This window comes from Alnus glutinosa, chromosome 1 (assembly GCF_958979055.1).
Source record: "Alnus glutinosa chromosome 1, dhAlnGlut1.1, whole genome shotgun sequence".
NCBI classification, from domain to species: Eukaryota; Viridiplantae; Streptophyta; class Magnoliopsida; order Fagales; family Betulaceae; genus Alnus; species Alnus glutinosa.
The window spans coordinates 38,496,267-38,620,047 of record NC_084886.1 but is presented as its reverse complement, the minus strand read 5'-3'; the positions used below and the strand labels follow the sequence as shown (position 1 = coordinate 38,620,047).

General features: G+C 36.2%; 6 protein-coding genes, 1 non-coding gene and 1 pseudogene across 12 annotated transcripts; 3 read left to right on the top strand and 5 right to left on the bottom strand.

Annotated features, from left to right (window-relative positions):
- The first annotated feature begins 3,886 nt into the window (after nucleotides 1-3,886).
- Nucleotides 3,887-4,082, top strand: LOC133858963 (U2 spliceosomal RNA). The gene has a single exon (XR_009898636.1). It is a non-coding gene; the product is annotated as a U2 spliceosomal RNA (small nuclear RNA).
- Nucleotides 4,083-10,994: 6,912 nt separating this feature from the next.
- Nucleotides 10,995-11,924, top strand: LOC133858870 (uncharacterized). The gene has a single exon (XM_062294330.1). It carries the CDS (start codon nucleotides 11,077-11,079, stop codon nucleotides 11,434-11,436), a length of 360 nt encoding a protein of 119 aa, XP_062150314.1. The 5' UTR covers nucleotides 10,995-11,076; the 3' UTR covers nucleotides 11,437-11,924.
- Nucleotides 11,925-12,858: 934 nt separating this feature from the next.
- On the bottom strand, nucleotides 12,859-16,874 carry LOC133880569 (chaperone protein dnaJ 49). Of its 2 annotated transcripts, XM_062319532.1 has the most exons (3): nucleotides 16,640-16,869; nucleotides 15,154-16,536; nucleotides 13,307-13,618 (listed from the first exon to the last, which is right to left on the bottom strand). In XM_062319532.1, exon 2 carries the CDS (start codon nucleotides 16,203-16,205, stop codon nucleotides 15,156-15,158), a length of 1,050 nt encoding a protein of 349 aa, XP_062175516.1. In that variant the 5' UTR covers nucleotides 16,206-16,536; nucleotides 16,640-16,869; the 3' UTR covers nucleotides 13,307-13,618; nucleotides 15,154-15,155. The 2 variants fall into 2 exon arrangements, with proteins under 2 accessions (XP_062175526.1, XP_062175516.1); XM_062319542.1 differs by lacking the exon at nucleotides 13,307-13,618 and adding an exon at nucleotides 12,859-13,205 and having other exon boundaries at nucleotides 15,154-16,874.
- A 620-nt stretch (nucleotides 16,875-17,494) lies between these two features.
- On the bottom strand, nucleotides 17,495-24,869 carry LOC133880561 (uncharacterized). Its single transcript, XM_062319518.1, has 9 exons — nucleotides 23,294-24,869; nucleotides 20,863-21,606; nucleotides 19,741-20,226; nucleotides 19,251-19,342; nucleotides 19,081-19,168; nucleotides 18,889-19,003; nucleotides 18,660-18,786; nucleotides 18,401-18,575; nucleotides 17,495-18,269 (listed from the first exon to the last, which is right to left on the bottom strand). The coding sequence occupies exons 1-9, from the start codon at nucleotides 24,785-24,787 to the stop codon at nucleotides 17,571-17,573; spliced, it is 4,020 nt and encodes a 1,339-aa protein (XP_062175502.1). The 5' UTR covers nucleotides 24,788-24,869; the 3' UTR covers nucleotides 17,495-17,570.
- A 15,208-nt stretch (nucleotides 24,870-40,077) lies between these two features.
- Nucleotides 40,078-42,001, bottom strand: LOC133859837 (receptor-like protein 51; annotated as a pseudogene).
- Nucleotides 42,002-54,939: 12,938 nt separating this feature from the next.
- On the bottom strand, nucleotides 54,940-66,638 carry LOC133863278 (uncharacterized). The gene is made up of 4 exons (XM_062299233.1): nucleotides 66,485-66,638; nucleotides 63,202-63,296; nucleotides 63,003-63,124; nucleotides 54,940-55,027 (listed from the first exon to the last, which is right to left on the bottom strand). Exons 1-4 carry the CDS (start codon nucleotides 66,636-66,638, stop codon nucleotides 54,940-54,942), a joined length of 459 nt encoding a protein of 152 aa, XP_062155217.1.
- Nucleotides 66,639-85,520: 18,882 nt separating this feature from the next.
- On the top strand, nucleotides 85,521-98,785 carry LOC133880543 (kinesin-like protein KIN-13A). Of its 3 annotated transcripts, XM_062319508.1 has the most exons (15): nucleotides 85,521-85,760; nucleotides 85,868-85,941; nucleotides 86,095-86,360; nucleotides 86,850-87,071; nucleotides 88,440-88,628; nucleotides 92,786-92,890; nucleotides 93,047-93,124; nucleotides 93,340-93,421; nucleotides 94,141-94,303; nucleotides 94,992-95,321; nucleotides 96,677-96,895; nucleotides 96,998-97,598; nucleotides 97,688-97,753; nucleotides 98,174-98,404; nucleotides 98,508-98,785. In XM_062319508.1, exons 3-14 carry the CDS (start codon nucleotides 86,148-86,150, stop codon nucleotides 98,354-98,356), a joined length of 2,451 nt encoding a protein of 816 aa, XP_062175492.1. In that variant the 5' UTR covers nucleotides 85,521-85,760; nucleotides 85,868-85,941; nucleotides 86,095-86,147; the 3' UTR covers nucleotides 98,357-98,404; nucleotides 98,508-98,785. The 3 variants fall into 3 exon arrangements, with proteins under 3 accessions (XP_062175492.1, XP_062175487.1, XP_062175481.1); XM_062319503.1 differs by having other exon boundaries at nucleotides 86,108-86,360; nucleotides 98,174-98,785; XM_062319497.1 differs by having other exon boundaries at nucleotides 98,174-98,785.
- A 1,391-nt stretch (nucleotides 98,786-100,176) lies between these two features.
- LOC133880519 (ubiquitin-like-specific protease ESD4) lies at nucleotides 100,177-112,493 on the bottom strand. 3 transcript variants are annotated; one of them, XM_062319473.1, is made up of 9 exons: nucleotides 111,206-112,490; nucleotides 110,604-110,680; nucleotides 110,430-110,523; nucleotides 110,201-110,299; nucleotides 109,513-109,605; nucleotides 109,267-109,386; nucleotides 101,564-101,667; nucleotides 101,351-101,423; nucleotides 100,177-100,917 (listed from the first exon to the last, which is right to left on the bottom strand). In XM_062319473.1, exons 1-9 carry the CDS (start codon nucleotides 112,007-112,009, stop codon nucleotides 100,855-100,857), a joined length of 1,527 nt encoding a protein of 508 aa, XP_062175457.1. In that variant the 5' UTR covers nucleotides 112,010-112,490; the 3' UTR covers nucleotides 100,177-100,854. The 3 variants fall into 3 exon arrangements, with proteins under 3 accessions (XP_062175457.1, XP_062175463.1, XP_062175471.1); XM_062319479.1 differs by lacking the exon at nucleotides 109,513-109,605 and having other exon boundaries at nucleotides 111,206-112,491; XM_062319487.1 differs by lacking the exons at nucleotides 100,177-100,917; nucleotides 101,351-101,423 and adding an exon at nucleotides 101,754-101,823 and having other exon boundaries at nucleotides 111,206-112,493.
- Between the last annotated feature and the right edge of the window lie 11,288 nt (nucleotides 112,494-123,781).

The window sequence follows — 123,781 nt, the reverse complement described above, 5'->3', positions numbered from 1 at the left end:
AGCGATTCCGATAAATTTGACTCAGGCTCAATTCGGATAACAAACGAATCTTTTGTAAATATTAAAATTTGCTAAAATATTAAATTATATATTTTCCTATGAACTCGGCTCGAAAAATATTGGTAAACACAACTTTTATAAGTTCGTTCGACTCGTTCAGCTCAAATCGTTAACTCGTTCATATGTATTAACACACACACGTATATATATTAAAGAAAAGTCTACGAACACCCATCAAACTATTACTCAATTAATAATGTCTCGTCTAAACTTTCAATTGGGACAATATCCCTCCAAAACTATCTAAAAATTATCAATATCCCTCAAAGGCTAAAAAAAAAAATATATATATATATATATAATAACAAAACAAAACAAAAATAACCCTAAATTTCTAAATAAAACAAAAATACCCCTATAAATTTAAGAAAAAAAAATTCTTAAAAAAATAATAACATTTTATAAAATTTCTACCCTGGATTTTTCTTTTCTTTTTTTAATAGTTTTAATTTGTTTTTAGAATTTATAGAATAAGATTTTTTTCTATTAGGGGTATTTTCGTCATTAAGGGAGACATTGACAATTTGGTAGTTTGATGAACATTATCTCAATTAAAAGTTTGAGAGGACATTATCAATTTGGTGGTAATTTAAGGGGTATTGTACTTTCTCCTATTAGTTATTAGGATAAATGTATAATAAATTCCTAAGTAAAAGTAGATTTTGTGATCACTCCTCAACTTTAAAAATTTGACTTTAACTACTTAACTTTGTCGTGAAATTTGAAACAGATCATTGCGTATGTTTATCTATCCAATAAAATGATGCACGTTAAGCAACGTCAACATTTTTTGTGCTATAATAATAATAATTTATTTTATTAAATTTAAAAAAAAACCGACAAAAAATAAAATAAAATAAAAATGAGAGGGGTGGCTCACTGACCACCCCCACGGGCCCCACCTCTGAGGGTGGCCCGTGAAACACCCCTAGCCCATGGAGGCGGCTCCCCTCCCCCCTCACACGCCGCCCCCCTCTCATTTCCTTTAGGGATGCAGGGGTGGCTAACCTCTCCCTTCTTTTTTTTCTTTTTCCTCCATTTTTTTAAGGTTTTTTTTTCAACTTTTTAATATTTAATAAAAATCAATAATGGAAAAATTATTTTTAATTGAAAATAACACGTGACAGGGGTATTATAGGCATATTTCGAAGAAAAAAAATTGGCATTTTTGAAACGTTTTGGTAGTTTTGAGAGACAGAGTCCAAACGTTGGTAGTTCATGGGATTATTTGCAAAACGCCTGACAGTTTGTGGAGCTAAACTATAATTTTCCCGTCAATAATTATTATTTTAATATGATGTGGCAAAAAAATGTTGATGTGGCTTAACAAATGTTATTTTGTTGGACGAAAAACATAGGGAATGACTCATTTCAAATTCGCAACAAAGCTAAACAACTAAAATAAATTTTTTAAAATTGAGGGAGTAATCATAGAATGCACATTTACTCATGAACTTATTATACATTTACCCTAATTATTAATTGTAACGCCCTAAAAAAATTAATTTCATGGTTTACCTTTAAATCATATTCCCTACGTACCAAGACTCAGGGATTTTACATTCTTCGAAGATAGCCTGCAACTAAAGACTTTTCACTTACATACAGAGATAACTGCTAATTTAAAACCCACAATCTCATAAACAACCAAAGAAAACTAGTTTTGAATCCAACCACCCATTTTCTTCGTAATATGCTCTTCCTCCCTATACTTTTCCTGGTTGATCTCAGAGTGAGACTGCTCGAGGATTCGGAGAGGCAGCTCTGCGTTTTGTTGCGTCAAGATTGCTATTTGGGCTTCCAACGCCACCATCTGGTTATGTTCTTCGTCGCCTAGGGAAGGGAACAACGAAGGATGTTGTGGATTGCTCTAGCCTTATGGGGGCAGATTCCATGTCTTTTTGGCCGGGTGACTCAGCCGTCAAAGCAGGTGGTCACTGCCATATCGAATATATTTTGATGAGAACGAAAAAATGTTCCCATAGACGGCGTCAAACTGTTGGTACAATTTTCGATATGGCGTGAGCTAGCGATCACCGATATTCTTCACGTCCCAAGAATTCACATTCCACTGCAAAGAGAACAAACATCATCAAAGAGAACACACTGGGGTTGCCAGTGGATCTCACTATGACGCCTAAGTAAGTTTTTGAGGGAAAATAATGCCAAAGCATAATAATTCAGTCTTGGGTTTATACTTGATATAAGGGTCTATTTATATGCCAAGTGATGAAGGCTTAATTGCATTAGGGTTTTGTGCTAATTTCTTGACCTAGGAGCCCCGTCAGAGTATGACCTTAACTTGGAATCCTCTACCTCCAAATCTAGGATTATTTCCTTACTTATTTCAAAGCAAGATTCTAGGCGGCAAATCCAAAATTAATTTTAATCCCAGTTTTCCAAGAACTCGGTGCGATCCTAGGAAATCAGGGATCGCATGTCGCCACCCTTAGTTTGCTATGTCGGTTATCGGGGGAATACCTTCTCGGGGCTCCAAAGTATCCAAATTCATACTCACGGGTCCGTACCTAATGGATTACGGGCTCGCAATCGCCAGTGAGTCAACATAGACTCAGAGGCTTGTAATCTTCGAAATGGGCCAGGGCGAGTGAGATTATTCACAAAAATATTAAAAATATAAATATATAAAACTTAAAAAATTATTTAAAAGAATGAAAAGAGAAAATTGGTGATTGCCGGTTGGGTAGCTACTCCTTTGGGGGTGGGGTGCAGTCACCCCCAAGGGAAAAACATTTAGGAGTAGTGTGCGGCCACACCCAGGAGCCAGGGGTGGCCGTTGGGGGTGGCTGCCCAACCATTAACTACCCTTTTTCTATTTTCAAAATTTTTTAAGTTCTATGTATTTATATTTTTAATATATTTATATTTTATTAAGATCAACATGTGTCGTTATTTTATTGGCGATGACGTGGCTCATACAGAATATGTCAATTTTTTTAATAGAATTTTACTCATGGTGAGTGATTTTGTAAATTAGGCCAACTATAGGGATTTTTGAATTAATTTTGATACCACTTGGAGTGATTTGTAATTTATGCCAACCACAAAGACCAATAATACAATTTTTTTCATAAATTAATATTAAGAACATGAAATGTGTTTTGCATTTGGGTAATGTGATCATGTGAATTGTTAAACATAACACTTTATTTTTTATTTTTTATAAAGTAGTATTATGTTTTTCTTATTGATGTTAGGCATCCCCCCACCAAGCACCCCCCGGTTGTTTGGGGAGACCAGAATTATTATGTTGTATAATTAGTAATTACTAATTATTAAAAAAAGTTATCATTACTTGTGATTAAAAGTGTTTAGAGGATCTTATTACAAAATGAAGCTCCTTTGATGATTAGGTTCAATTATTCTTTTATGTAAGTTTTAAATTATTTGTTAGAAATATCCATTGAATATGCATGAAATACTTGAAAAACAGAAAAATAAAAAATTAATTAAATCTAAAAAGGAAATTCTAGACAAATTTAATACTAACAATATAATAACATTGAATCTAAAAGAAAAAGATATATAATATATATATATATATATATATTTAAAAAAATAAATTAATACGATGTTTTAGGTTAACGAATTATAGTTTAGCTGTCTACTGATTATGATATGTAGCAAAGTCAAGTCTTATCCCAACATATGGACCCAATCGTCCCATGGTGATCAGCTCCTCACTCGTCACCAGTTTTCGGTTTTAAGTCGGTGCTGGGGAGTTTTTTCGTCCCACACTGAGAAAATGAGAAAGAAGCGAAGCAGAGGCGAGGTATAAAAAGGAAAGCGAACGGCCTTATCAAGCATACCTTTCTCGGCCTTTTGGCTAAGATCAAGTGTAGTATCTGTTCTTACCAGTTTAATATCTGATACGTGGTCAATCGGACCACATGATATTAAATTAATTTCTTTTCGGGGAAGGCTCACCACAGTAGCTTGCTATTGGGGCCTTCACGCGTCGCCCATGTGTTGCGCTATAGCACGGGCCTGGCGCGCCCCACCCAATCCTAGTTCTAATCCTTTTTTGTCAATTTGAATTGCGTGGCTTATGTCCAAATTCTAATTGGGCTAAAGAACGGTAAACCATTGAATCTGGATCTTTAAAATTTAATGATTAATTTTTAAAACAAGGATGTATAAGAAATGTAAAAGTATAATTTTTTTACGGATTTCACATATATGAGACTTACATGTATAAGAGCATTACTAGCAGCGAATTTGTTCCTAAATTTTAAGGAAAATTTTAAGAAAGTCAAAAAAACCATCCCACATCAGTTTCCCTACAATTATCTGTTCCCTAGGAAGTGAACAGTGCTTCTCAATGCATTGGAGAAAGCACTCTTCACCTCTCATTCAATTGTTTATTCTAAAAATATAATCTCTCTCTTGCTTTATCTCTTTCTTTTATTACTTTTAATTAAAGTAAAAGTAACAAAATAATATTTTAATGATATAGGGAAAAATGAAGGGAAGCTGCTGTGGGGTATTTTTTGATAGGGAAGTAAAAAGTAGTTTTATTTCCTACATTTAGGGAAAATGAAGAGGAAGGGAAGGGAAGCTGTTAGGAATGCTCTAAGTCTTACATACATCAAGGTGAAATACAAGAATCATTAGCCATGATAATATCACTCTTCGTTATGTTACTTGTACTTAATTATGTCCGTCACGATTACCTTCTTTTCTTTTAATTTCATTATAGTATATTAAAAATTTATGGATTAGGCTCTTCTTAAATTATTTGTTCGAATTTAAGAGAATTCATATAGGTAGGTCTCATAAGTGGTTTCTCACAATCACCTGTTTAAATTCTTTCATATTCAAAATAATTTGAGGGTATTCAAAACCAAAATTTAAAGCCCAGAATTTAGTCTCGAATTTAGTGATTCTTGACGTTTAGTTTTCCCATTGATTCTTAGAAAAGCACTGTCATTAAGACACCTGAAGATATCAATAGATCTTTAGCAGAGTTTCAATGATCTATTGGAAACATCTGGGAAGTTGGGCCATGAACATGTCCTGTTTCAACCGCATATAGCTGGACACTTTGGACTCATCAACCATGACAAAAACAATGTGACAACAATAATTAAATGTAGGCTAACAAAGGAAACAGAATATGCAACAGTATGGATCTACTGGTTGTCATGGAAAACAAGTTACCCCTGCTGACAGTATATACCCTATTATTTTTTGGACTATTTATATGATTAATTTGGAAAATAAGCTGCTGATTGTATGACATTGTCGTTGAAAACATAGCTCCGGCACCGACATACATGTTATCTGATTATTTCCACATCTGAGAAACTATCATATTGTTTTAGGTGAGATGTTCCTGTTACAGTTTAAATCATGGAAAAAGAAACAGAAACAGAACAGAAAATTAATATTATAGGTCTTCAACACATGATGCATGGTGGGATCCGATTGTAATTCCGTCAGAACCTAAGCTTTGTGTACCTATATGCCCCTTAGACAATCTAGAGGTCATCTACGTGAAAGAAAAAATAATGCTATAAAAATATGAAATAAAAATCGAAATAAAAAGAAAATAAATACAAAAAATTTATGTGGTTTAGTCTATAATCTATGTTCATATGATAAAGTTCAAATTGTTATATTTTACTCTTTTTTTTTTTATTATTTATTTATTCAAGCTACAATTTGCTCTTATTCTTTAATAATTTCACAATACAAAAAGCTCATATTTATAAAAGAATTTACATATGTAAGTATAGCTAGGAGCGGAGCCAGCTTTTAGACTTTGGTGGGGTCAAATTGAAAAAATATAATTTGAAAGGCCAAAACTAAAAAAAATTAAACAAATTAGGGGTAAAAATTAATTTAATTTTTCTTTTAGATTTTTTTTTGGAGAAAACCTTTAGCTTGGGGGGCGGCCAGTCCCAAAGCCAAAGTGTAGCTCCGCCCTTGAGTATAGCAAACTTGATTACAATCAATCATATTAAAGGTAAATAACGTACAATATCATATATTCTGAACCACAATTATATGTAGAATAATTTCAATGTATTTCTTTTCAATATAGAAAATATATTTCTAACAATAGTGTTGGGGATAAAATTAACCCCGAGGACACGTGGATCATAATCTAGAAACATCTCAGTGTTACATTTCGGACATATGTTACGACCCAGCAAAGGAAGATCGTCTAGGTATAATGACGTCTCAGTCTTATCAAACCCGACGACGGTATGAAATATCCCGAGATCTCCTAGTCTGATCGAAGTGAACATATCTCGAATATTTATGCCTCAGAGATTTGATAGAAGCCACGAGACTATTCGGGAAGTTGAATCACAACCCGATATACAAAGATTGTCTCGGTATGATAACACCTCGGATAAGACGGCCTCGGTATGATAACACCTCGAATCTTCCACAACCCTGTTACGGTGCGGCAATATTCCAAGATTTTCCAATCCTTTCGGAGCGAACATGTCTCGGATATTAATACATCGGGAGTTGGTCGAAGTGTGTTACAATTGTCTTAGAATGAGATAAGACCAGTATCCCACGAGATCAGGGATAAGCCTTTATCCCATTATTAATGGGATAGGAACACTAGTAACATGGAAATTAAGACTAAAGAGATACGAATGCAATTCAATTTGGACTCTGCGGCCTTATTCAAATCCCTGAAAATAAGGTTAAGGTTCAATCAGACTATGACTCGAACTCCTAGTTCAACTAGGTTTTAAGAGTTCCGGTAGGACTGCGACTACCAGCCTATAAATAAGACCATCACACCAGGTATTTGACAGATTATCTCTCAGCTTTTGAGATTACAGATATTTTCCAGGAAATTGATTTGCACTGACTTAGGCATCGGAGTGGGCGTAGTCGGCACCCCCGACTAGTTGTTTGTTGTTTTACAGGAATCAAGGTTGTGCAAAGTAGCGAATCAATTTGAGACACGTCACCATACCGGAAACTGTATCAACAAATAAGATGCCCAAAAATGGATTGCATTTTTTTTAACCGATAATTTTAATTTTTACAAAACAAAATATATACTGTTTACCAAGTGCATTTGCATGCTAAACCCTTTTCCCAAGCAAGAAAGCTCAAGAATCCTACCAACCACGCAACCAATGTAGGTGGTAGGTGCACCATACAAATTTCACCGTTAATGCTTTTTATTGTTTTATGCTTCATCTTTTAGTAAATGCTGGAATAATAATTGTACTATTTGTAAATAAGCTTTCATTGGTCCAATTGGTTCCTAAGAAAACAATATTAACAAAAGAAGAATAAAAAAAAAAATGGAAACATTGTTAGACCGACATATTTCTCTCTCAAATTGGATCGAATGAAGTTTCTGAAACTCAATTTATAAAATTATTACATGTTTCTTAACAAGTGAGAAATGCATTTATTTATTTTTTCTAATAAGTAATACTATTTAGTAGTTTCTCATAGTCTCATACATCTGCCATACAATTGAGATAATATGACATTGGAAATTAACTTTGATTTAATGATTGATTTTTACTACCACATAATTCTAATTGTATAATACTCATAAAAGAATTTACTAAATAATATTACTCATATTTTAATAGCATATTATCCTTGTTAGGCAAATGTCATTTTGGCCGAAAAAAGTTTCCTAAATTTTGTCTTGCTAGTCAAATAAAGAGCCTTACAACTGCATTTTTTTTTTAATATAAAAAAAGAAAGAAAGAAAAGGATATTGCTACTTTAATTTGGGAGTTCAAATTTTAGTTTCAAGATTGATTTCTGATTATGTTTAGTAAGCCTTATCCGCTCCATTCTTAGAAAAAAAGAAATGTTTTAATCTTGGGACATTAGTAAAGATGATAGTTTTTTTTTTTTTTTTTTTTTTTTTTTTCCAAAAAAAAAAAAATCAAGATGATATTTTCTAAGGTGGACTAAAAATTATCAAGTAATGAGTCTTATGCATTGCTTAAAGATGGAAAAAAAAAGGCCTTTTTTTTTTTTTTTTTTTTTTTCAGCAAAGAGAGAAAACATTGTGCAATTAATGAGAAAAAAAATTTTCACAACAAAATTGCACGATACTAAATACATGGGTAGGACCCATGTGAGTGAGACCAATCACAACTCGCAATTAATTACATTGAATCCTCCTATCTTAGTTCAGGTTGCAGGAAATGACAGAAATTTCCTACAAATCGGTTTGTAGGAAATTTTATACAACCCACATATAAGATTAACATGCATCCCTTCACATGTGAGAAACACATGTTGTTTTAATAGCATGTGCTTCTTACATATGTTTTTAATATTAATAAAAAAACATATGCTTCTCATATGTTTAAATGACACATGTCACTTTTATATATGAGTTGTATGAAATTTCTTATAAACCGTTTTGTAAAAAAATTTTATCCAACAGAAAATATGAATCCTTTAATGATTCATTTGGCAATAAAAAAAATATCAATTCTTTTCTAATTTTTTTAAAAAATAAATAATATTTTATTATTATTATTATTATTTTTTTTTTAATTTTATTTCACAAAGTTAAATATCAAAATTCGCTCAATGAAATATAATTGAGTTCGGATTTTAAAAATTCTCCCCGCTCTGCCGCTCTCCGCGTAGGCTCCCTCACGTGGTGAAAGAGCTGTAAGTCAAAAATGCCCTTTATTTGCTTTGTTGACTAAAACCCACACAACTTTTATCCTGCGGAGCTAATTTTGCCATGTCAGCCAGCTTGAGCTTTTTTATTTTATTTATTTATTTTTTAAGTAGAAAGAAAGAACAACAAATTAAGAAACTAAAAAAAATAAAGGAGAAAGCCTTTTCAAAACAGGTAGAAAAATGTTTAAACAAAAAAAAAAAGTGGGAATGCACTCAAAATAATGTCTGGCTGCGACCCAATTTACCACATGATGAATACAAATGTTTGCACTTCATTGATATGACTAGCCAGTCAAGTAAATAAATGAGGAATCATGAATAGAGCTTCAGAGATAATAAGAGCAATACGCCAATCTTGTGTACATTTTGGTTTTTGAATAGTCAAAATTACAGTAAGAGAATCACTTTCTAAAATAAAAGAAGAGAACTGTAAAGATAAAAGCTAAACGAACAGCTAAAAGTGAAGCAAATACAGCGGTGCAAGGAAGATTGATGTATTTCTTTTCTTTCTTTTTTTTTTTTTGGGGGGGGGGTTTCGGGCCTTTTGGCTTGTTAGAGCACTCACATTGGATCGTGTATATTTCAATCTAAAATAGCTAATCAAAACTCACTTTATCTAGTTTAGCTAATGAGTTTTAAAAGGCATACTTTATTCGATTATTTATTCTTAACTCTATACTCTTTTTTTACTCTTATTTTATTCTTTTTATCTCTTATCTACTTTTTGTCATTTTATTTTTTTTACTTTTTGTATATAGAAAACAATAAAATAGTGGATAGATTGGTGAATAGTGCAACTCCACATGTAAAGTTGTACTATTCACAAATCTATCAAAACTCTACTTTAGATTTAGGATAGATAATCCAATGGAGTGTGTTTTTAGCATTTATGTTATATATTCTAGCAAAATATAAGTTTTACATAATCCAATGGAAATGCTCTTAGCGGTTTAGGAAGTGAGGTAAATTGTATTGTAATTCCTAGGAAACCAAACCAAACCAAACCAAACCAAACCAAACCAAACACGCTTCTTCTGACCAAAAAATTAATGGGTCACTATTGCTGACAAATATTCTTACATACGTACACTAGAGCCACGATGCATGTGAACAAATAATAAGACGTGTTGACAAGTGCACCATACTTACTCCACATATATATATATATATATATATATATATATATCATTATATCCTCTCCAATGTGTGGAGTTCCTGTGGATTCCACATAGATTTCACACGTCACGATCCATGTATAGAAATGGTTGCAATTGCCAATTGGTATATATATATATATTCTAAAATGATTGGAATTATTTATTTAAATTATTAGTAATTTGAACGAGTAATATGAGAAATTTTATATGTAATTATTGTGAATCCTTATCCAATAGGAATCTATGAATTAATACTTCACTTTAAATTGATTTCAAAGGTAGGCTTCGTTTGATAATTATTTTTTTTTTGTTTTTTGAAATATTAATAAACAACCTAGATGCTCGAGGCTCTAATTGGCCCTTGGTAAATTGCATCACCACAAGTGACCCTGAATTAGTTTATTTTAGAGTAATTATAGTTTAATTAAATAAAAATAGTTATAGTTATTTATCTAAGTCAGTCTTTTAATTATTTGTAACACTATGATGCATAAATTATTTAGTAGTAAGTTTCTCCAAATTGTTTATTTGCATTAGGAGTTTATCTTATGGTAGAGATACGAGTTTATCTCCTATTCTATGTCTTTGTAATTCTCTTATTTATATGCGTGTGTGATTAATAAAAAGTAAGCATAATTAATTTCAAATCTTATGTTTGAAAAAAGGTCTAGGTTCTCTCAAAATCTAAAATCTAAATTCACTCCGAACTTAAAATCTATCACGTTTGTATAATCATTCACAAAACACTATTTAAATGAATATGTTCTAAATTGTGAATAGTAAGAGCAAGTATCCTATGAAGTGTTCAATAAAAACTATCTATGGCTAAATAATTATTCCTTCCAATTGAAAGTGTGCAATATTAAAGAAAAACAATTAAAAAGGTCGGCAACCTATTTCAATACCTTTAACTTTTAACGCCACCTCTTTTGCATTAAAAAGTGAAAACCCATTCATATTTTGCCAATAAATAAATGTCCTGCAATATTGTGAAAAAGTGTAAAACATTACTGTTTTTTTATTATTTTATTTTTTTTTTTTTAGTGGAAAGTAAATTCATAATCAGACAAACGCGTCCGAAGCACCTATTTTAAGACCCTATACCCCATTCATTCAGACCTGCACAGAGGAAAGGTTGAACACAAATTCAATACACCCGAAAGACGCAACACACAAAAAACCTCACGGCAAAATGATAGAAGAACGACAAGCTGGTGCACCCCATGCCGTCCTTCTGGCTGTGGTGGTGGCCATAGTGCTAGTGGTGCCGCTCATCATCGGCGACCAAGGTGAGGCAATCACGGAGGCCATCTCGGAGCTCCTTAGCCCCGTGGGTCTCCTCCTCCTCCCCATCATCCTCCTCCTCACCATCCAGTTCCTCTCCTCCGAACGTGGCTCATTTGTCTCTAACATGTTTTCAACCGGTGAGCCCGATTCCATCCATAGGGTCAGTGGGTCGCCGGTTGGGGTGGCACTCTTTTTGATCCTCATTTTGTTTCTCTTGTACAACCGGATGTCGATCTTCGGTGGTGGCGATGATTCCAGTGAGTAACATGGTGCGTGGATCTGGGTTTTCGGGCTTCCATTTCTTTGGGTTTTTTGGTTTTGGTTTTTGTATACAGTATAGTGCGCGCGTACGTAGATTTTTCATGTATGGGGATGGGGAGGAGATTGGCGAATAGCTCCAGCGTACTCTGGTCATTGAGCGTTGAGAGTTTTATAATATTGTAATTACAGAATTACCCATTTCGTTATGTTGTATAATTTGTTTTCACTTTTCAGTTTTCATTATGTTATGATATGATAATTGAAGGGCATTATTTGTCTTTTGGGAGTTGTACCAAAGTTACGTACAGCAGGGTTTAGAGTGTGAAATGACATCTGGGGGGTCATCGGAGCCACTGTCGGACCTGGTGGCGCGGTCTCTCTCTCTCTTTCTCTCATTACCTTTTTGTCGTTTGTTGACGCTCTTTTTGTGGCTTTTCTTGGTTCCTCTGCCCACTTCATGCTTGCACGTGGCTCCGGCTCCCCCTTGTTTTACTGAATTAAAAGAACAAATAAAAAACTGAAAACATGTTCAAAATTTGCTGTTCCAACTTCCAAAGCAGTGGAGTGTCAAACATTTGTTTGGGAGCTGACATGTGGCTTTCTTTTTCTATTTCTACTTTTTTTTTTTTTTAATGGTTTTCTGAGTTAATAAATATTTTAGTAACCAATTAAAATATAGCAGTAAGCAGAAGCTCCTCCCGACACGGGGGATGCCATAATGCGAGAGAGTGACATGAACATGTGAGGGGTGAATATTTTGAGTCACCATTGCTCCACCTTCACATATTTCTGAGCAGAGATCCCCATTCATGCAAGTTGTCTTAAATAATGATCTTCTTAAATCTAATCCTTTTTCTAGAATTTTTTTTTGAGTGCTGCCGAGATATTTTACAGTTTTCACTGCATCTTCTCTCTTCAAATTGACGTGATAGTTCCCGTGACAGTTGTCTCTTCGGTTACTATAATTAAATTTTGTTGCTTAAGCTCGTAAAGAGCTGTAGTAACAATTGGATCCGAATCCTCTCAAATCATTTATCCCGAATTTAAAAAAAAATTCATTCAAGCAAGTAATCATGAAAAACTATTTATAAAATCGATTTGACTAGATAAGTGGTTAATCAACCTAACTTTTATTTGGTCAGGTGAATTTTATAAGTGATTGCGCCGAAATTTTTTCAAATTCAAATAAATAATTTGAGAGTATCTTAATCCAACCCCAAACATTTCCCTTAAAATAAAATAAAAAGGATTTTAAACGTCTTTGTATGTGAGTCCCTTGTGAGAGAAAGATAATTTGTCGACAGAACTGAGGACCACCTAATTAGTAATTAGTGAGCATTAAGTCTATAAATATCAAACAAATGACAAAGGGAATAGGAAGCTCACGTTCTCATAGATGATGAGTAAAATGTGATTGTTTTTAAGGCAGGCTGTCATCAACACATTTCCAAATCTTGCTTCAACTTGCTTGCCTGCCTGCTTCTCTGAAACAATAATAACAATAATATCTCCTAAAAAGTGTATCTTCATTTGTTCATTTTTTAATTATCTTTCTCCTAAAACAAGTACAACTTAAAAAGCTCAACCAAATTAAAAGTTACTTGGGGTTTCACCCTGCACTGTCTTCCTGACTTCCTAATCTGTATCTATGGGATTCTGCATAATTACCCAGCTTCCCTCCATGAACATTCTTATGAAGAGCCTCCATTGTTATGGATTATAGTTTCCATGTCATTCTTTTCAAGTGGCCATCTTCTGCATAGCGTAATAAACCTACCAAAGAGAAACTCAAGACGTCAAACAGCTCAGAAAACCCTTTGTATAGGTTGCTTGTTTCTGTGCACCCAGCAAATATTGATACAAAAAGCATAACATGAGAAACACAAGAAGAAAACTTCTCAATATCAAAGGAAAAAACTGTTACAAAAAAGAAAGAAAGAAAGAAAAAAACTGTTAATTTTCATTATTCTTTACAACGGTTCTCAGACTACTAGGAGTCTAAAAATTCTCGTGTTGTACTACTGTATCATATTACCTAAAATACAGAGTCTCATGGAGCACTTTTTGCAAACTTGTTCATCGCCGAACAGTAAAAGAGGGAAAAATCTCAGTCTCAAGTGTGGAACTACATCATTGAAGCGCTCCCAGACAAGCCGAAGTTTGTAACTTCAACTCAAAAGTTTTTCCTGAATGTTTTACCATCCAAAATAAGTGTATTCAATATTCACTGACATTAGCCACGAGAGAGGTAAAACTTTTGCAGAAAGTTGCACCATCCAAAATTACAAGAAAATTTAAAATACACGTAATGCAACCAAAACTCACAGGAAAACATGTAATTCAACTTGTAACTTGTAAGCTTCAAATGAATCAACTAAGACACCTTTTTTTTTCTTTGGGGGGGGGGGGGGGGGGGGGTGGATTTCAGAAAAAAAAATAAAAAGATAACATCATGGATGATATTAAGCATCAAGGAGAGGAAGCCCCACGGTGTAATTGCTTTATTAATCATAGAATTTTAGTTGATAGCCAGACCTGTTCCCTGTATAGACAATCGGCAGGACTATTACATATATGGTAGGGAGACCCAAAATATTAACAATTTTTATGCATAGAGATAGAAAGGGGCAACCATTGCCCATTGAGTTAAGGTAATGGATGAAGTGAAAAAGTGCAATGAAGCATGGTATGAAATAATGCCTATCAAGCTGAAAACTTAAGCTACATGAGTATGACAGATAAATAAGGAAAACAAAATAAAGAAAACCATAGGAAAGAAAATTGACTCAGGAGAACATCAATCCTAAAAATAATGTTTGAATGTCAACTAAATTTAGTCATGCCGTCCATATAAGAGTACAAATGATTCAACTAGTGGAAGTTGAAACCTGTCCATATCCATCAATACTTTTGAACATAAATAATCCCTAAACTCAAAGGTGGAAGAGTTTGGAGCTAAATCTTACAATCATGATTCTGATAGCCATTATAAATTCGAATTATTTACTCCTTTAACATGCAACAAACACAAAATTGCAAGTTATAAGGTCTACTACCGTCCAGGAAGCTGACAAGGAAGCCAAAAAAAAAAAAAAATTAAGGCTGTAACAGGTGACACCATCTAAGATAGCCACTCATGTTATTCTCCACATTGCCCTGGCCATTGTTAGGGTAGACGGTAGACCCATGAACTTGAGATAGTAAAAGTGGCATTAAAATTAAGCGAAGTTTCACTGGCCAGTATTCAATATATTAAAACACTAACATAATCTCACCACACACACACGTGCATAATAAATCTTTTGATGTTCTACCATCTTAGGCTTAGTTGGCTGGCCTACCAGTCCAAATTCCTGCAATATTAGAAAATCTTATTTTGTTCTACTATCTTTCTCATTTTTCTTCAGTTCCCTAACCTCCAGTGTTCCAGATTCACAAAATAACATGTTCATCCTAACCCCGGTCTCCTTTTTCTCTTGGATATTTTTCAAGTGAAATTTAGCAGTTGGAATCATTAGCCATTTCGACTGATATAGGGAAACTCTGGACTCAATATGACAGCAGAAGTTTAGCTCTCCTTCAAGCAGACGATTTTAATGTCACAACTTATCAGCAACCAATACTTATGTATAGGTAACCATAGAAATAATAATAATAATCATAAAAAAAAAACAAACCAGTGTAACTATCTGCCACCTAGCAAGAGAGCACGTTAGTTTACCTTCATGCTAATCCAGAGTTATGTAGCTTATCGCAGTGAGGAGTTGGTAGATTTTTATTCCAATGATGCCTCTGGAGCTCTATTTGACAGTAGCGCAAAAGCATATTTCTGTATTCCTTGATCACATTGTCCTCGATTTTAGCTCGAGCAGGACTTCCAAGAGGATAATTCTTCTCAAATGCTGACGATGTAACATAAAATTCCACCCCATGTTTCTCGGTCATCGTAGGAATCTGGTAGGAGTAATTCTTATGCAAAGAATAGTCAGGCTCAGAAAAGGGCAAATACGCAAGCAAGAAAATTATCAGAAACGGTAATAATTGAAGAAGGACCAGAAGATTAGGTCCTCCATGCAAATCCTCTCTCTGATGACCACCCATTTCTCTGGTCCTATAAACACGGCTTGCTCGAAACATGTCTCCCTGACCAAAGAAAGCCCTGAATATCTCATCAGGATCAAAATCATCATCAAACAAGTCATGCGCTGTTCTCCTCCTCCTCCGCCTAACATTGTACTGCTGGTTATGCTCAAATTCCTCAACAAAACCTGTCTGATCATACTGCCTCCTTGAATCACCATCACTTAAACACTTGAATGCCTTGCATACTTTCTTAAACGCCTCCTCAGAACCGGGAGCCTTATTCTTATCAGGATGAACTTTCAATGACAATTTCCTATATGCCTTCCTAATCTCCTCAACTGAACAATTTTTTTCAATACCAAGAATAGCATAATAATCTTTATGCCTCTTAACCTGCGTAATCAATTGGACATGTTCTGCAGTATAACTACGCTCCCCATTTAATCCCTCTTCAGATTTTGCTGGGCCAGGCTCATTCTTACTCTCAGTGACAAACTTTTCATCACTAGAAGACACAGGACACCCCGAATCGAGCTTCTCACACGCAGCCAAAAGTTCATCTGCCTGCAAATTATGGTTTAGGCGTTGAGCAATCTTAATAAATTTCAGCGCACGCTCTTTATTACCAGAGGTGATTGCTTCTTCAGCAATACGAACACATCTCAGAGCTTCATCCTTATTACCATCCATTATCAAACACCCTTGAAAATTCAACAAACCAAGTCTACCAAAATTCAATTTGAAAACTTCCCAACAGCAAAATCAACAACCCAAACACCAATAATCCCAAGAAGATGAATCTCAAAATTCGTACTTCAATTCAACTCTAAAAATTCCCAACAAAGAAATTAATCCCAAGAACTAGACAAACCCAGTTCACCAAAATCAACTCAAAAAGTTCCCAACAACAAAATTCATAATCCCAAGAAACAGAGTTTCAATGAATCTCAAAATTTTGAATCCAAAACTGAATGAAGGTCTTGGGTTTTCTGAAATCCCAAGCCTTGAATTGGAAGATCGCCTAATAGATAAAAAGGAATGCAAATTGGGGTTCGATCAGCCAAATCGTGCTAAAATTAGCCCCATCAATTAGTATCTCAATTCATTGAGAGAAAGAACAATACCAGAGAGATGGGGATAGACCAGCCCGAGACAGAGATAGTTTCCGTCGTATCAACGCCGTCAACAAAATGTCCGCAGATGGACAAAATGAATTAAAATGGCATCGTCCAAGCAGCTTGTGCGCAATGCTCATTGCTCAGCCCCCTGCTTCTAAAAGCCCCTCGTTTGACAAACCTTGCTAGTCCCGAATTTGGGCTCGGAGGACCCAAAATTCTTAAAGCCCAGTCTATTTGGCTACACATGCATGTGCTCAAATTTTTTTAAGGTCCACTGAAGCAAAACGTTAGAGTCAAAGAAACGGTCTAGAACCAGAAGTGGCCCAATTCAAGGCTCTCTCATTGTGGTTTGTATGCTTGTTAGGAAAATGCTAAAAAAACACTCATTTTATACACCAATTACACACCCTCTCTTCCCCTCACATGGATGTAATTGGAATGTAATTAGTGTATAAAGGGTGTTTTTGTATCATCTTCCTGCTTGTTAAGGTTGTTCACTTTCCTTTTATACCTAGCTTCTGCTTCGTTCCTTTCTCATTTTCTCGGTGTGGGATTAGAAAAACTCCCCCGCACCAACTTAAAACCGATGACTGGCGCGAGTTTGGCAGCACACCCATGGGCCGCGTCTTTATGTGAAGTTATTACACTTTTTTTTTGTCCCCCTTTTCTGGGCGTGTGGGTGTTGGACTTGCTTCGTGCTTAACCATTCTGTTGGGGCAAACAGATATTCATGGCTTTGATATGGAGGGAAACAAGGTTTAAAAGCTTAAGCAATATCTACTCTTGGTATATTACTTACGAGAGGAAGTACAATCCAATAGTATAGAAAAATGTTGGTATAAATGAAAATCAAATGGCCAATGAGTGTAAGCTCCTGTATCAAGGTCTTAAAGCTTTCAGTTGCACCTTGATGGGAAAGTATATATTATTAGAGGCATCAGTTTTCTTCATCAGAATCAAAAGACTGTCTTTTCCTCAAAGATTCTAATACATCTAAAGGCCGATCACATTGTGAAGTGCTTGTACCATTACAAGACTTGAGTTTAGGCACACTTATGGAACTAAGAGGCGGTGTAGATGTCCCCTTGTTAACTTCCCTTAGCACAGACCGGGCTTTGGCTGCAGCCGCTGCATCTGCCATTGCTGAAGCCAGTTTTGAATCATTTTTCAACTTGTCGGTCAGCTTATTCTGGTTATGTTTTACCTTAGAAACATCAGGTGACCGATAGCCACTTGATTTTTGCATTTTGGCAACAGCCTCTGCAGCCGTTGATTTGGCCTTTGCAGAATCGTACTTTTGCATGTCATAGATGAGCTCTTTCTGAAGCTGCTTATCAGCAACCAATATGTCATCGATCTCATTCTTGTAGTCCTTGAGAAGGATTCTGAGGCATTCCATGAGGGATCCTATGAGGGGGCTGTTCTTGCTTTCTAATAGGCGTTTCAGCTCTATAAAGATGGGGATGGTATTTTGGATAAGGCCCTTTCTGACTGCTTGAGTTGCAGCCCTTCCTCTAGCAGCAGCTGCTAATGCTCCACTATCTCCGCCTTCTTCATCAATATCTGCTGAGTCAGATGACGATCCACGGTTGGACGCAATTCGGATCTCTTTGCAGGCAAGAATTTGGAAAGCATCCTGCTCCCTCAATTAAAATGCAGATTTTACATTAACACTTGTGATCACCTTGATCATTCTCACCATATTCCACGATAATAATGTACGAGCTCACCCACAGCAGAATTATTAAATACGTGTTAGATTAGTACCTGCAGAACAGATTGTCCAGTAATATCTTCTATATTGAGCATACCATCAGATGCCGCAGCAAGAATCTCTGCACATAACTTTGCAAAGGTGGCTAAAAGGTGCTCTGGAGCCATTTGTTTCAGAAGAGAAACATAGATATGCATTCTTTTAGATCTCGAACTCTCATCATTACCCCTGGAAACAACAAATACTAGTTATAAATGTGCATGTCTATTGTGGAGCTACTTCTGTTCTTGCCAAATACAAGACAGTTCGAACCTGATGGAGAAAAGTTGGCTCTCAACTTGTGAGCCCTGAGAATCAGTATGTCCACTATGGGCATGGCAGTCATTCAGAACAAAAATGGCTTCCACGAAACTGTTATAAGCTAGAAGAGGTGCCTTGACTGCAAAAACATTCATTAGAATTTAGAGTCAATGCCCAACGACAAACATGTACTACCAACTACTTCGACTGCGAATTTGATTACTTGTGAGAACCTTGTCACCTTTTAAAATACTCCGGAAAAGGTAATCGGCGAGTTGTCTTATCTTTTCTGATTCGTCAACAAGTGACAAAAGAAATCGGAGGAATAGCACTCCTCTCCACTTCACATAGTCCCTCTGATTATGAGAATGAAGTCAAAATGGAAACATATGAATAACATCAGAAATGACAGAACACCAGAACAAAAATGTACCTGCAATAATCTTGAGAGCAATACAAATGTCTGCCTTCTCACAAGTTCACATGGATCACAGAGACACTTTGTGATCTTTGCTATGTAACTGTTGACTTCAAATAACAGTTAACTATTGGAGACTGTTCAAATGCATATTATATTCATGTTGATCGTTTAAAAGACCTTACCAATCAACTAGAGCAGTATAACGAACGCAAAAATCTGCCATCATCACTACAAGATTGTTGCGTAGGGCAGCACAATCACTCTTTTCAAGCTCCTGGAATAAGAATGCGACATTGAAAATTTGGTTTCCATTGTTATTCAGAACCAAAAAATACTTGGGAGGTGGGACACATGCATGCTACAGGGGAAAAAAAAAAAAAACCATATCCTCAAATCAGTATCTTTAAATAACATACACGCCAGTTGAACCTAAGGAATCCTCTGCACCAAGTCAGGTAAAATATACAAAAAGAGAGTTTGTGAAAACTGAGATTTCTTACAAATACAGAGAGAACCCTGTCATTAAGATGAATGGCTCCAGGTGAACACGATTGCTAAAGAAAAGTCATAGAAGAATATGTGTTTCTTAGAAATCCAGAGGGAATGAAATGGGTTTCCATAAATTCATTCAAAACCATGGGAATGAAATGATGCCAAGTCAAAAGCCCAAACCTGTACAAAAAGAGGAATATACTTCTTTGCAAGTTTCCCATCTGCAAGGCAAATCTTCCCCATTGTCAACCAAGCTTGAATGTATAAAGAGGGGGCTGTTTGCTTTAGAGAAGCTGTAAGGCCTGGCAATTTATTGAATTTGGGACCAGAATTTCCCGAAGTGATTATGGTGTGCAATAGTGGAGTAATAGCATTCATATCAGCAGCTGGACAGACAATAACCAAAGATCCAATCGTATAAACTGCCGTGACTGCTTCTGACAGTAACCTGGACATGACTGCTGCTCTCTTGCCCTTTCTACTTGGTGGTGTGAAAAAGCTGCCAGATTTATTTGCTTCAGAAGCCTCTAAGATATACTTTTCTAAAATCTGTGAAGCTTTAGGGAGAAGCTGGTCTACCCATTTAATGACAAGTGTATCAGCCTCCTCAGGATTTGAAGCCTTCCGCTTGCACAATGTCCTTAGGGCTTTTACATGAGCATCAACCTGCCATCACAGATACTAATTAATTACATATGCTGGTGCAAATATTGAGGAGAAAAAGGAAGTAATCAAAAAATAACTTACCAACTAATGGTCTAAATGTAACAACCCACCCTAAACGACACAATATTGTTCGCTTTTGGCTCCCCCAAACCAGACTTATCAGGAGGTTACCCATCCTGGTACTACTCTCACAGAAACATACTTAACTGCAGGGTTCTGATAGGTTCATGACCATCATTGCTTTAAAATGCGTTGTGTCAAGAAGGGTGCAAATATACATATAAGCACATTTCTATTCTCATACCCAAGTGATGTGGCACGTCACACTAACATTAACTCAAAATACAGCCCCAAAAAAAAACACCGGTATGTAAAAGGTAAGAAACATCACAAGCAAGGCATGCCCTCAATCCAAGTGAGCAAATTCTGAGCCAATACATAAAATCAAGTCCTAAAGTTCCATAAAAATTTATTGAGATTTATCAGAGTGCATTAATTATATTCATTGGAGTGCTTTTACCATCAAGATCTACTACGTGCAAACAAGCGTGTTGACAAATAAAGCATTTGAGAAAAGAAAAGAAAGAAACTTCACTGCACCTAGTACACTATTCAATGATATCAAATGATAGATACCTCAGTTGAATGCATATTGAACTCTTCAATTCGTTTAAGCAAGTTATGGGCTAAATCTGCTGCAGGTTCTGGAGGAAGCTCCACGGAAACATTAGAGATTGTTTGCAAAAGGAAAACACGATCCCTAGCCCAAGAAACAGAATTGGATTCTGTGTCCTCTTCTTCTTCATGTGCATCTCCTACTGCCAAAGGATTTTTAAGGTCACCTCTTACTCTATACTTGTCAAGAAGCTGCCAATGATGATGGAGGAACTCCCAGTCCACTGCTTTTGAAAGGTATGCTGACACCTCAGATAGAAGAAGCCAAGCACCCGGTGGTGCTGTCCACTTCTCTATTAGCATCGATTGCCTCAACCAGAGAGACTCAGATGTCCTGATAATATTCTGAAGTGCAATAACGATTTTGTGCCTAAGCCGTTTCTTCTTACCCAAGCTTGCACAAATTTTCTTCACCCAAGGTGTCACCTCTCCATTGCAAATTTCTCTCAAGAGACCCAGCGTCCCATCAGGAAATAAAAACTCCATTTCCCTCTCTAAACTTTTTGCTTTCAGACTTGAATCATGGAAAACGGATCCATTTTGGGGAGAACCAGTAGATCCAGCTCTAGTTATTCGGTCCAGTACCAATTCCAGAAACAAGTTCTCACATTCTTCTTGAATACTAGATTCATTATCAGTTATTAAACGTGGAACTGAATGAAGCCACTCCATAGTCACAGTTTCATCTGAGAATGTTCTGAAAGCCTGCGAAGTCCATGCATATTTTACCAGAAGTTCAAATGTACACACCAAGATGTATACTAGCAGATGCAAGGGAAAAAGAAACAGAAAAATTTGTCGGGAGCAAGCATAATAACTCAGACAAAACCTGAAAACCAAGAATCCAAATGGAAAAAAAGAAAATTAAGAAGACATTATTTCACAGTATCTAGAAAAATCATAAAAGAAGCCCTCTTGTTAGAACCCTAGATTTTTATTTCCTTAATAAGTTGTATCAGTATATTTTGATTTTATTTAGTAGGCTAAACCCTAGATTTTCTCACCTAAGTACTCTATAAATTCAATGTAGATTTCGTATGATTAAGTGAAGAATAAACATAATTTTGCCAAAGGCAATTGGAGGTTGATCCCCTCAAAGTAATCAATTGGAGATCCGACCCCCTCAAAGTGGTTAGCTTATCCCTTTAGTTCTATATTTTCTTACTTTTAATCGATAGAAACTCTTACGTTCTTATCATTTGGTATCAGAGCCCATTTAATGAAAACATGGTGGCCGCCATGGGATCGAGGACGAGATTGGAGACATGTTTAATTAATAATCAACCTTGATGGCAAGGTTGTTTTTAAGGGTGGGGGAATGTTAGGAACCCTAAATTTTTATTTCCTTAATGAGCTGTATTAGTAGTATATTTTGATTTTATTTCCCTAATAGGCTAAATCCTAGATTTTCATATCTAAATAAGTCTTGCTTTATTCTATAAATTCAGTGTAGATGCCGTATGGCAATTAAGTGAAGAATAAACATAATTTTGCCTAAGGCAATTGGAAGGTGATCCCCTCAAAGTGATCAATTGGAGGTTCAATCCTCTCAAAGTAGTCAGTTTATCCCTTTAGTTATATATTTTCTTATTCTCAATCAATAGGAACCTTAAGTTCCTATTGCCTCTGAAGGCATGAAAGCCTAAATTTTCGCCTAATACGTCCACAGTTCAATTAGCGGCACCATAATTATATACATCCATATGTACTAGACACAGCCGAACAACCAAAAGAATCATTACTAATAGAAAAATTACTATAAACAGATGCAAAATAGTTCTTGAATAAGAAATTTGTGCTCAAGTTGGTCAGGACTAGACATCTATTCTAGAAAGTGAACATATTCTGAAGAGCAAACAACAAGAAGAAAACAGAGATAGCTCTTTTCAGTTGGGAAAGACAATAAATGTTTGATGAAAATCCTCTATGAGGAGTTCTTTGTTGAAAGTCTTCCTTAAATAAGAAAAGCACTGAAATTCTAATACAACTATCCAATCTAATCCCAATCCAACTAGTACATCCAAATCATAAGCATTCCTTCTTCATCAGATAAGGTATAGTCTTTCTTAGGCATGCCTTCTTCATCAGATACGCATGTAGACTTAGCGTGATTGGGATAGCCGCCAGCTGCTTGACATTCTAGATTCAGGTATCTTGGATTTGGCTTGGGTTGTCTGCCGCTTCTAAAATATTCACACACAAACACTTTTATCCTAATATTTTAGTGTTGAAATGTAGATCGAGTGTCCCAAAGAACACACTATCACAATTGTGTGTAAATATAATATAGGCACAGAGCAATTAGATATCATATACCAATCATACCATGTAACAAAAACAACACCAGTTCAAGAGAAACAGAAGATGAAGCAAAAGCAGAAAACTAACTAACCTCTGAAAGAGCAGAAATCGCCGCTTTCCTTATGCTAACAAGAGGATCCGAACATGCTATTCCCATGCTCTTGAGCAGAGCTCCATCAAAGGCACCACCCAGAAGGGCAGTCAACTTGGTAATTAGCACAAGTGCAGACTTCCTCACTGCTGCCTTCTCATCCGTACACCTTTTTCTCAAAAGATCATTCATTCCACCTTCCAATATTTGCTCCCCAGCATCACCAAACCCCATAACTTCTTTCAACACGGCCCGGCTCTTATTGTCATCAGCCAAAAACCCCAATAGCTGCGCTAAATTTGACAAGGCGCGAGCACGGATTGTCGTGCTTGTATCTGAACAACGCAGAATCAAAGCCTCCAGACACCTCAACCCCCATGAATCCTTCACTTCAATGCCGGAACCCACCCCCAATGGATCCCTCAAAGACATCATAAGCATCAAAATAAGATCAACCGCCAAGAGCCTAAGGTTGGCCTTTCCTTGTGTCATCTTCACCACATACTCCACAAACCCAATTTGATCCTCGAATTCCATAACTTTAACAATCTCCATGATCGACTCCACAGCTAAAGCCCGAGGCTCAGACTTCTCCGGCGCCTTCTGCGCCAAGTACCTTGGAAAATTCACTACCGCTTTCTTCACTCCATTAGATACCTTCGTTAATCCCATCATTCTATTCGTCACGAACCCCAAAGCGAACGTCCGGGCTGGAGATTTAAGCCGAAGAATCAACTGCGACAACGACTTCAACACCTCGGCTGCTGTGTCTGCCTGCTCACCATGCTCAGGCCTTAACACTTCGCTCAAGACCCGTGAGCACAATTCAATTAGTCGGTTAAAACCAGCGGAATTACCACACAATTCAACCGCCATTACCGGAATTTCAACCACGGTTTGGACCAGAGACTTCAAACTATCCGGAAACCGGTCCAAATGAATCAAACCCATTACCAATTCTAACCTCTCAAGCAAAGGAAACAAATCCCCAACATCGAATTCGCCCTCTTCGCTCTCACTGTACGAATTTCTGGCATTTTTCCTTAACCCCTTGTCTCGAGCCCCACCGCCCTTTTGCTTCCGTCTGGCCGGGACTACGTGGGATCCCTCAGTATCGGTGGGCGGGGCTGATGTCCGGCGCTTGAGAGATCGGCGGATAGAGCGAAAGAGAGTGAGAAACGACATGGGAGTGAACAGAGTGAAAACGGGGGCGTTGGGTGAGAGAAGCAGAGAGAGGTAAACCTTAGACGCCAAAAGGGACAAATGGGTCGGGCCCGAGTCCATGGCTGAGGCGATCGGACGGACCAGATGGTTGGGAAGAGAGAGGGACTTGGACGACAGGCCGTCGAAGAGGCGGTCCAGGAGTTCCGAATCATGGGAATCGAGGAGGGTTTGGAGGTCTAAGAGAGAGGGTTCGGAGAGTTGGGTTGTGGGGTTGTCCAAGTGGCGGATCTCTTCGAGCTCTGAGATTATTCGGGATATGGATTCCTCCATGGATGTGACCAGTACAGAGGTCTTGAGGTCACTGTGAAGGTGTCATTTGTGTAATCCCTCTCTGTTCCGTGTTTTCAAAGAAGCTTTGAATTTTGGCTTTCCCGCTTAAGGAAATAACTAAGCGAGAATATATAAGAGCATCCTACTTCAAAAATTTTACCAAATTTTGGTGAATGTTGTCAAAATAACCTATGCATCAAACTCTTTAAAGTTTTTCTAAAATGGTAAATAGTAAAATCTCTCTCTATTTTTAACCCCCAAAGAGCATATGTAGTGAAGTCGTCAAAATTTGTTGAATTTTTGACGAAAAATATCATTTTTGTCATTTTAACTACTTACTTTTCAAAAGCTCTAAATACCAAACTTTTCAAATATTTTCTACTTTAAATAAATACTAATTTTTTATTAGTTCTATAAAAAAGAAATTAAAAAAAAACAGTAGATCGTTCGGGTTAGCAAAATCGACCAAAAGATCTTCGGTAGGCAAGATCGGAGCCTTGTTGGTAACACTGATGAGGTGAGGTCCGAGAACTGGGTCAATCACGACGTGGTTCACCGACAACTTGCCATACCTTCGCTTGAACAGCTCACTAAGTCGGTGCTCCGTGCCTAACCGGCCATTCGTGCCGTCCACGACCTATCGAATCAAAGGATCCAACTCCGACGACGTTGTCGCAGCCGAGACGACGATGAATAGGAAGAGGAGAGAGAAGATCGATTTGGAATAAAAAAATTACAAAATATTAAGTGACGATTGGTTTTGCCCTCGTCTCATTAGACGGGGGTTTCTGACAATCTGCAAATTTACTGTAGAAGTAGAGAGCTCGTTGGATATGATATTTTGAGCAAAATCATCTGATTTTGGTGATTTTGTCTGTTTGATGACTTCACTACAAATGCTCTAAATTCTTTCTCTATTCATTTTTTAATTATTTTATTTTAGTTTCCCTCCAAATCCTTACAAAGGGAATCGATCCCCTTAAATTTTTTATGTTTAAATAGTTAAAGTAGTTGCTCCAAAACCAATAAAAAAATAATATTTAGTTAAAATAAAGAAATGTTTAGAGAGTTTGATGTATAAAACTTTTTAAAAGCGATAGTTAAACACAAAAAAGTGGATTCTTTCACTAAAATTTAGTGAAATTTTAAAGAGTCCATTGAGAATGCTCTAAGGTGAAATACCTAAACTGATAGGCTAAAGGTCCGTATTAGTTTGCGATTTTAATAAATGTGATTTAAAATAATGATTTTAAAATGTGCGATTTAAAAAAAGTGATTTTTAGAAACGCAATTAAGCGTTTGGCAAAATCGCAGTTTAGCCTTTAAAATTGCAAATAAACCTTTAAAATTTTGTGTTTTCAGAAAAGCACACTCTTACTGTGATTTGAAAAAGCATATTTTCTACATTTTCAAATCACAATTTTAAAAAATACAGTTTCCAAATTATTTATGTTCTACGATTTGATTTAAAATCGTACTTATTGTTTACAAAATCGCAATCCCAAACGCGCCCTAAATTGTCCCCTTTTGGAGCATTAGCAGCATATACCCTAAAGTTTGTTCCCTTCCCTAAATATAGGGAAAATCATTAAAAAAAAGAAGAAGAAGAAGAAGAAAAAACTACGAAAAAGCCACCTGCAATAGATACCTTAAGAGCATTCCCAGTGGCTACCCAACCATTTTCTTTAAATGTAAGAAAATTGTGATTTTACCCAGTTGAAGGACGTAATATTGTCAATTATATGGATAGTCCCATTGATGTGTTTTAAATTATACTCGCAAGCGCACGAATCTTTTGCAATATAGTGTATGTGCAAGTGCGAGGTCGATCCCACAGGGAATTGCGTTGCAAAAATTAATCTCTATTCAAACTAATCCTATTTTAACCTAGTTCCAAATTTAGGGTTTTTTGTTAAAAGAAAGTATAAACGAAAATAACGAAAATAAAGGGGTTTAGGGTTTTGGAATTCACACTCACCAAATCATATCAACCTAATCTCATGCTCATCACACTTATTCAAGGTTGTCACTTATAAATCTTAGGTATGCTCTACATTGCTTCAAAATTCATTTAGATCATCCTATGATTCCGTTCATAGCACAAATCACAAAGAGTACCAATTGAAATCCAAACATCCAATGTATCATTCAATCACAATGGATATCTTCATTCTAACCGATAAAACAATGTATTAGTCAAACGGCGCACAATGAATGTCCAATGTTTTGATAGATGAAAAACCAAGCAACCGATTTAATGAAACTTATTCCACATCATCACTTGTATCCGGAAACCACAAGAGATATCAAAACATCATTTCAAGAAAACCGAAGTAGAGCAATTAGAAATCAAATCCATAAACTCAAATAGCATGAACAAGCACAAAAACTCGGTTTCTCTTCAATGGTGAGGTTTCATCCTCAACCCCAAACGAAAATATTAGCTACACATGATAAAATAACTACAACTTAAAACATTAAAAAAGCATAAAAATCAAAGAGTTTCAAAAGGAAAGAAATAAGCTACAAGAAGAAGAGAAGCAAGAAGTTATGTACAAAGAGGCTCATGCCTCCTCTCCTCCTTCTTCATTTTCAGCCTTGGTCTCCTTTTATAGCCAAGTGGTTTTGTGTGGAATGGGTGAGTGGGTGTATGAGTGGAGAGATGAGTGGTGAGTGTTTTATGGAATGAGTGGTGAGTGTTTTATGGAATGAGTGGTGAGTGTTTTATGGAATGATGTTGAGTGGAAAAAAAAGTGATTAAGTGGCTGAGAATGTGGAGAAAAACGTGTATTGGCTCTAGCTTTGGGGAGACAAGGGATGAAGCAAAAGAAAAATAATAAGAGAGATGGTTCCGGATTTTCGGGATGATCCGACGACTGAAATTTAAACAGCCATATATTTTTCCACACATCTCCAAATTGGCTGAAAATTGTTGCGTTGGAAAGCTGACATCTTGAACTTCAATTTAGACCTAAGAAACTCCCAAAACGGATATCTTTTGGTCCTGTTATGATCAGTCTAAATGTACTGGTCTGCTGCATCCGAATTTCCTTGTATTTTGCTTGAATTGTATCATTTCTCTCTTATTGTCCTACAAAATATAAAAACACTAAAACTAACCAAAGCATTAGAAAATAACAAAGCTAAAGGTTTAACTAATGTAAATTAAGGGGTCCAAATACACAATATTTGGTACTCATCAAATACCCCAAAACTTACATTTTGCTAGTCCCTTAGCAAAACAAAATGAAAAACAAAATCAAAGCATGAAACATAAATCCTCTTTCGTGGGAGACACGATTGCATTTAGCATATGCAACAAGCCTTTTAAACCCCTAGGACTCCCTAGTGGACGAGTGAAGTCTCGTGAGGGTTTGCCAGAAATGATACCCACAAACATTCAAACATTATGCTGTCAACGAGAAAAAGTTTTACCCAGACCATGGTTCATACGTCATTGGCATGCTTAAAAAGACAAACCCCATCATAAACATCAACAGGGGATCCAATCATCAAATCACTCATAAATGGACAGTTAAGACATCACATTTCCTCAAAAGTGTAGAGTGAAATCAACATGCAATTATGAGGTTTCATTTTAATCTCAAGATAAGTAGTTCAAAAATCATTGGAATCCCTATCAAATGAAACAACCAAGGCAAGATATTCAAATTATTTTATTTTATTTATATATATATATTTTTTTGTTTTTTTGTTTTTTTTTTGTTTTTAATATGTTGGCTGTGCAATGCTCGGCTCCCTTAAGCTTTCTAATTGACCCATGTAACGAGTGTTGGGCCAGTGGCTCCCAAACCAAATGGTCTTAGGGCACTAGATGTAGAAACATCCCTAAGGGCTTAATTACTCAAGTCAAAAAGGCTACGAAGCCAAACTAGCCATACAATTAACCAAATTGAAATTCTCACCTTTTGACGCGAACACTCAATGCTTAGTGAGGCAAGAGGCCCGGTTACTCAGTGAAAAACTCAAAATGATCTTCTTTTTTTTTTTTTTTTTTTTTTTTTTTTAATATATATATCTTGCAAGCCAAGGTTATTTATCAATAAGTCATCCAACAACTCTCAAAATACACAATTAAGCACAAATTCATACCCCACAAATTACATGCTAACGTGCTCGTGATAGTTCAACTCAAGTGAAATCTTACTAGCCCAAAAATAAGTCAAAAGACTCAGATTCCTAAAGACATGATGTGTTCAAAAACTTAAGCAAGCCGATGAAATCCAAACCACAGCTATGGCTTAACTCAAACTTGACAACATAATTTTTTTTTTTTTTTTTTTTAATTAAAACATTTTAAGAACAAAAAGACAACTAAAAATAACTAAAAACAATTAGAAAAATTAAACAAACACACAAATGGAAACTTAAACAAACAAACAAACAAATGAAATAAACAAACAAACAAATGGACAGAGTGCTTTTCCATACCCCCAAACTTGAATTACACATTGTCCGCAATGTGTAGTGTAGAAATACATTACCAGAAATACGGAAACATCGAGGTGTGAAAGGTCAAGGCGTCCCCCAAACTTAAACACCAAAACACCTGTCAACAAAAACTTAACAGCAACATTTCTCATAGACACAAACATCAAAATGTTAGTTGCTGTTAGAAATAAAAGTAAAATGAAAAGAAATAAAAATGAAAGAAATCAACTATACAAAAAAAGTAAAAGGGAAAAGAAAATTTACAGCGCCTTCTCAGGTGGCCAACTTGCTTGCTTCGCAGGATCTTCGTAGCGCCATTTTTTTATTATTATTATTACAGTCCATAAATAAATAAAAAATAAAGAAAATAAAAATAAAAATAAAAATATAAAAATATAATTATTGTCTTACAAAACGAAGTACTTCTAAGAAAACATAAATAAAAATAAAAAATAAAGAAAATAAAAATATAATTATTGTCTTACAAAACAAAGTACTTTTAAGAAAACATAAACTTGCGAATCGGACCTTTCCTGCAACATCCCCAGAGTATGCTTATACCTGACTAAGTTTCTGGGCGGAAAACCCTGAGGTTTTGGACTACACGCAAGAGGTCCTGGTGTTGCTCTTGGAGACGATTGGTATTTTGCTCCAACTCAGCATACCTCTTCTCCAAGTCTTTCGCATATGAATCTACCACCTTCTTCAGCTTTTTATTTTCTTGCTGTAGGACCCGATTCCTACGCCTAAAGTCCATGTACATTCGTTGCAAAGCCAAAGTTTGAGCTTTTAGCGCTTGGACTTCATTCCCTCGAACTTGCAGACGTCGAGCCATGTTTGTAACTGAAGAAGCACTCTGAATACTGAAAGCCAAAGAGTCATTGATGGCTTGAGCATCAGTCCTATCCGCCAACAACTTATTATCTCGAGGAGTTATGATGCCCTGAGCCATGGATGCAGCTGCTGCATCATTCAGCATCACAGAGTCATTGGTCATGAGAGGACCTTTTTGCGTTAAGAATAATGGACGCCAAATCTCGGGTTGTACTACTGGCGTAGCATTCAGATCAAGATTATTTTGGGAAGAGGAAGAAGCCATTTTTCTGGAAAACTTAGGAAACGATGATATTCCTCAAAGAATCTGAAGGAGAGAAAGATAGAAATGAAGCGGTGATTCGAAATATTTGAAGGGAAGGAAAGAGAACTTAATCACTGGGCGAGACGCGGTTTAATCAACGTCATTCTGAGTGCAGCCTCCACTATCACTAGTAGACAGCCGCCCACGAATCACGAGTTCTCTTCTTTTTGAGTGCAGCCTCCATTATCACTAGTAGACAGCCGCCCTCGAATCACGAGTTCTCTTCTTTTTGAGCGCAGCCTCCATTATCACTAGTAGACAGCCGCCCTCGAATCACGAGTTCTCTTCTTTTTGAGTTTTCACCCTTTTCACCTTCTCGAATTCCGAATTTACCCAATGACTTTTCCGGATTCATCGCCGCACTTTCCGCAACTAGCAGTCGTAGAGGGGCATCCCGAGAATGAGCTGGATGAGCGTTCCGAGAAAGGGATGGAGATATTACGATTCACTGTCGGCACCACTTGCACCGTCCCCTCTCAAATTTTCTCTATAAATTTACTCGTCTTCTCTCTGGCAAAGCACACCTATGAGCTCTCAACCCTTCACACTTCGAGAGCCAAATCTTTCTTCTAATCTGAACTCATCATCGCTTCTTGGAAGGGAAGATGTAGTTCATAACCAATTTCAAAGTTTAAAGTTGGGAAAAATGCAGCATCACAACCAGATTCACAAACAACGAAGCAAGACTATTCTTGATCATACTATCCAGAAGCAAGATTATTCTTGATCATACAAGACCTTCTCTTCCGTCTTGTCAACCTGGACGCTCTTCACATCTATCCTCAATCCGGTGATGGCGATCTATGACAGAAGAGAGAGAGCACTACGATATGAGTACCGCGCTCATATCCTTTCCGGATTGCTTGCCTCGCCTTCTTTGCTTTCTTCACATTCCCCACCTTCCTCTCCTTCGAGGCTTCCATGTTCTCATTTAGCAAGCTTTCCATGGTTCATGTGGGTTGAAATTGTAAGGGTAGTTGGTTGGAGCAAGTGTCCTACCACTAGGTGAAACATGTTGTACAGAAGAATCTCAATAATTATCAAAATAAGAATCCATGCTTCACTTACACCCTATAGCAAGAAGTTATCCCACCATTGAAAAATTAAAAATAAACTAACAAACAAAAACAGACAACAAAATAAGGTAAAACAGAAACAAAATATTTAACAAAAATAATTAAAAAAAATAACTGTGCGAAAAGGTAAAAGAAAATTTACAGCGCCTTCCCCGATCATGTGGATGTCCAACCAATCCCTTCCATCCTTTCTTCTTACAGAATTGATGTCCCTCGAGAGAAATGTTTCGCCATCTTATGTAGCTAACTTGCTTGCTTCGAAGGATCTTTGTAGGACGATGGTTCCTAGATTTGCGCGGTTGTGTGCATAGATCCTTGACAGTTTTGGCATAAGATGGCTCTTTGAGACATGTAAGAATTAAAGCTTGGGGCTCATGAAATGTCTCAAGAGGGATGGTGATGAAGGAATGAGCTTCAGTACTCATTCCGTATTCGGACATATTTGGATTTGGCGGGGGCGCTGCTTGCTCCAGGTGCTCCTCCTTTTCTTCCTCATCATTGCCATCTACCATTTCATCACTCTCAATTATTGATGTGTCTTGGACATGCTCATGATGAAGATTGCTGGAATCATCCTCATCAATCATGTAGTGCCCTTCAGCCATCAACTGACCTTGAAACTCTTCTTCCTCCAGTCTGTTATACTCGGCAACCAGATATTCGAACTGTCTTTCTATCCTGGCAATCGCCTGAGTGTTTTCCAAGGTGGCATTCTTTACTTCATTAATGGTCAGAATGTTTTCCAAAGTGAGATTCTTCATTTCATTAATGGTTTGGCTTGAAAACTGCATGAAGTCCTTGAGAGTGTCTTCTAATGACAGCTCTGGGTGTGGAGCTTGAATGGTGGAGTGGCCAGTCATCTCTATGAAGTCCTTCAGTGTATCTTCTAATGATTTTTGGGGAAGGGGATCATATGATGAGCTTTCGAACTGCAGATATTCAGGATGATGCAGTTCCTGGAATTGGGGAGCATAACTTCCCATGGCTTGAGCTTGCCATGAGAAGTCAGAATGGTTGCTCCAGTCCGGGTTGTAAAAATTGGGATTTGAATCGAATCCCGGGCTGGAGGAGTTAGTGTTCATTTGCTCATGTGAATAATGATAGAATTGTCCCCAAGAGGGACAATTACTAGCACGGTGATAAGGATCAGAGCAATAGGAACATGGTTCATGTGGGTTGAAACTGTAAGGGTAGTTGGTTGGAGCAAGTGTCCTACCACTAGGTGAAACATGTTGTGCAGAAGAATCACAATAATTATCAAAATAAGAATACATGCTTCACTTACACCCTATGGCAAGAAAATATCCCACCAAAGATATGAACCAAATTTTTTGCTGCAAGTGGGGCAAACAGAATTCTCTAAGAGCCCAGGTTCGTTCCCAGGAAAGTGAGGGGGGTCACACCGGACACACTTAAATCCCAAGACTTTCCTAGCCAGAACTTGCCTAGACACTTGGATAGCGCCGTAGACCACACTAGCAAAGAAAAAAAATAGCACAAACAAAATAAAAAAAAAAAAAAATAAAAAAAATTGAAGACTAACAAGAATGCATAAAACAACCAAAGATACCAGAAAGGCAAGAATTAAAACTTACAAATTTGGACCAAAAAAATAATTTTTTTGGCAAGAATTTCTGCTACTGAACTATTCCAGGTAACACCTCCAGTGTTGGTTCGATCGATCGACTTCGTAAAATTCCGCACAACCTGAAATAACAATAAAACAGAAAACCTTGCTTTTTTTTTTTTTTTTTTGGGTTAGACAATAAAACAAAAACAAATAAAAATAAAAAGAAACAAAAATTGGAAGAAGAAAAAGAAAACAAAAATCTACCTAAACTAGTAGAAAAATAAAATCAATTCAAACAAAAATCAATTTCCACAAACAAACAATTCCCCGGCAACGGCGCCAAAAACTTGATGTGTTTTAAATTATACTCGCAAGCGCACGAATCTTTTGCAATATAGTGTATGTGCAAGTGCGAGGTCGATCCCACAGGGAATTGCGTTGCAAAAATTAATCTCTATTCAAACTAATCCTATTTTAACCTAGTTCCAAATTTAGGGTTTTTGTTAAAAGAAAGTATAAACGAAAATAACGAAAATAAAGGGGTTTAGGGTTTTGGAATTCACAATCACCAAATCATATCAACCTAATCTCATGCTCATCACACTTATTCAAGGTTGTCACTTATAAATCTTAGGTATGCTCTACATTGCTTCAAAATTCATTTAGATCATCCTATGATTCTGTTCATAGCACAAATCACAAAGAGTACCAATTGAAATCCAAACATCCAATGTATCATTCAATCACAATGGATATCTTCATTCTAACCGATAAAACAATGTATTAGTCAAACGGCGCACAATGAATGTCCAATGTTTTGATAGATGAAAAACCAAGCAACCGATTTAATGAAACTTATTCCACATCATCACTTGTATCCGGAAACCACAAGAGATATCAAAACATCATTTCAAGAAAACCGAAGTAGAGCAATTAGAAATCAAATCCATAAACTCAAATAGCATGAACAAGCACAAAAACTCGGTTTCTCTTCAATGGTGAGGTTTCATCCTCAACCCCAAACGAAAATATTAGCTACACATGATAAAATAACTACAACTTAAAACATTAAAAAAGCATAAAAATCAAAGAGTTTCAAAAGGAAAGAAATAAGCTACAAGAAGAAGAGAAGCAAGAAGTTATGTACAAAGAGGCTCATGCCTCCTCTCCTCCTTCTTCATTTTCAGCCTTGGTCTCCTTTTATAGCCAAGTGGTTTTGTGTGGAATGGGTGAGTGGGTGTATGAGTGGAGAGATGAGTGGTGAGTGTTTTATGGAATGAGTGGTGAGTGTTTTATGGAATGAGTGGTGAGTGTTTTATGGAATGAGTGGTGAGTGTTTTATGGAATGATGTTGAGTGGAAAAAAAAGTGATTAAGTGGCTGAGAATGTGGAGAAAAACGTGTATTGGCTCTAGCTTTGGGGAGACAAGGGATGAAGCAAAAGAAAAATAATAAGAGAGATGGTTCCGGATTTTCGGGATGATCCGACGACTGAAATTCAAACAGCCATATCTTTTTCCACACATCTCCAAATTGGCTAAAAATTGTTGCGTTGGAAAGCTGACATCTTGAACTTCAATTTAGACCTAAGAAACTCCCAAAAAGGATATCTTTTGGTCCTGTTATGATCAGTCTAAATGTACTGGTCTGCTGCATCCGAATTTCCTTGTATTTTGCTTGAATTGTATCATTTCTCTCTTATTGTCCTACAAAATATAAAAACACTAAAACTAACCAAAGCATTAGAAAATAACAAAGCTAAAGGTTTAACTAATGTAAATTAAGGGGTCCAAATACACAATATTTGGTACTCATCACCCATATTGAAGGACGTAATCTTGGATCCCGTTCTATAGAAAAAGCATAAACTTCGTTAACATTAAGCATGGAAGATTTAAAAGGAATCTCTTGAGTTTCCACAAATAGAGATTTATAAGGAGGTTCTTTGAAAATAAAATATGACTTCTAATTAACCATGTGTGTGAACAGTGTGCAACAAAATATTAAATGTGGAATTTAAAGGAGACAAATATTTTGTTAACGAAGTGGAAATTCAATTAAGAGAAAAACCACTATGGGGCAACAAAATCCAGGATATTCACTATTCAAAAGACAAAGTTAGTTATAAAGCATCACTCACATACCCCTGATGCAGTGGTCGTACCTTGAACTCTGACGCATAATCCAATGCAAATGCCTCCCAACCAAGTCACCTACTTAAAGAGGTCTTCAATGGAATCATTTACCTTAGGGCTCCTCCCTAAGATAGACAAACTTCATAGTTGATCAAATCACACATTGGCAACAACTAGAGAGCTAGCGAATCTTCAAATCTCCCTAAACACCCTCTCTAAGCTATAGAGAATTCAATACCGAATTCTATAAATACTACATGCCTAGAGCCTCTTATTTATAGGCTACAGAAGACCTGAATCGAGTCTAATTCGGTTTTCATTATGCGGCATCCTGACACAAGCTGAGGCCGTCTGGACGGTGACTTGTGCAATCGGCTTTCCATTAAGCGCTGATTTTCTTTCCTGTATAAGGTTGTGTCCGGATGGTGTTGCCCTAGCGTCCGGATGGTTGCACTTTAGCTGCACGCAATTTTCATTATAAGGACTGGTGTCTGGACGGTGTAGACCTGTCATTCGAATGGTTGTAAGTATTCTCCACGTCTTGCCTTATCAAGGATAGCATTCGGACGAAATAACAACGTCGTCCGAACGGTTGCAGCTGTCTTCCCATATCTGTGTCTACGAAGGAAATCCTTTTACTTGTCGAACATTGATTGGCGTCTAGAATGTATTGCCACGTCGTCCGAACGAATGCATTTGAACATTGGAATCTTCTCGACCTCTGAAAAGCGTCTGGACATGTTGCCATGACGTCCGGACGGATGCAAACTTGAACCGTTCGAAGCTTCTTGACACTGATGGGCATCTGGACGGTATTGCCACGTTGTCCAGACAAATGTTGTTGACTGAAGAGCGTCTGGACTCTAGACAGGGCCGTCCCAACGGAATCTTGGGATCCGACTTCTTTGAGTTGGAATCTGCACAGATTCTTCCTGGAACTTCTGAAATAGCCTTCTTCATTCTCGTGATAGTGAACTTGTCATAATAAGGCTCTTTCTATCTTTAAAGAAAAAAAAAAACTCTGAATATCTGAAGACTCTGAAATATACGGTATCCCTGTGAAAGCAGCAACATTATATGATAGTGATTTTGTCAATAGAATGCAACCAATAAAAAACTAACATTCTTCAACTTCAACCCTTTGAGATTTAAGATGACGTTCTTTGAGATTTGAAGTTTCAGCATTAAAATTCAATGGTGGATTACTTTCTAGAACATGAACTTCTTTTCTTTTGAAGAATGACTCGATTGTTTTAAACTTTGACATGCTTGATGAACCTAAATTTTTCAAGTTAAATTACAACCCCATAAGAGACGATTAAAGTTATAAAATAATTTTTTTTAAAAAAAAATAAAAATTAGAGTCTATATAACCCAAAACTAAAAAAAATCTGAAAAACTTAAAATTCCAAAACTAACATCATTCATATATAACCCAAAACTTAAAAAAAAAAAATCTAAAAAACCATTTCATCCACACCTTTTCTTGATATATAATATCTTCACAAGTTCACAACCTAAAAAAATGTAGAGTGAGATCATCATCATCACAAGATTCACAACAAAGAAAAATTTGATTGAATGAAATCATCACAATTCACAACTCAAAACCATCCATATTCCATACGCTTTTGAAATTTGAACAAAGATATTACCTTGTAGATAAAACCAGCACTAGTATTGAGCTTAGTGGAGAAGCAGTGCCCAAAAATGATGAAAAACCTCTTGTCCTCTTCCCTCTTCAACACTTGCAAACCTCAAAACCAACCTTTGAAAAAAAAAAAAAAAAAAATTTCTTATAGAACACTCAAAAAAAATGCCAGCTTCCACAATTTCACTTCCAAATTTCCTTTTACACCATGGTACCACTCACCAGCATTAGCACGGCCGCACCGGAAGTTTCGTTTTTGTGAAGTTTTTTTTTTTCTTTTCCATCATGTCATTTCTTATTTGTTGTCTTCAGTTTTCTTGAGCCATTGAGGTGCAATCTGTGCAAAGCAACAGAGGTGATGTCGTCTCATCTCTCATGGAGTGTCGTGCTAAGCTAGTAAGAGCCTAGAACTAGAAGTATGGGTATGGGATGGACTGAAAGGTGGTATGGTACTATCACTGTACTATAGACTAATAGAGAAAAACAAAATTGAATGTTGGGGGCTTTGAGTGTGGGGCCAAACTCATCATACCCTACTAGTGGGGCCAAACTTGGGAGTTCAAGTCTACAAGACAAAAAATGTCTACTAATTTTTTTTTTTTTTCAAGGAGCTAGCAGGGGTTGTGGCCCCTCCAAGCCCTAAAAGAAATCTACCCCTACAAAAACACTTCACAATAACTTCCCTTTATCTTATTATTTTTAATTTTTTTCTTTTGTTTTTTTTATTCATTTCTTTTCTTTTCTTCTCTCTCTCTCTCTCTCTCTCTCTCTCTCTCTCTCTCTCTCTCTCTCTCTCTCTCTCTCTTGTCTTCTCCGTCACAAGATGAAAACGGAAAAAATTTCAGAAAATGAAAAAAAATTGGAGGTGAGATGGCCAGTTGGTAGAAAGATATTGGAGGTGAGAATGGTGAGAAATTGAAAAAATGGGATCTTTTGGGCATTGACATCGGTGTTGGGGGAGCCAGTGAGACTGCCTATGTCGATAGTGCCACGGAGGACGAGGATGGTCGCCTATGTCACGGAGGATGTCGAAGCTTGAACGGAAGAAGAAGATAAGCTTGATCAACAAAGAAAAAGAAGAGATACGGGTTGCAGAGAGGAGAGAGATTTTTTTTTTATATGATTATAATAAAGCTTGGGAATGCTATAGTGCAATCCAATGCATTCACTGTAGCATTTCCAAGGAATAGAAAAATATAAGGTGTTTGCTGGGGGTGATATTTTGTGACTTTTTTAATTTTTTTCTAAAATTTAGGGAACAGAACACTAATAGGGAGACTGCTGCGAATACGCGAAGAGCACTAGCAGCAGTCACTCAACCATTTTTCCTAAATTTAGGAAAAATTTAGGGAATCAAACCACTTTTTATTTCTCTATACAAATACACTCCACAACAGCTTCCCTTTATTTTTTTATTAAAATAATATTTTTTACCTTTTACTTTTTTTTTTAAAAAAAAAAACTTTATTCCAGAAGCATCTTTTTATTTTCTCTCAATTTCTCTCTCTCGTCAACGTCCCTGTTTTTGTCCCTTCCAACAGCCCCTTCTTCATCTTCTTCTTCAACACAACACTGGCATCCCCACAAAATACTCCTTCTCTCTTCCATTTCCTCTTTCTGGGTTCTTGGGATTTTGATAAATGGAGGCTAAATTTAGAGGCAAGGCTCATCAATTATATGGTTCGGTGGTGTCTGATTTGAAGGTAGTTGGGAAAAAGGGATCCGGCTTTTGTGCTGTACTGTAAAAGTACAACACAGGTGATGTAATTTAAAACGGTGGCGTTTTAACTTCAAAAGAAAAAAACAGTGACGTTTTAAACCAGTAGAAAATTAAACCCAACTTCTTGTTTGACGCCGTAAATCTTCTGCTCTCTCACGTCTTTCTCCCTTTCGTCTCTCTCTCTCTCTCAAATTTTCTTCCTCTGAGATCCTGGTTCTGACATGGTGATGAGTGCCAAATATTGTGTATTTGGACCCCTTGATTTGCACTAGTTAGACCTTTAGCCTTGTTATTTTCTAATGTTTTGGTTAGTTTTTGTGTTTTCTGTTTCTGTAGGACAATAAGAGAGGAATGGAAAATTTCATAAGAAAATGACTGGAAATTCGGAGGTCCTGAAAAGTCGATCGATCGAACTTAAAATTCGATCGATCGAAACTTTGCCCGAAGTCAATCGATCGAAATAAAAGTCGATCGATCGAAATTTCCCAGAAACTGCTTTTACAAAGCGCGCCAGAACACCCAATCAGAAGCCAAAAAGCAGTACTCCCTCTGATTTTCACAGCATAACACGCTAGTTTCGTGTTTTTGGTTGTCTCTAGCAGCAGAGGAACCCTAGAGGAGGGTAAAGGAGTTATTTCTAGCCCTAGCTTTCTTCTATAAAAGCCATAGCCATGCCTCCTTGTTAGGAGAGGGGAGAATAGAGTAGAATAGAGCAGAAAATCAGTAGATAAGTTTAATTTCGTGCATCTTGTAATGTATTTCAGTAGTTTTATTTTCAGATACTTTCTCTTTGTAAAGCTTCTCTTTCATTTCCATGGTTGTTCATCATTTTCTTGTGGTGTTCTTAGTCATGGAAGGCTAGTAACCTCAACTAGGGTTGAGGATGAAACCTTTCCATTGATGACACTCACAATCTTGCTGTACCACTTGCACATTTAATGATATATCATATTAGTTGTTCAAGTTCCATTCATTTAAAGCTTTATCTTTTGCAATGAATGTGGTTAGTGGTGGAAAGAGGACATTTTATGTGTTTCAACCGATGAATACATTGTTTTATCGGTTTGAATGATGATATCCATTGTGATTGAATGATACATTGGATGTTTTGATTTCAATTGGTACTCTTTGTGATTTGTCTATGTGTTGGATTCATTTAATGGTTCTCGGGTTTATGGTTAAGAAACTTGAATGACACCCTAAGCTTAATGTTCTTTGGGTGTTCAAGTGGAAACCAAGAGTGTGAGTTGTAGGATTTGGTTTGGTGGATTCCTTAGCCTTAGTTCATTTTAATTTGCATATTTCATTCCATCTCTTTTATTTAGTCTTTTGTTCTTGAATCAATTCTCAAACCTTTGGAACTAGGTTAAAATGAGGTTGATTAAGCAAGACACCAATATTTGACCATTTCCATGTGGATTCGACCTCGCACTTGCACACACTATATTGCAAACGATTCGTGCGCTTGCGAGTACTATTTAAAACACACATCACATGGATTAAGATTAAATTGATTATTTGTTGTTTTTGTTATACCCATTAGTTGGTTTAACTGAAATTTGGTAAATCCTAGAAATTGAAATTGATTGGTTGAAGTTTGCTGAGATTTTGGGTTGAAAGAAGCTTGATTGTAATTTCTGGTTGGGTTATTGAAGTAGCCGATTGTGGCAAATTTTATGGTTGATTTTGTTGGTTCTCTATTAATTCAGCTGAGGATGCCAAGATAAGATAAACCAAGATAATGGAGTTGGGTATTTCACCAACGAGAGCATTCGACGAAAGATTCAAGAAATCGAGATCTTCAAGAAGCGTAATGGAATTGGGTATATTTCCCCTGAGCTTATTACTGAAAAGATCGATGTGGGTAAGGTTGAGATTCAAGTGTTTAGTAATATAACCGGTAAAATTGGCGTGGGAGATGGTTATGGAATTAAGCTTCTTCATGTTGCCGAGAATGACATAAAGGCTAGAGGCATTGACGGGAGTGGCAGAGACAGTGAGGTCGGTGAGGTTATGGAGGTGAGAGAGCCAGAAGCCGGTGAGTGTTTTGAGGGAGTGGATGCAAGCGAAGGATCGGAGAGAGGAGAAGAGTTTGGGAGGGAAGCGAATGGGGGAGATGGGGCAATTGAGGAAGGAGAGGGAGTGGAGGGAGGAGAGGGACTTCAGGGCAGTTGGTGAGGGAGAGGGAGAGGAGGTGGCGGAAGGGCTTGAAGGAGTCGTAGAGGGTGGCGTTGTTCTTGCTGTGGCATGGGTCCTTGGCGGTTGGGATGTTGAGGGACTGAAGGGCTCTCAACTGCTTTGGGTCAAGCGTGGAGGGAGAAGAAAAAGAAGATGGAGACGACGTCGTTGGAGAGGAAGTGGGAGAGGGTGTGGGGGAGAGGGAGATTGTTTTGCTGCTGCTGCTGGTGGCGGCGGCGGTGGAGAGAAGGAGGAGGAGGAGGAGAAGGAGAGTGATGTTGCTGTTGCTGCTGCTGCCATTTTGTTGGTTCTCTGTTAATTCAGCTGAGGGAGAAGCAGATGAGAGAGAGAGAGAGAGAGAGAGAGAGAGAGAGAGAGAGAGAGAGAGAGAGAGAGAGAGAGAGAGAGAGAGAGAGAGAGAGAGAGAGAGCCAAATACCTCAAATTTATTCTTCTAATTTTATCTCAATCCATGGCAGAATCAGAATCTCATAGGAAGAAAATTTGAGAGAGAGAGAGAGAGAGACAGTGGTGTGAGAGGCAGAGGCAGATTTCGTGAGAGAAACGAAAGGGAGAGAGATGTGAGGGAGCAGAAGAGTAACGACGTCAAACAAGAAGTTGGGTTTAATTTTCTACTGGTTTAAAACGTCACCATTTTTTTCTTTTGAAGTTAAAACACCATCGTTTTAAATTACAGCACTTGTGCTGTACTTTTAAAGTACAGCATAGAAGCTGGATCCGGGAAAAAGAGTTTGGAATGGGATTTGAATGACTGGAAATAGGATGGAGATCTGTTTAGAGCTAGTCCACTGAATTCAGTGAGAGAGAGAGAAAGGGAGAGAAAGAAGCGTGAGGTGAAGAGGGAGATGGAATGTTGAGAAGAAGAACGTCTAGGGAGACGTGAGAAAGAGAGCGTTTTTTTTTTAAAAAAAAAGATTAAATAATCTATTGGCTAACTACAGCACTACCCAGCCTAATGTTTAGGAAATCTGATGGGGTGGTTTTTTATAATTTTTTTTGAAAATTTTCTTATAGTTAGAGAAAGAAATTATCAATAGAGTATCTGCGGCTAGTGCTATGACCATTGGAGAGCTACAATGCTATCCAATCTCCCCAATGCTTTTTATAATCATAAAAAACAACACGTTCTCTCTCCTCTCTCCTTTCATGCGTCCCTGTACCACTTTCATTTTCCTTTCATATCAAAACAAACCCTGCATTCATGACTCCATGTCTCTCAACACCATCTTCACCTTCTGCACGGCTAGGAGCGGGAGAGAGAAGGAGCATTTCCATCTCAACACAAACCCTCCATTTTTCGGAATGACTTTCCTTTTCCCTCTAAATCTCCATGCCCTCACTTCCTCTCTTCATCTACCCCTCTCTCTCATGAAATTTTTGCTCCCATTCAATGTACTTATTGGTGCAACAGATCAAGGGTTGGGCCTTGGACGATGGCTCACCATTTCCAAGTTGCTCACATCCACGAACAACGAGCTGGAGGAGATCGCGGGGTCCCACCATAAAGGGCACAGGGAGTCACCATATGGCTGCTGCTGCTGGCATCACCATTGGCTAGTGCTTTGTGGTGAATTTATGCAGAGAAAGAGAGTGAGGAAAGAGAGTTTTTGGAGATGGTGTGAAGCGGTGGCTTCGGTTGATGGTTCATTTGGCTTTGAATTTGGATGTTGAGGTGGGTTTTGTGGTTGTGTCGGATGATTTTATATCCATGGATGGGTTTGACGATATTTTATGGATGTATGGAGTTTTTGTGTGGTTCTTCAACTAAAAGGGAGAGTGTCGTAAAAAATAAAAAATAAAAAACAAAGGAGAGAGTTTTTGCATTGTTGGAGAGAAAGAGACAATTAGGAGGCGAGAGAATGGAGAAGATTAAAAAAGAAAAGAAAGCAAACAAATAATATTTTAATGATATAGGAAAATATTTAGGGAAGCTATTATGGAGTATATTTGAATAGAGAAGTAAAAAGTAGTTTTGTTCCTTAAATTTAGGAAAAATTGTTGGATATCTGTTGCTAGTCCTCTTACGTGACTATGTAAGAGAACTAGCAGCAGTTTCTCTTAAATTATTCCTCAATTTAGATAATTAAACTATTTTTTGCTTTTATATTTAAATGCATTCTACAATAGCTTCACTTATTCTTTCTCAATATCATTTAAATTAAATGTTAAGAGAAAGAGAGATGAAAGATAAATAATTTAAATATTGTTTCAAATAAATGTTAGAGGAATGAGAGAGGAAAGATAATTTTTTTTATATTAAAATAATGCTAAGGGAACTACTTTTGCTTCCTTAGATGTAGGGTACAACTTTTAATTCCCTTTGTGTTTCCTTAGTTTAGAGAACAACAGCGGAATCTGATTCAAGTTATTTTTTAAGAGATTCTCCTACATGTAGGGAAGGGAAAGAGATTTAGGGAAGCTGCTGCTAGTGCTCTACGAGCACTAGTTTAGGAGACACCCAATTGTTTTCCCTAAATTAAGGGAAGAAAACCACTTCTTACTTCCCTATCTAAATACACCTTACAATAGATTCCCTTAATCTTTTCTATATCATTAAAATAATATTTTTTACTTTCAAACTTTTTTTGTTTAATTCCAGAAACATATTTCTTTTCTTTCAATCTCTCTCTCTCTCTCTTGTGCGTCTTCTTTCTAAATCTCCTGTTTGGTAACTGAGCATATGAGAAGCAAACGGGAGGTGAACAACAGCATATCTTATAGCATAGACCTTTTGAGTTTTTTTGGCTTTTTCTTCAATTCTCTGAGTAGACAACTATTCAAGAAAATATATCAAATATTGATTCATCACCTTGTGTGGTTGCGTCTTCTTCCGCTCTCTCTCTCTCTGACGTCCCATATCTCCTAGAAATAGGGATGTGCTTATATGTATAAACACATAATTCTTGACACAACGTGTTTTGAAGCCGTAATGACCATGAACCTATTAAAACTTCGCAGTTAAGCGTGTTTTTGCGAGAGTAGTATCAGGATGGGTGACTTCCTAGGAAGTTTGGTTCAGGGGAGCCAAAAGCGGACAATCTTGTGTCATTGGGGGTGGGTCGTTACAAATGGTATCAGATCCATTGCCCAGCCTGAGATGGGGGAGCGTGCACAAGCCCATGATGGTCGCTAGCGGACACTTGCTGGGATGCCAAGAATGGAGTGATCCTATGAGGGTTGCCAACGGGGACGTTAGGTCCCAAGAGGGGGTGATTGTGACGTCCCACATCGCCTAGGAATGTGGATGTGCTTATATGTATAAACACACCCTTCTTGACACCACACGTTTTAAAAGCCGTGATGGCCATAAACCTATCAGAACTCCGCAGTTAAGCGTGCTTCTGCGAAAGTAGTACTAGGATAGGTGACCTCCTGGGAGTTTGGTTCGAGGGAGCCAAAAGCGGTCAATATTGTGTCATTGGAGGTGGGTCGTTACACACACACACACACACACACACACACACACACACACACACACTCTCTCTCTCTCTCTCTCATCTATGTTGCTTTATGGGTTCTATTCTTTTGTTGTACTTTGTTTGTTGATTTTGAGTGGAATTTTGGAGGGTTTTGAGTTGGAGAAATGCTTAGTTGTATACTTTCATCCCACTCCTACCCACCATTATCTTGGTGGACCAATAATATAAGAGATAGTAGAGAGAGTGTAGTGGGACCTTGATTTTTTTGACAACATTATTGGTCCAAATAGATAAGGGTGAGATAGAAGTGTGATGAAAGTGTACAACCAAGCATTTCTCATTGAGTTGTGGAGTTTGGGGGTGTGAATTTTTATCAATGGGTGGAAGAAGAGAGAGAGAGAGGGAGAGGTATGAAGGGAGAGAAGATTGGGAGACGTGAGAAGAGAGAGAGCCTTGGTTTTTTATTAAGATTATAATAATCCATTGTGTAGCACTGTAACTACCAAAGGGTTTAGGAAAAATATAGAACTTATGTGGGTGTTATTTTTGAGGTTTTTCCTATGGGATCCGGCTTACATGCTATTAAAAAAATAACAGCATACATGCTGTTAAAAATGAATTGCTCAAATTTTACATAATTTTTTTATCCAAATGTTACTACCACTCCTCTTTCGTGTTTTTTTTTTTTTGGCATGGCTGTATAACACACGGTACTAATATATAGTGGCATGCTAGAACGACACACCACTAATTAGTGGCGTGTCAACCAGTGACACGCCACTAAATCTGAATTATTGACTCCCTGATTACTAACCTTCTAAAAGGCCACTAATCAAAGGTCACTATTATTTAGTGACCTTTCAGACATCCTGAAAGACCACTAAAACTCAGTCACAAAACTCATGTATTTTTGTTGTGCACACAAAAGGAGATGCATAACCATTTTAACTTCTATACAAGAATGAATGAGATACTTATTACAACAACTAGTCAGAGAGTTGCAAAGCAAAGACTATCACACCTACTATGAGAATTGGCATAATTAATTTAATTATGCCAAGTAGATCAATTATGGAAGCTTCTTGTTGTGAATTTTAATTGTACTCACAAGTGCACGAATCGTTTACAGTTAATGGATTGCAAGTGAGAGGTCAATCCCATAGGCAATTTTGTTTTTGCAAACAAGATTTATGTCTAAATTAATCAAATCCTAACCTAGTTCCAAAAGTTGAAAGATTGTTTTGTGAATAAAAAGATCAAAGCGTAAACAAAATTAGAGTGAATTTAATCAAGTAAAGAAGTACTAAGGTGTCGGAATCCGCACTCACAAATTCATAGCAACATATTCTCATGATCAATAATATTTTGCAAAGTTCTCACAATAAAATCTTATGTTTTACTTTTGCTTCAAATTATTAATCAAAACCATCGCATGCATCCATTCTATTCTTTACACAAATCACAAAAGAAATCCAATTTAAATCAAATCATCAAGTGTATCTATAAATCACAGCAAGGTATCAATTTTAAGTCAAAACATTAATTGTATCCGTAGAACAAATCACAAGGGATATCCAATTTTTTTTTACAAAGAAAACCAAGCATAATCAATTTTATGAAACTATCTTAAATCGTAAAATGTATCATTGAATCACAAAAGATATCCAAGAATTATTCCACAAATTGAGTTGAAGTAAAACAAATGAAGAATCAAACTCATTAAAATTGAAAAATATTACATCATATGAGAATAATGTTGCTAATCATAAGTGAGGCTTCATCCTCAACCTTAGTTGAGGGTTTAGCCTCTCATGGAATTGAAAGATAAAACAATAATAATTGAATCCATGGAAATTGAGATGCTTACAAATTGAAAACCCTAAATTTGAGATCTAAAAGCTAGGAAAATCCTAAACTTTCTTTTTTCTCCTTTGAAATTTCGTACTCTGTTGCCTCCGACCCTTTTACAAGAGAAATAGTAAAATATATATAATGCAACAATGCAAGAACTAGGGCTTTCGGTCCATGCAAGCTTAATATGGAAAGAAACATGTGTGCTTTTGATTCGGTGCTATTACTTTATGATTGACAACATTCTGTTGGACAAAATTACTTCTTTGTAATGATGCATTTTATCAGGGATTCAGTTATTTTCAAAGTCTACATTTCAGAGCTATGTTTTCTAGAATATTCTGCACAGATTCCAAGTTAGAGAAATCGGATCCCTTGCATCAGTCCGGACGACGTGATATTCCATCCGGACGCTCAACTTTCAAAGCATCATCCGTTCGAAAGACAAGAACTTTATGTCCAGGTCTTCCTCTGTGTCTAGAAGCTTCGAATTGATCCAGGTTGCACTTGTCCAGACGTCTCAGCAACACGGCCGGACGCCCTTCACTGTTCGACATGTAAACAAATTTCTTTGCAACCGTCCAGACGACGTGGTCATTCCGTCCGGGCGCTATCCTTGATAAGCCAAGTCGTGCAGAAGATGTTCAACCGTCCGGACGACAGACTCCATGTTCCGGATGCTCAAGCCTTAATATGAAAATTACGTGCAGCTGAAGTGCAACCGTCTGGACGCTAGGGCAACATCGTCCGGACGTGGCTCTATTCAAGAAAAAATTTCAAGCGAATTTAGAAAGCCAATCACACCGTTGTCCGTCCGGACGCCACCTAGGAAAATCGCATCTGTGATGACCTTCTTTTATTTTATTTTATTTTTTATACAGATGTAAAATGAGTCATCGCAGTGGCACGACTACGTGTCGCTCAGCCAACATGTGACACATTCCCCATAACATGCACATGATATACAGAGTTACATCTACAGCGGAATACATCATGATACCATCAAACATAGCGGAAAGACATAACTATAAATAAACCTGTTATCTATACAAAAGTGAGCAATAACTCAAATCTATCTGTTTAAGGCTTAACTACATATAACTATTACAAAAGAATGGCTTATACAAAAGAATGGCTTATACAAAAGAATACGTGACACATACATTACAAGTCATATACAAAAATACTCAAAATAAGGACACCATAGTCTATCCCACTACGACTGTCGCTAGAGGCTTCAATCATAGTAAAAGAATGAGTCCACCGTCTCAGTATAAAACATACTAACACCTCAGTGATATTAAACTAACTAAGTTTTCACAAAGAACCAACCTTTCCTTTATTTTTAGTCATGCGAGCACTATATTAGCCACAATTTACCAATGACTAATACAATAAACACTGACTATCCAAAAAACATTTAAAACATACTATATAGCAGTGAACATATGTAGAAGTTTCAGTCATCCCTCCTTGGAAGTTTCTACATATAGACTCCTCTATAATAATACTTTTGAATGGTGGCTCAGACATATGTGCACTGATGAGTGCCAAAAAGTGTATATTTGGACCCCTTAATTTACATTAGTTAAACCTTTAGCTTTATTATTTTCTAATGCTTTGGTTAGTTTTAGTGTTTTTATATTTTGTAGGACAATAAGAGAGAAATGATACAAGTCAAGCAAAATACAAGGAAATTCGGATGCAACAGACCACTACATTTAGACTGATCATAACAGGACCAAACGATATCCGTTTTGGGAGTTTCTTAGGTCTAAATTGAATTTCAAGATGTCAGCTTTCCAATGCAACAAGTTTCAGCCAATTTGGAGACCCTGACAAGTCGATCGATCGAACTTAAAAGTCGATCGATCGAAATGTCGATCGATCGAAATAAAATCGATCGATCGAATTTACCCAGAAAAAGCTGAGTGCGCCAGAACAGAAAGTCAAAAAGCACTCCTTAAAATCCGCTGCAGAAAACACGGATTCCTTGTTTTGTGATTGTCTCCAGCTGTAGAAGAGCACTAAAGGAGGGTGGAAGAGTCATTCCTTGCCATGGCTTCCTTCTATAAAAGCCCTAGCCATTCCCTTTGAAGAGCAAGTAGATATGGTAGATGTAGATGTAGATAGAAGAGTAGCATAATGTAGAGTAGGGTAGAATAGAGTAGAGATTCTGTAATTAGGTTTAATTTCGTGCTTCTTGTAGTTTAAATCAGTAGTTCATTTTCATATATTTTCTCTTTATAAGCTTCTTCTTTTACTTCCATGGGTGTTCATCATGTTCTTGTGGTGTTCTTAGTCATGGAGGGGTAGTAACCTCAACTAGGGTTGAGGATGAAACCTTTCCATTGATGACAATCACAATCTTGGTGCACCACTTGCTCATTTAATGATATATCTTGTTAGTTGTTCAAGTTCCATTCATTTAAAGCTTTATCTTTTGGAATGAATGTGATTATTGGTGGATAGAGGACATTTTATGTGTTTCAACCAAGCTAATACATTGTTTTATCGGTTCGAATGAAGATATCCATTGTGATTGAATGATACATTGGATGTTTGGATTTCAATTGGTACTCTTTGTGATTTGTCAAAGTGTTGGATTCATTTAATGGTTCTTTGGGATGAGGTTAAGAGACTTGAATAACACCCTAAGCTTAATGTTCTTTGGATGTTCAAGTGGAAACCAAGAGTGTGAGTTGTAGGATTTGGTTTGGTGGATTCTTTAACCTTAGTTTCTTTTAATTTGCATATTTCTTTAAACTTCTTTTCTTTAGTCTTTTGTTCTTGAATCAAGCATCAAACTTTTGGAACTAGGTTAAAACAAGGTTAATTAAGCAAGACACTAATATTTGACCATTTCTCTGTGGGATCGACCTCGCACTTGCAATACGCTATATTGCATAACGATTCGTGCACTTGCGAGTACAATTTAAGACACATCATGCACACAATCACTCCATTACAGATATCACGTTTACACATAAGTCTTAAGCAAGAAAATATGGAATCTTACTTTTCCATACTAGGATATCATCCTTCAACATAATACTCGCAACACCATCTCTAATCATATTTCAGCTTCATGCCTTGAACGTCAGTAGATCATGGGAGCACTAGAGTTAAACTCAATTATGCTAACACGTCTTTTCTGAAGAACAATAACAGACAACCTTCTTACTCATAGTTTCCTCTAATATAATTTGTTTCTTTGGACCATAAAATATTCTTAGCGCATCCTACTATGTGTTCTAGTTATCAAATTAATCTTAGTCATTTATCCATTAAATTTTATTCTTAAAACAATAAATAATATTCGGGACATCACAGCATCAAACACGATTTAAGTTTCTGTAACCTATAAATAGAGACCCCTAGGCATGTATTTTATAAGAATTCGATAGTGCTTAGAGAGAATATTTTAGGAGTTATTGTGCTAATCCTCTCACTCTCAAGCCTTTGCCAAGTGTTGTTGCTATGATAAAACTGAAGTCTATCTTAGGGGTTGGCCCTAAGGTAAATGATTCCATTGAAGATCCCTTCAAATAGGTGACTTGGTTGGGAAGCATTCGTGTTGGGTTACACGTCAGAGTTCAAGGTACAATCACTGCATTAGGGTATGTAAGTGCTACTACTTTGTAACTACCTTTGTCTTCTGAATAATGGATATCCTGAGTTTGGCTGCCTCAGAGTAGTTTTTCTCTTAATTGAGTTTTCACTTCGTTAACAAAATATTTGTGTCATTTAAATTCCACAATTTCAATATTTTGTTGCAAACTATCACACACTTGATTAAATAGAAGTCTTCTTTATTTTTCAAGTGCTCTAGGTCTGTATGGAAAGAATCATGTTTCTCTCGGTTACTGCCCATGTATGGAAATAATTCACACATCACTAACACATGGTTGCTACAGGTATGGAAATAAGCCTTTGAATTGCTGCCACATCACGTGTGTGCATGTTCGGTCCTAAACTGGAAAGAATGTGTGTTTCGGCTGCCAGGTCTTTCCTTATTAAGGAAAGCTTGAGCCTTCTGTTCAGTGCTCTAATAATCCTCTAGAAAGACTTGTGTCGGTTTTGCCAGCTTGGAGAAACACGTGAAGAATTGCTCCTTCCTTAAGAATACTTGGTGCTGACTTTCCTTAAGAAAACTCAGTGCTGCCGTTGTTAAAAATATATCAATATGCTTATATGCATGCGCCACATGTCCCTCCTCCACGTTTGTGTTTCCTGTTCTGTCTTAAAGTTGGAAAGGAAAAATCCAACGTTTTGTATCTCACGCACGGGCACAGTTGCTAGGTTTAGAAATAATACTACGTACCCTCGTCACCTCCACATGCACATGTTTACAAGAGAATAAGAAAAGAAAATCTCAATACTATAGGTAGGTGTTGCTACTTTTGGAAATAAAATTGTGTATAACCATAGCTGACGCACGGCTCTTGTGTATGGAAATAAAATCTGCTCCCCAAACTTGATCAAACACGCGGGTGCATTCTCGGCCCTCAAATATGAGTCCACGATATCACCTAAGGTCCCACTCTGGTAGCATCTCCGTCCCCACTCAGCCAGGTTCACTTGCTCCTCAATTAGACAAAATATTATCTCCAAATTTGATATGAAGCTTCCAGATTCTGAGTACAATTTGACCAAATTGTGAAAGATAATTCCGCTTCTTTGCGATTTCACATAAAGATCATCATTTTTTCTAAATGACCTGCAAAATACTAATACACGAAAACTAACCAAAAATATCAAAAAATAACAAAACTAAAGGTTTAGCACATGTAATTAAGGGGTCCAAATATAAAATATTTGGTACTCATCACTTCTACTTGAACTTACAAGGATTATCACAATAATAAACTTTGTTAGAGGGTCACACAAGGGAAGAATGGTACATATGTAAAAATTAGAGAGTCAAGTTGATTCATGTCAGGTAGATCAATTATGGAAGTAGTTCTCACACTTAGGCCATCAATAGAAAAGTACATAGAGAAGAATAAAAACCATCACTTTTATCAATCTTGAAATGCATATAATTAATTGCTTCAGCTAATAACTATAAAATTTGAATAATAATTGGACAATTACCATTAACAAACATTCATCACTTGGTTTAAATGTCATTTTGAAAAGGTGCATTAATTTAAATTTGTTATATACAATCAACCAATTCAGTCTAAATTAAGAAGCACATAGACCAATGTGTTAAATAATTGTGAGGTTGCTTGTTGAGAAACCAAGAGTTGAAAACAACTCTTAATGTTAAGACCCCAAATGCAGAGGAATAAAAATAACAACACAACATAAATATATATATATATATATATATATATATATATATATATATATATATATATATATATATATATATAATGTAGCATAAATAAAATATCAAGCCAAAATAGCCATCAACGCACGGATTTTTTTTACGAAGAGGAAAACCTTGCAACCAAGGAAAACCCTCTTCGTGACAACCAAAACCCATGATATCACTTTACTATAAGAAGAACTAACTACATGTAATAGTAAACTTACAACCTAATGTAGTTTACCAAGACTTCTGTAGAACGACCCACTCCTCACGTTTCTCCGCTCAAACAACCTTATTGGCTGATCTTCTTAAAGTGATATCTTTACCGATCTCCACCAGTAGAGTTGATGTGCAGTAGCAACAATATGGCTTGAATCCCAATCCAAGAGTCATCGACACACAAACAACATTCTTGGCACAACTCTCAAGAACTTTGTGTAGTATCACACTAAGGTCTTGAAACCGGCCTTAATTCTCTTAATATGTCTGTGAAAATTCATGCTTGAGAGCTACCGAGAATGGGGCATAAACAGGCTTCAAATAGACAAAGGTGTTTTCTGAGTGGCGGTGTCTAAATAGGTAAGTTGGATGTTCGGACACGACTAGGGTCTCTTGACCTAATCGACTTCCATATACGAACATGAGTCCTTGGTGTTGCCAATGCAAGAGCTCATGTCTGTATCCTTAGTCAGATAGCTTAGGGGACAGTAAAACTTTAGCTGTTGTACTTGTATTTTTGAAGCATTCTTCAATATCTTCAATTGCATACATAAGTATACAACTACCTAGGGATGTAAATAAACTAGTCCATTTGACAACCTGCTCGATTTAGCCCGATCCGAACTCGAGCTCGATACTGTAGAAACTCGCTCGTTACTGTAGAAACCCGTTCAATTAGTAAGTGATACATATCCAACTCGCTCGACAAAGATCGATAAGGGCTCACAAGCTCAGCTCGTTTAAAGATTAACTAGATCGCTCTTTTGGCTCGTTAGTTCGACTTGTTAGCTCGTTCATATCTCTTATGTGTGTGTGTGTATAAATGAGTTATATAAATTTAAGCATGTGTATTAGTAGTTAAGTAATATATGTTATATATGTTACTTAATATTTATGTGTGTGTATTAGTTAACATACTAATTAGTTAGTTCATAAATTAACATATTATCTAGTTAATTAACATATACTAAGTAAATATAATTAACTTATATATATATATATATATATATATATATATATATATATATATGTATAGTATACTAGCTAAGTAAATATAGTGTTACATATTAATTATAATACTTCAATAATAGTATTTAGTATGTTAAACTAACATATTAAGTTATTAATAGTTAGTATATAAGTACACACACACACACACACACACACACACACACATATATATATATATATATATATATATATATAAACACACATATATCACATCACACATGGTTAACAATAGTTATATATTATACTTATATTATAGTTACTTAGTTACAGAATATATTAGACTTACTACTTGCTCATAATATACATATACCATATTTTATACTCTCTAGTTATAATAACATATTGTTAATTTGTTACTTATAGACTATGGTTATGTACTGTATTTTATAATATGCCTTATATAGTTACATATTATATATTTATGTTATTAATAAATGTATATAGGTTGTTTACAAACTCGGGCTTGAACTCCGCTTTGATCACACATTGAAAAATTTAATAGTCTAGCTTTAGCTCGAGCTCACATGAGTTTTAAACGAGATGAGCTTGAACACACATTTCATAGCTTGGCTTGAGTTTGAGCTCGACTATTTAAGCTCGACTCATAAACGAGCCAGTCTTGAAATCTTAAAGCTTGGCTCGGCTTGATTACATCCAACTACCCAATCCCCAAAAACATGAAAGTAAGATAAGTTTTGGACACTAATGAGCCAATTCCAAATACCTAACACTTGTGTCTTATGGAATGTTTTCAGTTTTTTTTTTCCCAGTAGCTTGGGCTATCTTGGGTTATATCTAGACGTAGTTAACTTGTTTGGGTGTTGGTAGTCTGTTGGTAGCACTCAAAGTGTTGTTGTGTGGAAGATTGTGCATTCTTTATATTGTCGTGTCTTTAGAGGGAAATAAATGATAAAAATTTTGAGGGTCGCGAGAGGACATTGGAGGAGCTTTTTCTTCTTTTTTTTCCTTCCCTTTTTGGATAACTGCATTTTTTTTATATATATAAATGCAACAGAAAATCAACGTTGCGACAACAAAAATCAGAAAGAAAAATAACAAAATAAAAGCAAATCAACAGTAAAACCTAATATAGACAGACAACTAGCACCTTACTACTCCGCAAAGAGACCACAAAGGCGGAAGTCGAGCAGGAATACAACCAGCGAAGTTGAAAGCGGCCCATGGTGGAAATCAAGAGTGTTAACAAGAGAACACCATAAAAACTCAGCTCCTGACTAGATTCCGAAAATACTGAAGGGACTAAGAGTTATATATACAACATATGAGAAATCTCCTTATAGGGTGGTGAGTCTGAAGCCCAACCGGATTAGGTGTTGTTGAAGCTCAGATGAGGACAACTGCATTTGTATCTCATTTGGTACTTAGTTTTCATGATTTTTTTTTTCTCCTTCCAGCTAAGTGTTTATCTTGTATATTTGTGTACTTGTGTGTGCTTTACACTTTTAATGATATCTCGATTACTTGTAAAAAAAGTTTTTTTCTTCTTCTTAATTTAATGAGTATTTATGTTTCAATTCACTTGAAGAGTATAAACATAAGGAATAAATTATGTTAGGAATAAGTCTCGTCAAATTGTTTTGGCATATAATGAATGATCCATTAAATTATTTTCTTTGATGTCGCGATGGATAAGGCTCCGCACAATTTGAGTAGTCCCATAGAGAGGAGGGTCGTAGGACTCACTTGTCCTAAGCAGACGATAGGGTAGTGAGTCCTATAACCTCCTCTCTACGGGGTGGCATGATTTGTTAGGTAGCCAATTTTAGGCATTCTAATCTTGTCATTACATCAAAATAATACATTATGACTTAACAAAAATATCTTAAAAAGGTGTTCGACGAAACACAAAACTAGGCCATTCATGAAAAGAGTAGGAGGTTTCTAATTTGTATGTGTGTAAGTTTGTAAAATATATAATTGTCTCTTATTGTCATTTGTATTTGTAAAAATAGTGTTACATTTTTCAATGAAATTATTAATAGATGGTTTAGATAAATTGTATGAAGAATAAAATTGATTCAAAGTTATATATATATATATATATATTGAGATTGGTTAAGAATTTAATTAGACCTTAATGTGTAACCAATTTTAACTTAGTCCACTTGGTACTTGGATGCTACAAAGTTGTAGCATAATTACACAAAGAAAATAGACTATTAATCCAATTGGTAGACGAAAGTATTACATGATTCCAATATGTCTTGCCCACAATCACACATAAAAAAGACTAGTACTAGTTAACCTCTATTTGATGGACATAATTATTTCTATATGTTGTATACCATATAGTATATTGGAAATGACCAAAATATAAGATAAGAGAATCCATTTAACTACATTCTTATGAGAAATTAAGCAGAAGAAAAGGTTCAGTGCTTAAGCTTGGGCCTCTTAACAATCATCACAGTACAGTGAGCATGGTGAGCACAATAGTCACTTATGCTGCCTAGAACCGCCCTGCAAAAGAGCACAATATTTGTGCATCATATATATAGCTAGAATAAAAGAAAATGACTACTTGTGTAGGGATGAAAGCATAAGCTATTTCTCCTTCTTATATTATCTCTTTTTCATTTTTTCTGGATAATGGAGTTGACACATTCCATTATATATATATAGAGGATGTCTATAATGACCCACCCTAAAGACATAATATTGTCCACTTTTTAGCACACTTGAACCAAACTTTCTAGCAGGTCACCCGTCCTGGTACTACTCTCACATAAGCACGCTTTAACTGCGGAGTTTTGATAGGTTCATGATCATTACGGCTTCAAAACATGTTATGTCAAGAATGATGCTCATATACATATAAGCACATCCACATTCCTATACCCAAGTGATGTGTGACGTCACAATTTCTCAATTTGCAATTTGATTCCAACCTGACCTCAACTACACTCATGCCCATCGGCACCATCGAGGAACAAGACAAGAAGGGCTAACAATTTTTTATACAAACTGCGGACCCAACATGAAAAATAGCGGGTTAGAGTTTTGTATAATTGGATTCGAGTCAATACGAGTCGACCAGAATTAATCTGTTTAATAAATAGGTCAATTCCGGATCAATCCACTTAATCCATTGGTGACCCGTATAAATAAAATCATTTTTTTTCCCAATTTCTATTTCTTTATTCGAATAGGCATAACTTTAATTGAATAATGGATAAATACATTTTTATTTTTATTTTTAAAAAAAGTTTTTTTTTTCTTCTTCTATTATTTTTGTTGTTGTATTAAAAAATATTTGGATTGTGATTGTTAATGGGATTTATTAGAGTTTGTTTTCAAATAATAGGTCAAGTGAGTCGTGTTCGGGTAAACCCAACACTACATGTTTATTAAATGGATTATGCGGGTCAAGTCAGGTTTAGTTATCTCAAAACCGGCCAGTTTAATAAACGAGTTATATAGCGGATAGTGTCGTGTCACCTGCTTATTTTAATGGGTCGTGTAAAGATTTGTTGGGTGGTCCATCCTACATGGAGGACCAACCCACATGAACCAAAAGAAACAAAGGTTGTAGCCTTTGTTTCTGCTAGCAAATAGCAAGTCACGCACAATGTGTGACTTGCGACCAAGACCAAAAAAGAAAAGAAAAAAAAAGGCATTCAGATTTTCCACCTGAGATAGAGAGAGAGAGAGAGAGAGAGAGAGAGAGAGAGAGGAAATAAGTTTTTGAGAGAGAGCTTCGAGCAAAACAGTGAGAGAAGAGAAGAAAATAAAGTTTTCTACATAGTCATTTCCATTAGAAATTGGAGGATCGTTTATGGTCTGATCTTGATGAAATTTTAGTATGTTGTTCCTGATGAGAGCTACGCATTGACTAGTGTCGATCGTTGGACTCCCTCTCCAGTTGCTTGGTTGTTCATCCCGACCTGGTGAGACATTTCTTTGTTCTTGTCGAAATCCACTTTTGAAGTGATGAATTTATGTTCTAATCCAAGAATGTATGTATTCTTGATGTGGTGATAACCTTTAGATATTGTTCTAAAGAAGACATTTGTAAGCCCATTATTGTTGATAGTGGAAGTTTTAAATGGTCTAGGTCCCATGGTTTTTCCCTTCACACCCGAGGGGTTTCCACGTAAAAATCTTGGTGTCTTGCTTGTGGATTGTTTGATTTATTTCTCTGTATTAGTTTTGGTGAGTTGATATTTTGGTGCTTGATTGACTATTTAATTTGCACAAAAAGGGGTAGATAATTTCCGTTGTATTTTTGTTATTGACATTCACCCCTAACAAAGTAGTATCAAGAGCTTTGGTTGTGAAGTTGTTGTGTAAATTAAATGGAGGAGTCATCTAATACCATGATTAAACTCACAGCTTCCAATTATTCAATTTGGAAGACTAGGATGGATGATATTTTGTATTGTAAATAATTGTTTGTGCCTATTGAGTTGAATGGGGTTAAACCGGATGCCAAAACCAATGATGAATGAAATAAATTAAATAGGAAAGTCGTCGAACATATTAGGCAGTGGGTTGATTAAAGTATCTTCCACCATGTAGCCAAAGAAGTTGATGCTTACATACTTTGGTTGAAATTAGAGTCTTTATGAGCAAAACACTACTTAGAACAAAGCTTTTATGATAAGAAGGCTTGTGAATTTGAAGTACAAAGATGGCAAAAGTTTTGTGGAGCACTTGAGTAATTTTTAGGGATTATTGAATGAGTTGTCTAACATGAAACTTGTGCTAGATGATGAGGTGCAAGCATTACTTATGTTGAGTTCTTTGCTGAACAGTTGAGAAACCTTTGTAGTGTCACTCAGCAATTCGACTCCCAACATTGTGATGACTATGGGTATGGTAAAAGATATCATGTTCAATGAAGAGACAAGAAGAAAATAGCAGGGTATTTCTTCTTATACAGGGGCACTTGTTACAGAAAAGCGGGGGAGAAGTAAAAGCAGAAAATCTCGTAGTGATGACAGTCGTGACAAGTCAAGGGGAAAGTCTAAGTCAAGAAAGCTTGGGCATATGAAGAGAGAGTGCATAAAATTTAAAAGGGAACAATTGAAAGAAAAATGTGAAGAACTGAAAGAAGAAAAAGACACTGCAGCAATTGCATCTGATGGTGATGATTAAGTTGTTTGTGAAGATGCTTATGTTAATCTCGCATGTCGTGAGTCTATGTGGGTAGTTAATACGATAGCTTCCTTTCATATTATGCCACATAGAGATTTCTTCTCTTCATACACTAGTGACAATTTTGGTTGGGTCAAGATGGGAAACGAAGCAAAGTGTGAAATTGTGGGCATCAGAGATATACAGTTAGAAACCAGTGTTGGGTGCAAATTGCTTCTCAAAGATGTTAGACATGTTCCTGAAATGTGCTTTAGTTTGATTTCCATTGGGAAACTTGATGATAAAGGTTACCATAATTACCTTGGAGGTGGACAATGGAAACTTTGTAAGGGTTTTCTTATTTTAGCCAGGGGGAAGAAGATTAACACTCTCTACAAGACAGAAGCAAGATTAGTCAAGGGAGATGTAAATGTTGTTGAGAATGAAACTTTCATTGAACTATGTCACAAGAGGCTTGGTCATATGAGTGATAAGGGACTTCAGGTTATTGCCAAAAAGTAGCTCATACCTAATATCAAAGGTACGCCACTAATGCCCTATACTCATTGTCTTGTTGGAAAACAAAGAAGATTTTCATTTCATAAATCTTCTCCATCAAGAAAGACTAATATTCTTGATTTAGTTCACATTGATGTCTGTACATGAACACTAAAACTCTTGGTGATGCACTTTATTATGTTACTTTTATCGATGATCACTCTAGAAACTGTGGGTTTTTGTTTTGAAAACTAAAGATCAAGTGTTGAATGTGTTCAAAGTCTTTCACATGAAGGTTGAAAGAGAAACTGGGAGACAGCTGAAATGTGTTCGAAGAGATAATGGTGGTGAATACAGAGGTCCGTTTAAAGAGTGCTACAGAAGCCATGGCATCATGCTTCAGAAAACTATGCCCAAGACTTCGCAGCATAATGGCGTAGCAGAGAGAATGAACAGAACTATTTGTGAAAGAATCAGATGTATGCTCTCTCATGCAAAATTACCTAAATTCTTTTGGGGTGAGTCAGTGAAGACTCTAGTTGACTTGATTAATCTTTCTTCGTCATTTCCTTTGGATTGTGACTTTCCTCAAAGGGTGTGGACAGAGAAAGATGTTTCTTTTGAGCACTTGAGAGTGTTTGGCTGCAGGACATTTGTTCATGTTCCTAGTGATGAGAGGTCCAAGCTTGATAGCAAAGCTAAACAATGTATCTTCCTAGGTTATGGACATGAGGAGTTTGGCTACAGATTTTGGGATCTAGTTACTAAGAAAATTATACGAAGCAGAGATGTTGTTTTCATTGAAGATCAAACCATTGAAGACATGGAACAGACTAAAAAGCCAGAGTCTTTTTGTGAAGAACATGTTGATTTGGTTCCAGGTGTTCCTCCTTGTGTGACATATGATGAACGTAGGAGAGATATACAAGAAGAACAGGTTGACACAGTTGGTAGAAATGATGAACCCACAGTTGATAATGTGGAGTCAAAAGAGCACCTAGAGCAAGCTTCCTTAGAGCCATCCACTAGGATTCAGTTGAGGAGATCTATCAGAAAGCGCCAACCTTCCAGAAGATATTCAGTTGATGAGTATGTATTATTTTCTGATGGGGGGAGCCAGAAAGTTATTAGGAGGTTATGCTACATGACCAGAAAAATGAGTGGCAAGAAGAGTTGAAATCTTTGCATGAGAACCACATATATGACTTGGTGGAATTGCCTAAGGACAAGAGAGTACTCAAGAATAAATGGGTGTTCAGATGCAAGATTGAACAAAACAGATCACAACCAAGGTACAAGGCACAACTTGTTGTAAAGGGGTTTAGTCAGTAGAAGGGTATTGACTTTGAAGAAATTTTTTTCAGTTGTGGTGAAGATGTCTTCTATCAGAGTTGTTCTAGGTTTGGCTACCAATATGAATTTGGAGATTGAACAGCTTGATGTGAAGATTGCTTTCCTCCATGGTGACTTGGAGAAGGAAATATATATGGAGCAACCAAAGGAGTTTACAACTAGAGGCAAGGAACATCTAGTATGTCAGTTGAAAAAGAGCTTGTACGAACTCAAGCAAGCACCAAGACAGTGGTACAAGAAATTCGAGTACTTTATGGTTGAGCATGGGTATGACATAACTACTTTATAATTATTGTGTATTTATGAAGAAGTTCTCAGATGAAGAATTTATTATTCTCTTGCTATACGTTGACGACATGTTGATAGTTGGTCGTGACACTGGCAAAATTGACAGATTGAAGGATTTGAGTATGTCCTTTGCTATGAAGGACTTGGAACCCGCAAGACAGATTCGTGGTATGAAGATCTCTCATGACAGGAAAAATGCAAGATTGTGACTATCACAAGAGAGTTATATTGAGAAGGTATTGGACAAGTTCAACATGAGCAAGGCAAAATCGATGAGCTCTCCACTTGTAGGTCATTTGAAACTAAGTTCAAAGCAAAGTCCTACAAGTGAGAAAGAAAATGAAGAAATGAAGAAAGTGCCTTATGCTTCAATTGTGGGTAGCTTGATGTCTGCCATGGTGTGCATGAGGCCTGATATCGCTCATGTTGTTGGAGTTGTCAGTCGGTTCCTTTCTAATCCTGACAAAGAATATTGGGCAGCTGTGAAATGGATTCTCAGGTATCTTAGAGGTACTCCGAGGGTATGTTTGTGCTTCGATAGCGATAAGTAGGTGCTTGATAGGTTTACATATGCAAATATGGCTAGTGATATTGATTCCAGAAAGTTTACTTCAGGGTATCTTATCACTTATTCAGGGGGAGCAATGTCATGGCAATCCAGATTGCATAAATGTGTTGCTTTGTCTACTACAAAGGCTGAGTACATTGCTATAGCAGAAGCTGCCAAAGAGTTGTTATGGATGAAAAAGTTATTGCAAGAACTGGGTCTACAACAATAGAGGTATTTGCTTCACTATGACAGTTAGAATGCCATTCATATCAGTAAGAATTCCACTTTCCACTCAAGATCGAAACATATTGATGTTAAGTATCATTGGATTCGTGATGCACTAGATGAGAAATTGTTAAAGATTGAGAAAATTCATACCAATGATAATGGTTCAGATATATGACAAAAACGTTGTCTATGTAAAAGCTTGAAACTTACAGAACAGAAGCAGGCTTGGTGGAGCCCCCCACGTAGTCAGGAGGGGGATATTTGTTGGGTGGTCCCTCCTACGTGGAGGACCAACCCACATGAGCCAAAAGAAACAAAGGTTGTCGCCTTTGTTTCTGCTGGCAAAGAGCAAGACCAAAAAAGAAAAGAAGAAAAAAAGGCATGCAGATTTTCAGCCGGAGATAGAGAGAGAGGAAATAAGTTTTCAAGAGAGAGCTTCGAGCAAAATAGTGAGAGAAGAGAAGAAAATAGAGTTTTCTACATAGTCATTTTCGTCAGCGATTGGAAGATTGTTTATGGTTCGATCTTGAAGAAAATTTAGAATGTTGTTCCCAACGAGAGCTACGTATTGACTGGTGTCGATCGTTGGACTCCCTCTCTAGTTGCTTAGTTGTTCATCCCCACTTGGTGAGACCTTTCTTTGTTCTTGTTGGAATCTACTCTTGAAGTGATGAATTTATGTTTTAATGCAATAATGTATATATTCTTGATATGGTGATAACCTCTAGATATTATTCTAGAGAAGGCATTTGTAAGCCCATTATTGTTGATAGTTGAAGTTTTAAATGGACTAGGTCCCGTGATTTTTCCTTTCACACTGGAGGGTTTTCCACGTAAAAATCTTGGTGTCTTGCTTGTGGGATGTTTGATTTATTTCTCTGCATTGTTTTTGGTGAGTTGATATTTTGGTGCTAGATTGACTATTTAATTTGCACAAATAGGGGTAAATAATTTTCGTTGTGTTTTTGTTATTAACATTTACCCCTAACAAAGTGGTATTAGAGCTTTGGTTGTGAAGTTGTTGTGTAAATTAAATGAATGAGTCATCTAATAGCATGATTAAACTCACAGCTTCTAATTATTCAATTTGAAAGACTAAGATGGACGATATTTTGTATTGTAAAGAATTGTTTGAGCCTATTTAGTTGAATGGGGTTAAACTGGATGCCAAAACCGATGATGAATGGAAGAAATTAAATAGGAAAGTCGTCGGACATATTAGGCAGTGGGTTCATCAAAGTATCTTCCATCATGTAACCAAAGAAGTTGATGCTTACATACTTTGGTTGAAATTAGAGTCTTTATGAGCAAAACACTGCTTAGAACAAAGCTTTAATGATAAGAAGGCTTGTGAATTTGAAGTACAAAGATGACAAAAGTGTTACAGAGCGTTTGAGTAATTTTCAAGGATTATTGAATGAGTTGTCTAGCATGAAACTTGTGCTAGATGATGAGGTGCAAGCATTACTTATGTTGAATTCTTTGCTGAACAGTTGGAAAACCTTGGTAGTGTCACTCGGCAATTCGGCTCCCAACTCGGCAATTGGGTATGGTAAAAGACAGCATGTTCAATGAAGAGGCAAGAAGAAAAGAGTAGGATATTTCTTGTCATACAGAGGCACTTGTTACAGAAAAATTGGGGAAAAGTAAAAGCAGAAAATCTCGTAGTTATGATAGTCGGTACAAGTCAAGGGGAAAGTCCAAGTCAAGAAAAGAGATAAAATGTTTTCACTGTGGCAAGCCTGGGCATATGAAGAAAGGGTGCAGAAAATTTAAAAGGGAACAGTTGAAAGAAAATTGTGGAGAACCGAAAGAAGAAAAAGGCATTGCAACAGTTGCATCTGATGGTGATAATTTAGTTGTTTGTGAAGATGCTTATGTTAATCTCGCATGTCATGAGTCTATGCGAGTTAGTTGATAAGGCAGCTTCCTTTCATATTATGCCACATAGAGTTTTCTACTTTTCCTACACCAATGGCAATTCTAGTTGGCTCAGGATGTGAAACAGAGCAAAGTGTGAAATTGTGAACCCGTAGGAGAGATGTACAAGAAGAACTGGTTGACACAGTTGGTAGAAATGGTGAACCCGTAGTTGATAATGTGGAGTTAAAAGAGCACCTAGAGCAAGCTTCCTTGTAGCCATCCACTGGGATTCAATTTAGGAGATTTACTATAGAGTGGTCTTGGGCCTTTCTCAACCCTAAAAGCTAACTTATGAGGTGAAACTTTCTCTCACACTTATAAACTGACCACCCAGCCATTTCCATAACCGATGTGGGATAAATCCCAACAAGATTTTAACCTGCAAGTCGACGTGATCAAGCTGGGCACAAGCCACCAACTCGGATTGGCAGCCAAGACGACAAGCTCATGACTATTGGATGAAGAGTAGTGAAACCAATGTCCGCTAGAATGGAATTGGTATAGATCGATCAGTCATACCTTTTCACTAACCCATAACCATGACTACCCACTACCAGAATTGTTGCGTGGTGTCTGTCTACAGCATCGCAAAGAACATTCCTGGGATCTCCTTCAACTATTTCCATGGACACATCATCAACCTGCATCATAGCAATTATTATTCAATAATTCTTCTACTTAATGATACTATAAAATGCAAAACGCATGTTATTCTTACCGATTTATCGCTGCACATGGCCTTGGCCTTTTCAATCGTCCAAGTCGCTGTCCTTTTCAAATCTGTCTCCATAAGAGTCACAAATTCTCCAGATCCTGTTCAAGACAAGATTACAGAGTACAGATTGATCTTTGTCAGTGTACAAACAACTAGAGTGGTTGGAGAATCAGAGAGTGTCGGTTTGGAGAATGGTAATGAGGAAGGAAATGAATGTGTTTTTTTAAGGAGGTCGACTATTGAGCCGAAATGGTCTTAAGTAAAAAAGAAAACATGTAATGAATATTGAATATGTTAAAATTTTCAAAATTTATGATTTTTATTTGATTGTCCGTTTGGATATTTTTTACGGTTTAAAATTTAATTAAATAATTAAATTTATTCTTTTTCTGTTGACTTAAGTTTGAAGACAATTTGCGATTTAACAAACTTAACTCTTAAAACAATTAATAATTTAACATGATTACGAGTTGGAACATATCTTATTGAGCAACAAATGCATGTATTGGTGCATATATATATATATACTTACTGTAACAAAAAAATTAAGATGCAAAACATGTAAACTCTCTTAACCATACTTTGAGCTTTCAAACATATAAAACGTTGGGGACGGAACCATAAAGTATTTTGGGTAGGGCCAAGTCGCCAAGACATGAATTACAAATATATTAAAATAGGAGTAGGGGTCAAATATATTAAGATTGAAGATGAAATAAATATATAAAAATAAAATTGGCGTCAACTTATTTTTGACAAAAAAAAGTTTTTTTTTAAAAAAATACAATATAAGTGTTTCATAACACATCAAATTTCAGTCAAAACATCTATAAAAATGGAACCCGTCATTTTTTTGAATCCCGAAAATCAAATTTAAGCTATTTAATAATTCTAATCCTTACCCATTTTTTTTTCTTTTTTGATTAACCCAAAAACATTCCTAGTAGCCTCACCAAATTTTACTAGCCAAAATAATTAAAAATCACTTTTCTTTATTTTGGTGAGCCAACTTTTTTAAAGCACTCAAGTAGCCTCATCATTTTAATTATTCGATCACTATCACCATTACATTTAAATAATACTTTTTTAGATTTCTTTATTTTTCTACATTTAATCTTTTTTGAATGTTTGTCTTTTCCTAACGGTCATATTTTTTTTTAACATTGTTTCGTTTTTTGAAAAAGTTTTATGGTTTATTTTGATAAAATGTATTACTAGTCAAGACCACATTTAAAAATCTATTTAAATAATTGATATTCGAAAATAATTTCCAGTATTTGAAAAGCTCCCGAAATTTTTTTTGTTTTATATTGATAACATAAACTTTTAAAAATATTACCAAATAGACGTTCAACATGTCAAAGTTTGGTCGGATTGTAAAGAAAGAAAAGAAGAAAAGAAGAAAAAAAAGAAAAAGAGAGAAATCACAATTTTTATAGTTTTGTAATGATTTCGTGAGTAAATAGTACTCATCAAAATTAGTGAGTACTTTTCACTCACCAATTTTTTTTGTTTAAATTAGTAAGGCTGCTAGGAGTGGCTTTTATGCGTTTTCATCAAATTTTTTTGGTTAAATTGGTGAGGCTATTATGAATGCTCACTTGGACCACTTTCCCAACCCCAAACTTCCAAGCTATCATTTACGAATATCATGATTCAAAGAAACAAAACTCACTCACAAATCACAATATGACAAATTGACAATGATTCTACTTTCACACATTTTTTTAAAGGGTTAAAGCATGGACGATGAGGTTAGGTTAGATGACGACGATTTTCAAAAATTTTGTTTAGGTCTTTAATTTTTTTTTTGCTTGTAGTCTTGTGGATTGTAGTTTGGCTAGAGGGCTTTTTTTTTTTTTTTTTTTTTAAGGTTTAAATGGGTCAAAAAATTTATTGGGTAGGGCAAGATAATTTGTTGAGAATGGGACAATGACCTATTTAGATTTTTTCTTTCAACCTATAATTTTTTTTTTTTTTTGGGGGGGGGGGGGAAGAACCGGAGAAGGGGAGGGCAGAGAAGAGCAGACTAGTTAGCAAAAGGTATGTAGAAGTTTAAACGTTAACAAATTAATAAGGAAAATATATATATATATAAAGTGACCCATTAAACTATTGAAGTGTGTCAAAAATGCAACTTCTTTTATTATATTCCTATAATACACTTACTCTCTTTAAAACTAAAAAAAAAAAAAAAAAAATAATAAAATAAAAACCTAAACTAAACAATTTTTTTTTAAAAAAATAAAACCAAAAGGGGGGGGATTAATAGAATATATATATATATTGGATAAATGAAAATTCAGTTCATTTAATTGGTTTAAATTACAAATCGCTTTATGTAGTATAAAAAATAATTTAGAGGTCCTCAGAGTAGGCTCAAATAACAATTTAGTCTCTGCTGTCAAATTATATCAAAACACTTGATAAATTCCGTTGGTGTACCACGTTAGTACCAGTAGAATGATGACACGTGTTACTCTTAATAATATATATATATATATATATATATATATATATAATTAAAAACTTAAAAAATTAATTAATTATTTATTTATTTATTTTAAAATAAAAAAAAATTAAAAAAAAAAAAAGAAAAGAAAGAAAGGGAAAATGGGTGGCCACCCCTGACCAAAGGATTGGTTGCGCGGCCCCCTCCCCCAATGGGGTGGCGATAGTGTTCACCCCCTACCCTCCCCCACCAATAATTTTTTAAGTTTTTAATTTTAATATAATTATATTTTTTTTTTTATTATGAGTAACATATGTAATTATTCTATTGGTGCTGATATAGCACGCTAACGGAATCCATCAAGTATTTAGACAAAATTTAACTGCAGAGATTAAATTGTTATTTTAGCCTACCTTGAAGACTTATGAATTATGTTTTTATACCGCAATGAGTGATTTATAATTTAGGTTATCCGCAATGATTGATTTTGCATTTATCCTTTTTTTTTATTCAGCAATGAGCGATTTATAATTTAGACCAATCACATAAACTAATTTTGCATTTATCCATTTTTTTCTTCTTTTTTGTTTAAAAAATAGTTTAGTTTAGTGTATTTTTTTTAAGAGAATAAATGTCTTATAGGAATATAATAAAAAAAAAAAAAGCATTTTTTACGCACCATAATAATTTGATGAGTCACTTTAACCCACTTATCACTTCATGGGGCTATTTTAAAAGCGAATTTTAGTTGAGAGAGTTTATATATATATATATATATTTGACGGAAAAACACAGAAAACCAAAAGTGATAGTGGGATAGTAGATTAGCTTTACCAATTTCACCCATTCCGAGCAAAGAAGCCGGCGAAGGTCTGGCGTGAATGACATGGAGCTTGAAAGAATGGCCCACGTTAGGAGCAAAAAAATGGTTCAGCGTCCACTCCAGAGCATAGAAGCTATGCTCACTCTCGTCCAAAGCCACCAACATCACTGGATTGTTCACCATTGTTGCACAAACTACAGCTCGCGCGCGCTCCTCTTCAACTCTCTCCGTCTCTTATTCCTTCTCTGGCCGGGTTTAAGAATATGAAGAACTAGCTTGTTGTTGAAGTGCTTAATTTGCCTTGCATGCCTACTATTTATAGCACGTTTTAGTTACTATTTAGTGGTTCTAGACTCTCATGTGGAGGCATGAGTTGGACTGATCGAATCACTACTGATTTAATATAACTGCGTGTCTGATTGGCAGTGGGGTTTGAGAGTATGAGATGGTTTCGACGGTGGTGATCTAAGGAGGAGCTGGGGTCGTGGGGGGAGTAGGATGTACTTGATAGGAACTTTGGAGGTGGTTTGTGCTAACAGTTTCTATGTAAATGGACGGACATGGGATGGCGGGAAAATTGTGGTGGGGGTCTATTGAGTTGCTGATCTAGACCGTTGGTACGGTCAATCTAGAGTTTCAAGTTTCAAGTTTCAACCCATGACCCATGGGCCATGAGGGCCTTCCGCAGGAGAAACAAAAGGTTGGTTTTCGGTTTTGGTTTAATGGGCGCAATACAGAGTTGAACCAAACCCCAGCTATGTTTGTTTATGTTTTTATTTTCTGTAATATGTTTTCAGTTTTTAAAATAAATATATTAACAAAAAATTCAAAATATAAAATACTCTTCGAAATATAATTTTTTTTTTTTTATTATTTTTAGAAATATTTTGACAAAACAAATGCTTAACTTTTGTAGGAGTAAGAGCTAACTTATTATTTAAAAAATAAAAAAGAATAATGCTCCGTTTGTTTCGGTGTAAAATGGTTTCCGTCGTAAAATATTTTCAGGAAAGTCATTTTTCAGAAAATTATTTTTTGTCGAAATCATTTTTCGGTGTTTGGCGCGTACGGAAAATTACAAATATTTTTTATATTTTAATTTAATCATATTAATTTAAAATAATTAAATTTTACTCACAAAATAAAAAATGTTAATATAAAATAATATAAAAATATATTTTTATATTTGACAGATACAAATTCCGGCGAAAGATTTGTGCCAGATTCCAGCAATCTTTGTCGGAATTCGGCACAAAACGGCCGGATCCTGGCCAGTTGACCGGAAGCTGGCCGTCCTAGCCAGCTGGCCGGGATCCTGCCATTCTGGGGGGATCCCGGTTGAACAGGCCGGATCTGTCCAGGATCCCGGCCAGATGGCCAGAGATTCGGCCAGAATGGCCGGATCGGGGAAGATGGTCGGGGATCCGGCCGTTCTGGCTAGATCTCGGCCGGATCCGACCAGTATCCCAGCCAGATAGCCGGAGATCCGATAGCTCCAGCAAGATTTCGGCCAGTCTGGTCAAAATCTGGCATGGTACAGCTAGAATCCGACGATGGTTGCTGGACATCGCCGGATTCCAACATAATTTGTCGGATTCTGGCACCGACCGGTATTGGAATCCGGTGATAGTCAATTGTTTGAACATAAATGCCGACTGCATTGTTTAAAAGAGAGTCAATTGATTTACGCTTTTAAAAAACGAAAATCATTTTCCGAAATTTATTAAGCATTTTTTGTCAAACGGAAATCATTTTCCGGTTGATCATTATTTTTGCCCCTACCAAACACCGAAAAATACCGAAATCATTTTTCAGAAATCATTTTACACAGAAACAAATGGAGTTTCAGGTGATCATGTGGCCACTTGCGCGGCCACCCTGACTGACTTTTTTTTTTTTTTTTTTTTCCCTTCTCTTCTTAATATTTTTTTTATTTGTCATAAGTACGGTTCAACATTTGTTTGAATTTCTCAAAATAAGTAGAAGTACTCTATAGAAAACATTTCTCAAATGATGACCCCATAAAAAAACATTTCTAAAAACAACTTTTACCTTTAAATCACATTAGAATAGTTTTTCAAACCAAAAATTAAAAAACACCCTAAAAAAATACATTAACAATATGAGAAATGCTAGAACTTCTTCTAGTGTCCTTTTGGGGTTCTTCTATGCTAACATGACATATTGTTTTTAATAAAGAAAAATTACAATTTGATTTCTCTCTTCTATTTTTATTAAAAAATATTGGATGTCATGTCAGTACAGAAAGACCTCATAAAGACACTAGAAGGAACTCTAACATTCCTCTTAACAATATAGTATGATAGATACTTGTTAGGATCCTCCATATATCTTGCCTTATTTGGTTATTGCACATGTCAACATTGAGGATCCTCTTACCATATTTTTCATGTAATAATTTTCCTAACATTATTTTTCTTATTTTGCATGTTTTGCACATTGTACTGCCAAGCTATATTCAACTATAAATAGACTATGTTGCTGTATAGTTTTACCTATAAATCATTTTGTTTTTAAATTCTCTCCTTCTTTCTCCCTTCTTTTTTTACATGGTATCAAATTCTTTTTTTTTTTTTTTTTTTTTTTTGTAGTTTTCAATAGTGGTGGAAAGCTCTCATTCACCTATGCACATTCTCTTCACGGTTTGAGTATCTATGGATGTTATTTTATTAAATAAATAGTACTCTTAGATTGTACTAATGCCAATCTACATCGTGTAACACTCGAGTCTGACCATTTGTTCAAAGGTTTATTTTTATATTTGGTTTTGGATCCAATGATTTTTGTAACCGGCACAACCAAGTTTGATTGGTGGTCACTATAGACAAACATCATTAATGGCGTAGGCCACTTGAGATCGGACTTGGTCGGGCTGCTAATGATGGACGATAGCATACAACATGTAATGCACCAGTATTGTATTATAGGTCCATCGGGACAATGCCAACCCTGCCGGTAAGGGGTTAATATCTCGGTTAAACTATATGGTGTTGAGCTATAACATGATTCTTTTATTACAACATATATTATATTTATACTTCATCTATGATGACATTGTCAAATGATAACTCCAATATTACACTTCTGTATCTAATTTATAAATAACTGAGTTCACTAAATGATAACCTATCATCATTTGTATTATTACTCACTAAGTTCTTGACTTACGCTTGTATCTTTTCCAACTATAAAACATATGTTTTTTATAGCTGAACTACCTTTATATATTGGATTTGAGATGGACCTTGAAGAATATGCGGTTGTTTGGCGTAGTGATATCAATCCAGCTAATGCATAAAGACTGATTGCAGGATTTTGAAGACCGCTCATAATAATTAATATTTTTTGGTGATGTTGTAGGCTTTGGATTTGAGGCTCGATTATGTATTAAGATTTAGTTTTGATCTTTTATATCGATGATATATATGTATAGTGTGATTTCACTTAATGTAGAGACTCTTGGTACATGCTTTGGTTGTAAAAATTAATGTTGATAGAATATCCTATGTTTCCATCACGTAGTATTCTCTTTTTAAGAAGTAAAGATCTCTGAGTCTTATTCTTTATGGAATGAGATTGGGAGGAGAATCGTAGAGTTAATTACTAGTTAATTAATTTCACGGGGCGTTACACAACCATTTGGTCTGCTAAGGCTTCCAAAGTGCTTAGGAGAGAGAGAGAGAGAGAGAGAGAGAGAGAGAGAGAGAGAAATGTGGTAGCTTTAAGGTGGATTTTGGGAGATCAAGGCCCCACGAGGTGAGAATAATTGTTCTTGCTTGTGTTTCTTGTGTTATTTATTGTCTTTCCCGTAATTGGTTGTGTGTGCGCGCCCGCGTGTTCGGTTCGTTTTAGGTGTTTTAAGTATGGGATCTAGAGAAAGGCTTATGATTTTTTTTTTTCTTTTTCTTTTTCTTTTTTTTAAAAAAAAAAAAAAAAAAAAAAAAAAAAAAAAAAAACTACCTTTAAGTTGTTTGTTGTTTTAATTGAACCAAATAGGTTTGCGATGTCTTAGAAATTGGACCTATTCTATAATAAAAAAAATTAGGTTGTAAAACTTTTCAACACCTAAGTCTTTTTAAGTAAGTTATGAAAACGTCACATGCAAGTTCACCATGCCATGCTTACGAATTTCATGGATAAAGAATTCAAGGATCAACCCAAGAGCACCATCACCAAGGATGTCACCACAACGTACTAAAGTTGGTTGTTCCAGTGGACTCCTGAGAACATCGTCATCTTGACGTGCTTGTAACACCTCAAAATTAATTAATTTAAAATAATTAACTTTGAGCGTTACTCGTAGTGGCCTTACACTAATTAACTTGTAATTAGTTGGATTCACTACACAAACACTAATTATCATAGTAAACTATTGCGGAAAGCGGAAAAGAATGATCTCAAACAAAAATGATTTAGAATTTCTATCTAACTACATAAACCTAACAATACGAGCCATTTGCTAAGCATCTTTACCCTAGCGAAACGCTCAACTCTATAGTTTGTCAACTTGCTAATCTGTAAAACTCTGGGCGTTTCACGGTGAAAAAGTGATAACTGCGTAAGTCGATGACTCAGTGAGTAAATTATCACGAAACTTGTTATGTGACAAGCCTTGGGTATCAAAACGTATTCTATCAACTTGATAATTGAGAAAATCATGGATTTTACAAAATTGATAAGTGTTGCTTATGTTATTATGCCAATAATGAAAATTGGTTTATTTTGAGATAAGACAAGCATATTTCCGGTTACAATCCACAATATGATTTAATACAAAAATCATGCAAGTGAGAATTTATACGTAAATATACATAGTCATAAATTTTATCCATATGGTCTACTCAAATCCTGAACCCCTTTTTGATAGGGTTGTTGTTGTCCCGATGGACCTGTAGACGTACTGTAGCTTTAATACAACACTGGTGCCCTGGATGTTGCCTCGTATCGTCCATTACTAGTAGCCCGACTGGGTCCGACCCCGGGTGGCTCACCCTACTAATGATGTCTGTCCATATAAATAGTGACCACAAATCAAGTATGGATGTGCCGATCAAACTAAAACCATTGGATCCAAGGCCAAACAAAAACATAAATCTCTTGACCATAGGGACAAGCCCTTATACATATGTGTCTGCCATCCGTATATGACAATCCACACTTATATGTTCATTTATCATAAATAATTTAATAAGTAAATATTTGTTTCGATGTAGTTATAAACATTAGGTTCATAACATAATCTCTTAATAAAAGTACGAATTTAAAGGATGCTCAGTTTATCAACATATTGAGTTGTAAAACGTTTTACTATTCCGTAAGTATTTACTTACCTTGAGCAATAATTCTCATTTTCAGGCGTCCTAACCTCCATGTCATTGCAATACATACCCTAATATTAGACATGCAGCACACTAAAAACCCTAATCTTACGGGCGAACCCTAATTATACATTAAGCAACCTTATAATTAGTTATTGCCTTGATTGATCATTCGTTCTCAAGGGTTGATCCTTCAATCTGCATGCATCGATTGTTCGGCCTTGCGGGTGGAATGTTAGATGACTGCTAGATCTAACAAACCACTTAGCAATTCTTCCTAAGCCATTATTCAAACTCAATCACCAATCCTAACAGTACAGAGGGTCTAACAATCACAAACAACTGGCCATAACATGTTAAACACAAATCATGAATCCATTAATATTGACAAAAGACATAGAAGTTCAAACCCTTTTTTGAATTTCTTAAGCCTTTGATAACAAATTGAAATGAGCGTAAAAAAATGTAATGTGACATGTATTTAAGTATTGTTTATAGTAAAGAAACCGGGTTTTTAAATCTAAAGCTTCCATGCATAGATTTATTCTTCCTCTAAGAAAAAATTGTACCTTTAATGTTATGAAACTAGCAATATGTTTAAGCATATTAAGATATATATATATAAGATAAATAATAGGAAAAATTATGCTTAAAATGAAAAAATAGGTTGGATTTAACCTCTTACCACAAGGGAAGGAGCATCTCTAAGCTTTGAGAAGAAATCCACCAAAGAAACCCTCTCTCTTTTTAGGGTTTGGTTTGAGAAAATGAGGCGAAATGGGACCCAAGCAGGGGCATATCTAGGTGAAGGCTTGGGGGGGTCCACCCCCCAGCCCCAAACTTTTCCAAAAAAAATAAATAATAATAATAAATTGAGTTTTACTCCTAATTTTTTTAGTTTTGGCCCCCTAATTTTTTTTTTTTCAATTTGACCCCCCCCAAAGTCTAAAAGCTGGCTCCGCCCCTGGTCGACCCAAGGCTTATCCTATGTCCTTAAATAAGACTCCATGCATGCATAAAAGAAAATTTAAAATTTTCCAAATATGTTGTCATCAATCGTTCCAACTTGGATCTTGAACGTTCGAGGACAGCTGGCTTCGATCATTTGAAGTTGAATGCAATTATTAACCAGTATCTACATAATAGGTAATGGGCCTTTTGAACTTCTAGTAGAGCAAATTTTAAACGATTTTAAAAATATTTTAAATATGTTTTTAGTGTTTTGGGTATGTTTTAGGTTTTTTTTAAGCCCTAATGTTTTAAATGAAATCTATATCTTGATTCCACATTTCATCTTTAAAACCTAAATTAAATCCTATACTAATTACCAAAGGTCTATTGAATTTGTTATATATGTAAGGGTATGTGGATGCGGTTAATAAGCCCATCCGCTTAATAAAAAATCACTATCCGCATCTACATATGTGGTTAGTGGTTTTTACTAACCACGTCCGTATATGCGGATAGCGGTTAGTTGCGATTAATAATATTTCGCTTGTACAACCCTAGTGAGAATCATTGTTATTGCTTGTGTTTCTCGTGTTATTTATTGTCTTTGCCATTGTAGGTTGTGTGTGTGTGTGTTGGGGAGGGGGGGGGGTTCATTTTGGGTCTTCTGAGCTTGAGATATAGAGAAAGGTTTAACTTTTTTAAAGAAAAACCATACCTTTAAGTTGTTTGTTGTTTTAATCGGACTAAATAGGTTTAATTCCAAGCTCTAAGCTCTATAAAGGGTGGATGAGGACTGTCAATCGAATATTTTGTTATTGTTGATAATGGTGGGTTTGTAAAGTTGGTGAGTTGTAGTTTTGATGCGTAAAGAATTCGACTCTAGGTGTTTAAAGATATTAGATGAGTTAAAGGGGAAACTTTTTTGAGTCTTAGAACCTCTAGAGGCCTCATCTGAGCTAAAATTGAGTTTTTTCAGAGGTTAGAGACAATGAACAATGTCTTAATCAATCACTATAAGTCACTTTTCAAGTAGGGATCAGCACTAAGCAGGGTTGATCGATCACTGTTAATCATTGTTAGAGTAGGGATCAACATTGAGTAGTTTTGATTGATCACTGCTTGGTGGTTGATCACCCATGATCCAGAATGCTTGTTTTTGTCTATTTTGAGTTATAGGGTTAGGTTTTTAGCCTGATAAAACCTTTTAACGTTAAGGTGTTTCGTAGATGTCGGAATTGGTAAGTTCGAGGAAGTATACCAGATCTAGGTGATTAAAACTTGCGTGAAACTATTTTCCAACATTTTTAAGCTTGTTTATTTCGATATCCAACACGCATATTTTGTACAGACATGAAATACTTTGTGATTTAATGTTGTAAACCCTGGGTTTCTAATTAAAGATTTGATATTATGAGAAATGTTACGGTACCAAATCTTTTACCAAGAGATTGGTACCAAGATAATGTGGAGCTTATTCATTTGAGAGGATAAAAACAATTAATAAAAATAAATTCTACAATTTATAATAATAAGCTCTACATAATCTTGGTACACATCTCTTGATTAAAGATTTGGTACCTCTTGCATTTCTCATGAATGATTATGTGACTTGCAATGCTATTTTACAATGGTAATACATGATAATGTGTTGGTGTGACATAATCATTTGATAATGTGTAATTTATTGTGAAAGAAATCTATAGCATGTGCATACTAAATTATACAAATTGACCTTATGGCCCAGTTGTTATGTGTGTTAGTTTCTACTCTCGATCCGAGTGTTATTATGACTGATGCAGCCATCCACAAATGATGGTCACACCCTATAGTACCACTAGTTGTGTGGATCACCCGGGATGGACCAGGTCAGACAACTAGTGATGGTTGGCCATTGTACCTCGTCGAGGCACTGAGCCTGTACTAGTGTCCTACAGGACATGTAAACCTTACCGTGGAGGGAAAATGGCTCGAATAGACCATAGTTGGGCGAGTTATGACCCATGTTATAATTATATGTACATTGTATACTTGTGCATTAACGTGATTTTCTACCTTACCATATTGAGAGACATTGTTGCATGTGTGATCTCACTTTTATGTCTCAAAATTTTGGTATCACTACGTAACTGTGTTTCATGTCTGATCTATATACTAAGTCGTGAACTTACACTTTATTTTTTTTCACCTGTAAAACATCTATGTATTACTAAATAGCCAGGTAGGTTTTCAATAAGAAGGAGCTCGAGGTAGATGTAGCCGTTTGACGTGATAATATTGATCTGGTTACCACTTGAGGACTCATTGGAGAATTCTGCAGGTTGCTTTCGATATTAGTGCCTTTGGATGAGGTTGTAGACTTATAGTTCAGGCTTATTTTCATGTAGTTTAGATCTATTTTGTGGTAGTAATAGATATTCTGTAATGTTTTTAGTTTATGAATGGTTCTTAGTAAATGCTCTGATTGTAATGATTAATGTTGATAGAAAGGAAAAAATTGTATATTTCTGTTGCTTTGTATTTTAATCTCGAGGAGTAGAGTTGTAATATCTTCAGGTTGTTTACTTATTAAATAAGCTCATGGAGGTTATGATAACAATACGATTTAATTACCAGTTAATTAATTTCGGGAGTGTACAAAGCTTGTCGTCCACACAAAATCGTCTTTGGTCTTGACATGACTCAGCTAAAATCGGTCTCCAAGTTTGTCTTCTGGTTTGGAAGGAACCCTTAATAGTTCGAACATGACTTAGCTAATTTCTTTTCCACATGTAATTAGCTTCGTCCGGACTAAACCCTTACAAGTTCGGCTAGGTCTTTATGACTTTTACATTCTTTCTAAGCTTTAGGGTTATCACTTACATTACTTAGACCCCATGCCTAGCAAGTCAATCTATAGTTTTTATTTAAGGGTAAATGTATCATAAATTCTTGAATCAACGTGCGATTTGAAATCACCCTCTCACTTTTTAAAAATAAACTTTCACTCCTTAATTTTTTCGTGAATTTGAAAGAGGTCCATTCGTGTGTTTTCCATCCATATTTGCAATGTCTGTTAGTGCCACATTATCATTTTTGCCACATCACCTTAAAATAATGTGTTTTATTGTGTTAATAAATTAAAAAAAGAGAAATGATCCCTACACTCATTTCTCACAACAGTCCCACAACAAGCTGACATGGCTTGTAATATTTTATTATTTTTTTATTTTCTTTTGTTTTCTTTTTGTAAAAATATAATAAAATATTACCAGCCATATCAGCTTGTTGTGGGGCTGTTGTGAGAAATGAGTGTAGGGATCATTTCTCTTAAAAAAATATAAAAAAGAATTAAAAAGAAAACAAAAAATACTAGGGGCATCCCCACCGCTAGCCACCCCTAATGGTGGGGATGCTCCCTTGGGATTCTTCAATCTGTTGAGACAGAGAAAAAGAAAAAAAAGATCATGGACAGAGAAAAGGAGGACCTTCAATTTCTTGGGTTATTTGGTATGTCCAAAGAGTCCTTCAAAGTCATATTTTCATGGAGAAAAATATTTCAGCCAAATAATTCTTTAAATTTAATTATATAATTTTTTTTTATTGAGTGACATTTGTCGTCATTTTATTAGCGCTGACATGACACGCTAACGGAATCCGTTAAGTGTTAGGCGGAATTTGACTACATTGAGTATTTTTTTTTTTTTGGCATACCCGGCCCCAAGAACATCTGTGTTTATTTTGATACCACATAGAATTAATTATCACATGAAACTAATCGTAAATTAAGTAAACCACATTTATTAATTCTGTATTTTTACAAAGATTTAATACGTTTCCTAATTACTAATTAGGATGAGTTGATGGGATAAATAAGCCGGATCGAGGACGTAATTAAGGTCAAGAGGAGCCATATTTGTCACTTTTGATTACCAATAATTCGGTGCCCGTATAATTTAACAATAATTAGAAAGGATAGGAGAGCTAATTAATTCGGTCAAGAAATGATGAAATCTTTCGTTCAAATTACCGCTCCTAATTCTTGGCTCTCAACCTCACATGCTTTAATTTAAAGCAAAGGCTTTATTCAAAAGAAGTGCACTGCAAGGTATGATTTGCAAAAGGTGGGCTTTTTCAGTTGGCCGGCCGGCCCCACGTTGAGATCCACCGGCATCGTCCTCCACAATGACCACAACAACACACCCTTTAACATAAATATATAGTATTATATATATATATATATATATATATATATATATATATATATATATATATATATATATATATATATATATATAATATTCTTAATATGTTATCTTTTTAGAAAGTATAAAGGTTATCTTTTTAGGAATTTCATGCTCACATAAAGGTCACCTAGAAAATTACAAATTTTAAATTTTTTTAACGAAACTCTGTTGTCATCATCATTATATCATATTGTTTATGCTTCACTCTTCACTTAGCCAGAGTTATTAAGAATATTACATCCATGCCAAGGAGCTGCACAAAAGCTGTAAAAGATAAGGTGTACAAGCCGTTGTAGTGAGCAATTATTATCTCTAATCATCAACCGCATGCAATTACTTCGAGCAGTTATCAAATTTTTATAACCGTAACTATTTTGCCTTAGACGGTTTATAGTTATTGAAACTGACAATCGTTTTTTAGAAATCGGCCTATTTTGGTATTTTGGATATTTTTTGAGCTTATTTTTAGGGCTTATTTTAGATGGTTTTGGACATTTTTAAATAAGTAGAAGGCTTTAAAATATAACAATGCCCAAAAACATATTATTATTAATATTCCTTTTTTATATATATAAATAAAAATCAATTTCATTAAACTCAAAACGAAAATTCTATATCAAACGCACCAAAACGTCGTCGTTTTATATATATATATACCCGGTTAGTAATTATTAACCTTTGTCTATGTTGTTTGGTAAATTTGAGATCTCGGCCAGCTTGAAATGGGGACTAGCTACTAAAGTTTGACCCCTTCAGCATTAATTCAGTATTCTAAGGACCGTTGAGTACATTTGATCTAGGACTTTGTCGCCTCATCTTTTTTTTTTTTTTTTAATTTCTTCGGGTTTTTGCAAATTGAGAGACAATATATATATATATATATATATCCTCACCCAACAGCTATATATGCGACTGAAGCTCTACAACAACCGGGTAATTGAAGCTTTACACCAACCTATCGATTCCCTATATTAATTATTGTTATTAAGAACAACAATATAAATACAAAGAATTATATAATAATATATATAAATTCACACGATTTGTTATGTAGAGTAATATCGTGTCAACCATTTTAACTATTTATGTGATCATTTCAACAAAATAAGATGACGTAAAAAATGTCTCTTGGGGGTCATATAAATGGGTATACGTTATTCATACTGTTGGTCGAAATTTGGATTTCTTGATTGACCTAACACTTAGGGTGTGAAGCAATTCAATTAGTTCAAATTCATTCATATATATATGTCAACATGTACGGTATAAATTTTATAGTTAGCTATGCGTACACATTTTTTACCTTATTATCTAACAAAAAAAAATATTACGGGATTTTTAACGACTAATAAAGAACATAAGAGTTTAAAGAAATATATCTTTGGAAAAATATAATTTTTTTTCCTAGAGAGCAGATTTGCTCACTCTTCCTCTTCCTTTTCCTTTCTACTCTCCGTTCCTACCTTTCTCTTCCCATTCTGGTATTTTTTTTTTTGTTTGCTAGTGTTCTCTGATCAGATCAACAATTTTGGCATCTAAGCTATGCATCCGTCCATCTACTTCGTGTTGTATCGTTCATCTCCTGGCCTCCATGGCCGCCGCTACTACTTGTTGGTCGTGTTTTTGCTTTGAATAAGAGTTTTTTCTCCATAAATCTACCATCATGGACGATTTATGAGATGAAAGTTAGTCGGGTGTGAGGGGTTATCCCTTACGGCCTAAATAGTTCAATATGAGGAGTTATCTCTTACGGCCGGTTTAAATAAAATTTTCTAAGATATTTGGCTACTATTGTCTTAGATCTAGTCTGCTTGGAGCAGATTTGCTCTTTAATTATTTTTGTACATGGGTTAGCGGAAGAAGAAAGTCATATATAACACTTTATTGTAAGAATTTTGTTTGTATCTATGACTTTGTAACCTCATAGCATGCAGCTATGATTTTGCAAAGCTTTATACTCGTGATATTTGATCAATGAAATACTCAGATTTTTTGTTAAAAAAAAAAATTAAATAAGAAATATATCTTTGACATTTAGACGAATATAAATTTAAGAAAAGTACACATATCTCCTTTAAATTACCACTCAATTGATAATGTGTCCACCAAATTACTCATTGGTAAGAAATATTGACACAATTAATAATTTGGGGGCTACATTGACAATGGAGTGGTAGTTTGAGAGGTGTGTATATATATACTTTTCCCTATAAATTTCCTCTAAACTGAATTGAAAGAATTTCTTTTAATGTATCAGTCTCTAAAAGTGACGAGCGTTTCTTAAACACGCGAGAATGACGTTTTTTTTTTTTTAATGCTATTAAAAATTAAAGTAAGAAAAAAATGCCTGCTATTAAAAAAAATGTGTATTTTTCATTGGTTAAGAAACGTGGAAAAAAAATATATGTCCAAACATTAGAATAATAACATACAAACTCTCACGTATTATTGAGTTTTGGAAGGAGGCGGCCGCATCGAGAATGGGGCTGTCCTCACTCCCCTGCAACTCTGCAAGTAGATTAAACTCTTTGGAGGTTCGTGGTGATATATTATGGTGGTGGGCACATAATTTTCAGAGCCATCAATGGGAAGCCAACGTCTGCATTTACAGCGCGTGTCTAACGTCGTGTGTGTTCAGAAGGCATGCATGGGTCTCACATGCTATTTGTTCCTCCTCGCTCCAACAATATAATATTCTCAGTAAATACTGCAATCTCTCCTGCTTGAATAATAAATACCACTATACCAGAATCCAACAAATCAAATAATAATAAAATAAAATAAAAATAAAATACAAAGAAGCAGAATCCAAAGCCAGTCGCTATCCGTTGGATAATGAAAGAAATTTGGATATATATATATATATATATATATATATATATGACAAGAAAATGGTGGAGCAAGACTAGGATTAGACTTTAGAATTAAGATTGGGTTTTGAGAAAGACGAATCATTCAGAGTGAGGATGCAACTTACAAGCGTGGGATATGATGGAATATTCAGATAAAAAAAGAAAATAACCTGATTAGCTAGATGGTTGTTTGAAAATGGGGTACCTGGACCTTTTCCTAAAAATATGATTTTTTTTTTTTTTAATTAATTAATTATCAAACTGATGACTTCAATTTTCCTATGTCTGAAATCACACAATAACACTAGACTATTGTTACGGGCCTCCACAACGAGGGTTGATAAAATAAACTAGAATGATGGATTTTTGTAGGATAATTCGAAGAATTATAGGCTTTTTAATTTTAGGGTAGTTCGAGAGACTCTAAACCTCCTCAAACAACTACTAGAGTTGTATCATAAACTTCTCATATTTTTACTGATCAATTTTCACGTTTAAATAGAAGATTACATAATAAGAATGGAAATAACGTGAATAGTAAATCCAATTATAAAGGGAGACAAATCTCTTATTTTTCTATTGAAAATACTGTTTTATGAGCAAGTCTCCTTATTTTCCTAATATGGATAATAAATCTATTTTCCTGAAGGGAACAATAAGTCTCTTACCTTATTTAACAAGAGTTATGATTTATGAGCAAAACACTAATTCTAATTGGGCTATCTTTTCACGGGGTGGTAGACCCGCAACAACTATCAAAACCGATTGATGTCAATTTAGGTTTAAGCAACAACGAGGACATTACCTTGATTAAATTTTTTGACACCTTAACCAGCCCTAAAATTAGAGGATTATCCCATTCATTTTAAGTGAAATGAAAAGAAACATAAGTCAAATTTTATTTTGTTACATTAACCATATATCTTGTATCATATCATTTAAAATTTTAAATACGATAACAACATGTTTACCATATTCAAATACTTCAAGAAACCCAAACAGGTTGTCTGGTAGTTAAGGCTTTGCTTGTTTCAATGTAAAATGTTTTATATTGAAAAATATTTTCAACGAAATCATTTTTCGGCGTTTGGCTAGTACGAAAAATCAACAACTTCCAATAACATTTGAAGATCTTCGGTTGCGAAGGTTTGTGAACTCTGATGGCCTCCAGTGGCGGTTGACGACTTTGGGCGACCTCCAGTGGCAGTCAACAACTTAGGACGACCTCCGGTGGCGGCGCCCGAGTGGAATCCATCAAACTTTGGTGGCAGATTTCGGCAAAGTCTCACAGGCAGAGGTGGCAACTGGCAACCTCTGGTAGCGGCGGAGAATGAACTGCAAGAGATAGTGCGTGCGAGAATGAGAAGCTCAAACTTGAAAAATAGTTTTCAGTTTTAAAAAATGAAAATTGTTTTACAAAATTAAAGAAGGTTTTCATGATCAATTGAAAATGTTTTCATTTTGACCACGATTTTCGATCATAACAAACATCGAAAAAATAGGAAAAACATTTTATAAATTTTTTTTTACGTTGAAACAAATGGAGCCTAAATTTGCAATACCCAAGGTAACTATAAGTTAAAGGAAAATGTAAATTTGAAGATAATGATATAAAATAATAAGTTAAGTACAATTATGAATGTTCTAACAACATGTGGTGGTAAGTAGAGACTTCATGAATTTCAGGAGGAGAAAATGGTGAATTTTGTGCTTGAAAATGATTTTTTGAACGTAGCTAGGTGACTCTAATGTGTGCACCGAAAAGAGCCTTACGAATTGTGGTCTTATTCATGATTCTAATATTCTTAGCAAAAGTTATGATCGATTTAATATCACATGCTCAAAACTATGCCACGTGTTGACGCCTCATGCTGCCATGCGTTGGTTGCTATGTCACATCATGCTTTCACGTGCCAACATGTGTTGTTTGCTATGGCACCTCGTGCTTCCACGTGTCAACACCTCGTACAGCCATGTGTCAGCTATTATGCCACCTCATACTTCCATATATTTTTACGTTAATATGTAATTAAACTTATTCATTAACAATTAAAAGTTTTATAGCATGATTTATGCAAGTAGATATCCTTATCATATTTAATGTATGTTTCATGATTTCTTACATGATTTATTGCGCAAATTATGACATAATTAAGTATCATGATATGTAATATGAGTGAGTATTTTGATTTCTATACCAAGTCTTATAATGCTTTTACCATATTAATACTTTTGTTGTTATGATTTATATTGTAATATGTTAAGAATAATGTTTACTTGCTAAGTCGTTGACTAATATTTTCACCTATAAAACATTGATTTACAGAGATTGAATATGCTGACACAAAAGAGATGTGCAACCGAAGTGATCAATAGACAAGGCCCTAAAGGTAGTTGGATTGTATAGTTCACATCATGCTATATATTCACATATTATTGTACAAGCGTTGTTGATATATTATGATTATAAGAAGTAGATTTGTGATTTTATGTAAATAAATGAAATTATGTTTCGGTTAGTGCTCTAAATGCACATGCCACCCATCGGCGGGGGATCTACCCCTTAAGTGGGAGTGTCTCCCCCGGCCCCTAGCCATGGGAATCGGATGCCACCCCGCTGGTGGGTCGGGAGGATCGCGGAGTGTAATGTGTGCGATGAAGAGGATTTGAGTGGTTACTTTGAGGGAGTTGGGCCTCCTACCATTTTGTTGGAAGATAACAATGATTTTTCGTTCATACTTTTGAAGAAACCGCTACTAGGGATTTAAATCGAGTAAACGGTAGGCTTTTGACACCTCAACTTGGATTCTTGACACCTAAACTTTGATTGCCACACATTAACCTTAACAACTTCTACGTGACCCACAAAAAAATGAAAAAAAAAAAAAGAAAAAAAAAGAAAAGGAAAAAGAAGATAACAATTTGACAAAAACTAAATCTAAATGCAACTCAATGACTGTTTTTGCACCACGATTGCCACTGACCCATTTAAGAATAATTCTCCCACATAGCAACCTTATCTGCAAGGTCAGGGTATTTTTCCTTCAACTTATGATAATTCTCCCGCATAGCATCAACAAAACTTGTTCCTAGCCATTGGATAGGAACTAGCTTCAGTTGTTGCTAGCTTATCCCGTTTAACCATCCTCCTTTGCAATATATATTATAATTCACAGTTAAAATATATGAGGGCCACATGTCACAATTTTAATGGTATCACGTGTCGTTGACGTGAAAATCCGTCAGTCCACAAAAAAATGGATGGAGGTATCATATTCGTCTTTTCCCATAACAAAATTGAAAGGGCAAAAAATAAAATTTTTAAACCACATGGGCCGAGAGCCGTAAGGTATTTAACCCTAATTTTTAAAATCGAAGTGGCCTTTTAATAAAGATTCAAATTAAACCTCATGGACCAAAAGGAAATTTAACCCTCTTATAGTCCTGGCTAAACAATCCTGCTCAGCTTTGTTCTTTGATTCGCTTCTCCCCTCTGTCGTATATATATATTTTTAAATGCCGTCTGGCCATTGTGGCTTAGGGCTGATTTTTTTATTTTTTATTTTTTATTTTTTTTGTTTTTAATGAACGATTTAGGACAAATTTGACTAAATCTCTGTTTTTAACTGGGAACCAAATCAAAATGCCGAGCTACTTTCAGAATATTACAATGATCTGCCCTCCAGAGCTTGGGATTTTTTTTAGATAAAAAGAAAAAGAAAAAGAAAAGAAAAGCGTATAATGCTAAACATTCTCTAAGGGTCCGTTTAGATTTGTAATTTTAAAAAGTACGATTTTAAAATGTGCGATTTAAAAAAGTGAATTTTAAAAACGCTGTTAAGCGTTTGACAAAATTGCAGTTTGGCCTTTAAAATCACAGGTTAGTCTTCTAAAATACTGCGTTTTCAAAAAAACACCACATTACCTGCGATTTCAATAAGCATTTTTCTGCGTTTTCAAATCACAATTTTTTAAAAACGCAGTTTTCAAACGGTGCATTTTTTACGATATGATTTAAAATCGCACTTTTTATTTACGAAATCTCAATCCCAAACTCACCCTAAGCCACAAAAGAAAATTGTCCCGCTAATTATTAATTTTATAGAAGATGCAAACATTCTTCATACAATGTTTTTTTCTTTTCCTTTTTTTTTTAAAGAATAATTTTATGAGAATGTTACATCCTTAAATTATAATGTTGTTAAAAATAAAATTTGAACAGGTTCACTTTTAGAGTGCAACATATTCTAATAATTGTCCGATACGTATGGAATAAGGAAATTACACGTATTCGGAGGTTAGTCAAGATGAATATCTCCTTGTAGAAAAAAAAAAAAAAAAAAAAGTACACATATTTTTTTTTACCATACAATTATCAATGTCTCTACAAATTACTTATTATGTCAATGCTTTTCCTAAATTATTAAAAATATATCAATATTCCCCCTTAAACCAACAAAAATACAAAAATGACCCTAATTTTTGTTCATAAGACAAAAATGTCCTTATAAATTTGAAAAAAAAAATTAAAAAAAATTAAAAAAAATTAAAAAAGAAGGAAAAAAAAACGAAAAACAAAAACAAAATTATAATTTTTTTTTAAAAAAAAAATGAAAGAACATTTTTATTTTTTAGTATTTTTTATATATAATTTTAAGCAATTCTATAATTTTGCCATTGAAAGAACATTGACATTTTTTTAATAGTTTAGGGATGACATTGACATAATTGGTATTAGGGAGATATTGACAATGAAATTATAATTTAAAGGAGTATGTGTATTTTCTCCAAATAAAAACACAATCTGAAATAAGTTATTTTTTTAATGCTATTAATTTATCCACGAATTAAAGATACTAAAATATATGGGAGAAAAGCAAATAAAAGCTAGTGAAAAAAAAGAAAAAAAAAAGAATACAATGAAAGAAATGCTATATTCTACGCTCTTTATTCCATTTGCATATTATTGAGCTGATGTGACAGTGCTCATTAGTTTTTGATTTTTTTTTTTTTTAATAATGTCTGACCCAATGGCTTACAAACATTGTCACATCAGTACAATATAATGGATGTGAGATGAAAGTGTAATATGTAATATTATTTAATTGCATCCCCATCTAATTGGGCTGATATGATTGTGCTCATTAACCATTTGATTTTTTAATTTTTTTAACAAGAGATGATCTAATAAGGGCTAATAGGCAGTATCATATTAGCACAGTAAGATGGGAGTGTTAGCATGTACCAGTCTTAATAAATGGCATTACTCATTTAAGTTTGAATAATGCTATATACTGTATATCTCACCCACATTTTATTGTACTGATGTAGCATTCTTCATCAACCATTAGATCATCGGTCTTTGTTAAAAAAAAAAAATTAAGAACTATTGGACACTATTATATCAGCCAAACAAAATAAGAGTGTATTATTATGTAGCATTACGGTTTAAGTTTGATATAAAAAAACACAAAAATAATATGTACATTACTTTAAATTTTACACTGTCGTTAAGCCAAACCGACCTCCCCATTTGGCGTCCGTCTCTAAGCTCTCATCGTCGTCAACAACGAAACGACGCACCCGACAATAATGAACAACCGGGTGGTGTATTAGACTTTATGGTAAAGTTTAAAATAGCCGTTTAGGCGTTTAATACTTTTGAAAACAATAATCTAACCAAAACTATAATTGTCACATTTCTACATTTCCTTTCACAAAGTAATTTATATCAACAAGGCGTACCCCTCTCAGCCATGCATTGCTTGCACAGAGAGAGAGAGAGAGAGGGACATTGAACCTTTCCCGTACGATCAAATTAGGGCTTTGCTTTGGCATTGCGGATCTGATCGCACCCTCAAATTTCAAACATTTCGGAGCACAGATCTCGATCGCGTAATCGTTTTCCTTAGTCGCAATCCGGTACGAGTGTCTGTGTGTTCGAAATAGTTGAATTTTTAAAAATTTAGATGTGAATTCGAAAGCTTAGAGTTGAATTTATTTTGGAAACGGATTTCATCTAATTGCAGATTTCGTGGATTTGAGTCCTGTTCTCGAGTCGTCGCTTTCATGTTCTACTTTGAATTCGATTTTTCCCCTCCTTGTGAGTACCGTTCGTTCAGATCATTGGCTTCGAGAATACTTATATGTTTGGTTTTGATAATGTAATTTCGGTCTATGTTTTTTTTTTTTTTTTTTTTTTTTTTTTTTTTTTTTCCCTTGATTTTGAATTTGATGGATGGTTCTGTGTGTGAAGCGTTGTTCAATAGATCTTGAAAATTGGCTCCTCAAAGGCGATCGCAGCGCCACATGGGTGGCCAGATGCAGCAAAGCAATGCTGCGGCCGCGACCGCCCTCTACGACCACACCGGCGGCGGGTCCCTCCACAATGCAGGCCCGGCTAGCGACGCGGGGGATGCGGTCATGGCGCGTTGGCTCCAGTCCGCCGGGTTGCAGCATCTGGCCTCTCCCTTGGCCTCCACCGGTATCGATCACCGCCTCCTCCCCAATCTTCTCATGCAGGTAATCATATCATTGTTTCTCAAGCCAATTCTCCGAGTAATGTATGGGATTTGCTTATAGATTATTGACTGGTTGATGAACATGAAATCTTGGATTTTGTTGGAGTTTTTTGAATGACTTTCTTTGGATGGGATTTTTTCTGCATGAAGTTTGTACGATTCTTTTCTGCAAGTCTACTTGGTTGTTTTGATCACGATTTTCAGTGATTCCAATAGGTTTACATTATTTCCAGTGGAAAGGCAGTTAGAGAAGCACGTTGTTATCTGTGTGATTGTTTTGATAGTCGTGTCACCTTTTAGTGATTTACAGTTCTAGGCTTGTTCGGTTTGATCATCATTCTTTATGCTTATTGATCTGCAAAACTTTTCTTTTAACAATAATTTCCATGTGGTATCAATGGTTTGAAACACTGTCAAATGTTGTTTTTTACTGTACTTGAATGTGAGTAAAGTTTGAGACTTGATGAGTAAGTGTGTGATATTGTCAAAGGGTTACGGAGCGCAGTCTGCTGAAGAGAAACAGAGGCTTTTTAAGTTGATGAGAAACCTCAATTTTAATGGGGAGTCTGCTTCTGAGCCATATGCGCCTGCTGCCCAAACTTCAGGAGGGGCGGCTGCATCAGATGGGTTTTATTCTCCGGATTTCAGGGGTGATTTTGGAGCTGGGCTTTTGGATCTTCATGCTATGGATGATACAGAGCTTCTGTCCGAGGTATGTTTCTGTTAAAGGTGTTGTATCCATCTGGGCAGGAAACTTCTACTTCTATATTAATCAGTTGTGTGAAGTTTATTATGAAAAAATCAGAGTATAGTGTACTTTAGTGACTACTGTTAAAGGGCTAAAGATTGAAAACCATGGAATGACCATTTACAGAAAATTCTACTTCTATATTAATAGGTTGTCTGAAGTTTATCATGATAAAATCAGAGTACGGTGCACACTTAAGTGACTACTGTTTAAGAACTTCTTTCTTCTTTTTTTCTTTAGGAAAAAAAATTAATTTTAATGTTTTTATGAATAATAACTATTGTTAATGAACTAATTGAAAACCATGGAATAACCATCGTCCATGTTGGTTAAATTCTGTTAACTTTTTATTCTTATTCGGTAATGTATGCTTGCCTTACTGATCACTTATATGTGATGCAGAAAATTAGACAGCAGCATTTAGACGCTAATTGGGGTTTAAGCATTTCAGCTTCATTGAACTTACTATTCATAGTTCGTCATGTATACCTGCACTTAGGATGAGTTACTCGACCTATCTTGGTCTGGAACTATTTATTAACTTATAGAGTTGTTTCTCCATACGCTGTATCTCTGGTCGATGGCTTTTTTGTACCCTTTATCCATCAGCTTTGCTGATTTTCTTGCTTCTTTTTCCTTTTCTAGTTAGGTGTTTCCTGTTGTATACTTCCAGTGTACGTAGGGGCGCCTTATGCTTTCAATAAAACTAAACTTACTTATCAAAAAAAAAGTATAAGAAACATAGGAAATCAATTGGGCTGGAACAAAAATATGTATACTTATTATTCTCATAGTAGGGAATAGGGCTTGGTTTGAGAACCTTGAGAGAATTTTTAACGCTCTTTATGTTTTTGAAGCACTTTGGTCAATTTTTCCCTTCTTTTTAGGTTACCTGTTATTTGGATTGGAGTTAGGATTGCTTTTGTACTTATACCAGTTTTGCAGAAAAGTTGCTCGAAATTTTTTCTATGTGTACACATGTTCTTTACATTTGTTGAGAATGTGGAGGTGAGAAGCTAAAAACTTCATTTGATTTTTAGTGCCATGCAAAAGAAGAATGATACTCTGTTTTCCCTTTTGTTTCAGATGCTTATTAATTATTTATATCTCTCCACTCATTGTATTTTCATCTGGATGCATTATGATGTCTGTATCAATATTAAGGGATTTAATTTATATGCTCTATTACTTTGTGGCTTATTATCTGGTCTTATAAGAAAGTTATGATGATTTTATCTGTTGTGCTGAGAATATGTTGTATATTTTCTTATTTTCTGATAGATCATCATTTTGCTTCCACTCTTATTAAAATCATTTTGTTTCCACTTGCAGCATGTTATGTCAGAACCCTTTGAGCCCTCGCCCTTTATGCCTGGTGGTACAAGAGCATTTGACAATGACTTTAATGTGACGAGCGGTGGACATCAAGGAGGGCAACCAGATGCAGATGCATCAGTTCCATTACCTACGAATGAAAGAGAGGGCACAAAGGAAAACAACATGGCTAAAATTAAAGTTGTGGTATGTTGGCAGCAAGGTGCTCTGTTTGTCTGTCTGTTTGCATATATTATGTCCTAAGAGGTTTTGATTTTTAGATATTATTATTTACGAAGTGAATATGAGCCACAAGGATGTGGTGATACCAATGTCTATTTTAGTGAGTCATAATCACTTGTAAAAGAGATTTCTTCTTGATTTTCATAATATGTAAAATAGATATCGCATGTCCCATCAATGCTCATTTCATATATCTCCATTAAATTACAAGACAAATTTCTCTTGTGGGGATGAGACTCGTCCATATTTGGCTGTGGTAACTTGTTCAGATGAGGAGAGTAAGGGAAGAGAGCCACTGAAAATTCATTTACTTGCTGTCGTTGAGGATCAAGGAGTGCATTATTCAGTGTCTTCAAACTGGGTGGTTGAGAGGGTAAAAAAATTGTCATGTTGTGGGGCTGTCATGTGAAGGTTTTGAGGATCAGTTGTTGGCCTTGTTCACTGCGATTGAAGCTAGTCGAAATCAAAATGGTGTGGGTAGTGCCAGATTTGAGTGTAAAGTCAGCTGATAGAGGTAATTGTGAATTAAAGAGATTGGCATGTTCCGTAAATTATGATATTAAGGGAGGTCACTCAAATAGAGTGAAAGAGAAGGGGATGGGTGTTAATTGTTCTTTACGACACATAAGATTGTCTCTTCAAACATTGGAAGGCACATATCGTTAATGTGTGGTAGACAAAGATGGAGTATATTTCTAGGGAGGTGATTCACAATTTATGGCGATGTCAACATGTGGACTGGTCATATTTGGGTTCGAGAGGGGCGTCAAGGGGTATTTTGTTAATGTGTGATAGGCAGGTGGTGGAGGTTGAGGAGTGTGGGAAGTTTTGTGGTAGCGTGTTCTTTTAGTTGTGTTATAGAAAATTTTGAATGGGCGTTTGCAGGTGTGTATGGTCCTAATGATAATGTGGAAATAAATGTTTTTGGGATGAGTTGGCTGGCCTTATGAGTTTGTGGGAGGTACCATAGTGTATTGGGGGTGATTTTAATGTAGTCTAGTATCCTGTGAAAGATGAGGCGATCCCAGACAGTCACAAGCAATGTTGGATTTTTTGGAATTCATTTTTGTTTAGGGCCTGTTGGACATTCTGCTAGTGGGGAGTATTTTACTTGGTCTAATAATTGTGATTCTCAAGCATAGTCTAGAATTGATAGGCTCCTTCTATTTTTGAATTGGGAATAACTTTTTTCAGATGTATCTCGAAGACGTCTTCCTAGAATTCTATTGGATCACTTTCCTTAGATGTTGGATTGTGATGTGGTGAGCAAGGGTAGTTGGTATTTTAAGTTTTATAATATGTGGCTAAAGTCAGAATGTTTTGTGGAGCATGTGAAATCATGGTGGGTGTCCTTTAATTTTTAGGGTCCTGTTATGTGTTGGCACATAAATTGAAAGCATTGAAATCGGATTTGAAGAAAGGGAATGAGGAGGTTTTTGGTAATGTAGGGCAGCGGAAGGAGGAGATGGTGGATGGTATTTGCGAGCTGGATATGATTGCAGAAGGAAGATCTTTAACTAAAAATGAAAGGTTGAAGGAAGATAATTCTAGAGAGTTGGAGAGGATTATACTTTTTGAAGAAGTGAGTTGGAGGTAGAAGTCAACGACACTTTTGTTGCGAGGGGGCGATAAAAATACAAATTTCTTTTCTTATCAAAAAAAAAAAAAAAAAAAATATACAAATTTCTTTCATCAAATGGCAAACTCGCGTAGAAGAGTAATTCGATGGAGTCCTTAGTTGTTGTGTAAATTGGATTTGGAGAATGTATATGATCATGTTTATTGGGGTTTTTTGTTATATTTGTTAAAGTGATGTGGCTTTGGGGAGAGATGGCGAGATTGGATAACGTAGTGCATTTCTACAGTGCAATTTTCCATTCTCATTAATGGTTATGGGTTTTTTAATAGCTCGCATGGATTAAGACAGAGGAATCCGTTGTCATTATTGTTCGTAGTTGTTATGGAGGCATTGAGTATGATGATGTTTGTTACAGTGAACAATTGACTTTTATCAGGATTTTTGGTGGGGTCGAGGAATAATGAAGAGTTTATAGTGTCGCATTTATTGTTTGCAGATGATACTTTAATCTTTTGTGAGGATAATGGTGGTCATCTTCGTCATCTGCGACGTCTCTTATGTTTTGAAGCGGTGTCGGAGTTGAAGATTAATTTGTCTAAATCAGAGATAGTTCATATAGGCAATGTGGTGATGTATAGGGTTTGGTTATCATTTTTATGTGTAGGGTAGCTTTTTGGCTGTTGAAGTATTTGGGCCTTCCTTTAGGAGCTTCTGTTAAGGCTTATTTATACTATTTGGAATGGCACCATTGAGAAAATGGAATATTGTTTGGTGGGCTAGAAGAGACTTTATCTATCTAATGGAGGTAGGTTAACTTTGATAAAAAGCATCTTTCTAATCTGCAGACATATTATTTGTCTTTATTCCCTATTTTGGTAGGGATGGCTAATAGACTTGAAAAACTCTAGAGGGATTTTCTATGGGGTGGACTTGGCAATGAGTTTTAAGTTCCATTTAGTGAAGTGGTCGACAATTTGTACTCTGATAAAATCAAAAGGATTGGGGGTAAAAAATTGATTCAATCTAATCAAGCTCTTTTATGAAATTGGTTGTGGTGGTATGCTATGAAGAGAGGGAGGCTTTGTGGAGAGCGGTGGTGGAAACTAAGTATGGTAGTTTGGAGGGAGGTTGGTGTTCTAAGGAGGTTGTGGGGCCTTTTGGAGTGTGTGTGTGTGTATGTGTGTGAAAATGTATAAGGAGGGGGTGGGAATTTTTTCTAAATTTGTTAGCTATGAGGTGGGAGATGGTTCCCAGGTGAGGTTTTGGCATGATTTATAGTGCAGGGGAACACCTTTGAAGATTTCTTATTCGGACTTATTTAGTATTGCACATTGTAAGGATGCGTAGGTGGCATATCATATGCATTTTCAAAATGGGAATCTTCATTGGAATATATTCTTTACCAGACTAGTGGATGATTGGAAGGTGGAAGTGATCTCTTCTTTCTTTGAGCTGTTGTATTGTCATAAAGTAATGCAAGGAGATAACAACATAATTTGTTGGATCCCTTCTAAAAGGAAAAAAGTTCGATGTAAAGTTTTACTATCATGTGGTATCCATACATGTTAGTTTCCTTTTTCCTTGGAAGAGAATTTTCATGTCAAGGCTCATTTGAGAGTGGCATTCTTTGTGTGGGCGACCATTTTAGGGAAAATCTTGACTTTAGACAAGTTGAGAAAGATGAACGTCATTGTAGTGGATTGGTGTTGTATGTGAAAGAAAAGTGGGGAATCTATTGATCACCTCCTTCATTGTGCAATTGCAAGAGAATCATGGAGTTTGCTTTTCTATTTGTTTGGTGGTGTTTGGGTTGTGCCTAAATGGGTGTGGAGATGTTGGAGAGTTTGGAGAGAATAAAGGGATAATCGAAATGCTCTGAAAGTTTGGAGGTTGGCTCATTTGTGTCTAATGTGGTGTATTTGGAGAGAGAGCAGAATGCAAGAAGCTTTGAAGATTGAGAGGCTTCGATGTTAAAGCTGAGAAATATGTTGCTCCAATCACTCTACACAAATTGCAGCATTCAATAGTTGACCCATTCCAGTTTTTCAGAGTTCTTGGATTTTTATTCCTTTTTTCCTCTTTAGTAGGGTTTTTTTTTTTGTATACTTCATGAGTATTAGAGTTGCACCCTCGGCACTTTGAATGAAATTGAATTACTTATATATATATATATATATATATATACATTTTTTGACTGCCTGCGAAATATTGACTACTTAAGAAAAAACACTTTTGACCAAAAAATTTCCTTGTCTCATACATGTAGTTGCGGAGAATGTTGATTGCTTTTCTTTACCTGTGCTTACAATATTTTATCTTATAGTAGGAGCCATAATCCTTGGGTTTCAATCAGTGTGGTAATTAGTAGATATATTTTTTTTTTTGAGAACTTGCTATCTTATTTGTATATAAATCCTTGTTTATAACCTATTGATATTTACATTGCTCTGTCGATTTGGTGAGGCAACTAGTATTTGATGGTGTATGATTGTATCTTTTCCTGGAAATCCTTGAGATCATTGAATTTTAATGCATGTCTTAGGTACGTAAAAGACCTTTAAATAAGAAGGAGCTTTCTCGGAAGGAGGAGGATGTAGTAACCGTGTATGACAGTTCTTATTTGACTGTTCATGAACCCAAACTGAAGGTATTTTCCTCTGTTCTCACAAAGTAACTTATCTTTTAGTTTTTGCGGAATTGGACTTAGAATTGAATTGATGCTCTCTCTCTCTCTCTCTCTCACACACACACACACACACACACACATTTTGGAATAACTTATTTTCTAATTTTGATGTTAAAGGTGGACTTGACTGCATATGTGGAGAAGCACGAGTTTTGTTTTGATGCTGTTCTCAATGAGCATGTCACCAATGATGAGGTAACTACAGATTAAAGTTGTCACCTGCTGCTGCTCTGGTACACTTTGTAATCATGAATTTTATTGTAAATCTTGATATAATCTTTCTTGATGTTTATGATATTATGGTATTCTGAATTTGATGTTTGAGGCTTTTTTTGTTTAATATGAAATTTGTTTTCCTATTTGATCGATGGTATATAGTTTAAAGCATGGCTTCTTTGCATCTGAGACAGGTATACCGGGTTACTGTTGAACCAATCATTCCTACCATTTTTGAGCGAACAAAGGCTACATGTTTTGCTTATGGTCAGACAGGTGTGTTCAGATTCTGATCTCTCTAAATCAGTTATCTACTTTAAAGATCATCCTGCTGAAATCATATGACATATTCTGAATGTCGGGAATCTGGATGCATCTCAAACTGTCTAGGCTCTTTTAACTTGTATGTTTGTGGATGCTTCTCAATGGACTCATGTCATTTCTTGGTTTATTTTTTGGGGGAGGGAGGTGTCAAATTTCAGAAGAAAAATGTTGTCATGTGAAGGTATATAAAGTAATAAAAATGTTATAAATAAAAATTTAACTAGTGTGAGATTAAAAGAGATGCTTTTGCTGAAGTTGTGGAGGAAATGATAGAAATGTTCTAGAAACCCTTAACAAATATTTACAGTTGGGCCTTGATGTATGTCAGAGCCCTATCAAAGAGGAAAAAGTAACAAGTTCCAGTTTAATCGTGGTATACAATAGGTGTACAATAGCAATAGTTAAAGTGTATTTTTTGAAGCCTATATTATTTAATCATATTTTGTTATAAGCTACTTCCTCTCTCTGGCAATAAATGAATGTTTATAGATGGCTAGTGTTTTAATATTACACTTCCTAAGATGGAAGCTACTGACTTGCTTACAGCATAGAGCTTCATATGCAATAAGTAGAACCTTGATGCATTTGATTTGATAGAGTAGTTTGGATAAGCTTTTATTAAATTTTCAACTTTGTGAATAATTGATATAGCATAAATATCTTGATTTCAGGTAGTGGTAAGACATTCACAATGCAGCCGTTACCTATAAGAGCTGCAGAAGACCTTGTTAGATTGTTACATCAGCCATTCTATCGTAATCAGAGATTCAAATTGTGGCTAAGCTATTTTGAGATATATGGTGGAAAACTCTTTGATCTTCTCAGCGACAGAAAGTTAGTATTTCTCGTTGTTTTTGGATTTTCATTTGTTTATTATTATTATTATTTTTTTTTTTTGGTTTTGGCTTGAGAACCTTGCTGTATTTGAATTGATATAGTAGTTATTGGAGGTTTGCAGAACCATGTGTATATCAATTTTCATGGATAAAACTTATTAATGCAGTCCTTGTTTTGCAAAATTAACTGTTTTAGTTTCGTGTGCCTGTTTTCTTGCAAAAGCTGAAGGTGTATAACTGGTTAATGGCACCGGTTTCGTGTTTTTGCGTGTGGAGGATTTATTTTTGAGTCCTGCTATTTGGTGTTTGTGGACAATCATGCTGCAATGCTGTGAAGCATCTGTACTTCTATCACCTACAAGCAATATTTGTCCTTGTTATTCAACTACTCATTTTCTTTGCATGAATTGGTACGCTAGTGTTTGTTGCAAGGATCAATACTTGCAACTATGTAATGTTTGGATCAGGATGGTAAATGGCTTTGAATGCCATTCTGTGTACCTACAAGCATAGTGTGTCCTACATCAAGCACGTGTGGCTTTTTGGTTGGATATATATATATATATATATAAAAGCTTGTGGAAATTATGAGTACATATGCATTGGCATTAATGTGGGCTCCATAAGTGTTCACAATTATTCATGTATGCCATTGCTCAATGACTGACTTCATTGTTCTCTGTTAGGAAACTTTTTATGAGGGAAGATGGAAAGCAACAAGTTTGCATTGTTGGACTGCAAGAATTTGAAGTTTCTGATGTACAAATTGTTAAAGAATACATTGAGAGGGGTAATGCTGCAAGAAGTACAGGGTCCACTGGTGCCAATGAGGAATCTTCCAGGTCACATGCTATCTTACAACTTGTTGTTAAGAAGCACAGTGAGGTAAAAGATTCCAAGCGTAACAATGATGGAAATGAGTCTAAAGCTGGGAAAATTGTTGGGAAGATTTCTTTCATAGATCTTGCTGGCAGTGAGAGAGGTGCTGACACCACTGATAATGACCGACAGACAAGGTAGAATTATTATATTTCTCCTTTTTTCTGCTTACCCAAAAATTAGGCAGAGATCCAATTCTTTCTGCAATCTGTGCATTAATACCGTTGTTCTCTGACTCTACCTCATACTTCTCGGAAGTCCTTGTTTCATCATCTTTTACTGTGCATGTCATATTTTTTACTTTTAAGATATTCTGTAATTCCCAGTTTCCATTTGTTCTATACATGTTTGAGAATATGATTATTCTTAGCTGCCTAAAAAATTTAACCTGATTTTAGGCTGACCAAGAATAAGTACATCTATGACATGCTGCATGACTGGCTAAATTGGTAGAAGCAGAATTTGCTTATTGATGTTTTGTCATGCGTTGTATCCAAAAGAATGTGAAAATCAACAGTGAGCAGAAATCTTTTAAAAGAGAATTAGTACATCTTATTTTTTATTTGGGACCTGCAAAAAGACGCCCTCTGCATTCAAGTCCTAAGTGCTGATTGTTTGATCATCCTATTGTTTTGCTTGGGTTTTTGATTCTGCCCCTAGTTCTTTTGGTTAATATTTGTTTTGTACAATATTTACTGGAGCCATAAGCAGTGATTGGACTCTTGTTTGATAAATTGACGGAAGAAAGAACCCAAATATAGAAGAAACTAAATTCGCTCAAGTGGGTGATAGTATAAATATTAAGATGTTTAGGATTTTGTAGCCAAGCATGCAAGAATTGGAGTGGCTAATATTAAAACTTGATTTGTTTCAGATACTAACTGGCCTGAAACAGGTTTGCTCTTATTTGACTTAAGATTTGAACTAGGACAATATAACCCTATGAACCTCGAAGCCACCCTGTCTCTTTGGCATTGGACCACTGGTTGGGTAGTAGCCCTGCCCAAGCTCAAGCCTAAGAGCTGAATCAGCTGGCAATGATCAGCCTATCTTTGGTCTGCTTGAGGTGCTGGATTTTGGGGTCTTGGTCTAGTTATTAGGGCTAGGCAGAGTCGGTTCTTTCACTTGTGATGCCTTCCTCATCCTCTCCCAACACTACTGCAATGCTTACTTGGAGAAATTTAGTCCATGTTAGGTGGAATCTTTTCTGTAACTGGAGCATCTTGGGCATAGACTAAATCCTTGTCGATGGTTTACTTTAGCTCAGGTTGGGCCGAGAAGGTCATTTATGCTTCCAGCAACATTTATTGGATGTACTATGTTGTTTTTTGTTGAGTTACCTAAAAAAAAAAACTGTGGTTTCCGTAGGGTTGCTCTAAACAGATTTTTTTTCCTATCTAGACATTGCTCCTTTTTTCTAAACTGTTTTTGCAGACTGTTGTTTTATTTCTGTGGAAATTGACCTAATATTTCAATTTCCTGAATTATTCAGGATTGAGGGAGCAGAAATCAACAAGAGCCTTTTGGCACTCAAGGAGTGCATTCGTGCTCTGGACAATGATCAGATCCATATTCCTTTTCGTGGAAGCAAACTCACAGAAGTGCTTCGTGACTCCTTTGTTGGCAATTCAAGGACTGTTATGATCTCTTGCATTTCTCCAAATGCAGGTTCATGTGAGCATACACTCAACACTTTGCGATATGCAGATAGGTATGCTCTGTCCTATCATGAGCTTCAACAAATTGTAATACCCCAGTATCAGTGGACTGTTATCTTTTTGCTTTAACCGAAGAATGACTATTAAATGAACAGGGTTAAAAGTCTCTCTAAAAGTGGAAATGCAAAAAAGGATCAGGCAATAAATTCAATACCACCATATAATAAAGATGTTTCATCAGCATTATCTCTGCCGGTTTCTGTCGACTCCGAGGATGTTTATGACCAGCGTCAAGAGGTGAAAGTAGCAGATACAGGTAGAAGGGTTGTTGAAAAGGAAAGTCTCTCATACAACCCTACTGCTGATTATAATAAACAGCCCTCCCATTTCTCATCAAGTTACTCCTTAAATGGGCGGGAGGAAAAAGCGGTGGTTTCTAGCTCAATGGACAGGGAGAGGTATGAAATGAAAAATTCTTATGGTGATTCTACTATTCAAAAGACGCACTCTTATTCCCAAATCTCAGTAGATACAGAAGAAAAAGTGCAAAAGGTGTCACCACCTCGTAGAAAGGTATCTAGGGAAGAGAAATCTGAGAAGCTGGGGAACTGGATGAAAAAAGATTCTAGTGGATCGGATCTCTCCACCACAGGCATCAAGCTGCCGAATACAGGCAATTACAACACAAGTAATACTGGATCCCGACAATATGAACCTGAACCTCCGCCTGACGGAAATATAAATGCAATACTTGAGGTTGGTTTCCTGTGTAGCCCTGTACTTTTCCATTACAATTTTTTAATAGTTAGTCTTCTTCATCTTATATGCGATTTTGACTGCTGTAGGAAGAAGAGGCCTTAATTGCTGCTCATAGAAAAGAAATTGAGGACACCATGGAGATTGTTCGTGAAGTAAGTGAAAAAATGATCAGTTAACAGTTTATAACTCTCGAGTTGTTTTGGTTTGGTATATTAAATATTTGCATGAGTCATTTTTGTGCCTTTAATTTCTTAATCCCTGCAGCATATGAATACTTCACTCATGGGGTTTTTAGAGTCTGATGCTATGCTATGGTTTTGTGATATGAGAAGATCACATTGACTTTCTATATTCCTCAGATAAAGAGAAATATTTATCTAATTTGAATCATGTGAATACTATCATAGTTTAATACCACCAACCAAACTCAAGTAAATGAAATTCCAATAAATTGGTTTGAGCTACATATTCTTTTCATGGCCTTTCAAATGGAATTGGAACTACATTTTATCATGCCAAAAGTGTTCTCCAGTGATCTGAGTGCTCATTCTTGTATGTTTCCTGGATTCTAGGAAATGAAACTGCTGGCAGAAGTGGACCAACCAGGCAGTCTCATTGACAACTATGTGACGCAGTTGAACTTTGTGCTTTCTCGCAAGGCAGCAGGGCTGGTTAGTCTTCAAGCCCGCCTCGCAAGGTTCCAGCACCGGTTGAAAGAACAGGAAATACTTAGTCGGAAACGAGTACCTCGTTAAGGCAGCTATTTGTTTCTTTGCTTTCACGAGTGCACCATATCCTGTCATGTAATTCCTCTCTCTCATTATATATGGACCTTTTCTGGTTATCTAGTTATACTTCTGGTATATATTTTGTTTCTTCCTCTCACAAGTACATTGAATGAGCCAGGTCAAGGTACTTAGGAGAGGATCTAAGAAACCGCAGAGCCAAACTGTACTTGAGAGCTATGGTTGCTTTCACATCCAAACTTTTGGCTTGAACAACGAGGTTTCATGTCTGTTTATCAGGGATTGTAGTGTTCTCAATTGTATTATTTGGATATGAGTCTGATGTGATCTTGCCCAGATCTCTTAGGTTTGTGGACTTCAGCTGTTGTTTGAAAGTGACTGGAAATTGATTCACAAATTATATTCAGCAAAGAAAAAAGAAAAAAAGAAAAAAGAAAAGGTGAAATAGATGCTTCTTTATTTCTCACTTTTCTGAATATTTTCTTTACATACTCATCCTTTGACCTTGGTATAAAGGATTCCTACTATTGATTCAGGATGATTTCTTTTATGTTAAATTACTTAATGCTATCTCCTAGACTCCATGAATATACACTTCTATGTTCTCCCTTATGGTTGGTTGCATCGGGAGTATTGAAGAATTACTCAAAATTGAAAATCGATATTTGAAAGTAATATGGCAAATTGCAAACCACATCCTGGTTCTTGATTTAACCAACTGCACCTTAATGGAAGTGAGAGTTTGTTTTTCCACTATATATAGTTCTTTTGCAATCTTCATAATGCATTACTAAAAGGTGTTCCCCCATCCTTGCTTGCCGTTGGTTCTTTTGGTCACGACTAGAGTAGCGGCGAACCCTTAGCTCATAGGTCTTATGCTGATTCAATGAATTTACTTGCGCCTTTGAAACACCCCTCCCTTTTTTCGCGTCTTAAATATAGGTTGCGTGAGAGATGATTCGTCTCTAGTGATCATTAAACTCCAAGCCTCTCATTTTTCACCTCGTTTTCTAGCACACTTGACGTCGACGTTTCCTTCTCATTAGCATGTTTGGAAAGTGGCACGCGTCTCTTTAACAAATGAGTGTGATGGCTTGCATCAGTATTTGGCGGCGAAACCCCAGGAAAATGCCATTCTTGATTCATCCTCCTGTGACATGACGTAAGGGCAGATGAAATTGCTTCTGCACCATGTGTATTACCACACACATCCACACGCGTCTTGAGATGCAGAATACCATTCATCTTCTATTCAGTATCAATCTGGAAGCTCACATGTTATTGCAATCTGTACGTGGCATGATGCTCCAGCTCCACATTATGAAACAATTCCCTAAACAACTTTTTTGTTTGTATAGCATTGCTTTCCAAGGCTCTGGAGCTGACGTCCCTACCTTCTATTGGAGGCTGCCAAGGACACGGTGTAAACCGGACCCTTGTAGAAGTTATTCTCGAACAATAAACCTTGTGGTTAGAGTCATTGCAAAGGATGTCAACATTTGCGAATATAAAGTGAACGGAGCTAGAATAGTCACTTCTGGTTTACCATTTTCCGGAACACACTAAAATTGAGCCATTATCTCCATTGGATGAATGCAATAAACCTTACCAAAAACAATTATTTTTTCTAACCTCATTCAGAAGTCGTCTGCTACATAATAAAATACAAAAGCAGCTTCAAGGGTCATGGCCCATATCCTTGCCAAATTGTGCTGGGAAAATGCATCCATTGAATACAAAAGAGTAATGCTATAAACCATATTTTTATCTCACAATGCATATGTAACCACCCCAACCAACCTTTAAATCAATTATTTAAAAATAATAAATAAATAAAATAAATAAATAAATTAGGACTATCATGTCAACTATTTCACACCATACGAAAACTCAACTCAAAAAGCGAAGGCATAAGTTACAATGTGAAGTATCGCCACTACATTACCTGGGAGTTATTGAGCAACGATTGAATAAGAAATCCGCACACAGGAATTATAATTGACAGCAAGCCGTCAGAATAACAAAGGAAATCGTACATAAGAAAAACAAAACCAGGCTCTCGCCAGAAAACACTAAACCAGGATTTCTCATTTTCTCGAGCACCAGAAACTCACGATTACAATTGTAAGATCGACTCCAAGACAAAAAATAGTCGAAGAATGATTTTGATCACTGAGCAGAACGCATACTTAGGGCAGAAGGGAAGGGAAAAGGGAAAGGCAAAATGGTTTTAAGAAAAATTCTTGGATGTTGCAAGTGAAAATTATCAATACATAACCTAGCGCTTGCAAATTAACCCTTCAACGATGGCTCGCTCTTGTATGGTATATACAAGCTACCACTCCAGACTAACACACTAACAGTGACGCCTTTCCGAAGTCACCTCACCAGGAGAAGGCATCTTTTCATGACAAAGGCTACCAATTTCATACTCATCATTTAATGATGGAAAACTGTTACTAGCTAATTGCTAATTTCAAAAGGGTACAGCAGGTTGACAGTTTCAACTAGTTGGCTCTCAATCTAAGAATCTCCTTTGCAGTCCTTTGCCGAAAGTAGGACATGTGTCCCTATGAGGAAAAGAAAAACAGAGATTCAGTTGTAATCAATAATTGAGTTGGACTCGTTACTTATAATAATAAAAAAAATAAAAAACAATTGTTTTAGACTCATTGATGCAAGTATGGTAGCAATTTAAATAGGAGGAAATTATTTTCATTGGGTTCATAGTTGAAAGGGTGTTCGTAAGCTTCATTGCTCTCACATTGCCTAAATAGACAAAAACTAACCACCAAGAATGGGGCCAATAGTTGAAGCCACTGCCTCGACTCATATCATCTATATCAGTTAAGGTATTTCACATAGCAATATCTTTTTCACGAATTTCCTCTTCCCCCCTGGGCCCACCCTCAAAAAACAACTGATGCAATCATGGGGAACAAACGCAACCAATTGTACAGCTATAACCGTCATGCACGAAAAGCATTTCTCAATTGGCCTTACCTGGTTGAAACAGAGGCCAACACCTCTGCTGTAAAAATCAGCATATTTGATCATGAACATGCCACAGTCGAACCTGTTTTTGCAAAAAATCATTGATAACAATATTTCAATGAGCAATACTCTCATTGCTTATTGTAATAAGTTCATAAAACTTTTCAGAAAGTGACTTTCAAAGGAAGATGCAAGAATAGCATAAAATATGTGGATACACACCCATTCTCCTGTTCAGGGAGGTCTTCAACAAATTCTTGTTTCCAGGAACTTACATTGATGTCTTTTCCACTCTTGTCTTTCACCTCATCTACAAAATATCTAGCCTGCAGATTCAGTAATTAACATTAGATGCTAACCTCAATGAGTTAAACAAACTTGTTTTCCTTCAGGTAACTTCAAAGAGGTCAACCATTAATGTGCGAGACATGACGATTTCCATAGAGAGGATAATAGCTGTCAAGCTGAGAGGTGTGCACATCCTGAAGTTAATTTACAGCGCAAGTTCTAAGAATTTATAAATCTGTTTACACAATAGGCCATGCTCATGCCAGAATCAAGCTTCCTTTACCAGTTTGACATGCCCTAATAAAACTTTTAAGGATTAGATGGGAAATGTTTGCATAAGAAACATGCACAAAGGATGATCTTATGCAGAGGTATTGTTATAGGATCACGCCCATTTAAATTTAAGAACATATGGCTGAAAGCAGAAAGTATTGTAGATATGGTGAAACAGTGGTGCAATTACTTATCAAAAAAAAAAAAAAAAAAGTGGTGGGATTCATATAAGTTATTCAGTACTCCCTTTTTTTTTTTTTTTTTTTTTGATAAGATTCAGTACTCCCTATTTTGTTTTAGCTAATAAACTGAAATGGCTAAAACTTAACTTGAAACGCTGGAACAAGGAGGCCTTCGGACATGTTGAGGAGAGGAAGAAGTCTTTACCGGAGGAGGTCCAGGTTCTTGATTATTTAGAAGAGGAGAGTCAGGAGGGCTAAGGCAAAAGCAGATTTGGAGAATGTTGCCCTTATGCAAGAAGTCAGTTGGAGGCAAAAGTCTAAAGCGATTTAGTTAAAAATAAATAAATAAAACGGGGATCATAACACAAGAATTTTTCACTGCCTTGCCAATTCTCAATGGAGAAACAACTTTATCTCCGGTCTTGCTTCGATGGTATTGTTACTTCTGATCAAGAGGCAATCAAAGATACAATCATTCAATATTGCAAGAATCTCTTTAACCGAAACAATTCCTTGGCACCTGAAATTAGATGGCTTAGAATTACCCTTTTTAGACTCGGTAGAAACAGATTGGTTGGAGAGACCGTTTCAAGAGGAGGAAGTTCTTTAGGCATTGCTTAGTATGGATGGTGACAAAGCGCTAGTACCTGACATTATTGCTTCTTTTCTTTTCTTTCACCCCCCCCCCCCAACATAAAAAAATATTAATAATAAATAAAAAAAAAACCCAACATGCCAATTGTACCCTTCTGCCACCTAAAAAAAAGGGTCAACATTGTCGACAGCCGCCCAGTCAAACAAAGCTAGCCACCTCATGAGGATGAGGTGTTCAAGAAGAGCCTCAATGCTACCCTTATTGCTCTCATCCCTAAGAAGATTGGACAGCAAAAAGGGATTTTAGACCTATCAGCCTGGTGATGAGTGTTTATAAAATCATAGCAAAGCAAAAGTACTTACTATTAGAATGAACTTGGTGTTAGGAGCGCTCATTTCGAACAATCAGAACGCCTTTATAGAGGGGAGACAAATTATACATTCAGTTCTTATAACTAATGAGTGCTTGGACAACATGTTGAAATTGGGAAGTCCATGTGTTATTTGCAAGCTGGACTTAGAAAATGCTTACAACCATGTCAACCGGGAGTTGTCAGGGCCTTCGCCAAGGGGACCCACTCTAGCCCCTTCTCTTTCTGTTTATCATGGACGCTCTTAATAGGATGTTCTCTAAAGCTATGGTTGGGGTTTATTTGTAAGGATTCCAAGTAGACATCCATAATGTTGCCTCCTAAAAATATCCCACCACCTTCTGTTTGCAAATCACACATTTATTATGTGTGATGTAGATCATGATCAAATCTATAACTTGGGTAACATTCTCGTGTTTCGAGGCCATTTTGGGCTTGAAGGTTAATCTCCAAAAATCTGAATTAGTCATAATAGGGGAGGTTCTGCATAAGGAAGAGCTAGCCAATATTTTCAATTGTAGTCTCTTCTCTTCCCATGAAATATTTGGGTCTTCCTCTGAGTGCTTTTAAGTCAAAAGCTATTTGGGATGGGGTAGTTGAGAAAATGGAAAAAAGGTTGACTAGTTGGAATAAAATCTACTTGTCTCGAGGACGTCGCCTAACTCTAATCAAGTGTATGCTATCCAGTTTACCTACATACTTCTTATCCCTCTTCCCATTACTAGTAGGCAATGCTAGGAGATTGGAGCATCTTCAGAGAGACTTTCTTTGGGATGGACTAGGTGGTGAGTCTAAGTTTCACTTCATGAATTGGAGCGTCTTCTCCTTCTTAGGGGTTTCTTTTGTATACTCCATGTGTACCTCGGTTGAGCTTTGTTGAGAAGTATGGGGTCCAAAGAGAGGGTTGGTGTTCAGAGGAAGCTCGAGCACTCTTTGGGGTGGGGTTGTGAAAGAATATCAGGAAAGGGTGGGAAAAAATTTCTAGCTTTACTAGATTTGAGGTGGGAGATAGTTTCAGGATCAGTTTTTGGCATGACCAGTGGTGTGGGGAAGCCGCTCTAAAGGTAGCTTTTCCAATTTTATATGGTCTCGCTTGTGAGAAGGACGCGTCTATTGCAGCTAATTTGGAGTTTTTGGGCGGCTTCAACCAGTGGAAGACGGGGGTGTATCTTTGGAGGTGGATATCTTTGCTTCATTTCTCCATGTGTTGCATTTAGTTAGTGTGAGAAGAGGATGTGAAGATTAGCTGTGGTGGGCTCCATCTGAAAGAGGATTGTTCAAGGTCAAATCCTTCTATAGCTCTCTAGCCTTTCCTGAAGGTAGTTGCTTCCCCTAGAATAGTATATGGCGAACTCAGGTAGTCAGGCTCCTTTGAGGGCGGTCTTTTTTGCATGGTGGGCAGCTCTAGACAAGATCCCCACCTTGGATAATCTCAGGAGGCGGCACATCATCGAGATAGACAGATGTTGCATGTGCAAGAGAATGAGGAGTCTGTGGACCATCTTCTTCATTGTGATGTGGCTTATGTCATTTAGAGTATTTTTTTTAGTCGTTTTGGAATGTCCTGGGTTATGCCTAGACGTGTTGTTGATCTGTGTGACTATTGGTGGTCCTCTGGCAGGCCAATGAGTGCTGCAGTGTGGAAAATAGTGCCTACATGCCTCTTTTGGTGTTTGTGGAGGGAAATGAATGACAAACTTTGAGAACAAGGAGAGGATGCTGGAGGAAATTTTATCCTCGTTCTACGAAACATTGTATCAATGGACGGCGGCGTATGTGTCTCCTCTGTCGATTAGTTATAGTCACTTCCTTGTTCGTTTTGCTCTTTCTAGTTAGGTGATTCTTTTTATATACTTCATGTGTGCTTAGGAAAACCTTACGCTTTCAATGAGATTGATTTATTACTTATTAAAAAAAAGAAGCTTGAGCGCCCTACGGGGGTGTATCTTTGGAGGAATATTAGAAATGTTTGGTAGTATTTCTCCAACCTTGTCTCCTTCAAGGTTGGGGATGGATCCCTCATTTGCTTTTGGCATGACGTGTGGTGCGGAGAAGTGGCTTTGAAGTTCTCAGTCCTAGAACATTATGCAATAGCTCGTGACAAAGAGTACAGTGGCGGACTACTTGGATTTCTTCGGTTCTTCTACCCATTGGAATCCGAGTTTTCAGGATTGAGAGCTAGAATCTCGACTCCTTTCTCAATTTATTATACACCTGAAAAACCTATCCAGAGGAGGTGGATAGAATGTTGTGGACCCCCAGCTTCAGTCACAATTTTTTCGAAGTGAAGAGCTATTATAAAACTTTACAAACTGGAGAGCATTGTTTGTTCCCCTGAAAAAGTGTTTGGAAGATTAAGGCTCCGCCCCGCATAACTTTCTTTATATGGATGACAACTTTGGGTAGCATCGTCATTATTGATAATCTTAGAAGGTAGGGTTTCATTCTTGAAAATTAGTGTTGCCAATGCAAAAAGAATGAGGACTATAAATCATCTTCTCATTCATTGCAAGTACACTAGAGATCTTTGGCACTTGGCTCTCGGCTTATTCGGAGATTCGGGAGCAATGCCTAGCAACATCCTAGACCTACTTCATTAATGGAAGATCCAAGAGAGGGACATCCATCCAAAGAGGTCATCTGGAAAGTTATTGTTGCTTTCTTAATGTGGAGCATTTGGAGAAAGAGGAATAGGCATCTATTTGAAGACTGCGAGTCCAACATGCTATGTTTAGAATCCTCTTTTTTGACATCTCTTTTGGATTGGGTTGTAGTCTATGTTCCTAACTTCTCATAAAATCTTGTAGATGCCTATAGGGTGCTCTTGTATACTTTTCGTGTACAAGGGCTTTGCCCTTTTCTTTTAATAAAATTATTATTCATAAAAAAGAAACATGAAAAAGTTTTTTTTTACCCCCCCCCCCCCCCCCCCCCCAAAAAAAAAAAAAAAGAGTAAGAAAGAAATGCCTTATAAATACCGTCTTCAACAGAAATGCCAATGCAAATCAATAAGTACATGAAGTTTCATTTACACAACCAAAAAACAAAAAAAAAAAAAAAAATAATGTTAATCATTACTTACAAAAAGAAAAAGTCAATTGAGTTGCATTTAGTAGAAAATCATCGATGATTTAGCTAATAATACTTGCTAGCACATCATAAATCAAGAAGCGGTAGCCAATAATCCCCAAATTTGCTTAGAGTAGGGAAAAATAAAAAATAAAAAAGGCTGACCAGTAGAAATTCTATTTTATTTTCTCAATGCTATGCCATGGAGTTCACAAATTATAAATGAAGGAATGAAATCCCATGATCTTGAAATTTCCCAATTCAGATGCACATTGAAAGTTGCAATAAATTGCTGAAGCCCCATGGTTATTGTGATGACAACAATTGTCGCACTGGTGTTGGCAGTAGTCAAGGTGATGATGATGGCAAGAGCAGCTATGGTGGGGTAGTGGCTGCCACAAGGTAATGATGGCATCATGTGAGATGCAAGTGGCATGCAGGTGATGGTCATGGAGGCAGCAACCACTGATGGCAGGTGTTGGTGTGAAGTGGCACTAAGGTAGTAGTCTGTGGTGGATGCCAGCACAACAATCGTTGGCTTGGTGGCATCTACTGGTTGATCCTGATTTCACTATATTTGCTTCATGTATAAATTACACCTTTAGGAGTATACAAAAAGGACACCAAAACAAAAGAAAAAAAAAAAAGAAAAAAAAAAAGAACACCTGAAAAACCCAAAAGACAGAAGAAAAGTTACATCAAACCCCCAGCTTCTTGCCTCTAACTCTACTGGAACCCACACCCCTAGCATCGAAATTAATTGAGCATTCTAAATTCTTGACCTCTCTTTTCCCCTTTTTCCTTTTTATCTTCTTTTCCTTCTTAAGAGGGGAATTAGAGTCATAGCGCTGATCCTCGGTCCAAGTCAAGAAGTCTAAAAAACCTTTCTCATCAGATCCCAAGAACGAAACCCCCATCGTGCGAAAACAAGATCTAGCATCTTGCACAACCCTGAGGTAAACCACATCTCTTTCCTTCGGACCGGCCCCCTTTGAAGATTCCCCCACCTCAAAGACTCCCGACGACACAAACTGGGGACACCCATACAAAGGGGAGAACGGCCTTGGCCACGGAGGAAACAAAACCCACTGAAAAGGAGGAAAGGTAGCCGAAACCCCAAGAGGACCTCCAAACTTCCCAAACTGAGGACCCCCACCAAAAATCCTAACCAAGGCAGGGGCATCCGAATGCATCACTGCCTGCCGAAGGAGAGAACCTGAAGGAGTACCAGAAGCAACACTGCCTACCGAAGGACGCCCAAACTCTGCATGCTCAGCACCGCCAGACGAGGCACCATGCTTACCAAATTGATAGTCCTCAAAACCCGACCTCACCAAGACAGAGCCAGCCGACGGAACTGCCTGCCGAAGGATGAGCCCTGAACCGAAAGAACATAAGTCCACAGAAGACCGCACCCTAGAAAGAAAATCACTCAGAATCACGGGAGGAAGCAACACCGGCGCCGGTAGGGGGGGAAAGAACGGCTTGCTTGACGGACTCGACCACAAGAACGAGTTGCCGATCACTAAATCCACCCCCGAAAGGTGACAGACGCAGATCCACCCCAAAATCTGCCACAGACATCACCTCCAACCGAATAGCGCTCCCAAGGACCTCCGTCGGACGAAGAAGACTTCCCGGACCCGATCCCCGCCCCGAAACGCACCAGAAATCGAAGACAGCTTATGACCCGAAATCGCGTCCAACTTGGCATTAGGCTTAATCACTTTAGCCCCAGCCCGAATCCCTTTAAAAACAGACTTAACCCTCCTTAGTACCCGGCCCGCCACAAAACCCACCCTTCGTTTAAACCCAAACACAGACTTAAGGCCCAACTGTTTCGAAAAACCACAAGCCCAAACCAGCACCTTGGAGAAGCAACCCAGAATTTCAAAAAACTTCTCGAACACTCCAAACACGCCATCCCCTTGCAACGAAACGTCGCCCTCAGCAGCTGAATCCCTGGACACGCCATCCGATCTACAGACACTACCTCGAGACCTGATACGATCAACTACACGATGGTCCATACCCGAGGGACCAACCGCTTGCTTCTCCAGAGCGTAGCAATCAATCGCCTGACGGACCGCCTCCACCTCCATACCGAGCGGCTGCGACCACTCCAACCCGCACCAGTCTGGCAAAGGCCAAGCGCCAACAATCTTCGCCGCAACCCTAGTTCCTGAGTCCTGAGCCGGAATCCGACAACCCAAGGTAGAGATGGTTGCTGAAGAACTCACCACCTCCGCAAACGACGGACGTCCTGTACCTTTCCCCAGCTTAACTCCCGACGGAGAACCACCAGAGAGAGGCAGACCGCCAGAAGACAAAGACCCAACCGTGGTTCCCAGAAAATCCAAAATTTTGCTCAGCTCCCCAGAAACACGGCTCCACCCTCGCCTGTCATGACCTTCAATAAAGAGAATACGCCCTCTCCGGCCTCCGCCGTAAACAGCTACCTCCAAGAACCGCCCAGACCTGTTTTCACCTCTCCAAGTGATGGTCACCTTAGACCCCTCCCTAAAGGATTTTACGAAATCCTCGATCCCAGGATTACCCAAAACTTCTTCCACCCTTGACAGAACCCAAGCAATGCAACTCAACCCGAAAATAGCAGAACCTAAAAACTCTTTCCTCTTTTCCTCCACCCGAAGCTCAGCAGACCCTGCTTCCACCGAGAATCGGAAGGACTTCGCCTCCACAAAGAACCGGTTCTCCATCAAGCCGAAACCGGCTTCCCTACAGGGAACGCATCCCTTCAATCGAACGAAAACAGCGAACCCAAGAAATGTAATGTGAACGCAACGGAAAGACAGATCGCTAAGCGAGAATGACCCCTAGCGGGACGCGCCTGAACGCACCACCGCTAGGGAGAAAAAAGACTAGAGATTTTGTGTTGAGAGATCAAAAGAGAAAATAAATGAGTTACCCTTTATTTTTTTTTATAAGTAAATAAGTTACCCTTTATCACTGCTGGAATATATATATATATATAGTTCTTTTGACTTATAAGCATGACATCACCATATATAGTTCTCTTCTATACTTCTTGTATACATGGGGCGCCTTACGCTTTTAATGATATCTTGATTAATTATCAAAAGAAAAAAGAATGTAAAGCCGAACAGGGAAGGACCAAAACGCATACCAATACTTTCAGCACTTGGGTGTCCATCCCTCCGAGTGAATCAAGATATTGGAACTTCTCATCTTTCTTATTAATAACGGCCAAGCACCAATGTATCTCTTTGTGGATAGGGACGAATATCTGAGCACAATAAAAGAAAACTATTTAAATTTCAAGCATGGCTAACACATACATATATATAAATATACATATAGAAGTGTGTGTGTGTGTGTGTGAAGAAAAAAAAGGAGGGTGCAGTGAATTTACTTTGTCACACTCAATGAGGCTATATCCCAATTTCCTTTGGCTAGTCCATCTTCTGACAGATTTATAATCATAGCCATTCTTCCCACTTATTAACTGGGCATTAACAATCAGGTTAGGCAAGGCATGAACATTAACACCAGAGAAAATCACAATAAGATGAATTAAACCAAACAACTAGTAAGAACATAAAGGGGAAACATATAAGAAAGGGGGAAGGAAAGATTCCTGAGATTATAGAGGCAAATTTGAAAAACAACATTTTATTTGAAAGCGGATATGAACCATGATCAACATTAGGAAATAAAATGATAGAATATGATGCTCCGAGAATATTTTAAAGAGAGACATATAAGCCTTATAAAGTGGGCAATGGAATTTCAGCTTCTACTACTTACCAACTAGAAACTAAGAACCAAGAAAGATAGTTTACATAAAAACAATGATCGAAACATAAAAGCGATGATCGAAAACCATAATTCAACATCTAAAAAAACAAAAATGGCAAACAATATCTTCAACTCTAAACAAAAACATGACTCACTATGCATAAAGACCAAATGCGAAGAGTGCCTTCAATAAATCTTCAGAAAAATGAATGCAACATTGCAGGTGGTCAATGAAGCGATTCTTAAAAATAGTACTAAGTTTACCAAAATTGAAGAAATAAGGAGGAATATAAATAACAAACCTTCTTATAGAAAAATGTGTTGAAGAAATGGCACTTCAAGAATTTTTGTGGCTCTCTGTTTTCCCTCTCTTTCAGCAACTCAAGGTACACATTTATGACCTGCAAAAGAAGAAAGAACATACATATCAAGAAACTACAAAACCAGTTAGTCCCTATCCACTGTTACCAAATAACAAACCCTTCGTAATGGCTATCAACAAAAATATATCAATGAAATACCAATAATTACCTCATCATTCAACCATGCACCTGGTCTAAGGCACTGCAAAAATTCTCCCGTGATCTCAATGTTTGAGTTTTCATGTGTGACTAAGACCTGCCGCCTGTAGGGGTAGACCCCAATACTGTTACACTATCAACGAAACCCATTTCAATTATAAAAAACATTTCTATCAAACCATACCTATTGGACTTAAATGCATGTTCAACCTCAGCCTTTTCCTCCTCCGTAAGATGGACAAAAGGTTCTCGCGGCACGTTCTGAAAATATACCAACATATAACTTAAAAAAAAAAAAGTGTAATAAAACGATACAAACCATTATAATACTATCTTATCAGCATTTGGAAGCACATTCAGGGTCCGTTTGGGTTTGCGATTTCAAAAAGTGCGATTTAAAATAACGATTTTAAAATGTGCGATTTGAAAAAAGTGATTTTTAAAATCGCAGTTAAGCGTTTGGCAAAATCACAGTTTAGCCTTTAAAATCGCGAATTTACCTTTTAAAATTCTGCGTTTTCAAAAAAGCACCATCTTATCTGCGATTTGAAAAAGCAGATTTTCTGTGTTTTCAAATCGCAATTTTTAAAAACGCAGTTCCCAAACGATCTATGTTTTGCGATTTGGTTTAAAATCGCACTTATTGTCTACGAAATCGCAATTCCAAACGCACCCTCAAACTTACACAGCAATTCAATTGTTAAAATTCCAAAGGACTAACCAAAAAAGCACTTAAATAACCAACAATGCTGCGTCTTAGCATTGAGAAAGTAAAAGAAACTTCACCTCCACCGGTTTCTTTGCTGGACGCAACAACTGAAAAATAGACCGACGCTTTTCATTCAACTCAATCTCAAAACTCAGGTTTCTCAATTTCGAAGTCCGCCTTTCCACGGTCTCCAGCAACTTCTTGTAAGCGGAGACGCTCGACAAATCCTGCCCGCGATTCAGCGACAAAGAATCCAACATCTTCTCCGCATTGTCCACTCTCAAACTCCCATTCGTCAAGTCCGAAACTGCAGAAGACGATGAGGGCAAAAGCCCCCCATTCATTGTCTTAGCATCCAGTTCCTGCAAATTGGCCACCACCCCATTAACAATCTCAACCTCCTCAATACTCGAATCTCCGGACACTCCACCACCTCCGCTGCCCTTTTCTTCATCCGTATCCACATCGATCACCTCTTTCTCCTTTGTCCAGTGCCGAATCGCTCGCAATGCGCTATCCTTTGCCTTATCGTACTTGTAACTCAGTATGTTCCCCATTTCATCAATAGGCTTCTCCTTTGGACAAACCCCACTAGTCCTCGGGCCTGATTTCTGATTCAAAACCGTAGAGGAAAACCCGTAATTGAGAATTCTACACGGCGCGTGGACTTCCCTACCCAGCCGCGGAGTCACTTGCGGGTACCGAGAAAGCCTTGCAACGGTGCTGTTCGAGGACACAACGGGTCGGTCCGGGGTCTGGTGCATGGACGAGAATCTAGGTCTCTTCGAAACGTGAAAATCTGAGGAGTTCTGAGATGGGCACGCGTGGTTGAAGCTCAGGCACTCGTCTCCGCGCTTACGGTTGCTCGTTCGGGCACCCATTGGGAATTCTAAACCCTAGAAATCGGAAACCCATTTACGAAAAACCATCGTCGGAGAGAACCACCATGGGAATTCAGAAATTTAGGGTTTTGTGATTAAACCCTAGAAGCGACGCAATTGGGTTCCAAATTAGGGGTTTAAGGCTAGAACGGAGCTGGGAAAGATTAATTGGAGTGAAATCGTCGACAATCAAGCGAAAAGGCGCGAATTGGATAAGATTCAAAACCCTAGAAATGCATCTTGATGTGCGGATTTGAAACAAAATTCAGGAATGTGTACTCGAAAGGAAAATACGAGAAATTTCTGGGAGAAAGATTGGAGAGGAGTTTGGCGGTGGTAGTATTGGTCTCGTAGGTTTGTTCGTATCTATGAAGAACTTCCCGATCGATTACGCTTTGGTTCAGTTCAGGTGGGTGGGAGGGACGGTCTCTGTTTTCGCGGCACAAATTACAATTGGAAAAAGATTGCCTGCGATTATTATTATTGTGTTGCCAACACATTGCTGACTCAACAACAGCACATACTTTTTTAGTTTTTATTCCCTTTCCTTTGCTTTAATTTGTTACAACACAATGAACACATTTTATTTACAATTACATTGTTCTCCTACTACTCCCCACCAAATACCAATCGTCGTTAATCTTTCATAGATTTTCATGTTTGTGGTTGATTTTACAAGATAAATTTAAAATTTAAAATAAGAATATTAATAAACAATTCAAACACTTGACTCTTACAAATACTATAAAATTATTTGTATATGTTAGTCACATCAAAATAATTTCTTTGAAATTAAAAAGAAAATATACCCTAAAACAGATTACTTTGTCACATCTCTCTCTCTCTTCAACGACAAAGTTCCAGGTTCTTTAGAAATTATCATCAAGTTTCCAGATTAATTTATTTGCAATTCTGGGTCATAGGTTTTAATTTGAAGATATATAAATTGTTCTTTATTCGGTTTGAAATAGAAGAACACTCATTTTTAGTCATGTATCCATCTTGGATCACCATTGCCCTTCTCCCAAGGTTAAGAATGGTGTGGCAACACAAGCATGGGCTACTAACCATCTGGATTATTGCATGTGATTGAAGAAATGCAGAAACCAGAGGCAAGAGCTATATATATATGCAGGAATCACCAAGCTCATTTAGATGGAAGTTTCTCAAGTTACTTTTCTCAATCTTCTCAGAAGAAGCTTCATCATGTCCCCCGACTACATCTAAACTCAAAAAGTACATGAAAATAAATGACACGAGGGAATAAGATATTTGGTCGCGGATTAGGGTCTCCAATCTTGGTAGCTTATTGGAAAATTACTATATGCATGTGGTAATGTTAGAAAAACATACGTCGCAAAAACATAAATTCAGTACCTCTCGTATCGAAACTGGACCTGACTTGGAGTTGTTCTACGTGCTTTATTTCTCCGACAGTGGAGCATTATACTGAAGTGATACCCACAATATCCACAATTTAAGTACCTCACCACACTCATAAAATTAGAGAGAGAGAGAGAGACCGATTTCAAATCACGATGTGATATCACGAGAGTATGAAGCAGTCCATCGCATAAGCTTTCACGTGTTAACTCAATGATAGCACGTGAGGCGTGACTCCATGCCTTAATAGTATGGACTAGAGGGGCACACCTATTGTGAGTGTAACACCCCGCCTAGAAAATGGAGAATAAAAATATAAAACTAAATATAAGGATGATAAGATACAATGGAAATATATGATATAAGTTGAAAATGAGAAGGAATATGTAGACAACAACCGTTGGGATAAGTGAAGTTTGATGTCTTTTGAAGAAGTGCATTTTGGAAAGTTTTGATCAACTGAAGCTTGGGTTTGATCGATCGAATCAAATCTTGACGTGGCAGAACCACGTGAAACATGTTGGTGGGATCAAACGATTGCAAATGGATCTGGCGAATTTTGATCTATTGAAAGTACTTTTGATTGATCGAACGAGGATATGAACATGCAGGTAGGTGAGACACAACCACATTTAATAAGACTTCGATCAATCAAAAATAGGTTTGATTGACCGAAATTGTAAAATAAGCCATGTTCAAAATAAACTTAGAGGGGGTGTCGTTTTGGCATGTTTGCTCTTTCTCTCTCATTGTTGCGGAGAACAAATGAGAAAAGAAAGATTGTAGCCCTCATGCATAAGAAAAATACAAAATAATAATAATAATAATAATAATAATAGAGAAATTAAAGAAATAACGAAATTTAAAAAAAAATTATTGTGTAAATAAATAGAGCGCGGTGAAGCTCGTAGGCAATTAATCGAAAGAAGGTAAATTTTAGGTTTTTAATCTTTAAATTTTGAATATGTGCATTCTCATTTGAGCATGATTGGAATTAGTTCAAACGAGAGGGGAATCTCCACCTGGAAATCAAAGGCTTGCTCGGGAGAAAACATATTGCTAAGATTAAAATTTGAGAAATCTTGTTCAAACATGCCATGTGTTTGTTTGAACGATAATGACATCCCACGTGTAGTGGCGAAGCCACATGTACACTGGTGGGGGCCATGGCCCCCACAAGAATTTGAAAGAAATTCTCATTTGGTTATGTAAGCAAGGAGAGATTTTGAAGTGATTAATTAATGGCCCTCCCAAAAATCATCTACCTAGCTTCACATTTTGGAAAAAATTCAATTGTCTTTCTCAAACTACCACCCAATTGACAATGTTTTTCCCTCCCTCCAAAGTACTAAAAATTATCAATGTGCCCCCAAGACAAGTAAAAAAATAAAAATGACCCTAAAATTTTTAAATAAAAAAAATACCCCTATAATGTTTTTAAAAAAGAAACGAAAAACCCATTTTTTTTTGTTTTTTTAGAATTTATATATATTTTTGGGAAAAATACAATTTAGCCCCCCAAACTACCACAATTTCTCCAAATGCCCCTAAACTACCAAAACTTTTGGAAAATGTCCATTTTGGCGAAATATTCCCATAATACTCCTGCCGCGTGTCATTTTTCAATTAAAAAATTTTAAAAAAATAAAAATAAAATTAGAAAATTAGAAGAAAAAAAAAACTAAAATTTTATTTTTTTTAATTATTTTTTAAAAAATATTGCGATAGACCAGAGGACGTACTGCTTCTTTCTAGCATCGTCGTTGGGCACGATGCACGTCTGTAGCTTGGTGAACTTGTCCCCGCCTCTCTGAACGCAGACATGGCTAATTTTCTATCATTCGATGTCTATGATATTGATCTTTCGAAGATTATGAATTATTCAAATCTGAATTTTGTTTTGTTACAAACGACGAGCAAGTCTATCATCGTTCTGGAAGACCTCGATCGGTTTCTAACGAAGAAATCAACAGTTGTAAGCTTGTTCATTTATGTTCATATCCATTTTCCTCTCAATGATTTTTTGGCATTCAAAATGGTGGTCAATAGCTACCTGGGGCTCAAGAATCATAAGTTTTTCTCTCAAGTGAATGATATTTTCTAGAGCGGGATGAGCTTGTGCTCGGCCGAGATCAGCGAGCTGATGATTGCGAATCGGAACTCGCTGAGCCGAGCTATAAAATTGATCATCACGGCGTTGCAAACGGACGGTGACCGGAGGGGTGTCGGGAAGATCTGGTCTCGGTTGGGAAATAACGCCACCCCAAACACCTATTTTTTTAAAAAATAAAATAAGAAATAAGAAATAAAATATAAGTTTGTTTGTTTTTTTTGAATTTTTTTTTTTTTAAAAAAATTGATTTCTTTATTACTTTTTAATAGAAAATGACACGTGGCATGGGTATTATGGGGATATTTCACAAAAAAAAAATGGCATTTTTTAAAGGTTTTAGCAGTTTGGGGGGTGAGAATGCAAGCCTTAGTAGTTTGGGGGGCAATCCGGAGAAAGAGTGGTAGTTTGTGGGGATAAATTGTATTTTTCCTTATATTTTTTTAATTATTAAAGTTATTTTTGTCATTGGGGGACTGTCAATTAGGTAGTAGTTTAAGAGGGGGTATATGACCTTTTCCTTCTTTTTTCTTCTTTATAAGTGTTTCTGGCTTATCTTATTTGTATACTCTTAAAAATTGTAGGATTGAAGCATATGTCCATCCAAATCATCCCTCTAATTTCATACTCTGAACATATGTTTTTTAGTGAATGTCACTTGGAGTCTTAATTTACAAATATGTTCCCTTTTCATAAAAACTAGTTTTTGATTGATCATGTAAGATGAAGAATTCAATAACACAAACACAAAATGATTTTCATTTAAGCATCATTTTTTAAGTAATACACCATGAAAGGAGTCAAATGGTTCTACTAGTAATACATCAAACTTGTAGTTTTTTATTATTGTTGTTGTTTTCAAAGTGATAGATGATGAAATTTTTTTTATTAACATAATAATTTACCAAAAACTCGAATCTCTAACAATGATGTTAAGAAAGATATATTAAATTAAGTTTAAGTTAAAGTAAAAGAGCGATGAAACTTTTGACACTTACATTAGTTTTGGATTCAAATTATGCTCATTATAAATCATTTAAAATTAATGATATACGTAGTCTTGCATAAAATTATCATCATCCTTTTGATTTTTTGATTTTTTTTTTTTTTTAGCTACAATTAATTTGAACTTTCAGTTAAAGCATTTTGAACTTGATGTGCTTAATCATCCAAAATTACAAAATTTGTCTTCCATTGTAATTTTTTTTTTCATGACCATTGTGAAATTATGTTGAGGATTGGTAGAGACGATAAATAAATAAAAAATTAAAATCATAGGCATATATCATAATATTAATATAGTGATTGATATTGCTTTTTACTCTTCTAGTGTCTACAACAATTACCGAATGAGCATTTTCAATAATGAAAGCTATTAAAACAAGTCTTCATAACAAGATGGAGGATAGGTTTCTTGCAAATAATTTAGTTGTCTATATTGAAAGGAAAATTTATGAGAACTTCAATTCATGTTTGATACATTACAAAAAAATGGGCAAATAACGTTGTTGTCAATGAGCAAAAAACCAACGTGAAAGAGGTGATGTTGTTTATATATTATCCTTTGATATAGGACGTGTTACACTTGGTCAGGAAAATGTTATGGCGTCGTATATTGAAGAACATACGTTATTTATCCGCTTTTAACAACAAACAAGGTAATTTAAATGACGGCGTTTAAACGATGTGTTAGAATTGGCGTTAGGTAGCGTTAACGGACCCTAACAAATTACTTCGTTTTTTAATAACTGGTGCCATGGTAAGACGTTGTTTATATGTAAACGACTTATAATTTAAGCGATCATTTACATATAAACGACGTGTTTTGTTGGGCAATTCTTGTTGTTACTGTTGAAACGATGAGTATATTTACTGTAATTTTATAACATCATTTCAACAGTAAATAACGTTATATTAACAGTTAACTCACATTTCTATATGTAAAATGTTAATTTTACAGTGATAGCAGCTCATGACACTGAGTGGGCTGAAGAAACTAGGTAGCTCGATCCATAGACCTTTTGTGTGTCATAGAATTTTGAGACCCAACTGAGGATATTATATTGAGATGATCAAGTTTGGGTTGGAAACTTAGAAGGCACACATCCCTTTTGTATATGGATATAGTTTTCATGAGTGTAGTTATGTAAATAAGTTGTACATTATGAATCAGATAGGTAAACAGTTATGCATGATTATGCTCAGTGTTATGGTGACCATTTATGCAATATTATAGTTCAACCAAGTTCAATATAGGGAAAAATATAATTTAGCCCTCCCAAACTACAACCCTTTCTCCAAATGGCTCCCTAAACTACTAAAGCTTGCACTCTGTCCCTCAAACTACTAAAAATTTTGAAAAATGCCCATTTTGACAAAATATCCCCATAATACCCCTGCCATGTGTCATTTTTCAATTCAAAAAATTAAAAAAAAATTAAAAAATTAAAAAAATAATAATAAACTAAATTTTATTTCTTATTTCTATTTCTATTTCTATTTTTTTTTTATTTGGGGTGGCATTATTTTTCAACTGCTAAAGATCAATATCATAGACATTGAAGGATAGGAAATTAGCCATGTCCGCGTTCGGAGATGCGGGGACGAGTTCGCCGAGCTGCAAGTGTGCATTGTGCCCAAAAGACGATGCTGGAAAGAAGCGGTACGTCCTCCGGTCAATCACAATATTTTTTTAAAAATAAAAAATAAAATTTTGGTTTTGAATTTTTTAATATTTTAATATTTTAATTTAATATTTTTGAATTTTTTTTATTTTTTAATTGAAACATGACACGTGGTAAAGGTATTATGGGGATATTTCATCAATATGGGCATTTTTCAAAGGTTTTGGTAGTTTTGGAGGCCAGAGTGCAAACCTTATTTTTCCCTTCAATATATATATATATAGCAATTCTATTACGAGTTTTTATAAGTAGGCAGTAACACCACGTGGTAATTATATCATAATATTTAGGGAAAACTTCAATTTACCCCTATGAAGTTGTCACCGATTTGCAATTCAACCACCAATGTTTCAATTTCGTCAATTGCACCCCATAAAGTTTCAAAAATTTTCAATTCAGCCAATCCGTCCAATTGATCCGTCTGAATTAATGAAATTGTCCTGACTTACCGAAAATGCCCTTAATAAAACGGTAGTGTTTTGGCAAAACGTTGTCGTTTCAGTAAGGGTATTTTTGTCAACTTTGGACAAAAAATCGCATGTGCCACTCACGTGGGTCCACTTCCGTTTCTTCAGACGGCTCAATTGGATGGAATGGGGTGGATTGAAAATTTTTGAAACTTAATGGGGTGCAATTAACAAAATTGAAACATTGGTGGTTGAATTGCAAATCGGTGACAACTTCATGGGGGTAAATTGAAGTTTTCCCTAATATTTAATTACCACAAGGTGTGTGAGAGAGAGAGAGAGAGAGGGATTTTGAGAGAAGAGAAAGGAAGGAGGAGAAGGCTTAGAGAGTGGGCTTTGTTCAAGAGTTATGCAAGGTAAGTTTCTCTAACTTTGTCTTTGAAATTTTAAAACTTTATATTGACTTGTTTGAGTATGGTGGTTATGAATTGAAGAGTAGAGATTTGGAATTATGTGTGCGCGTTTGTTTTGTTGAGTGTGTTGGTTTGAGGAAATGGAGGAGGAGAAACAGAGAGGGAGTTGTTTGAGTTTTTGACGTTAAAATGAAGATTTTTTAAGATGTAAATGGTGTTTTGTGATTGTTGTTAATGTTGAGTTGGTGTTTGTGGAGCATGAAGGATGAGAAAAGTGGGAGAAAAAATGTGTTTTTAGTGATGGACAATCAGAGAAAATGATAACACATTAAGTCAATCAATCGAAATACGCTATGATCAATCGAATGTGTCACATGGAGCCATAGAGAGGTCTGATCGTATGCTCGATTGGAACTAGACAGATAAGTTTGATAACATGTTCGACCGAACAAGCCATAGAGAGGTTTGATAGCATACTCGATCGTTGAACTTGAGGGAGAGGAAAAAAAAAAAAGGTAGGAGAGAAGGGATGGGGGGGGGGGGGTGGAAATTCTTAAGTGCGGGTGATAAGTGAAAAGCTACTAGGTTCTTTGTAAAGTTGTAAGAAATGGGTAGTTATCAAGTGAGAAATTAAGATTTTATGGTCGAACCCTGACTAACGATATGATTAATTTGCAAATGACGATATAAACTTCTAAGGAGAGATATTAACAAATAAATTAAACAAACAAGGTAAGTAAATTCTTGCAAAAGTAGACAAAAAGTTTATGTCATGAAGTTGGAAAGAAAATGGAAACTTCGATTTGAGCATAAAATTACATTTTTTGCTTACATGAAATAATCCCTAATTGCATTGATAATTATGATGTGTTTATAATTGTAAATGTTATGTTCATATGAAGAAGGAAGGAAAAATGTTGCATGAAGACTTTATTATAATATGTCACGAAAAATGGTGCGTGCTTATTATGGTATGAAAGTGGAATGTTGTGAATGTCATGAAATGTCATGTGAGCATGTACGGCATTTTAGCATACGAGTTTAACCCTAAGGCACTTATGATGACATCGATACCAAGTGGTATGTATGATGATAACACGACCCATCACATCGAATGATGGTTACTTGAAGGTTTGGGCTGTCTCACGAGTAACCCTATCTTGAGTGAGCCATCCAAGGTACACCTTGGTCGAGTGAGTGAGGTTTTCTTGTACAAAGCGTGCATTCTCTATGGTCACATCAATGAACTATGGCGTCCTACAGGATACACCAACTTTAACTGCATTGTGGTTAATTGTACATATATGACTAGGGGAAAAGTTTATATATATATATATATATATATATATATATATATATATATATATAAGAAATAAAGACCCAAGTCTATAGAACAGAGAGAAATATATACATTTATTCACGATCGGATTATATTTGTTTGATATCCTGTTGTCAATATAAAAGCTAATGTTGAGAAAAGTAGAAAACCAGAAATTAAAATAAAAACTTATACACTATTTTCTATTTAATTCAACAATATTTTCTTATTATATTGAATTACTATAAGATATTTTATTAAATAGAAATTAAAAATAAAAAAACTAATGAATTGTATTGAATTAGCACTACATATTTAATAAAGATAAATACAAAAGGGTATAGGCGTAAAAAAAATCGGAGAGAAGTATATATATATATGTGCAATATTTATAGTTTGTACACATTCAAAGAAAATGTTATTTACATAATGTTATTTCATTTGTGATTATTGTTGTTGTTATTGAAAATAAAGAAATGATGTTTATAAATGTTTTTAAATAAGGACTCATTTCATATATTACTTTTGGATAATGTTTACTTATCAAGTCGTAGACTCACATTCCACCTATAAAAATGTCTATTTTACAGAGGACACTGACATAGGAGGTGAGCAAGAGGAGCAGAAGGTATACGTGACTGTTTGAGTCACAATGATTATATAACTTTTGGTCTGACTAGGGATTGTACATGGATATGATACATGCATAGTTAGACAATAGTCAGTGCCACTTTTGTTATGTGTAAGGATTTAAGCACTTATGTAGACTTGTATAATTTATGTTTCAAATTTGAATGTATTTGAGGTTGATGTAACAACCCACCCACAACAACACAATATTGTCCGCTTTTGGCTCTCCCGAAACAGACTTTCCAGGAGATCACTCATCATCGTACTACTCTCGCAAGAGCACGCTTAACTGTAAAGTTCTGATAGGTTCATAGCAATCACATCTTTAAAACGCGTTGTGTCAAGAAGGGTACGCTTGTACATATAAGCACATCTCTAATCTCAGGCGATGTGGGACGTCACAATCACCCTCTCTTTGGACCCAGCGTCCCTACTGGCGACCCTCATGGGATCACCCCATTCTTGGCTTCCCCGCGAGTGCCCGCTAGTGATCCTCATAGGCTTGTGCACGCTCCCCCCATCTCAGGCTGGACAATGGCTCTGATACCATTTGTAATGACCCACCCACGACACAATATTGTCCGCTTTTGGCTCTCCCGAACCAAACTTTCCAAGAGGTCACCCATCCTGATATTACTCTCGCAGAAGCACATTTAACTGTATAGTTCTAATAGGTTCATGGTCATTATGTCTTTAAAACGCGTTGTGTCAAGAATGATGCATTTATACATATAAGCACATCTTCATTCTCAGGCGATGTGAGACGTCACAGTTGAAATCTTAAAAACTTGATGTATACAATATATGGAGGTATGTCATGATATTACGTTTTAGAGCTATGGTGAATAATGTGGACGATTTATGTTGTTTGCAAAAACAAAAAAAAAATACAAAAATAAAAAAAAATAAAAAAAAATCAATGCATGTATGCTGTCGAGGCATAGTAGTAGCGCTCCAAATTATTTTAAAGGTAAAATAATTTAGGGGTGTTACAAGTTGATATCAAATCAAATTGACTCTACAAACCCTAGGGAGGATTTGAACTAGGACAATAGTATATAGGCTTCAAGTATAGACATGCACCAAAGCATAGGTTAGAATAATGAAAAGAAGGAGAATCACGATATGAGAATTTTCTTTTTGGTATAACTTAAACATAAAATTTGATATGATAGTATAAATTGAGTTGACTAATATTGTCGTGTTGTAGAAAATGCTGCCACAATTTAGAAACAGGGATGGAAGGAGTTGTAATGGAGAGGGAGCGTACCAACAAGTTGAATGACATTGAAGAACATAGGACCAAAATGTTATTTACACTGCCTACAAGGTCTCAGGGGAGCTAAACGGTGGTGGCAACCCAAGAAGGACATGCTAGTCCTAGAGTTGGGAAGTGTAGAGGCCATTGCTTGTATTCGGTTCAAGGAGAAATTTTGTCATTAGTACTTCCCAAGGATAATGCGGGAAGCCAATGCCCAAAAGCTTATGGACTTAGTTTAGGGCAACATGTCAGTGGCCCAGTATGCAGCCAAGTTTCTAGCACTATCCAGATTTGCTCAGTACTTGATTCCGGACAAGGAGAAGAAAGTTCAAAAATTTGAGAGGGGTCTCAACCAAAGGATTCATAACTAGATAGTCTACCTCGAAGTCAAGAGCTTTATGAAATTCGTCAATAAGGCAGTTGGTGGAAGAGAGCCTTCAAAAAACCGCAGCTCTAGTAGCGAATCATAGGAAGAGACTGTTACCCAGAGATCATAGGCCAGGAGAGACTAAGGGCTCGGTAAGGGGGTGGCTTATGGGAACTACTTAGGATAGAGGCCGGGGTAGGGACATGTTCCTCCTCCACTAGCCGCTCGACAAACACCTTTATGGCCCAAGTGCAACAAGCTCATTGAGGACAATGCATGATGGGTAGGGGTGAAATAATTGCCCTCTAACAATCGCCCGCTAACCGTACAACCACAAAACCATTTTAAAAACCGCAAACCGCGGAGGTGGTTAGCAGTTATATATATATATGTGTGTGTGTGTGTGTGTGTATTTATTTATTTTTATATAAAATGACATAGTATTAATTAACAAAACGCATAACCCATTCGTATCTTCAAGCTCTTCCAGCTAGAGCCAGCTGTAATCAGATTTCCCACACATGCCTAGACTGCTCGTTGATCATAGCTATCTCACACTACTCCTCTCATGACTCATCTGCTGCTAGATTGCTACCACACATCTTCATCCTTCCTATAGCTTCCTTCATGCCCTTCCTTCCCTATGCTATGCAGTGGTCATCTTCTTCATTCCTTATGATCTGCACCTTTAACCATTACAGAAGTCATATGCGAGAACTGCAACTTCATGATGTTCTCTTCGTTCTTATCTGTCGTGGGATTCTACCTGCTCAAGAGGCTTCCTATTTCCTACGGTATATCTTTTTTTTTTTTTAATGAATCTTTCAACATCTTAAATAAATATATTTTTTCCATTCTTTTTATTGATTCTCATCCCATCAGATAAATTCATCATTCAATATTCTCTCCTCCAAAGAGCCTCGATCTTTTCCTTCAGCTCATTTTCTAGTACTTTCAGAAGCTCATCTACTTCTTCTACAGCCTTATCATGTTCTTTCTTTTTGCCCCGACAAGCTCCTTTTCTTTTCTTTTCTTTTTTTTCCTAAAAGAAAGAAAGAAAATGGCTAGAGGTTAAAAATAACTGCTTAACCGCTAACCGCTAGTGGTTAGCGGAGACGGTTATTCAAAGTTGAATAACCGCCTAGGCGGTTGCGGTTAGCGATTTTAGCCAATAATCGCTAACCGCAACTGCATTTTCA

Excerpts from the sequence above, each read along its gene's own strand:
- LOC133863278 (XM_062299233.1), bottom strand. The coding sequence starts at position 66,638 with ATGTTGGTGGCTTTGGACGAGAGTGAGCATAGCTTCTATGCTCTGGAG. Across the intron at positions 63,125-63,201 it reads CCATGTGCAGCGATAAATCG|GTTGATGATGTGTCCATGGA; the intron begins GTAAGAATAACA and ends GCTATGATGCAG. Across the intron at positions 55,028-63,002 it reads GGTTATGGGTTAGTGAAAAG|GGCGGTTCTAGGCAGCATAA; the intron begins GTATGACTGATC and ends GCTCTTTTGCAG.
- LOC133880569 (XM_062319542.1), bottom strand. The coding sequence starts at position 16,205 with ATGGATGGTAATAAGGATGAAGCTCTGAGATGTGTTCGTATTGCTGAA.
- LOC133880561 (XM_062319518.1), bottom strand. The coding sequence starts at position 24,787 with ATGGAGGAATCCATATCCCGAATAATCTCAGAGCTCGAAGAGATCCGC. Across the intron at positions 19,343-19,740 it reads ATATTCCTCTTTTTGTACAG|GAGCTTGAAAAGAGTGATTG; the intron begins GTTTGGGCTTTT and ends TTCTTATTCCAG. Across the intron at positions 18,576-18,659 it reads AGCCAACTTTTCTCCATCAG|GGGTAATGATGAGAGTTCGA; the intron begins GTTCGAACTGTC and ends TGTTGTTTCCAG.
- LOC133880519 (XM_062319473.1), bottom strand. The coding sequence starts at position 112,009 with ATGGGTGCCCGAACGAGCAACCGTAAGCGCGGAGACGAGTGCCTGAGC. Across the intron at positions 110,300-110,429 it reads GTGCATGGTTGAATGATGAG|GTCATAAATGTGTACCTTGA; the intron begins GTAATTATTGGT and ends CTTCTTTTGCAG. Across the intron at positions 101,424-101,563 it reads CTCCCTGAACAGGAGAATGG|GTTCGACTGTGGCATGTTCA; the intron begins GTGTGTATCCAC and ends TTGCAAAAACAG.
- LOC133858870 (XM_062294330.1), top strand. The coding sequence starts at position 11,077 with ATGATAGAAGAACGACAAGCTGGTGCACCCCATGCCGTCCTTCTGGCT.
- LOC133880543 (XM_062319503.1), top strand. The coding sequence starts at position 86,148 with ATGGGTGGCCAGATGCAGCAAAGCAATGCTGCGGCCGCGACCGCCCTC. Across the intron at positions 94,304-94,991 it reads GATCTTCTCAGCGACAGAAA|GAAACTTTTTATGAGGGAAG; the intron begins GTTAGTATTTCT and ends GTTCTCTGTTAG. Across the intron at positions 95,322-96,676 it reads GATAATGACCGACAGACAAG|GATTGAGGGAGCAGAAATCA; the intron begins GTAGAATTATTA and ends TGAATTATTCAG.